Below are 144,179 nucleotides of genomic sequence, written 5' to 3' on the forward strand. Positions count from 1 at the left end.
CATTAGTGCGTACCTGCCTTAGTTTTTAAAGACGATAGTCTTTCTTGGGGAACTTAAACGCATAAATTTTGGTCTGTCTTTCTGTTTGTCGGCACGTCCCTCGATTCAACCACTCGGCCAAAGTTGAACCACTTGCCCAAGGGCCAGCCATCGTGAACGGCTGATTAGGTTCATACTTGTGTACATTGTTGATCAAAAAGCAAACATTACGCATATCTGAGGCGCAACATCACTAGGTAAGCATTAGGCGGTGTGTTCCTTTAACAGAAAATACATAGATACGCAATTTTAAAGACCTTGATGGTATGCGTTTAACGTTGAGACAGTAACGCGTTTATTAAAAGATTGCCACAGCTGAAGCGATCAGCGCTCCAAGCCGAGCAAGCGCGAGCGCCAACAGCCACCATCTTCGTCTTCTTCTTTCGCAGGCGTTCTTGTCTGCGCCGTACCATGTTACAAATCACTCCCCCGCGGAAAAGGAGCCATCCTGGCGACCTAAGGAACAGGTACAACTGGTGGGTCATAATGCGGCTTCAGTCGCTCGACGTGAACAGTCTCGCGGCCAGCGACGACGGCGGCCCGTAGATGATTGAACAGGCTCAATCATATAGTTAACTGGGGATGCTTGACGTAGGACGCGGTAGGGGCCTTCGTACTTAGGCAGTAGCTTTGTGGAAGAAGGCCAGGAGTGGAGGAGGGAACGCGAAGCCACACCAACGTTCCAGGCGAATACGACTGAGGAGGCAGGTTTCGTCGTGACGGTCCTTCTGGCCCTAACTCGCCCTACAATGTTACAACCCTAGTTCTTAAGCTGCGCTGGAAAATGCGACTGCGCTGAAACTTGTCTTCCTCGTGCCCTCTGCACAAGCTCATGTTGTGTTTCGGTTTCGGTTCAGTATCGCATTGTACGAATGACAGGGGCGCCGCTCTGGCATTCCTGTTTTACCCAGGTGACGTGTAAGTAAGAGAGTTTATGAAGAGTATTCGTTGAGTGCGGACGTTTCTTCTCCTTTGGCGCATCGCGCCAAACAGCGTGTTCGGGCTGGCCGGCGTCGCCACCGGTCGCGTTGGTCACGGCCGGTCTTCGCCTGCCGCTGCGCCGGGACTACCAGCCCGCAACACAGCACTCGTGTTTCCTGACGTATTGCCAGATGGCGTCCATATCTCACGCAGCGCCTCTTCTATCGTCTTTAGACGACATTTGCAGCGAAGCACGCAGATACGCGGCCAATTTTTTTCGTAGGCACACGATTGTTGCTTGGTCAAAGGTGGGCTGATCACGAGGCAGTTCAAAATCAGGTGACGTGCGGAAAGTTTTCGGAAAAAGGCAAGGGAGGCTCAGTAATTTGGCTGAGAAGCGAAAGTAAGAAGACTTTTCACTTGCATTCGTCTTAGGAAAATGCATAAGGGACCCTGTCAGTCTTTTCTTGTGTCTGTGCTGCGCTTCTCAGAACATTAAAGTTATCAGTCAAGTTCTTGTGTTTAGTGTGCCTTTGCTTTCTATGAAATTCCGGAGACGTTCTCTAATCAATAGCCCTCCTTACTTCGTTTCTGACCCCTCTCCCTTTCTTTCTGTCTTGTTTCCCATTGCACGCGTTATTCACACCACAAGTACAGGTAGATGATATGTACATTAGTCACGCTTATTATTTAAATGTTATCAGCATGCTTCAAAAAGCGTTTTTTTAACATTCTTTTTTTTCTACATTTCTGCAATACTAGCCCATTGAAGACAACGTAGGAGAACGAAATCTGTCTTTATCTTAACCGGTAATAAGTATCAGCATTTTTCAACCCCCCCCCCTTTCAGCCTCCCACACGTATCAGAAACCGGAACTGAAAGCTTCGACCCATAATATATCATGACTCTTTGCTGCAGAATACTATAAAATATAAGGCAAACATTTTTAATCCCTGATATTTTTGAATTCAGTATAAGATTCCACAAGATAGCTATGGGTGGCCCAGTAGGCTGTTAATACTAAAAGTTGTATATTTAGGCCTATTAATTTGTTTATTGGAGTTTAAGAACACGGTGAACTAAATTAAATGATGCAAACAGAAACATGTCTCATACTTGAAGTGGGCTGGCGTCTAAACTAGCCACCACACAACAAGCGTGTGCATATAAAACCGTTACAGGAAGGCTGTACTTCAGCAGAATTGGGACACTAAATTATCGAGAAAAAAAAAACTGTGGTTCCGCTCACATAAGGAGTACATACTGCTTGCAGTGAGAGCCCTACCGAATGCTTTCTTTTTTTTTACAAAAACATTCGCTTAAATCCTTTAAGCACATTTTTCTCGAAACCTGATATTTCGTTCTACTGGTATGCCAAGAGTGATGACTTCTCTTGTGATAAACATCTATATTGAAATAGTTCGGGCTACTATTTCTTTATGCACTAACCTATAGAACGAATTAGAAGAAATTAAAACGGACGGTAATTTTTACACTGTGGACAATTATTTGAAAACTAAACTGGCTGATGTAATGACTTTCAGTGCACAACTTACAGTGAACGCAATGAGCACAACTTATTGTGCTCATTACATTCATACTGAGTCACTTTTGAATTGTGCCATCCGGTGTTAGTTCTGAATATTGGCGTAACACCTCCTTTTCATAAAATTTTGATTAGTGTGAAATATTTTTATAGTAACAATAATTATTTTTTTCATTTTAAACATTTCAAATAACTAGTAGTTACTAGATAAAAATGTAGCTGTAAATATCTAAATCTCTGAAGCACCTTCTTGAGGATGGCGACATACCTATAAAAGACCCTGCGACAGCTTTGACGATTTTGTACTAGCGCTTTGACCCGAAAAACAAGTCCTCATGGTCATTTGCAGACCGATTAAACTATCTGTGTAAGGTGTTTAATTTTAAACGCGTGATTAACAGCGGCTCATCCGAACAACTTTTCAACTTCCCGCTTCCATTGTACGAAGCTTTGTTTCATGATACGTAGTACAGGCGACCGATATGATTGCATATGTGCAGTCTACGTCATTGAACCTCAGGTGGACTGTGAGCGTCGTCTGCCTGCATTACCATGTGCTCCGTGCTGACATGAGCTGTGCGACGGTGTTTATCTCGCAGTTCCATTCCTGGGGCACCATGAATGACCCTAGGTTCGTTTTGCGCTGTAATTATAGTGATTAGTGACTTGTGATGCTCCGACGTCGTGTATGGCATGTAAAACAGCTGCTGAATATAGTCTTTAGCTCGTCGGTGCAGTGAGCGTCGAGCTCTCGTTATGCGATCATCGCGAGGATTCGCGCGTCTGAGGCTGTAGCATCAACGCCGAAGACACAACCGCAATTCCCGAGCTTGCGCTTAGTGGTAAACGTTCTTTAAACACTTTTGTTTCTCCGCATACTTCGCCTTTGCAGATTGTCAGCGTACAGGAGAATAAAACAGGAATAGCTGATAACACAGGCGTTCGCAAGGTTCCTCGTTATGAGTGTGGAAACTTCACAGCCATCCCCGCCCGTTGACCGAGTCGTAAAGAAAACAAATAGTTCTTCCAATGCAACGTCAGGGGTCATCGACCGCCATTATCACCAAAAAGCTGCAAGGCCATAACCCTACACTTTAAACAATGAAGGGATAGGTCTTAAAAAGTAAATATATGGGGAGATTTGGGGCCCCCTCACACAATTAAAAGGGGGCGGTGCCTCCCCCCCTGCCTCCTCTGTGCACAAGATTATGCCTCGTAATGCTGTGTTACGCAAAGGAACAGATCTCAACCACACCGCGATACGCTTCCTCTTCGCCCGCTGCCAAAATTCATTGCAGGGGCCCCGGAGAGGGTAGTGCAGCTCAACCCGTCTAGTGCGCTGCCATCGCCAACGACGGCTGCGTGTTGGAAAAGTTAAAGAGGTAAAGGCAGTGCTGAGCATTAGGGTAACATATAATTGCCTGTAGCTGCCTTGATACAGGGTGCGTCGTATGATTTATGGCATGAATGATTTGATGATGCTCTAGCCTAAAAACGCTGAAAACAATTTTTAAAAAGCATTTCAGGGTTTCGTTATGGCAGCAGAGAAAGAAATGGTTGCATCATTAGCCGGACTGGTGGAATGTGCTTCTCATGCTTTCGAAGCTTGTCTTCTGTGGCACAATGCGGCGCCATCATATATGCAATGGGCTGTTCCTACCACTGTGTGATGGAGCCGAGATGTAAGCGCTGTTTTTCGTGCTGGCTGCCTATACCTCGTGCATTGACGGCATACGAGAACCAAGTACGACTTTCACAAGGACGAATTCACAAAGAGCCGCATACTGCGAAGGCGACACGACGCCTGGCGTCTTGGACATCTGCAGTCCTCTGTGTTTTCACTGATTGCATTACTTGTTTGCTTCGGGATGTTGCCTCTATGGAAAAAGCCCGTTTGATCCACATGTCCAGGAATTCGGGACATCGACAACTAGCGCCATCTGTTGCGTTGGCTGCTGAGTGGCAGCGTCACTGAATGGGAAACGACCTTTAAACATTTATATTAGTGCAACGCCTCAATATACGCTTAAATCACTTCGTCCACATAATCAGGGAGTCATCATCTCACAGTGCGAGAAGTTTTGCTTTATTCCCATAAACTTCCTGAGTTCGAGAACCACTTTTATGTGCTATGTGAAACTCCATAGGAGAGAATTTAAAAAAATTATATAAAAACAATGCGCCCTCACCTGCCTAAATCACTAAAGTGATCCAATCTCGATGATTCAATCTTAGTACCTGCGAAGTTTGGCTGATGTTGGCGAAGTTCCTGAGGTTCGACGGGAACTTTTGTAAAAAGCTGCATTGCAGCGAAACCACCTTATAGGGGTGGAAGCGCTTCATAGTGTGTTCGGTGGCCCCAAAACACGTCAAAATGTCATTGTTTTTATACACCTTTGTTTTTCTTGAAGCTGCTCAAGATATGGAGGGTATGAATACTGTTGAGTTCTTCAGTTGATAATTAGTAATGACAAATTGTAGCTTAATTAGGGCAGATGATCAAAAACGAGAATAGTTCCTCGTAATTCAAAGCAAGTAAGAATTAACAAGAGACAGTGATACGCATGCGAATCTTCCTCAATTGAGTATATCTAATCAAAGGTACTAATGAATTTAACAATTTATATAAAACGTATTGGCGAAAGCGGTCAGTACAGAAGGACATGTATCACATATATATTTATAGGTAGTATTGCAACGTACACCATTGATACTAGATGGCTGTCGCATGTAACTAGCATTAGCTACTGTTATAGCTAATTACTAATAAAAGGTATAAAAGATATGATAATCGTACTCTGGAATTAGTAATACTTACACTTAGTGTTAAATAGGAAAGGGGCAAGTAAGAATAAACTAATCCGAGGATCGCGTTGCAATGTATCACATGGAGTAGAAACGAAGAGGATGAAAGATATAAGAATGTTAAGTTGCTAGTTAGTGACTAGCGGTATTTTAGCTTAATTAGATGTGAGAATCTCAAGTTGCTAATTCGTGATTAGGGGTCTTTTGCTTAATCATTATGGATTAATAACAAAATTGAAAATGATCGATGTACCCGCAAATATTCACAATGACTGAGGTTTACTCAGCAACATTATGCACATTTGCACGCTGACGATATAAGTCATCACTTGTAACGATGAAATCACCAGTTTTAAGCTCATAATAAAAGGCTTTCAGTATAGAAGCATACGTAAATGAAATGTATGCGGTGTTCAATGTATGAAATTACGAGCAGAGATAGATAATGACACACAATTATCTTTAGTGGCAGTGATCAATGGTTAGTAGTCAGGGATGATTTTGAAAGAAAATCTATGGAACCGAGTGATTAAAGGTGACAAATGAAATTTTATGCAAGAGAAACGTATTTTATAGTTTATTAGTGATCGTTGTAGGCAATTATCAAGTGTGGGCAGATGGTCAATAAATTATTAGGACGATATCACTGTAATGCTTCAAATGAAAGCATAGAGGGAGAGGCTGAATACATTTAGAATGTTTTGCTAATTGGCAATTAAGGGCTCTGCAGCACAACTAAAATATTTATTTTTACAGCAGAGCTGTTATGCCCACCCTTTGTCCGACTCGCGATGTAGACAAACAATCATCATCATGCCAGGGTGTTCAGCATAACTGTGCCTAGTTAAGCCAAGTGAATAATAGCCAATCCTAATTAAGCCTAGTTGAGCAGGGTAAAGCCTAATTAGCCTGGCATAATTAAGTCAAATGCCAATTAGCCATAGTTAAGCCGAGCTTAGATTCTTGTTGCATAGTCATTCCGCGCTCGGCAAGATGTGCCGAGTAAATGTTAATTAAGACTAAATAATATTGAGTTAATTAGAGTTAATTATGCTAATTAGTTCATTATGCTTAGATTGATTTCAAATGTAAGCTAGTCCAGACCGAGCCTCGAATGTGCGAGTTAGGCTAATTAAGCTAATTAAGTTATAATTAAGGCTAGTCTGACTTGAGGTGCAAGCTAATCGAAACCAACTCTCCACTGTGCCACTAAGACTTAATAAGCTATTGCATGTCGGTGGGCTCGTTGGTTTGGTAGCATCGTAACGAAAGAACAGCACATGAATACAGGGTCGGAAGGGGTACACACGAGCGTTGTGTGTGTGCCCCTTCCGTCCCTGTCTTCTCGCGTTGTTTTTCCGTTACAATGCTATTAAGCTCATTAATAGATGCGAAGTATCTTAAGGCAGAGCTCAATCCGGTGGTGGTGGTGTGCGGCGTGACCACCCTTACTGCGCATGCGCATACCCTCTCCACACACCTCCTCTCCACTCACCCTCTCCCCCTTTCCACTCTTCCTCTGAAACGCGGGCTAGACATGCCGAAATTCTTTCCTGCGCAACGCCGCGATGAGCTCGAGCGCATGCGCGTCCCCTCCGCTTCTCTCTCCTCTCCCACGCTGCCCCCTCTCACCTGCCTGTCGACCGCGTTCCCCGCTCGCCCTGTGAGAATTAAAGGACAGGATAGATGGAAGATACGACGCGCGTAGCGTCCCTCTTCGCGTTCCACGACGCGAGGTCGGTAGCATGCCCAACGAACGCCAACGGAACGCGACCGTGCCAGTGCTCCGGCTTCGCATCGCCTCATGGTCCCCTTTAGCGGGAGATGGTGTAATTTTTTGTAATTAATCTGCTTAAGCAGGTTCATTTGGTGTTGTTATTTACTTGTGATAATTTTGGTGTTGATTTATTTGTGTTGTGACCTACTTGGTGTCGTGGTTTCCAAGCGATACCCAATCGAACCCTATCAACACCTAGTCGGATTTACAATGTGATCTCGTGAACACTTCGTGCATCGGCGTGTGAATTGCACGTGTCGACACTTGGCTGAAGCCAGGACCAGCCAAGTGTCGACGAGCTCCCCTCTAGCCCAACATTGCGCGACTCAGTGCAAGCTGCGCTAATCTTTAAAGTTATGTTAGCCCAGAATTCACATTAAGAATGACTTACTATAATGTTGATCTACATTCGCACATTGCCATGAAGTGGATTACTAATGAATGGCGACGATGAGTTCAACATTTTAAATGTAGGGGTGAAAGCTGTCAGTGTAGGACATAAATAAGATAGATAGCTAGTATATCAATCTATGCAGTTACGGTACGATGGCGGGAAATAATAGAATGTCGTTAATTATTTAAAGCGATAAATATAATTAATTTGTAATCAATTAAAATTATTCGTTTAAAATAGATGCCATTCATCACTGACATGTGCCACAAGAACCATATACGAGAGATCACGATTTAAAGGAGTACTGCGTTGAAAAGAGCGCGAAAACTGGACGAAGGCTAAGGAGAAAAATTCGGAAGATCTCACGCGTTGTGGGAATCGGTTTCATGCGAAGCAGTCATCGAGTACTTTTATGCTGTATTTTATGGCTTTGAGCCAAGCGTTACGAGGTGGATCGACGTGTTTTTGTAAGTGTAGTAGCTATGTGCACATCTTGGGCTTACCGGGCACGTCGACAATACTGGCGATTAAAGGGCAAATTATGGTGCGACGTAAGGACAGTCCTCACGTTAGAGCACATACGTCAGTATTATCGAAACGAAGTGCACTTTATGCTGCAGTCATGTGGATATCATATGTAACCTTCGTTAATGTGTTCCTCCGGGGTCGAGAAATGCTTCAATATAGCTTGCTGAATCATAGGAATACAAATTCGAGGTTTATTAGACTGCTGTAAAAGCGGAGCCAACACTGGAACCACATACAGTAATCTGACATGACGCCTGTATCGTAGGGATACATATGTAGTGTTTATTGATTTCTTGTAAATTTGGATAGCCAGCACCAGAACCACAATAACTGTTGCACCGACATTACGCCTGCATAGTCCGTTTTTCCAAACCAGTTTGTAGCCCTGGCGTGGCTCTGTGGTAGAATGCCTGACCGCCACGCAGAATTGTGCTTGGGTTCGATTCTTGCTGAGATCCTAATCTTTATTATTTCCATTTGGGGGGGTCAGGTCAACGCTGCCGATGTCGGTTTCTCTTGACGCTCCCGCATTTAAATTACCAATGTCTGTTCTCGCCGTTCCTGGGTAGATATAAACTATCACCTGTGGCGCATACCCGTACACCGCGGCCCATGGTACACGGGTATGTGCCACACGTGTCTGGCGGAAAGTGTTTGTCGACATACGCGACAGTATTTTCACGTTATTTACGTCAAGGACCCGACAGTCACATTCGTCAAATCCTCTTACCCTCCCCTGCCAATATTGGTCTACCCAAGTTGAGGCGATCAAGAGAGCACCCAGACGTAGGCGGCTAGATAGATAGATAGATAGATAGATAGATAGATAGATAGATAGATAGATAGATAGATAGATAGATAGATAGATAGATAGATAGATAGATAGATAGATAGATAGATAGATAGATAGATAGATAGATAGATAGATAGAAATGTTCAAAGTGTCAAGTGTCAAATGTTCGCTAAGAAATGCTTCGCATTTTGCGTTGAAAACAGTGCGAAAACGGCCCCAATGCTGAGAAAACATAAAAACAGCGCGTGTGTTGTTTGTTACCCTTCGTCCCGTTTTCGCGCTGTTTTCAACGCAGCAACAGGTATACCAACTGGCCCTTCAAGAGACCCTTCTGCAATTTAAAGGAGTAATTACTTGAATTGATGTAACAGGCAAATAATAATTAAGTGCAGATATATAGTAAAAATTATTTGAGGGATATGATTGCAAAACATCAGATGATAGCCTAAAGAGAGGGTGAATGCATTGGGAAATTCTTGCTCATAAACCTTTTTCAAGCAATCCCAGAACGCCCCGCGGAGCGTGAAGCACTATGGGAAAAGTGTGTACATCGAGTGAGCCAGCCGTTCGGTCGCCCGCTGCTCGTTGGCGCCATGGGAGCACGAAACGAAAAGGACACGTTGAATATTGTTACACTGTAAAACAATTCACATATCCGAACGCATCTGCATGCATCTCTACGCATGAAATGTGAAAGGAATAACGCAGTCAGTGTAGGTATTGCCGAGCGTATGTATGTATATCGGACGTAGCACTTAAACAGCATGTGTGTTACCGTGTGCCGATGCCGTCAAGACGTCCTGTTGTCATCAATATCAGCCGAACACCGAATTATTCTTTAGTGTAGGAATACTTGTAAAGCACTAATGTAAATGTGGTGTACTGAATCGCCATAGACACATTTCGGTTAGAGCATTTGGTGTCGTGAACACCTTTGCGCTTGGTCGCTGCATTTAGCCGCTATGGCCTATTTAAAAGGTAATTTCAGAGTTGCAGGTTATCTTGCTCACGACCATACATATCTGCGGCATACATTCACCTACACGCGAAATCACAACCAGCGTTTCTAAAAGGCAACAACTGCAGCTAGTATCAACGAAGAGTGGTAAAAGCTTATCGTTTGGTGCATATATGGTGCGAGCGACGCGCACGCGGTCTGTCTATACTTTATTTCAGTGTAATTTATACTTCAATGTTTGCTTTATTTTAGTAAATGCCGACTATACTCTCTCGAATACTGTGTGAATATCACAACCAGAAGCGTAGCCAGAAATTTTTTTCGGGGGGGGGGGGGGTTCAACCATCCTTTTTTTATGTTCGTGCGTGCGCTTGTATATGTGCGTGTATATATACACACGCAAAATCGAAAAATTTCTGGGGGGAGGGGTTCAACCCCCGCCCCTCCCCTGGCTACGCCCCTGATTACAACCTCACCTTGAGCTGGTCGACAGTGTCGATGGACGTTGATTCCAAATGGATCCGCGAATAGCATAGACAGCTCCTGAACTTCATCTAGGAAGACGAATTGTAGTGTTTCATTTAATTTATGGTGTAAGGGCAGGGGACACGGCCCGGCTCGCACGTGACTAACTTCGTCCCATGTTTCTATTAGTCATATCTATAACGGACAAAGTCTCAAAGCGGTGAAGAGAAAACTGGGTACAGGCCAAAACAGATGTATGCACTAAGGGATAAGGAAGACAAAGGCACTAACACTATGGGTAGGATAGCTTAAATAGCTGAGGAGTTTTACGGAGATCTGTACAGTAGCCGGGGCAACCAGAAAGATAATGTAAGAATTAGTAGTAGCCAAGAGGAATCGGACATCCCACCAGTAACAACAGGGTAAATAAAGAAAGCCTTGGAGGGAAAAGAGGCAAAGCCGCTGGTGAGGATCATGTAACATCAGATCTGTTGAAAGAATGGACAGACTGTGTTATAAAAACTGGCCACCCTGTATACGGAATGTCTCTTACCGGTCAGGGTACCAGAATCTTGGAAGAATACTAAGATCATCTTAATCCATGGATAAGAAAGGGGACGTCAAGGACATGAAAAATCGCAGACCGATCAGCTTACTGTCCGTTGTCTACAAGCTATTTACAAAGATAGTAGCTAATACAATTACAACAACGTTAGAATTCAGCCAACCAAAGGACCAAGCAGAATTCCGTACAGGCTACTCGACAATAGACACATTGACACTGCCAATCAGGCGATAAAGAAATGCGCGGAATATAACCAACCCCTATATATAGCCTTCATAGATTAAGAGAAGGCATTTGAATCGGTCGAGTATCAGAAGTTACGCAGGCACTGCGGAATCAGGGCGTCGACGAACCATATTTAAAAATACTGAAATAAATCTTAGGTTTAGGTGCACGTTAAACCCCAATAAGATTTATTATTAAATGCGAAGCATTTCTTAGCGAACTTCTGCGAGTTTGAGCGTATCTATCTATCTATCTATCTATCTATCTATCTATCTATCTATCTATCTATCTATCTATCTATCTATCTAGCCGCCTACGACTTTTTATTAATATTATTATTATTATTATTATTATTATTATTATTATTATTATTATTATTATTATTATTATTATTATTATTATGACAACATCGAATATATCTGTAGCTCAACGGCCACAACGGCCACAACGGCCAAAGGCCATTTTTGTTACGAAGCTGAGCCCGGACACCACTGTTGCTGACATCAAAAAACATATTGCTTCATTCGATCTGTCTCCCATCTCCTGCCGGCGACTTCAAACCAAATTTCAGTCCTATTCTTCGTTCTACATCGAAGTCGACAAGGAAACACTACAACGCCTGAATGACCCTTCGATTTGGCCCCTCGGATGCCTCTTCAAGCCATTTCGTGTGGAGCTGCGCGATGACATGCTTCATCCCTCTGAGCAAGTGACTGGAACCGAAAGTGCCGTGTAACGTAGACATATTCTCCCAAAGTGCTCGTGGTCTACGCACCAAGACACGAGAGTTTTTCTCTAATGTTCTTTCGTCTTCTTTTCCTATTATTGCTATTTCTGAAACCTGGCTAGGCGCTGAAATTCCCTCATCTGATTTTTTTCCCCCGACCTACACCACCTTCCGCAGTGACCGAGATTTCAGTGAAACCAAGCAGAAAGGCGGTGGCGTGCTGATTGCCATTGACAATTCACTGAAATCCGTTAGACGGAAAGACCTAGAAACTATCGAAGAATCCATTTGGCTAGAAACCAACCTTGAGCGCAGTGAAAAATTGTTGATTGGATGTTTCTATTTACAGCCCAGCATGTCCCCTGCCTCGTTTCATGATGTCATGTCTTCCATTGAACTTGTGGTATCTTCTCATAGTGGGCACAGAATTATTGTTCTTGGGGATTTCAAATCACCTGGAATTGACTGGAGCACGCTTACTTTTTCTCATTACAATCATTTCATAGAGAAAAAGTGCAGCCTGCTCTTGGACTTTCTGGCGTTTATTTCCCTACTGCAACATAACTCAGTCGTCAATTCCAGTGGCAACGTCTTAGACCTGTGTGTGTCAAACGATCAGCCCCTTGAAGTTTCCCGCTCCGACATCTCTCTTGTACGTCCGGACAAATTCCACCCACCACTTAACGTAAGATTATCCGCATCAGCCGAAACAACGAGCTTCAGCAGTTACGTAAACAAATCTCCGAGATTTGCCTTCAAGCGAGGTGATTACACGGGCCTCTATCATCATTTGTCTACCGTTGAGTGGTCACAGGTTACTGACAAACCAAATGTTGATGAGCAGGTTGATCGGTTTACGGAGCTTGTACTGAGCAGCATGCGTAATTTTATTCCCCAATATACACCTAAACAACGTAAATATCCCCACTGGTTCTCATCTGAACTTATCAGTGCACTGAAGCATAAAGATCACGCACACAGGAAATCTAAATGTTCTCCATCCAGCGAGTGGAAGGAAGAGTTCAGCTTCCTTCGAACTCTCTCTAAACGCCTATATAAACGGGATCATAGTTCGTATATTGAATTCTTAGAAAAAAGCGCCTCTGACAGGCCGGTTGAGTTTTGGAAGTATGTACGCAAACGGTCCAGCAAAAGCGGAGAGTCCTTCAGACTACTGGACTCAAATGGGGTAGAAGTGCATGCCGTCGCTGACTGTTTTGCCACCCATTTCTCATCCGTTTATAAGGCCTCAGACTCTAGCACTGATATCAGACAACAGCCCAAGGCGGTTAGCTCATCCAGTGCTTTGTCGCTGGATGAAAATCTTATCTGCGAATGCATTAAGCGCTTAAAACCATCCTTATCATGTGGGCCAGATGGCATCCCCTCCGCCATACTAAAAGCTTATGGTAGTATATTTGTCCCAGTACTAACTACGATATTTAATAACTGCCTGGACACTTCCACATTTCCAAGCATGTGGAAAACTGCTCGTGTTTTTCCAGTATTTAAGTCGGGCTCTAAAACAGATGCTTCTAATTATCGCCCGATTTCTCTACTATGTGCCACATCAAAGATCTTCGAGCTGGCTCTTCACGACATATTGTCTTTTAGTGTGAAAAACTCATTGATTCCTAATCAACATGGTTTTCTCGCTGGCCGCTCAACTACCACAAATCTTGCTAGTTTCATGACGCAGATCTCCACACCTATTTCTCAGAGAGGACAGGTTGACGTAATTTACTGTGACCTGAGCAAGGCTTTTGACGTAGTCAGCCACACGCTGATTATGGTTAAACTTGCCCACTTTGATGTTGACTTGTCAGTTGTGAATCTCCTGCAGAGCTATCTGCTCAATGGATATTGTTATGTTGCCGTAAATGGCCAAACGTCTTCTTGTATAAAGTGACTAGTGGGGTCCCTCAAGGGTCGGTATTAGGCCCACTCCTATTTTTAATTTACGTTAATGATGTTTCTTTTGCCATTCGTAATTCATCTTTCCTCTTGTATGCCGATGACATCAAGATTTTTAAGGAAATTCATTCAGTTAACGACTGTCGCTTGCTGCAGTCAGACTTGCGCTCTTTTTCCGAATGGTGCGACGGTAATAACCTTTCTCTGAATACCTCGAAGGCAAAATTCATGTCTATCACTCGCAAAACATCTAGCGTGTCATTTCAATACTCTGTCAATTCTGTGCCGTTATGCAAGGTTTATGAAATCAGTGATCTTGGTGTTGTTGTTGACAGCGCGTTAAACTTTTCTTCTCACGTTAAGCGTGCTGCTATGCGGGGCCTTCGTTCTATCGGATGTGTTTGTAGAATATCTCGAGAATTCAGGTCTCCCATGGCCCTACACAAATTGTACACGGCAATATGTCTTCCGCAACTTGAGTATGCGTCCGTGATATGGAATGGCATAGCTCAATCCAGCGGTAACACCATTGAACGAGTCCAGAAAAAATTCCTCAGCATATATAACCATCGCTTTGCTAAAAATGACTCTGGATCTCGCTCAAGTACTGCTGAATTATTATCACTGCCATCACTTCACTGCCGACGAAATCGCTCTGATCTCTTATTTCTTTACAAGCTAGTCCACGGTATCATATCCCGCCCTGTACTTCTCAATTGTGTAAATTTTCGAATTCCGCGTAAGTTAACCAGAGAGAACAGACCGTTTCATGTACCCGCCTGCTTCTTCCAACACTCTACCGTTCACAGAATACAAAGTCTCTATAATGTTAATTTTCTTGATCTTGACGTTTTTCATAGCCCACAATCATTGTTTTTATCCGAGCTTTGCACTGTTTTGACATAGTGTGGCACAATGTACAAAGTCTTCCCTTCTCAGTCTTTCCACATAGTTGTATATATGCAATCTAATTTTTTATGCCCGTCAATATTTCTCGTGTTGTCTTATTTTACTCCTCCCCTTTTGTGTTCATTTCTCTTTGTCTATGTGTTTTTGCTCTTTTTATTTCTGAAAACTGTCTGTATTGTATTGTTTATTGTTATTGTTTTTTTGCGTGCGCCAGCACAAAGATCTTACGGTTGTTCCTTGGTACGTTAAATAAATCATTGATTGATTGATTGATTGATTGATTGATTGATTGATTGATTGATTGATTGATTCATTGATTGATTGATTATTATTAACACTTGATACTGGTAGAGTCGTGGTTTATGTAACTTGAATTACCAAAAATGAAAGCTCCAAGCCTTTATATTCAACCTGGTTGAATGTTTTCTCCGCAGTGCATTGGTTTAAACCGCACTCCTCTTAAGCGTCTAGTCATGTTTTGGATTTCTCATCTTGCAATACGACTGAAAAAAAAATACAGAGACCAGGAGAAACCATTCCTTGACTTGTACCCCGCGAATGCACACACTGCGGTGTAGCTTTTCGCATACGACAGCAGCGCGACAAGACGGCCTAGCGAGCAAAGCTAGCAAAACCGGAGGAATATCATAACCTTCTCCCGTTATATATGGTGTTTTTTTTTATCTTGCGACAAGAGCATCTGTAATTCCGAAGTGTCCACGTGCGCATTCACGTGGCTACTTGCGAATTATGAAAATAAGCAGGTGATAGAACATGCACAACATTAATTTAGGCAGAACTCGGTATGTGACACTATCGCGTTAATGATGAAGCGTGTGTACAGGATTTTTTTTTCACGCTATATTTCTGTTGTCCCCGAGCGGCCGTATGCAAATAAATAATTTAAGGGATTTTACGTGCCATAACCACATTTCCATTATGAGGCAAGCCACAGTGGGGAATTCTGTAGTAGGTTTAAACACCTGGGGTTCTTGAACGTGCACCTACATCAAAGTAAGCGGGTGTTCTTGCATTTCGTCCCCACTGAAATACGGACGCCATGGCAGGCAATCGAACCCGCGACCTCGTGCTTAGCAGCGCCACACTTTATCTGCCAATCGCTCCCACGGCGGATACACATTAAAAAGTGGCGCTGTAATAAAAATTAACCCCTTTAGCTGACGCTAACGAGACCACAGTAGCCTATGCTCTGGAGAAAAATTCATTAATTAAACTACTTTAACGTCCTTAGTCAATTGCATTGGTCGTCCCACCCTCACCCTGAGGCATTTTACACCTCACCCGTTGTTGCATAGCCTCCGGGTATCGGCCCACTCGAGTTTTGGTACCAATGGTGCTCGCGCCGCCGAAAGCCGGATTTTTAAAATCACGAGCCATACAATGCTCTCGCCTTAATGAATGATAGTTGCTTAGCAACCTCTGACGGTGAGAAGAGTTTATTGGCATTACTGTATGATTGAGACGATGGTAATGAGGGATGCGAGGAAACCGAACAATTTCATCATCTAAGATTCCTGACCAATCAGGTCAGTAGATTAGTAGGTGAACATCGTGTCTACCAAGTATGAAAATAATAAAAGGTAGTCCGTGCATCTCAGAGGGGGCCACATTTCCTGCGAGATGTGAGTAGCGCACTACAGCACACTGCATTTAGCGTCATTGATTACAGCACGTGACTTCAGTTAACATCCCATTGCGAGACGCTCAATGCGGCCACTCTAAAGGCGCCGCGAAGAAAACCCGAAAGAAGGTGGGGCTCGTCATGTAAGCAAAACAGGGCACATTGCCTACGATACGTAAGACGATGCAGGGAAAGAACTCCGCTTGTAGAGTTCTTTCCCTACATCGCTTTGGCAAAGGTAAGGCCAACGTTAATAATAATATCTGGCGCTTTACGTCCCAAAACCCCTATATGATTATGAGAGAGGCCGTAGTGGAGGGCTCCGGAAATTTCGACCATCTGGTGTTCTTTAACGTGCACTGATCTCGCACAATACACGGGCCTCTAGCATTTCGCCTATAATGTTGTGGCAGAAAAAGAAAAATGCCTGTGGAAGCGAATATAACACGGCCAGGCGTCTTCACATAATAGCACTAAATATTGATTTTATTAATTGAGGCCAACAAAAAATAGGGATGTCAAGACTCTGCACATTCGGAAACCCGCGATCGTCATCACCGCCTCCTAAGCTTGCAATATTTTCTGGAAATTAGATTTTCACATTACAAAAAACAGCAGCGCTAAAGGACGCGTTCTTGCTTTCTTTTAAGAAACCAGTCGGAGCCAACAATATCATTGGACGAAATTTTTTTGAAGAGGCAGGGGATGAGAAGAAGGGCAGCACGCTCTTTCGAGAGTTCGTAGTTATCAAGCACAGCCAAGCGACTTATAGTACCTATGTGTGCACCCTTTCAGTGCAACAGAACTGCTGACTCAAAGTCGAGCAGCCGAACCGTCCGCTCGTCGCATGCGTTGCGGTTATCTGTCGGCGACTGAGGTTCGCGCTCGCTGGTTGTACCGGATATCGTCGTCGTGGTTTTTTTATGTATTGTGGTTTTCTCAATCCGAGCGATTACGGCAAGCGTCATCGCGCGAATTTCGAATGGTGAAGGTCCGTACACCACGTGGTGTGAAAAACGGTGAACAAGAAGCGATGTCCCGAATTCCTGGGTACGTTCCCTTTTTTCGCTCATTTATTGTAACGAAGGCACTCGTTCAGAGGAACATTGCAGAAGTAAACAAGGAATAAAAAATGACACCATCTCCCGCTAAAGGGAACCATGTGTGGATGCAAAACATCGGGAAGATGGTTCGCTTGAGCGGGAGATGGTGCAATGTCTTTTTTCTTGCGTTCTCAAGCCTGTGCCTTCCTCTGGCGTCCAGCTCCCGCTGCGTGGAACTGCCGACGTCCGAGGTATTCGACTGCCGCAAAGTCGCAAGATCATGTGCGTCTCTGCAGTCCATGCCATTGGTGTCGTCGTGGGATTCTTCAGCGAGTGATGGAGAGCACGAGCGCCCCGCGTCTAGAGCCACAGAAGCAGAGGCGGCCATCGCCCTTCGTGCCACATCAAGTCGCCGGAGGCGTCGCTGCTGCCTACTCATCGCTAAGGTCCCTAGATAAAACAAGTTTTCAAGGTAGCGACACCCTTCCTTTTCCTCCTCGCTTATTTGCCTGGAGCGCCCCCAAGAAGGGTCAAAGCGTGCATAAAAAAGGGAATGTTTGTGTTCAGTATTACGGCGGATAGAAGTATTTATAGCAAATGAAAAGTAAATGAGGACGTAGGATAAAAGGTTACTTAGTTGAATATAAGCGCTACAACATAAGAAGAAGCGTGATGTGTGTTACCCAACTGGCAACGTTGTTATAGTTTTATATTTCACACCATTATCCATGGCGTCTCGCATCGTACGTCGTAGTTCGTCCCGGTTCGTCCAGTTCTCCGAATGTGTTTTGCTCGTGAATATGATGTGGCACAGTTAACGTGCTTCTTGCTGGATCCTGTGATCCTGACTGACCACAGGGCAGCACCTTGTTGTGACGAGTGATCATAGCCGCTTGTGCGCACACAGGCAAAAGCCGTGGCCAGACTAGAACGAACGCTTGACTAGCAAGCATTGCGATGACAGTTTTTTCTGGAAAAATACATCCATTTTCGCAATCATGATGCCAGGTAATCGTGGTGCATGTTTTATATCTCGGTGACTACGGAAGAGACCGCGGCACCGCAATGCGGGTGCACGCAACTTAACGACAAGGGGGGTTCTACCAGTTTGGTGTCCCGAAGTGATGAACATTGCGACGATGTCGTCGCCCTACCATCAGCGGCAAGTACCAGAAACAGACTTAAAAAGCGTTGGCACAGCGTCGCGTTTGAGCCTGTTTACGCCGCGTTCAAGAGCAAGTGACTCGAACTGGTCTGGCATGAAATATCCCTGAAAGTGCAGCCACTTCAGCTGTATTTAACTGTACGTGCACACGCACAAATATTTGTAACGAATTTCACGTACTAGACGCGCGTTAGACGCGCGTTCTGTAGCGTTTTCAACAAAAGGCGACAAATCAACTCGCCTCGCAAAGGGCGCGTCTACGGCGTTGCACGGAAGTCCTCGCGTCAAATGTTTGTAGCCACACTTCACGACGTGCCCTATTCCGGATACCACGAGGTATGTTGTAGAGGGAAAAACCGCCTTCTGTTTTGTTGCTGCAGCCGACAGCACAGTATTTGACATATTCAGAATTCACGGCGAAGCATGTTCGGCCGACTTGGCGTCAACTGGAACGCTCCTCTTCTACAGCTTGTCTTGGATACGATTTCGTCTTTCGTCGCGGCAAGAATCCGACTGGAACCATATGCACATGCGCACTTGTTTTGAACCTTTTGCTTTATAATAAATATCACCACCATCCACTAACAGCATCACGTGCAACGATTTCACCAATCACAGACGCAAATGATGGAGAAAGGAGGGGTAGGCGCGAGAGTGAGGAGGAAGGCGCAAAGAGCAATGAGTGTCGCTACCTTGAAAACTTTTTTATCTAGGGACCTTACTCATCGCTAGGGTACCTCGATGTGCACGCGCCTCCGCTTCTAGTGCGGAGACACCTTTGAAAGACTCCGCGCTGCCTGGCAGCCATATTAGTTCAAAAGTGTCGGGTGGCGCGCAGGGGCTAGTGCGGGAACGGTGCTGTAAACACATTGTTCTTGACGTATTGAGATTACGTTCTTTGGCAGCTATGTCAGGCTGGTGTGTGCCACTGTGTACTAATTTGCACACGAAAGGCAGCGGATGTTTCGCTTCCCTCGTAACAGCGAGTGAAGGAAAATTGGCAGCACGACCGCTGCCATCCGACCGACAGCACCAAAATATGCGAGGTTAGTTGTTGACTTGTTCAGCATGTAGCCGTGCATTTTTTGTCGCTGGCAGTGAGCACGCTGTAAAGAAATCCTTGTTTGTCTCGGTATAGCTTCATCGCATAATCATCGCGTGACGCTGCTTTTACAAAGAGGATGTTAAGCTTCGCGTTAAGCCGTGCGGAGTGAATAGATGCTTAGGCTACCTTGCCGATGAGCTTAGATAAGCTTGGTCAAGACAAGTTAATCATAGCTCATGCTAATTAAGCACAGTCGAAACAATCAGTAGTATTCGATACAATACTGATTGATACTCGCTCATAGTAATTAAGCCGTCCGATTAAACCAGGGGTAAGCTTCGAAAAAGCCTCGTTAAGCCAGTATATCGCAGCCTAATTGAGTTTGGAGAAGTCAATTATTCGCTGGTCGATAACAAGCTATACTAATAGATACCTATCAAGTGGGATTAGGCAAGATTAGTGAAGATTATGTGGGATCACACTAATCCGGTCCAAGATGAGATGGCATAGCCATGAGGTAGATTAGATCCAAACTTGGCTGTGTTCTTTCGGATTAAGCATGACTAGTAAATCCGGGTTAAGCTAATCCTGAATAACTCAGTGTTGAGTGAATTGAGAATGACTAGCCGTTTGGGTGACTGCCTATGGCCACATTAAATTCGTTTAACCTGGATTAAGCTAGTCTGAATCTTGAACCATTCAATTTGAGTAAGTTTAGATTGCCTAGCCAGTTGGATGACAGAGTATGGCCAGAAAAAGGCCATGTGGATTAAGCCAGATTAAGCTAATCCACATTAAGCTCATCACGAGCAAGCGAATTTCGAGTGAGTTGAGATTGTCTAGCATGTTGAATGCCGGAGCATGGCCACGTTAAGCCCATCCGGATTAAGCCAGATTAAGCTGATCCGAATTAAGCTAACCCAAATTAAGCTAAATTATTAAAGTGGCTGTTAGAGCTCCATGGCCGGGTAATGTGTGTCCAGCCCTACATGACATACATCACTAAGTTTTCGTGTTATGATCAGCTTTTTATTATTATCATAATCTCCTATCATGCAATTAATTTTGTACTCAACAGGTTATAACCGCCATTAGAGCTCCATGCCGGGTCATATATGTCGCGGCTACATGATATCATGACATATTTCTGGCGTTATGACCAGTCCTCTTTTTTCATCTTACGCTGTAGTCATGCGCTGTCAATTTTGTACTCATAAAGTTAATGGGCAGTTACACATTATGACTGTGTCATGTGTGTCACGGCGCACATGACATCCATGACATGATTTTCGTGTTATGACCAGTCATTCATGTTAGCCATACGCTCCTATCATGCCGTGTCAGTTTTCGTACACACGAGCTCCATGACCAGGTCTGTATGTCATGGCCTACATGACGTGCATGACAGGGTTTTCGTGTTATGACCAGTCATGTATATTTCCCTCATGCTGTTATCATACCATGTCAATTTTAGTATATTAGTTGACCAAACGGCCGTTGTAGCTCTTGACCATGTCACGTATGTCACGGCGTACATTAAGGCATGTCATGATATTCATGCAATGAGCAGTCATTTATGTTCTTCACATGCTCTTTCATGCCATGTCAGTTTTGGTAGTCGTCAACTTAATCAATCGGCCGCGAGAGCACGAGGACCTACGCAGCCAATGAGATAGCTGGACCGATAGATACGCTCCAAATGCCTTAATTTCGCCATCAAATGCTTCGTGCGTAATAATTAGTGCCTGATCTATTTGTTGCCAACATTATATGTGCAAGGCTTACCGCCAGAAGGGATAACTGAGCCAAATTACCGCGAATTTCGCTGAAAGCGTTCCATCTTTGCATGCCAGGCATTGCCACCGAACGCGAACGTTTGAACCAATATGCGTCCACAAAAGGAGTGTATCCACCCTGTTCCGGAGGAGCACATCGAGGCACCCTACTCGTCGCAGGGAGAATGAGGCGCTCGAGAGGGATGGGGGCGTAGGAGGAGAGAGAGGGGAGGGGACGCGCATGCGCAGTGAAGCGCGGACGCCACCGGATCAAGCTCGCGCATAAGATGCTTCGCATCTAAAAAATTACGCAAGGGAAAGGTGGCGCCGACTAATGTACAGGGTCTGTCTGAAAAGTAGTGTCAATGAGTTGATTGATCAGATCAGTATTGATCAGATCAGTACAACACAAATAAAGGTTTCAAAATAGGCTCCTCCTGCGACGATACATTGCTTCCAGTAAGATTTCCAGGAATCGAAGGCGTCACGGTAGGCCTCCTCCGGAATGTTTAAAGCCTTGGCGCTAGCCTCTTTGACTTTGTCAACTGTCTCGAAATGATGTCCTGGCATAAAGGTTTTCAAGCGCAGAAACAAAAAGAAGTCCTGAGGACCCACGTCAGGACTGTAGGCAGCTGGGGAACCCTAGCACCCACAAGGAAGCGGGTCACGACGAAGGTGGTGTGGACTGGCGCGTTGTCATCGGTGATGGTCGTTGACGGCCGTCCAGGGCGGGCTTCATCGCTGACCTCTTTACGACCTTTTAAAAAGGTCCTATACCACAGGTACACTTTACTTTATGACTACCAACTATCACCAAAGGCATTTATCAAAGGAAAAATGCAAGGAAAGCGCGCGAAGATTACGATGAATGTAGTATAATACTCCAAGAAAAAAATACAGCATTTAGGGAGAATTTGTACCAGACAACGACAGTCGTGGTCTATCAAGTGTGGTTTCCCTGCATTATCAGCGTAGTCCCGGCGCTTTCCTGTCACGAACGGCGTGAGCTCTCTGCGTGGCATGGCATTCGTGTGACCAAAGTGGTTACAGACGATCTTTTAAGAAAGCATTTGGGGGCACGCCAGATGAGGGTGTTTGATAATTGCCGTAACTCTCCCCAAATACAGTATTTCGTTGTTCGGGTGTAGGAGCCTGTTGCCTCTCCGTCCACCCCCCATTTTACATCGATTTTCGTTGACGACTTACAAGACGTTTTTTATATGGATACATGCTCTCAATCCCATAGTGATTTAATAAGTGGACAAAGTGAGACGATATTTAGTACTAGTCAAACAGAAAAAAGAAGAAACATACAGGCACATTTTTGCTACACACATATTGACACTAGGTTAAAATAAGAATAAAAACAAGAGACGTAACAGCATATTAAAATTGTGAGGTTATCAATTCGCTTTGAATTAGTTTAGATATAGTTGCTAAGAATGGGCTACCGGTAATCGAGGGGACAAGTTATTCCACTCAAGTTATTCCAAGTGCAAACGAGAATTTTAAGGCATTTGTTTGAAACCTGTAAGAGTCAAGGGTATGATAGTGTTTCTGGCGGGTATTTCTAGCTACGGATTGCTTTAGCAAATGTTATTGTGAGCCAGTATCCTTCCTCACCATCATATTTAAAGGGACTTTAATTGTCCGAATTCACGTGGTCGGATTCGCTTCCTCTACCTAAACCATTCTCGTGTCAGAATACTAAGATTTGTGCGAATCTTTTAATTTTACGCAGATGGAACTAACCGTGCCAGAATCGCATCAGGCTCATGTGAACCATTAGTCCTTATTTTGTCTGCGTAGCCACTTCTCATGTCAACCAAGTATTAGCCACAATTATCTGCTGCAATTCAACCTTAATAGAACGTTTTTCAGACATCCGAAGGGAAATAAATTTATCCTCGACTACAGTAAAGCCATATTTTTTATATTGCTGCGGACAGCCATCAAAAGACGAATAGGCAGAAGACGACGACGACGATTTGGAGACTGTTGTGTGCTGCTGCCTTGCCCGAGTACTCTCCTGAAAATACACTTGTTTACAGTCCCTAGTTTTCGTCTCTTCACGTAACATTTTTTGGTGGAGGTGCTGGGTACCTCCCTTCGTCACGAAGCTTCGCAGTGGACGCCACCTTGAGCCTTCCAACATGGCTCTGGAAAATGCTTCGACCACTCCGGCCCCAACACCTGCCGCCAACGCGACGTACATCAATGTCACCGCACCTCGCGACCCTGGTGTGTTTTCTGGCGCCAATGGGCAAGACGTCGACAAGTGGCTCAGCCTTTACGAACGCGTCAGCACAGGTAACCGGTGGGACCCTACTCTCATGCTTGCCAATGTGCTATTCTACCTAGACGGCACCCCGCGAGTCTGGTATGAGACGCATGATACTGAGCTGACAAGTTGGGATATATTCAAAGAGAAAATACGCGAGTTGTTCGGCAACCCTGACGGTCACCAGCTCGCTGCGAAAAAGGCGTTGTCGACCCGCGCGCAGACGTCAACAGAGCCGTACGTGATGTACATCCAAGACGTCTTGGCTCTCTGCCGTGCAGTTCGACTCGCACATGACGGAACAAGACAAGGTTGCTCACATTCTCAAGGGTATCGCTGATGATGCCTTCAACCTGCTCGTCTTCAATAACGTGTGCACTGTTGATGCGGTCATCAAAGAATGCCGGCGCCTGGAACTCGCTAAAAGCAAGCGCATTATTCAGCAGTTTGCTCGCTTGCCTAACACCGCGCCGACGTCGTCCTGTGCCGATGTTCCCCCTTCTACAAGCAACAATGCAAACGTTACCCGAATTGTGCTGACGTGAAATTGAAGCCGCTTATCCAGCTACCTGCGAGCCCAGCACCTGCTCTTCCCCTGCAGTTCCGGTTTCGATGATTCAGGCAGTTGTCCGTCAGGAGATTGCCAACATGGGACTCCACTCTGTCTGCTCGGTAAACCACGTGGACTCTCGGCCGCATCCTCCGACTGCACCCCCTTCACCACCTCAGTTCCAACCACGTTTCCGCAACGCTGAATGGCGCACTGCTGACGACAGGCCCATCTGTTTCATCTGCCACCGGATTGGACACATCTCTCGGCATTGTCGCAGTCGCTGGAACTCTGCTGCACAGTACACGTACACTGGCTATCACCGCTCCAATGGCTCCTACCGTCCCTCTACAGCACGTACAGATCACGCTGCCCCTGAATCTATTGCTCCTAGCCGCCCGTACTCACGCTCACCTTCGCCCCTACGCCGCCAGTCCCGCTCACCCCAGCCCCGTCGCTCCAATTCGCCAAGCTTCAACGCACGCTCCCAACCGGAAAACTAGATGGTGCAGCGCCCGGAGGTGCCGCTGCATCAGTGCTCCCAACGCTTCCAAATCCTCTACTGACCCTTTCGACCAATATGAACCTCATTGATGTACACATCGACGGTGTTCCTGTTCGTGCTCTAATCGACACGGGAGCCCATTTATCTGTGATGAGCGCTAATCTTCGGACTCGACTGAAGAAAGTTCTAACACCAGCCGCGAAGCCAGTTGTTCGTGTCGCCGACGGCGGAACAGCTTGTGCAATTGGCATGTGTACAGCTCGAGTCGACATCGCCGATCGCTCTACCATCGTTCTTTTCACCGTACTCGCTCACTGCCCCCACGACGTCATTCTAGGCTTGGACTTCCTTTCTGCTCATTCGGCCCTCATAGACTGCTCTACCGGTACTCTCCGCCTTGACCTTCCTCTTCTAGATCCCCCTGCGCCGCCTCCCACTAGCCTAAGTGCCGTAGACTTCGTTCGCTTACCACCCGCAGCTCTGACCTACGTTGATTTGATACCATCCTCACCAGTGCCCGACGGCGCGTACATTGCGACCCCTGTCAAGGATGTTCTTCTCCACCAATGTATTACAGTGCCTCGCTCTGTTTTATCTATTACATCCAATTGCACATGTTTACCAGTGGTCAACTTTGGCTTGACAACGCAAGTGCTGCCACGAGGGATATCCTTGGCACATATCAGCGCCTTCGACGATCCCTCGATAGCATTAGTTTCGTTGGAGGAGGGTACCGAGCACACCGACCCCTCGCAGTCCGCCGCATCTGTTCTCGACGACCTGAAGAGAATGATTGCGCCAGATCTGCCGCCAAGTAATGCTGCCGAGCTCTACCGCGTTCTCTTTTCGTATCGCGATATTTTTGATCTTCACGACCGTCCTTTGGCACAAACTACGACCGTGAAACATCGCATAAATACTGGCGATGCCGCTCCTATTCACAGACGTCCGTATCGAGTGTCACCCGCAGAGCGTCAAGTGATTCAAGCAGAAGTCAAGAAGATGCTCACCAGGAACATCATCGAACCATCATGGAGCCCATGGGCGTCACCCGTTGTCTTAGTGAAAAAGAAAGACGGCTCGTGGCGATTCTGCGTGGATTACCGACACCTCAACAAAGTAACAAAAAAGGATGTTTACCCCTTACCTCGTATTGACGACGCTCTTGACTGCTTACATGGTGCTCGCTACTTTTCGTCTATTGACCTGCGCTCTGGCTATTGGCAGATCGCTGTGGACGATCTGGACCGCGAGAAAACTGCCTTTATCACACCTGATGGTCTTTATCAATTCAAGGTAATGCCATTCGGACTATGTAACGCGCCAGCCACATTTGAACGTATGATGGACTCACTCCTTCAAGGATTCAAGTGGTCCACATGTCTGTGCTACTTGGACGACGTTATAGTGTTCTCCCCCACGTTCGCGAGTCATCTAGAACGCCTGTCTGCAATCCTGCAAGTTTTTCGCCGAGCCGGTTTGCAACTTAACGCATCGAAGTGCCACTTTGGTCGTCGCCAGATTACAGTGCTTGGTCACCTCGTTGATGCCACTGGAGTACAGCCAGACCCAGGCAAAATCCGCGCTGTTACGAATTTCCCGGTTCCTAAGTGTGTCAAAGATGTACGCAGCTTTATTGGTTTATGCTCGTACTTCCGCCGCTTTGTGAAAAATTTCGCGGACATAGCACGACCACTTACTGACCTTTTGAAAAAAGAGGCGCCATTTATATGGGGCGACGCCGAAGCTTCTGCTTTCGCTCATTTGATCCGGCTGCTTACAACGCCACCCGTTCTGGCCCACTTTGATCCTTCTGCGCCGACTGAAGTTCGTACCGACGCCAGTGGGCACGGCATAGGCGCAGTACTAGCACAACGACAGCACAGTACTGATCGCGTCATCGCCTACGCCAGCAGGCTCCTCACAACTTCGGAGCGCAACTACTCTATCACGGAGCGTGAGTGTCTGGCCCTAGTTTGGGCGGTTGCGAAATTCCGCCCATACTTATACGGCCGACCCTTTTCAGTCGTCACGGACCACCACGCGCTCTGCTGGTTGTCCTCACTGAAGGACCCTACCGGCCGACTTGGTCGCTGGGCGTTACGCCTTCAAGAATATTCTTATTCTGTCATCTATAAGTCTGGCCGCCTGCACATGGACGCCGATTGCTTATCCCGTTATCCGGTAGACGAGGCCGATGACACCGACCACGACGCACCACATGGCATCTTTTCTCTGTCTCCTTTCGACAACATCGCAGACGAGCAGCAACGCGACCTTTCGCTGCGAGCGCTCATCCACCGTCTGCAGACATCGCCCAATGACGCTTCAGTCCGCCACTTCGTCCTCCAGGATGATGTCCTATACCGTCGTAACTTCCATCCAGACGGGCCGGAACTTCTTCTAGTCATACCGAGACAATTACGTCGAACTGTACTTTTCGAACTTCATGACGCTCCCACTGCAGGACACCTAGGTGTATCGCGCACGTACGACCGCATCCGCCGTCGCTTCTATTGGCCCGGTCTCCTCCGTTCAGTTCGACGCTACGTTTCTGCCTGTGATTCATGTCAACGTCGCAAAACACCCCAGATGTTGCCTGCTGGTCATCTCCAACCAATCGACGTTCCAGTAGAGCCGTTCTTCCGTGTTGGACTTGATCTTCTCGGCCCCTTTCCTACGTCATCCGCCGGGAACAAATGGGTAGCCGTGGCGACTGATTACGCCACCCGATATGCCATAACACGGGCTCTCCCCACCAGCTGCGCTACCGACGTCGCGGACTTTCTCTTACATGACATCATCTTGCTCCATGGTGCTCCACGACAGCTACTCACTGACCGTGGTCCGTAACTTTCTTTCTAGAGTTATCGCCGACATTCTGCGTTCATCCGCCACGCAGCACAAACTGACCACCTCATACCATCCGCAAACGAACGGTCTCACGGAGCGGTTCAACAGAACCCTCACGGATATGCTGTCCATGTACGTGTCGAATGGCCACCATGACTGGGACATTGCTCTCCCTTACGTCACGTTCGCATACAATTCTTCTCGACACGCCACTGCCGGATTTTCGCCGTTTTATCTACTGTACGGTCGTGAACCCACCCTGCCACTTGATACTGTTCTTCCTTTGGCTGCCACCCCAACTACCGAGTATGCACGTGATGCCATAGCACTTGCCGACCATGCACGCCAAATTGCCCGTACTCGGCTGACTGCTTCGCAAGACACCCAGCGACATTACTACGATGCCCGCCACCGCGACGCACAGTTCTCGCCTGGCGCGCTCGTGCTGCTCTGGTCTCCTTCTCGTCATGTGGGACTTTCGGAGAAGCTCCTGTCTAGATACACAGGGCCCTACCGCGTCATCCGCCAAGTAACACCCGTAACTTACGAGATTACTCTGGTCACTCCGCCTTCACCCTCTGCCGCGGCATCAAGTGACATCGTGCACGTCAGAAGACTCAAGGCCTACTCCACTGTGTCTGACCCCTAATTTTAAAAGCTCCGGGACGGTGCTTTTACCGCCGGGGGTAATGCTGCGGACAGCCATCAAAAGACGAATAGGCAGAAGACGACGACGACGATTTGGAGACTGTTGTGTGCTGCTGCCTTGCCCGAGTACTCTCCTGAAAATACACTTGTTTACAGTCCCTAGTCTTCGTCTCTTCACGTAACAATATTCTAAATGCGAAACCCTGAAAGGCCATATCAAACGCGAAAATTGATCGTCGGCCTCAACACGAGTCCATGAAAGAAATAATCACCACGTGACGACGGCACCGTATTGTCAAGTAGTCGTGACTTTGACAAACGCATCAGTCGGCGTGTTCAAGTGGAAACTCTTTATTCGGGTGAACTTTGCTCAAGAAATGGAAAGGGCAAGCATTACACGCTGTGCACTCATAGCTGCGAAGAGAGCGTCGACCACCGGCAATCTGATGAGCGGTAAGACGCGCCAGCATTTGTACATGGTCATCGAAGATTCCAGGCTTATCGTTGGTGACCGCTTTAGTTCGAGAATAAACTCTACTGTTCGCGTCCTGCGCGTAATCTGAACAGAATGATCTCAAACAATCGCGATGCTTCTCAAACTTGCGGCGCGGTCTACGCCGAGTGTCGCTAAGTCTTTGTGGGTGAAACCCGAAAACATCAAAATAAAGCAGTAGACAGGTGTGGCAATAAGATTTCATAATGATGTCACAGATCACAAAATATTTGACTTCATCATGACGTCACTGCGACATCACATAAGGTGACGTCACGTGATGACATCACATGACATTGTCGCTTGGTCGAAGGTGGGCCAATCACGGACGTAGTAAAAACCAGGTGAGGTGCAGAAGCCTTGCAATGCCTCCGGTCATAGAAGCAGTGCAAAGCCACGTGAAGTGCAGAAAGTTTTAGGAAGCCGGGGGGGGGGGAGGATCAATAAATCGTCTGTGATGAAGAAGGAGATGGCTTTGGCTTCCTAGTCTTCTCAGACGAATGCATGAGGGACTCGCTGAGTTTTAATCAGGAACTATGTACATATTTTGACGTATAGGGCATTCATTTAGACAAGAGAAACGTTGAAGAAAACTGCTTCTACTTCGAAATAAAGTCGCGGGGCTTATCGACTCATGCATTTCACTGAGAAGCGTGTCAGTGCTACAATACTTGACCTTCGTTTATTAAAGAGCTGAAGCGCCTCTCCAATACTGAAAGCTTTTGCTTGGTTCAACAAAGACACGAATAACAGAAAGTCACTGAGGAGCATATGCCACCGTTAAAGCCGATTAGCGCACGGCACTTGATTACGCCAGAAATGATTACCTGACGAACATTCCTTCAGTGCCTTTCATAAGTAATCAATCATATTTAAGACCTGTGAATGTGTCGGAAAACAACATTCTTTCTGTTAACAACCTTACGAATGAACCTGCATCACATGAAGTATTCACCTCCGTGTGTAACAGTGTTTCTTCAGACAATTTTTCTTCATGTCGTCTTGACTTTGCTACAGCGTGTCATATTATGGCGGCGTGTCATACTCTGGAATAGTCCACTTTAATCGACTCCCTAAAGGCTTTTCCTCACCAGGAACTGACAATATCAACCCTAAATTTCTAGAACAGACCGAAGGGCAGTGATCGTGTTTTTTAGCTATATTCTTCCAGCAGTCACTCGATGACAGGATCCTTCCCCTCGACTGGGAAGGTGGTTCCTGTTAATAAACAGGTAACAAACATTCTCCACTTAGTTATCGACCAATTTCGCCTAACAAGTATTACGTGAAAACTATTGGAGCACATATATGATGGAACCCAAATATAGACCACACAGCAAAGGCGAAAATTTATCGCTTGCAGAATTGTTTGCACGACTATCATGTTCGGCCTGCTAATGTTAGAAATTACGCCTAGTAAAGTTGCCATTCATAATACTCTGTCGTCGCAGAAGCGTGAAGGTTAGCGAAGTTCATGGCTACGTGCCACTGGCCACAACGAGGCGCCTACTACGCACACGAAAAAGTTCGGTCTTATTTTATGGAATTAAATAAAAAAAGCAGCTGGAAAACACGGGGAAGGAGCCTTTGTTCGACGATGGCACACGTGTTTCTTTAAATTAGGGAACGGACAGCCGGAGTTTCCAGTGGTTACGTACTAATTGACTTCCAGCTTTTCTGTGTATATGTATACATGACAATAGTTCCTATTGATTGTTTCTTTAGTGTTCGTCGTCATCTTCGAAACGAATGACCTCTTTCCACTTGTTCCTTTTGTTTGTTTGTCCGTTATGCACGTGTTACGTGTAGAATGAAACTTCCCCTTTTCGTCTGCTATCGTAATCATACTCGTATTTGAAATTTTAAAGAACAACTTACTGCGCTCCCAAAATAAAGTACCTGGTACTCTATATCGTTTACCTTTTTTCTGAGCACAACGAAGAGGATACGTCGACGATGGTGTCAAGATCGCTCAGTTACGGCCCCTGCGGGCGCGGGCCGGCAGGAAAAGCGTATTCCTCAAACACCAGGTGAAGGATACCAGTAACACATCTTTTCTTTGACTGCGAATGCAATGCTTCGATGTAAAATTTTCTCCCAAAGGCACTACTTCGTAACTTTTACATTTGGAACTGATTTATGTAATACATACTACCTGCAAAATATAGGACACCTGGAACGCTCAAGCTTTCCAGAAAAACGTTTCTCGTGACTACAAACGAGTGCTCTATGTGCGGTTTTACACATGCAATCAGTATTCTTCCACCAGCCTGCACCGTTTTTATTTTCTGTACCTCGTTTTTGTGTTTTTTAGTGATGTGCAGGTAGGATGGAAAGAAACACGAAGAGCGCGCCGCGCTGTTTTCATCACACTCTGAGCTTGGTGGCAATAAAAACATGCTAGATGGTGTTTGATTGTATCATGGATGACTCTAGTATCTTTTCATCAGAATCTAGGCTACAGCCGCATGAAAATAAATGCGAAACAGCCCAAAATGTTGGTGTGGCATGTTCGCGTTTGATTCCATCCCCACTGTACGTCCTACGCACCGTCGTTGCTGTCATTATAAGGGGACAGTCACCTAGGCAAGCCACTCACTGCAGTAGCGTTTTGTGAAGGCTCTTTTCCTTCATTATTCAGCGAAAGCATCACATTGAAATTGATTTTAGATAATGCAAAAGCACGAATAGTAAGTTTTGATCTGTAAGTACAAAGAATGTTGACACACAAAATGCACTGAGGGTATGTGAGAAACCTGGGTCGGGTTGTTGAAGTTGCGCATTGAGATTGGCAAACACTGCAGACTCTATTCTTGTTATCCTTTATCTGCGCAAACAATGTCAGTTGTGACCATCTCGAATACTTCGAAAAAGCTTCCATCTTGAACAAAGTTTCACTGATAAATCTCAGCGATATAAACGACGCATTCTTATCATACGAAAGTATTTTTGTAGTCTCAGGGCAGTACAAGTTGTGATGCAGCTACATTGAATCTGAACATGTCTGCCTAAATAAAGATGCTCCGTCGACGCTGCGCCAATCGCCCATTCAGGTACGGTTGTCGTGAAGATGGTTGCGCACATGGTTGTTTACGCCGTCTTGGCAGCAGGAGCTTCGGCCCCGGTGGCACCGCCAACTACTTCTACCTGACCTCGCATTACTACAGCACTATATCCCGACCTCGTACAATTCGCCACCCGCCCAGATTCTGATATCCGGATAAAGTGCATGATGCCAGAAAAATCGAGGAACTTGTTTGAGTTTATTTTCTATGGAAGTTCTCTTTCGTAGCGATGGCTATAGCGGAGGTTGTATTTTTTATGTTTTAATCGCTTATATTAGACCCTAGTGCGGCCGCTCACGCCGCTATGTCTTGGGATAGGGCGACTTGTATTCAACACTTTCCACTGCAGCAAGTGCAGCCTCCTTCCACGTTCACTCGCTCAATGCTTCCAAGGTGCAATTAGCGGGACTTGGCACCGTTTGACCGCAATCAATAGATGTGCATCGTCTGGCGTTGCTGTTAAACGAACAACGCGAGCGGAGGCTGAGCTCCACAAATACCCGAATACTACTGCGCTGTAGTTTGCATTAGGGAGTATCGTAACAGTGGCTGAAATATTTGCTTTAAATGACACTACTTGATCGTTTTGTGGTGAAATATCTACAGTCAAATGCACACATCGCCGAACGGATGTACAAATACTGATTCTACATTTCGTGTGTTTAAACTGCAGTATTATAAGAATGAGGTATAAACTGTGAAATATAAGAATAAAGAGCAACCGACAAAACTGGCAGGTTGTTTGTTCTAAAAGGCAACGCACGTCAAGAAGAAATAATCATGTTTGTTCACATATATTGATTTGTGCTCTAAATGAGGAGTTAGTCTCCATATCATGCTCGTATGCACCTTTCGGCAGAAAATAGTAAAGGACGATTCATTTCTCGCGGCTGAGCCTGTGTAGTCGAATTTTAACAGCTTCCTTAGGCACGGCCAAGTGAGAGTACGTGTCCAGCTCGAGGTCTTTCTGCAAGAGAAAAAATAAACATTAGAAAAAGATTTGTTAAAACAGTCGATGTACTTACAAGCATGGGTTTTGTAAGTGCTATTCTTGATTTATACTTCTCTTAGGTATATACCGGTATCGGTATGCGCAACTGCGTTACGCCGTCCTTAGAGAGGCACCTGTCTACGTGTCCTTGCGTACATTTTGTTGAAATAGCTCGTATCGCTAGGTAAAATGGCCACACTGAAAGTACCTAATGATCCTTCGATTAAGGAGTCGATTCCGCAGTCATGGCGAGTAGCTCGTGTGAAGCCCCACTCCAGGTCTCGTAAGACTCGACTTTGTCTCGACTCCTTCCGGACTTTAAGCCTCGTTACGTATCTGTGTATGATAATTTACGAAATAGTGTACTATTGACTAGAGTGTATGTATGGTGTAAAAACCACACATATGCGGTCATGTGCAGCTTAAAAGGCAGGGATGGCAAAGTGCAGTTAAAATTGGGGCCCCTATGCACTAGTGGTGCGGAGCCTGAGGAAACAGCAGAGCTGATGGCGTTCACTTCCTCCGTCCCATCCTCCTCCCCCTCAATCCACTTTCCCACCCATTGCTATATGATACTATACCAGGCTACGCTATACTTTCTGTTCCCTCTCTTTCTGTTTATTTTTGTCTCTTTCTTTGTATATCTTTCTATTTCTTTCACTTTCTTTCATTCGCTTTCTCTCTCTGTGCATGTGTTTTCTCTCTGTCGCTGTTATTTTCTTTCTTTCTCTTTCTTTCTCTCTTTTTCGCGTTCTCTCGCCCATGTCAACGCAATCATATGGTTCCCATAAATGCTTGTTGTGCTAGCTTGGGTATTCGTCGCATCTATTTGTGCAACAGCTAGTTATTCGATTTCTTTCCTCTAGGGACAAGCGAGATCCCTTTCGGCGAACAGTGTGCCGGCTGCGCCTTTGTCGTGTGTTTCCTAACTTTGCTGTTAACACGGCAAGCATGCCTGTGGCTACGCGAGGTTTTTTTAAGAAGTTGTGGACAGTGTCCATTTTCTGTCCGTAAGGCTTTGAAATTACTATATCTTAAGTAAATCGAAAGAAACTATATCAAGGCTATGTGATATGATTTTTCCAGTACATAAGTATAGATCAATAAACAGCTGAGGCGAAGGAAAAGTGCACTTAAACGGGTTCCAGAAATGAAAATTCGGCCATTTGCAAGAACTTTATTAATTTACATCCGGGTACTTTAGCAGCACCAACATACTTGGGAGAACGGGGTTTTTATATGTCGTGGGGTTCTCATTGTTTTATATGCGAAGCATCTTATGGCGGAGTTCAAACCGGTGGTGTGCGCCGTGACCACCCTTACATCGCATGCGCAAACCCTCTCCACACACTTCCTCTCCGCTCCCCCTCTCCCTCTCCCCATTCCCCTCTGCACTACCCCTCTGAAACGCGGGCTCCACATGCCGAAACGCTGCTTCGCATCGCCTCATGGCTCCCTTCAGCGGGAGATGGTGTGATTTCTTTATCTGTAGAAAAGCTGAGACAATAAATCACGTATTTTTGCACTGTTGGCAAAAGGTCAACTTCTGGGACGCTTTACAGGGAACGCTAAAGAAAGTACTCTGTCTGCATTCAACAAGAATCATGATTTTACCGATAGGAAGGGAGTACTGGATGCTTTTTGACCAGATTATGCTTTTCGGTCTCCACTGTTTATGGCAGGCAAGAATGACCGGATTCCTCTGCGACCCTGACAGACGACCTGCACGTGTGATTTTTCGTGACAGAATTGTTCAGTAAACTGATGTACTCAAACAGCAAGACTTCGTACCTGACTGGCTGTCTAGCGTTGAACTTCTGCCATTCCTAAATGAATCTTGAGAAAAGCCAGTCCAGTTTTTTTCCTCCTTTTTCTTTCATATTTTGTTCATTTAGATATGCGGACATGATTGTAGCGTTGTATATTATTGTTGTTGACGTACATACCACGATCCGGTAATTACAAAAGCCTAGATAGCCGAGTGGTCACGACGCTCGCCTTCATACTGCAGGTAGACGGGTTCGAATCCTACCTAACCACACAATTTTACTTTGTTTTATTTATTTCTGCTCCACCTCCTCTTCACTCGTCTTCCTCTCTCCTCTCACTCCCCTTCATACGATGTGCTCCTTTGCAGTGCGAGATGCCACATAAGGTACAGGCCGTCCAAGATGCCAACTGTTTTCTGTTTACGCCACACGTGGCTTTAGCGAGCCTTAAACAGTTCCGCTCTTAAAATGTGGATGCTCTTCTGGGCTTTTTCACAAGTATGCACCATTAATGTAACTGTTGAAATATGAAAAATTGCAAAGTTCTCGCAAAGTCTAAGAATATGGGAATTGATGCATTTTTAACACCTTAAGCATGACGTGACACTGAAAGTCACATACACGTGATTGTAATGGTGTTATAGCTTTGTCTATGCAGACAATATCTGTATAGGATGTAGTAGCGACTACCTGGTAGGCAGATTATTTTTGTTAAAACTAATTAAAGACAATGTAACTTCATCCGCCAGGACGTGGGGCAGGTTTTTGCGCTTTGGTCATCTGTCTTTTATCGCGTTAAGGCAGTTTTAGCACAAAAACTTCCAGCGGGCTGAAGTGTTCACAGTAGCAGCACCACACATACTGGTTTCCGATTCACGTCTGCAGCAGCTATAACGGAGATTGATTGTGTTCCTTGATGTTATTGAAATGCTTTTTACTAGGTGCCAGCTGCACTTGCTTTTAATTAGTCTTTGAAACTTCACAAATCAGTCACTTCACATTTCTCGTTGGGCAAGCTGGTTGGGTACATTAAATTCAATATTTGTGGCACTAAAAAGCTACATTTTGAAGAAGCAAGAAATGAATAAAAACAAAAAGAGGAAGCTCCGAACGACGCACAGATTTGAGAATCAGACAAAAATGGTCGAGGTGCTAAATAGAATATTTATCAAAGGGGCCCTCTGTACTGAAAATGTGTTTCAACAAATTTCTTTTGCTGAACTATACTTGTGTGTGAAATTGTACGTGCTGGAGAGCAAGTTCCGTTTATATCAACACAATATGAAATGACTGATTGGAGTTCTTCAAGAAGTAACCAATGGCCACGCATAGGGTGGTGTAAACATACTGTCAGCATGTTCTGTTATCTCAAACACTAGAATGCGAAAGCCTGCTGCACATTCGTCAAGCATTGAGTTATACGGGGAACAATGGGGAATATCACATCCTCAAAGCATAATGAGCACCAGTGTTTATAGGCACGCATTCGATTAACGTACGCTTTCCATTGTGTTGTATTGTACCCCCCTTGCTGTTTTCTGCACCTCTCTCACCTGGTGTAGCACGACCTCCGGGATGGTACCACCTTTTCAGGGCATAAATAAGTAACTTCCCATTACTCAGAATTAATATACATCAAGTAAAACTACTAATTACTCTCGACATCGTTAATTACGTCTTTGGTACTCTCATACACGCTCATTTCAGAGTTGGAAGCCGTGCAAAACCGTGCCTGTTGTTTCATACTCTCTAACTATCACCGAACAAGTAGCGTAACCGTCATGAAATTAAGTTTGTCCCTCCCTCCTCTGTATCTTTCTGGTCCGTATCTTTATTATGTCTTTTTCATAAAATTTACTACAACTATCTGAGAAAAAATTACTCACAAGGCCCTCGTACATCTGAGCTCGCATTAATGACCGCAATAACGTTGGGATTCCGTCTTGTCACAATAAATGTTTTCATGACTCATTCGTACCCAGAACTTGTGTCAATTGGAATGCCCTCTCCCATGACATCGCTGACACAACAGATATTAATATGTTTCGCAAAACAATTGCTATCTTGTGAATATATTGATGCTTGTTACTCTTCGTATAATTTGTTCTCTTATTATCAAAATTGTTGTGCATACGAGCTGCCAACGACCAATGATGACTTTTTGCTTCACTCGTGTTTACGCCGGGTTTTTTTCGCGAAGGTCGTTGCGAACTTTTTCAAGGGCACTTCTGCATGAGACATATAAGGGAGTAAATGGCGTAAATAACGGTAGTAAACTCTTCCAATTTCACTCTACTCCGCTTCCACTTGTTTAGTTCATTTCAATGCTTGTTGAGGGCTGCCAAATTCAGCCGGTTTTGTATTACGATATACGAAATCATGGCGAAAAGAACGAAAGCAGAGTTGGCGTTTGCGAATATTGTTAATATTTATGTGAGTGTGCCCTAAGGTCGTAATATGGCGGTCGTTACTGGTTCTTTACCTTCTTTTTTTTTCCAAGCGCTCGCGTGCAGCGCCAATGACAACAATGTGGATGGCAACAGTGCTGCAAGGGCGCATCTAAACGTAATGTAGTGTGACAGATGTCTATTTATGTGTTTCTTTGGGCTGACCAACTAGTACAAATACTATTGTGTTTTTTTTTTGTGAATTCAAAAACCAGCACAGCGACCCATAGTTTCCACGGCGCCATCGTGCATCTAGTTTAGAATGTCGGAAGACGTAAACTGACGTTTTATTTGTGCACAATTTGGCAACATCCACTTTTTTTCTAGGCCGACTTTCATGTCCGGGGAGGAATGAACGAGTTTTATTTTGCCCTGCTGAAAAAGCATGAGCGTGCGATACGCACACACTCAATTGCTTGCACAAAGAAAAAAAACAAAACAATTCAGCATCTGTATTCATTGACAAAATATTTTCTGAAAGCGGAAAGCTCCTAGGAGCACCAAGATGGAGCTGTGATATTTATCTGCTCAGATTAAATAATGCACAGGAAATAAAAAGCTTAAGTGTATGCAAAATTATATTCAAGAGTTTCTGCATGTATAAGTCGAACATAAGCATCCAAATGGTTATGTTCGACCTTGTTTATGTGACATAATTACTGCGAAGCGCTTGAGAGGACAAGGACAGCAGCAAGAACACAACACGGGCGCTAACTTTCAGCACTTGTGTTCTTCCTGTTGTCATCGTCCTTTCAAGCGTTTTGCAGTGTCTATCTGGAATCAATTCGCATGTGTTATAGGTTAGATCCTGTCACTGTGTTAACATTTTCCCTTTTATGATTTTCGAGGAAATACTGGCAACAAATCTCCTCCTGGACAGAAGAGCATGCGCGAGTTTGATGCTGAGGGGGTGTATCCGAACGAGGCGCTCTGGAGAGAAATTTAGCGAGCTTGAATTGGAACGGCCTTGGCTGAGTAAAACCATGGTGAGAATGAGCTCGAGTAAGCCCGCAGAAGCAGAAACTTGGTGAGTACGAGTACTAGTCAGCTTGTCAGAGTGGACCCTCGGTTTGCTTAAGACTGACTGAGCCCAGTAAGGCGAAGGTTTCATGAGTTCGAGTATTTCCCAGTTGAGTATGAATTTGTTGAGCATAATCGTCAGTGAAACCATTTGATTAGAGTTTTTGTGCGTATGAAACAATTCCGTCACGCTGAGCAGAAATTCCGTGGTGAGTCCGAGTGTGCCTTAAGTAGAAAAATGAATTTCTCAATGAGCGGGAGTTACGTTCGTTTCACCGATTTTATTTCAATGAAGCTGCTTGAATTTTTAAAATTTATTACACAACGTGATATTCTGTTACGAAAGTATTTACACTCGTGCATTTTTACAGCAAGTTCAAATATGAAAATGCATGCCGCCCTAACCATTTATTCCAAGCGGATATACTTCGAAAACTCGACGTCTGCGATTCGATAGTTTAAGAATAATATCTGGAGTCTTACATGCCAAAACCACGACATTATTATGAGGCACGCCGTAGTGGAGGGCTTCCGAAAGTTTGACCATCTGTTGTTCTTTAACGTGCACAGACATCGCACAGTACACGGGACTCTAGTATTTCGCCTTCATCGAAATGCGACTGCCGCGGCCGGGATCGAACCCGCGACCTTGAGGTCAGCATCCGAGCACCATAACCGCTATACCACCTCGGCTAGTTGAAATGTATCCTAATGTAACTATTGCTAAACGAACTTGTGAACCTTAGAGAAATAAGTGCCAGACGGGGCGATCGCACGATTTATGTGCGATCGCTGCACCCGGCTAATTTCTGAAGGTGAAATTTTCTTTTTTTGTTTTAACATAATTCGTATTTTTATGAATATTCGTCAGACTTTAAATACACGCCGTATATTTGTGTATGTAGCTATTTATATGAACGTATGTGTAGTGTAGTTATGCATGTCATTCTATACAGTTGTTTTAGCGGTGTGTCGCACAAAACGCTCGCTCGTTGCAAGGGTAACGATATAATAAGCGATCAAAGAAAGCAAAAAAAAAAGCAATACCTTCTGAGAGGTGCCCAGCATGATGCGGTAATGACGAAGGACTTCTGTAGTAGCTGAAGCAAGTTCTACTTGCGCCAGACGCTGGCCGATGCATATGCGGGGTCCCAGACCGAAGGGCTGATAAACTGTCGGGTTGATGCGACCTTTGTTCTCGGGACTGAACCTACAAATAACGAGGAGAAAAATACCCGTACTTAAGCCTCCTTCCGGCAAGCGCTCCCTCCGGAAAGACGCTCAATGAACATCTTTCCTATGAGGACCTGTGTTCCTTCCGTCTGTGTTTAGTTATAAAGGAGAAAGCCTTAGATGCCTCATCGAACGAGAACAGAGACTGTCGGAGTCAACAAGAAAGTGATGTAAAAAGTCATCGTCGTGTGATGACGTCACCTGTGGCGTCGTTGTGAAGTTACAGGTCGCAAGAATTTCTGACGTCTCTACGACGTCACGTACCGTGATATCACGTGATTGCTTCGTCACATGAGCTGCGCGCTAACTTCTCTGCGACAGCGTGAACTCGAGGCAATAAAGAAAGCGATCTCCTAGCGCAGAAGACCTCATGGAAAGCAGCCGCAGTGCTGCGTCGGCTGCTTGGAGAGTATAAAAAAGCGGCGTTCGCGTGACCCAGCCTATGGGCGGCTATGGTGTAACGCGAAAAGTGCGCGCTATGGAGGACACTGAGGCATGGCCTAGTGGATTCTTTGTTAGGCCTGAGGAGTATGCAACTCCAGAGGAGGCTCGACGAATACGCAAGCAGGCTTGACGAGTCAAATGGCTCATCCCATCTTGATGTGCCGTTTACATCATTCATACTTCGTCACTAAAGGGTGGAATACATGCGGCATTTTATCGGTGTCCGAGTGACGAACTTCTTCAGACCGCGAACGGCTAACGCACGGTGGCTGACGGCGCCCCTGTCGCAACATAGCCAAGATGCCGCGTCGCGCAGCTGAGCCTTTACTTTACGCGCGAAATTCGTCGAGATAATTTGTTCCATGTACTCCGGCCTTAAGGTATTCGCTTTCGAGCCGTATTGCGATCGTGTAAGAAACGCTCGGGTTATTTTGCTCATTCAACGCGGCTGGACGAAAACCGGCGGCCGGGCCCATGATGGTCGAACAGGCCATTCATTATTACACGCGTAATATACTGTGACACATTCATTCGATTTCTTAGTAGATGAGTAAACGCACTGCTAACTCGATAAATGTACGACGTAGTGATTACCCTCAAAATGGCTGATTTGCACCACCTCATATCAACGGGTCAAAGTTAGGTGATCTTACTGTCGCCAACCATTAGCACACATGAATATGAAAGAGTCACAATTTCGTCCTTAAAAGCCAACTCCGACGATTTTTCGAGGTCAATGGATCTCAATACGTGTGTTTGCACATTCCCGTTATTTATGCCAAATTACAAGCTGGAGAGATATGCAGATTCATTACAAATGACTTTAATGATTGCCCCGACTCTCCCCACCTCGCTGCCCAGAATTCTTGGCAACACTGTGTGCGTGACGTCATTTTTGGCATAGCGGAGGTGACGGAACCGAGGGGCCACTAGAGCGTCTGCTGTGCGTAAGGCAACAATCGTGCGTGTTTGGCCAGCGCTTCGTTGACTGGGCGTGTGAATTTCAGTTTCGTGCGATGGATGGTATGTGGTGTTGCGTTGTGGGCTGCACACGATTACCAGTTGGCAGTCGCGAAACGCTCGCACCAAACGATTACACTGCGTCTTTATATTAGAGTGTTTTAGCTAGCAAAACCGGTTTCCCGCACGGAAAGTGCGGTAATACCGTACCGGCTAAAGAATGCACATGCGTGAATATTACCGTACGGAAACACTTTCCGTAACATATACAGGGTGCACCGTGACGAAGCCTATCGGTATGCGGTGAGCTGCGCGTCTTGCGAAACAACGTAGCCTAATCGAATAACGTTGGTGGGTAAGGTGACTCGTACTTGGCTTATATTAAATTTCTTTAACCCTACCAACGGGATGGTAAACGTCGTATTGCCAAACGTATGCACTCTTCTTACAGCAATAATAAGAAGCTTTAGTTAGTCCTCAAACTTCTAAGCGATAGCATTTTACCCGATCGCGGCCCCAAAAACTTGAGCAGCCTGGATAGGTGGCCCCATCTGGCGGTGGAATGCGCAACCAGACAAGCAATGAACTAAACAGGTGCATTCCACTTCATCGAAGAGGAATGGAATGGCGAGTTTAGTTGGCCTCCAAATGCGTCGGAATCCAGCTGTCATTTTCCGAGTGCTCTGAGGAGCTTCTGCACGTGGCACGGTCAGTCACACACAATATATATTTCCGACGGAGTCACCTTTCCCCTGAGCGTCTGCTCTTCGCCGCTTTCGCAGCTTTCATACTACGTGCTGGTGGGACCGGCATGCCTTGCATTAATTCCGGTTTTTCCCGACTTACACGTCACGCGAAGACAGTATGCTCGGTTAGGTTTTGGTTTGGGTGTTGCGCTTTTTTGCTTATTTAAAATTATTCTTCAATTTGCCGAGTATTTCTGCTATCGGGCCCGTGACAGGAGCGTCTCAGGAACACAAAAGCAGGATCAGTAGTTCGACATGGCCAAAAAATCGCCGGAGTTGGCCTTTAAGGCTCAGGTAAATAGACCGATAGGAAAGTTGTGTCTTTCCCTCCTTTTCATCTCTCTCTCTTGAACTATCACTTTCGGTGAGTCGCTACATACGCGTGGTTTCCGCACTAGCAGAAACACATCGTCGCTTTTAGTTCGTTGATCACAAAATAGAATGAGGGAAGCAGAGTGCAACACCTCAACGCCACGATCCAAAGAGTTGTGTCCCATGCGTGACAGGCAGCTCCGCAGAGCGTTAGGCCTTACGAGTCGTTCGACAACAACCGGCATCCAACAAGCACCCAGTACAGGCGCAGAAGAGGCAGCCGCGAGGAGATATCAGCTCTGTGAGGTTGCCCAACTAGCTCACTGCACACGGCAGCTTATTGAACGATCGGCGGCCCCCGTCCCTTACCGTGTCACGACGCACTGGCGTCGAGATGCAATACAAGACAGCAACGTGTCCCATGACCCATGGCCACCCAGCTCCCTGAGCCGCGACTCCCAGAGTCAAAGAGATAGAAGAAGCTATTTACAGAAAACTCGGACGACCTAGGAGGCTTCCGTACTCAATCGCTTCGGGCTTGCCTACAATTCACGTGCTCTAGGCCTCGCTCCCACCAGTATGCAGACCATGGTTCTCGTACCAACTCATCGATGCTCTTAAAACAGCAACTTGTGAACAGAAAAGACAACTCTTATCCTGCCGGCAAGTTCAATTACGTCACAGCAACCGACCTCCTCGCCCTCAAGGAGGCAGGCCGCCGATGCTAGGGAGGAAAATCCTCCCTAGGCCTACTCCAATCCAGCTCAAAGCAAGGTTGCCCCGAACCGCGAAAACTGTCACCCGATGCTCCATGAACCCAACCATGGGCGCCGTTGTGGTTTCTCGAGATGAACCGCGCTCTCGGAAGACGTGGACACAGAAAACGCTGTCGAGCAACCAACAAGTGTACATTTATTAACCTGCTTTTATTAACCTGCATTTATTAAGCGGCTGGCGAGCTCACCAGCCGAATCTAGTAACACGCTTACATAATGGCAATACATACAACAATACACAGAAAACATACCACATACAATGTGCGCATGCGGCGTCGGTGATGTGCGACCCACCACGAGGGGCGCGCGGGAAACGAGCTTCGGCATCGTCCCCATGGACCCACCGCGACAGCCGTTCGTCCACGCACACTGCCCAATCCCAAAGACAGACTAGCTGATGTTCTCTGTGCGCAGGTCTAACGGTCTAACCACTTTCCCGCTTGGCGGCGCCACCGCACTAACCCTACCCCGCGCGAGCAGAGCGCCACCTCTCGCTTGGTGGCTGTGAAACCTAGCTGCGACTAATACGCGAGGCGCGCGTGCGCCATGAGGCGCAAATTACTTTATTGGGGGTGAGAGCAGCCCCAAGCTATCAAAGGCCGACGCGCTTTACTGCTGATTAGATAATCGACGGTCGACGTTCTGTTCGCCGCTACCAGTGTACATTAGTAAAACTTGTTGTTAGGCTAGTTGGTGCATGTTAGAAGAAAATTCGACGTCGCGAACCACCGAGAAGAAAAGGCGAAAAGAAACGACGCTCTTTCGTCAAATTTTCTTGCACCAGTTTACAGCGTGCATTGCTTGTAGTTTAGCTTTTTATTTCCTGGCAACAAATTCGCCCGAATAAAGAGTTTCGTCTTAAACGTGCTGACTACTGCTTTCTTCAACAGCACGAGAACGTGACGACATCTTGAATTGATTACACTTAGTGAGAGCCGAGAAGTAATGCAAAACAATTGGAGCAGCTAGGCACTGGGAGTGCGGAGACTGTGGAAAGAGCGCAGCTGGTGGCCTTGCCCTCCTCGTTTCTCTCACCCTCACCCTCACTTCCGTTGCCACCTCCGTGCTCTAATGTAGCATACATGGCTATGCTATATTTAACCCTCTCCCCTCCTCCGTTCCCTCGTCATCATCATCACTTTCCTTTCCCACACCCTTTCTGTACTATACTATACATGGCTACGGTGTGTTTTCTCTCTAGCTTTTTTATTTTTATCTTTTTTCCTCTCTTCCTCCATTTCTTTCTCTCTTTTGTCTGTTCTCTCTTTCCCTCTCTCGCTTTTTTTCTGTATTTCATTCCTTCTATATTTCTTTTCTTTTTCTCTTTACCTTTTTTCTCGTTCTTTCGCTCACAGCAACGCATTCATAAGATTCCCATAAATGCGTGTTCGGCTACCGAGCCTGGATTCCCGCCGGGTAACGACGCTCGCCTTCGGACCGTTGGTATCCGGGTTCGAATCCCGCCTCGACAGAAAATTTTATTTCAGTTTATTTATTTCTTGTTTTCTTCCTTTTCACTTACCGCCTTCTCTCCTCCTATTTTCCTTCCTCCTGCCCACTTCGCCGAGCAGAGTTTCCTCTTAACGCTCGCCTCCCTCCTCCTTCCCGGCTCCTTGCCTCAGCGTTCCTCGTTTTACTAGACTTTACTCTTTCCCATTCCAGGCTCCAACCTCCTTCCCCACTGTTCTCTATCACTCTCCTTCGCTCCGCCATCTCCCTGTAATGTCTTCGCTTTCCCTCGAACCTGCTGTACCCGGCAGAGGGGCTTGCCGAATTCCTGTGGCATATAGCCGCCCTAGTTTATGAGCACGTTTTGCGTAGGAACGGCTACTCAAACAGCGATACTGTTAAAAAAAAGTCACAGTTTCGCCGCAAGGGCGAAGCAATGAATGCGATAGCGAGAAATCGAAATGTCACACGAAGAACCAGAAGCAGCTCGAAACTTGCAGCGTGCCGCTGAAGCACATAGAAGGACGCCCTAAATGACTACAGTGGCTGTTTGGGCTTGTTTGGCCCTAAATGAACGCACAGGCATGCACAGGGCAAGCGTGACTAACAACTGTCACAGTTGTTACGCCTATGTGCTTGAGCAACACGCTGCAAGTGTCGACAATGAAGAATCAGACGCTTGCTTGCTTGCTTGCTTGCTTGCTTGCTTGCTTGCTTGATTGCTTGCTTGCTTGACCCTTAATTGTTGGCTTTTACCGACTACGGGGGATTGGCTATGAAACCGGCGGCTAATATAAGTGGGGCAATTTAAAATTGAGCCGCTCTCAGATATTAAATGCGAAGCATTTCTTAGCGAACCTCTGGCACTTTGAGCGTTTCTATCTACGTATCTATCTATCTATCTATCTATCTATCTAGCCGCCTACGTCTGGGTGCTCTCATGATCGCCTCCTTAACTTGGTGAAAGACCAAAATTTGCATGGGAGGGTAAGAGGATTTGACGATTATGATTGCCGGGTCATGACATGAATAACTTTAAAATTCTGTCGCGTACGTCGTCAAACCCTTTCCACTAGACACGTGTGGCACATACCCGTTTACCACAGGCCGCGGTGTACGGGTATGCGCCACAGGTGATTGACAGTTCATATGTACCCAGGAACGGCGAGAACGGACATTGGTAACTTAAATGCTAGAGCGTTAAGGAAAACCAACAATGGCAGCGTTGACTCAACGAATGGAATGAATGAAAATTAGGATCCCTGCAGGAATCGAACCCAAGCATTCTGCGTGGCAATCAGGTATTCTACCACTGAGCCATGCCAGGTCTATAAAGTGGTTTGGAAAAACAGCCTACGCAGGCGTAATGTCGGTGCAACGTAAATTGTGGTCGTGGTGCTTGCTACCTGATTTTACAAGAAAGCAATAAACACTACACGATACTCCTACGATACAGGCATCATATCAGATTAACGTCTGTAGTTCCAGTCTTGGCTCCGCTTTTATAGCAGTCTAATAAACATTACGTTTGTATTCATATGATTCGGCAAGCTATATTGAAGCATTGCTCGACCCCGGAGGAATAGATTAACGAAAGGTACATATGATATACACATCACCGCACCGTAAATTGCACTTAGTCCGCAAGAACGACGCAGTGTCCACTTCATTTCTTACGAGGCTGGGCGATGGCCTCATGCTGACCGAGGATGATGCCAGATTGATTGACAGGCGCTTTGTAGACTAGGCTACGTAGGCCACATACGCCCAGGTAGTCTACGAATACGACAAGCACCATCCACTAATGTTGCTCCACGTAGCAATATCCAGGCCTGCCAGCCTCGATGGCCTATACCTCACCAACGTGAAGGGTGGCTTCAGGTTCCTACTTGTCGCCGGCTCTGTCGACAGCCGGTGTGTCGACGAAATGACCGAGGCATGAGGATGTAGATGCGGTCACTGACCAAGTCAAGGTGAAAAACACAGAGACGTTTCGGGACCCATGCGGGTTCCTTGTTCACACTAAGCAGGCAAGAGCCGTGTGTCGTTTTTTATGCTAAAATGTGACGTAATGAACGGGTGTAGGTGTAGGAACCGAGGCATCCAAGAATTCCAACGGCTCTGCTATACCACATACTTCACTACACATCGACCCCTCGTTACCACGATCACGACCGGATCCTATAACAAGTCATGACCAGCTGCTGGTGCTCACTGATCACGGTGATGATGCCCTTGTCCAAGAACTGTCAAGAACTTCTTCCACACATGGACACAAATTCGTGAAACGTGCGTGCGTTCTCGGGACATATATGCGGCTCTTCAACATATATATGTGTGCGTATAAAATTTAAACATATCTTTACAGCCATTTTGTAGCTTGTCGCTCATTAAAAAAAGTTACGCCACAGTCACCTACCCGCCGCATGCTTCGCATAACATCGACTCCCACGGTACGTGGGATCTGCCGAATTTTTTTCTTCTTGTTTTAAACCGTGGCGCGTGGAGTGACCCTCTGCGTCTCCTACAATTGGGGGCGCCTGATGCAAGGTGTGCGCGGTGTTCTTTGTCTTTTAGGGGCGAGGCTCCTTATAGCGGCACCCGTTCGTCCCTCGTAGCGTAGTATGTAACCAGTCTCACGCTTTGACCTGCAAGGTGGTGCCGGTGGGAGATTTTTCCTGTGCGTTGTTGAACAATAAAAAATTCGCAGCGTTAGCTAAAAGCCGACTTCTTCTGTCTCTCATTCCCATTAGCAGCCATTCTTTACCTCCAAGGTAGTGCCTGGTGAGGTTTCTCCTGTGCGTGATTAAACAATAAAAATTTTGTTCAAAACGCCGTTGATTGATGAAATAAACCAACAAAAGACGCCAGATGTTTTGTAAAAGCAAAACGAAAGAACGCCAGATGTTTCTAAAGCAAAACGAAAAAGACGCCAGCTGCTTAAACGAAAGACGCCAGATGTTTTCTAAGCAATGGTTTTCTAAACAATGAAAATTCACAGCGTACATGTAAAATTAAAGTGCGCTGCAAATCGTCATAACTCATCGAACCTTTAGTATAAACGCGCCCGATCTCACGTCGGTGATGATGTACTGGGCAGAATTCACGGAAGATTCACGGTTTACCGATGAACCTCCGCAGCTTCGCCCACTCATCATCATTCACTCCGTGGATATGCTGTGATTTTTTAGGGGCGAAGCTCCTTAAGGCGGCACCCGTTCGTCCCTCGTAGTCGTAGTCGTAGTAGTCGTAGTGCGTAACCAGTCTTACGCTTTGACCTCCAAGGTGGTGCCGGTGGGAGATTTTTCCTGTGCATTGTTGAACAATAAAAAATTCGCAGCGTGCGCGTTAACTAAAAGCCGAATTCTTCTGTCTCTCATTCCCCATTAGCAGCCATTGGCATGTTCCAGTAGGAAACGTTAGTAGAAGTAGAAGTGTAAGTGTTAGCTAAAAGCCGACTTCTGTCTCTCATTCCCATTAGCAGCCATTGTTTACCTCCAAGGTAGTGCCTGGTGAGATTTCTCCTGTGCGTGATTAAACAATAAAAATTTTGTTCAAAACGCCGTTGATTGATGAAATAAACCAACGAAAGACGCCAGATGTTTTGTAAAAGCACAACGAAAGAACGCCAGATGTTTCTAAAGCAAAACGAAAAGACGCCAGCTGCTTAACGAAAGACGCCAGATGTTTTCTAAAGCAATGGTTTTCTAAACAATGAAAATTCACAGCGTACATGTAAAATTAAAGTGAGCTGCAAGTCGTCACAACTCATCGAACCTTTAGTATAAAACGCGCCCGATCTCACGTCGGTGATGATGTACTGGGCAGAATTTACGGAAGATTCACGGTTTACCGATGAACCTCCGCAGCTTCGCCCACTCATCATCATTCACTCCGTGGATATGCTGTGATTTTTTTTTGCCTTCCACATCCCGAGTGGTACAGAAAATGGCCACTTTGTCGTGCGCGTCTCAAGGGCAGTATTCGAAATGAAAAAAAAAAACTAGGAGCGCTGCGTCTGCAAGTGTCAACATTGGAGAAACAGACGCTCTTAGATATTTCTTTTTTTTAAACTGTGGCGCGTGGAGTTAACTCCTGCGCCTCCAGCCACACGGGGGCGTCTGATGCAAGGTGTTCCCGGTGTTCTTTCTTTTTTTTTCCTTCAACATCACAAGTGGGTACAAAAAAGGGCCAATTTGTCGTGCGCGATTCAAGGGCAGTTTTCAAAGGGGAATAAAATTGGGAGCGTTGCGTGATAGCAAACACGGTCACACTCCTCCGAGATTTGCTTACCACAGGCGGTACATGGTGTATATAAATAGCTCGCCGTTCGCTGGCGCATACATGGCGTGTGTTACATTCTGCAACAAAGACAAAAAGAATGCATCGCGTGTGGATGATGTGTCTAACGCCGCGCGCTGGGGAGCGTGGGGTTGCTGGTTCGAATCCGCGGTCGGGTGCTTCAGAATTTTTTTTCTTCTTCTTTATTTTTCTTTGTGCCTTTTTTATATATACATACATATACATGTCTGGGACATGACGGCGTCGACAGACGGCGACGGCAAGAATCAGGCGAGAGTGTCCGTATAATTGTTATCGCAATAAAACTAAACGATACGAAACATGTGACGCGAACTGTACAATTGGCATAGGTCTCGGCATAGGTCATGGATCTCATAGATCTTGCTCCTGATTTAAAAAGGTTAAAACATGGCCGAGTTGGTGAATGATAATCATACCATACAGGTGAAGTGGCACACTTTCACGAGGACAAGTGAGTGTCGTCTCAGCCATGATTAATGTCACCTAAACTCATTGATACTTAGACCCCGCCGTAGCATGGATGAGCACGGCTAAGCTCGTGATCCAAAGTTTGGCTGAGTACTGATGGGTGGTAAATGTGTAACTATTAGGCAGGAGCCAGCTTTACTTGGTAAAATTTGAGCGAGTGGACATAAGATTTGGCTTTCAAGAAAACAAAATACACAAATGAGTGTCAAGGCCTCCATAGTTTTTCCCAACTCATACAAGTTGCAGCGCCTGGCTTATATGAAATTTACAAGCACAGGGTGCTAATGGTTAGTCTCTTGATATTTGTCTCCGACATGACTCCACAAGGGCCTACTAATTTCGTATTATGCTACCTTATCCCGAGGATACGTTGCTGGTCACAGTGGTACGAAGTTGACTATTGAAACATCGTCACATAAAAAGTCTTGCAGCGAATAAGATTACCAGTGATATAATTCACTCGGGCAGCCGGAAATTGACAATAATCTTGAGGCTTACCTTTCGGGTACAAACTTCTCAGGATGGTCCCAATATTTGGGATCGTGATGCAATTGGTATGTGGGCACCATGACAGATGTTCCCTTCTTAATCAGGTATTTCCCGTAGCAATAATCTTTGTCAGGGCACCGTGACGTAAACCTGTGGATGTAAAACTGCTAGGGGTGTGCGAATATTCGAAAGTTTCGAATATTCGTCGAATATTACATTCGAAATATTCGTATTCGATTCGGAAATCGTGTATCCGAAAAGTTTCGAATATTCGATACCTTCGAATATTCGAAAAATTCGAATATGCGATTTGATTATCATGCATAAAATAACTCGTCTTCCACATTTCTGCTACGTTCGTATAGCTAAAAACGTTCCCGAGAGGAGCGATAAAGATCGTAAGTACACGGAGGCACGATATCTGCCTGCGGCGAGCGCCCCAATACGTATGATTTATTGCTGGTACATCTCCGACGTGCAGCGCTGTTGGCGATCATGTAACCATACATTTTCAATATTATGCGGCCGTAACGTGCCGCACTACCACTCGTTCACTATGCGGGACCGCTTCTGAAGAAAGACAGTGACCCATGTGACTGATGGCGGACTGTGGGCACCTTGAGATACCCCAGTCAGGCAAAGCTTTGCCCCATGTATCTCCCTATACCAGCCATTTCTGTTCCAAGCGAGCGTGCCTTTTCAGTGGCAGGGGGGAAGGGGGGGGGGGCTGTCTCTGTTAGAAGGGAGCGCCTGCTGCCTGATCATGTGGAGCAACTCATATTTCTTCATGATAACATCTAGTCATTACTTTCATTGTGCCGTGATATTTGCTTGTGTTGTGATGTGCATTGTGCTAGCCTGGACATTGTGTTCTGGAGATAGCAGTGTATATATGTTGTGTTGCCAGCCAGGCTGTTAATGTTTTTTTTTTCTTCAAATAGCTACATGTTAAATAAAATATTGTTACTGTGGAGGCACTTTTCCTTTGATATTAGATATTCGATTCGATATTCGAAGGTGAATATTCGTATTCGATTCGTATTCGAAAAATTTGATATTCGCACACCCCTAAAAACTGCACGATGTAAACTCGTGTGGCAAGACGTGAACAGCTGTCTGGTTTTCAGAACCAAATCAGGATCAAATGTAACTTCAGAAACGATTGCATCGTTGAAGCGAAAACGAAAACACGAAAAAAAAAGTTTTCGGTAAAAAAGATGCGTAGGTCACCACGGGCCCTCCACAACCGTCTTGTTACTACGTTGCACGAAGAAGATATCATAACCTGCGCTAGCAAAACTGCACTTTTCTGGTTTCTTTACCCAGTGCGATTGTGGGCAAATAAACGTAGTGACAAGTATGTCGACCAAAATAGCGCCATTATCAGTTGGTGAGACTGGCATTCCAAATTCGGAAACTTCGTACGAAGTGTAGCATCTAGTGCAGCTAGAATCCACGCTCGCACAGTTATAATTGTCAGTCTTATGTTAGATATTGCATAATCTGTATTGATGAAAAATTTGTCAACACGGGGTGTCGCTGGAATCGACGTTTCGACAAGGGGACTTGTCTTCTTCAAGGCTGCAATTGTTTTCCTTAGCACGCGTGTGTATATGCTTCCTACCCCTTCCTCCTACCCAAACAAAGGAGGAGGAGAGGGCAATTGCGAAAACGGGGGTTCGAGAGAGAAGGAAGGGCCGGCGTGTGAGTCCAAAGGAATAGTCTGTCACAAGGAACGAAGACGGGTGGAGGGGGGGGGTGTTCGCGTTGAAAGGTAGAAGCGAGGTAGACGTTTCACTGTAACACTGAAACATGGTTATAAGAAAGAAGTACCACCTCATAATGATGATTCAATCCGTAGTTACACAGCCTCATGTAGTTTAACAAATTCTAGAAGCTTGGTGAGATGTAGCTTTGGATGAATTGGCCCTCCTTTATTAGCACCTGGTCTCGACTAAATTTGTCTTGTCACGTATGTCGGGCTCGTCGCAAAGGATCTACATGTTATTGACGACGCCAGCGTTAAAAAGAAGCTATTCATTAAAAAATGCGAAGTCTATATATTTAGACGTATTCATAGAGCTCAGATGTGGGCGGGTTGTCTGAAAACACTGCACTGCATTCAACGTAAATGGTTAACGTTTGTTGTACTGTAACTTGCGGTTTAACTGAACTGTCATGTGTGCTGCATATTAAAAATCTCAGCTATGAAACTAGGAACAAATGACATTACGCCCTCCACGTGCTCCAGAGTACCCGATTTGACCAAGTATTTCCTCGGCATATACGCATAACAAGCTGATTTTAGCGTTTTCAGAGACGCTTCACCACTGAAATACAAGCGGCCGTTTGTTAGATTGCTGGTAATATAATCATATTTTCCTCATTGGGAAGTATAAATTTATCGGAGGGAGCCAGCAGGAAAAGGAGCACGCTAATCTTGCGAAAGGCGGCAGTATAATGTTGCGACAATACACAATGTTGACGTGAAGGTAAACATTAGACAGAAGTCTGTCTGGTTGGGTAAGTAAACTGAGATAACTGATATTTATTCTCCAACCAAAGTTACGAAGACACGTAAAAACCCGACGTTTCGGAACCAGCTCGGTTCCTTCCTCAGGGGGGACTGCGGCGGCTTGGCAGCGGCCTCTTTAAGGCACTCTCGCGGCGGTTAACGACCCCACGCATTACCGAGGAGCGTAGCCCATGCGCATACACCGGGGGGAGAGTTCCGAGTGAACGGTTGATATTTTGAGTGGTCCTCTGTATATGCCACGACTCCAGTAGTAACCTCCTCCTCCACTTGGTTTCACTTTCGAGGATGGCGGTTCCGTTGAAGTCTATTCTGTGGTCAAACGTCTCTGCGTGCTCGGCGACGGCGCTGCGTTCTTTGTTGAGTTTACGGACGTCGTTGACGTGTTGCCTAATCCGTTCGGGGAAGTTTTTGGTCTCGCCGATGTATATCAACCGTTCACTCGGAACTCTCCCCCCGGTGTATGCGCATGGGCTACGCTCCTCGGTAATGCGTGGGGTCGTTAACCGCCGCGAGAGTGCCTTAAAGAGGCCGCTGCCAAGCCGCCGCAGTCCCCCCTGAGGAAGGAACCGAGCTGGTTCCGAAACGTCGGGTTTTTACGTGTCTTCGTAACTTTGGTTGGAGAATAAATATCAGTTATCTCACAATGTTGACGTCCTGCTACACAAGGCAGTCTCAGCTCCACTAAAACTAAGGCGGCGACGATACATCGGCTCTGTTTCTAACGTAGACTATATTATCGATTATTGCATGAGTCGTGCAAAATTTTCTTTTTGTTGTACTGTATTGACAATTTCACCATGGGGTTCTCATTTACGGTATTTATCACAAAGCTTCTGACGTGTTATCCTTATCAACATGTCACAATATATTCGTGCCACAGATAAGAGAATTGATGGTTTTCGCCGTTGTACCTGCTTTCGTGTTGCCCTTCGAAGTGTTTTTGTGTGTGCGTGTGTGTCCAGTGGCGTGCACTATAACTGAGAGCAGAACAAATAAAGAGTGCGGAGTGTGCTCTAAAGAGCGCTCTCCTTGCATTTACTGCGAGCACATAGGCGTTACATAAAGTAACGATATTTAAAAAATAGCAATAAAGCTTGCAGCTCAGTCCGGGGTCACTTAACGGCATTTAATGGCCCAGGTGCACCATGTTTCATGAATTCCGCAGCACGAGTTCTTTTTGTTTCATACGGCGAAAACCTTACATGTCTCATCAAACGCAAAAGGTGACTTCGGTGGCGTAACGCTCAAGATCCAACGAGGCACCTGATCGAAAATGACGTCACCGTCTACGTCACCGTGACGTCACGTGTTACTAGTATTTATGGCGTCATCGTGGCGTCTCTATGACATCACATAACATGAAGTCAATTGACGCCATCACAAGACATTGTCGCTTGATTGACGGTACGTCGATCCCGGAAGTGCAGTGCCACGTGAGCCGCACAAGCTTAAGGAGGGGGGCTCAATACAATCGACTAAAAAAGTAATAAGAATGCAATAGGAAGACCACGGCTTGTGCATTTGAGTCGTCTTAGACGAATGCGTAAGGGACACTGTGACTTTTGCATACTACAAAGCGTTAGGAAAGATTTCACACCATAAGCTGGACAGGACACGACGCACAAGAAACTTTAGGCATGATAACACGAGTAATGTTAACCTTACGCGGCTGTTTTATTAATGCAACAATTTCGCTGCCAACCTTGAGCATCGTGCTGCACCGTTCATGGCTATAAAATTAGACTGATGAAAGATAGGAGAAAAAAAAAGTGCGGTACTCACGAGATTATTGGTGGATATATCCTCAGTGTCTCAGAAATGACTTGGTTTGTGTATGGGAGTGTCAAGAGTGTTTGGTAAGATAAAACATCTCCCTGAAAAGAGAGGGAAAAAAATGCAACACGTGAGTAGGTTTGTCTTGGGCAAACTTAAGGTGGGAACGAAAGAATTTCTGACGTTTCCAAGGCGGTCCATATAGAGCCTTAGAGTCTTCAATGTGTTTTGGGAGATAACACTGACTGTAACACAATCCAATATATGTATATAAGGAGATTGGGCAATACAATCTAGAAACTATGCGAAAGAGGAATATTACTAATTCTAAGGCCTTTACGTGTCAAAATCACGAAATATTAACAGGCACGCCGTGGTGGATGGCTACACATTAATTACGATCATCTGGTTTTTCGTAACTGGCACCTAAATGTAAGTGAACGTGTGTTATTGCATTTCGCCTTCACCGAAATGCGGCCGCCGCGTGGCCGAGAATAGGTGACCCGTAAAATAAGCAATTGCCGGGTGAACCATGGAGGAAGGAATACTAAGGAGAGGCCCTGACGTCACATTCGTGAAGCTTCCACATCGCAAACACCCGCATCGCCTCCTAGCGAAGGAGCAGCGAAACATTTGGCAATTTCCGTTGCGTCGCTTGCAAGCCATTTGCAAGCTCATGTGCGCATCGAGCGACTCGCGAAACTTTTGCAGCGGCTTTCTTTTTCGCCGCGCAAGCGGCGCAGTCGATTCACGCATGCTGCTCCTTGCAATACCCAGCTGTTGCGTATAACCTGTGCAAATCGCGTGCACTGCGAACATTACCGGGTGTCACTTTTCATGTGTACGTATACGTTCGCTTCATTACTGATCACTAAGGCATGGTATTTGCACGCGGAGCACTCGGATGTGCGCTCTGTTGCTTCTTACTCGTTGTGTCATCTCGGAACACACGGGAAATTTTGTTTTTGGCGTCTGACGTGCCGTACACCATGCGCTGAAGGCATCGTACGTTTTAGAGGCTGTGTCGTTCAAACGAAATGGCAATAAAGTTTTGTTGTTGTTATCGGATTGCGTGATGTACGTATTGTGCGGTGTGCGCTCGCTGCGTGCTTGTGTTGTGTGCGCACTGGAATTACAAACTTTACGTGCACGATCGCGTATACAATACAGCGGTGTCTTCTTTTCGACGTGAAGTTACGTCAACTATAGGTTGGCATTGCGCCGAATAGCTACTGCGCTCACTCCATATACACGAGCAAAGATCCGCTAATCGGGCAATAGATCTGGAAATCGGTCTACAAGAAAGGAATAGAAAGGCCTAACGCCCAGCAGAACGCGTAAGTCACTGCTAGGTGAGTTCCAATACGATGAGGCAGGGGCTGGATGTTTTTGATTACGGCACGTACCGGTACTTTCTGTACTGTTGCACGAAAACGCTCCACGAAGAACTTCAGCACGCAGCGCTCGGGCCTGCTACGTACGAACAGCCTGGTAAACGTCTGCTTGCAACATTTTACTGCGTGCGAACCGCACAATACGCGCTAAGTTTACGCCGGGACTACAAATCCGAGCAGACGCGAACCACCGCGGAGAGCACGCCGCGGGGCGTCTGCTGTTTTGTTTGCCCCATATCGGTTTGTTTGCCCCATAAATCTGACGTCACTTCCGCCACAGTTTTCGCAATGCATTGGGATACCATAGGGCCTCTCCTTAGTTTTTCCTTCCTCCACGGGGTGAACAGCGGCACGTCTGCGGCACGTGGCCCCTCTCCGTCTGCCGCGGTGGAGCAATGGTTATAGTGCTCCTTGCTGACCCGAAGGTTGCGGGTTTGATCCCGCGGCGGCGGTGGCACTGCGATGGAGGCGAATTGCTAGAGGCCCGTGTACTGTGCAATGTCAGTGCACGTTAAAGAACACCAGATGATCGACATTTCCGGCGCGCTCCGCTACGGCGTCTCTGAAATCATGTGGTTTTGGGACGCAAAGCCCCAGATATTTTTTTTCTGCTACGTAAAAAAAGCCTACCTCTCATTCCACGTTTCAGTGATGTCAGCGCTTTAGACGATGATCTCGTGTTTTGCTTAAACGTAGTTGAGATGATGATAAGCCGCGCAAGCCATTAAAGGTAAGGATATTTTTGCTGCACACAAACGATATGCAACGTTTTTTCTGCTACTCGCAGGTACTCTAACTGTCCTGCTAGATGAGCAGTCGATACAGAGAGCAGTTTTTATTGCATAACATGTTGCTGTACGTAAGAAGCATCATTTTAAAGATATTAACAACGTTGCTGGCTGGGTGAGTTGGAACATGTAATTCAGAATGGCATTGGACACAAACACTACACGAAAGACGAGCGAGAGGACAAGGACGCAGCGCATTCTTCGAACAAACATTTATTGGTAAAGCGCACTTATATATATATATATATATATATATATATATATATATACATGCAGAGGAAAAAACGAAGTCATAAAAGAAAATAAAGAAAACCCGGATGTGAACAACACAACAACGCAAAAAATGTCACGCTAGGAAAAAAAAGATGTCTAGGTACGTCTTTGCTATGTGCGCCTGCGCGAGAATCCAGTTCTCGATATAATGTTCGCAGAAAATACATGCGTAAGCTTGCTATTTACGTTTGCCTTTAACGCTCGAGTTGGAGCAGCCGACGGCTGAACAACCGACCACGGTTTTGCAAGGCGACAATGCCACGTGCGAGAATGGCGAACAATCAGAGGCCTACGGAGGAGCGGTTCGCCGCCTGCTTGCCTCGAACCGGAAACCGGCAGCAGACAACGCATCCCACAATCCCTCGCTCATTTTGCCGGTCACCTATTGAACCTGCGCCCTCGAGCCATGACCTCCGAGATGGCTCGCCGGCAGGTCTGCCGACGGGCAATCTCGGAGGCCATGGTTGAGCTCAGCCGGAGGAGAAAATTGAGAAAGGAATAGAAACGATGAGCAGAAGTAAGTATGGAAATGAGCTTTAAACATATGTGACATTTGCTTGAACAAAATTAACAGAATTATTTCTTGTGGTAACTTGTTGAGCACAAGACACGCCCACGACAAGCAACAACTACGCATGTGAGCATGAAGCTTGCGCCATTTCTCGCTGTCATCTGCTATTTTTATTTATCCTCTGCAGCGTTTCCCGGCATGAGAATGCTCACGGTGCAACGGTAAAATACCGGTACTTAAGGAAATAAAGGTGTGCGAATTCTATCGACACGTATGCACAAGCATATTAACAGGCATTTTTTTTCTTTTCAAATAAATTTTAATATGTCGTATGCAATATGCTGAGCACAAGTTGGTGACTCATCGAAACGCGTCAAGCGCCCGCTGGCTGGCGGCGAGGAAGCTGAAGCACTTCAATCAACAGCACGCCATGACCAAAAACGGACCTGGTTCACTTTACCTTGAGTGCGTCTCGTAAGTGCTGTTCATTTGTACAACTGAGGCAGTAAAGGTTCGGCAAGGCCAACCACAAAATATGTTTTTTTTTTTTCCACTGGGTGGTACAAAGCGAACGATTATTTACTCTTGAGCACCATTTTTCTTGTGTGCCATTCTGCTTAGCTAACGCTGGTTACTTGGTCAAGCTGGTTATGCTTACGCAAGACAAAACAGCACGAAATGTCCTAACACTGTGCGTTACTTCTTGTGTCCCGTCCTTTTTGCGCTATTTTGCCGTTAAAATTTGTTGGGATAAACAGTAGGTTTTCCATACATGTGTATTTGTGTATTTTATTCCAACTCCTGAAGTAATCCCTTCTCGCTATTCAGAGTATTCTGATCAATTATTAAATTAATAAAAAGTGTGATGACTTCACAGTAGAGCCAACTACATCTCGTTTCAGATTTGGCCTGCATTCAGTAAAGGAAAGAGCGCAATTTTCTCAACGTCAGATAGTTTTGGATCCACCATCGCAGCACATGCCTTGAATAATGGAGCTCAATCACTGTAACGCAGGTATGTAAAGTAAACTTGGTCTGCGGTATCCTCAGTCGTGTGTAAGTCCTAACAGATGATGCCTTAGCTTATGGTAAGGCAGCAGGATTCTCACCTCCTTTTCGAAAGCACGAATCACCTCTTCTCGCATTTTCTCTTGCACATCTTGATGCTTTCCCATAAGATAAAACCAGTACGTGAATGCCAGTCTTGTGGTGTCGTACCTGCAGATGAAAGACAAAATAAAGACAGCTTTTTTCTTTGAAGTTTATATTGTGATACTATAACAGAGCGTACCCTCCGAGAAAGACTGTCATGCAATTTGCAGACATTTGGTTGAGCGTCTCCGAAGGCAGTGGGGCTGTGGAAAAATAAAAAAACACAGAAAAGATTCAAATCAAACAATACACCATTGCACACAATGGCGCAATGATCATTCGCAATATCGCCATATTTCATGGCTATTTGAGGTCAACCCGCTAAAACACGCAGCTTGTAGTTCCGACAACAAGCGAAAAATATAATTAGCTTGCTCCGACTTATAGGACTAATGCTTGTGTTGTAGGACAGAAATCAATACCAAATACGCACCAGCTTGTGTTTTCGCATCATAACGCGCTAGGTTCTGCGGAACTGTGACATGTTCATTTAATGACCTGATGGCGGTTGTCCTCACCCTGAAGGACTTCCACGAAGACTCACAGAAGGGCACTTTCCTATGCCTAACAACCTCCAACTGTCTTCCTATCCCAAGGGGTTGAACGACGTCTCTCGAATGACGAAGTGTCAGTTGAGTGGTCTCTGAACATGTATTTTAATTCAGCAAGCGTCATCGCTACAGAATGCGTGGCAATCCTTTTAATAAAACGCAACATATAACACACCCGTGATGAACTATCGAGGACATGGGAGCCTGGATTGACCACCGTACTTTAATAAAAAGACGTAAAATCCCAGATTGATACAAAATAAGGCGGTTAGCATCATGTTAGCTCCTATCGCCACGATCATTCATCTACTCAGCTGATGTCTAAGCCCGATATTTTTACTTTAAATAACAGGAAAGCCATGCCAAGAGTTCAATTTTAAATTTTGTTACGTTATAATCAATTTGCGAGCAGTCCTAAAATATACTTGATCCTCCATTTACCGCGACTGTGTACACAATAACACATTATTTTGCACGCACTGCACTTTTCCAGCGCCCATTTTTCCCTCGCACTGTTTAACATTTCAATGTCTTTCTGCATCAAAATCTGGAAATTGGTGATGGTAAAGTATTCACAGAGATGTTATTAAAATGATATAATAATTATATAATATATATAATCATATGGCAATATATAATGTCTCATCGTATAATAACGATATATTGATGTACGTTTTGTGTATGACGTTGCCATGATTTTTTCGGAAACATTCTGTGTCAAGGTGTGTGATCACTTTTTTTTTCTTTCTTGTTCTTTTTTGATTCTCTTTTGCAGTTTTTGACATCTTTTTGCGATTTGATCTCTCATTATGTTTTGTTATATCCCTCCTGCTCGGTCTTCGAACTGTTGTATGTGTACCATTTAAAACACTCGAACAAAAATTATACTGATGATTACACAGATGACAGCATCTCGTGTAATGGTAATGTTTTTTGAGTGTTTTTACTGAGAATTATTTGGACATGTACTGCATGCGCTCCGGCGAATTCTCCTTATTGATCTTAGTGCTAATCGGAAATATGATAAATCATTATTACTTAAAGAAAACGCATCTACAAGTGGTAACCGAAATATTTGACGACAATTCCAGTCCATAAGTAAATCGTAAGGACTTCTTTTAGTCCATTTTTTATAAAATTTCAGGCTTGCGCATCAGAGTGGTTTTCGTGTCGTTACTGGCGCTATCAGTGTTCTTGAACAGAAAATATGCGAGGGTTTGCAACCCCGCAAAAGCTATTTCATACGCAAACGATTGAGTGCCATACTAACACTTCCATGCCGTCGTGTAATTTTTGGCTGTGTTTTTATAGAGATCTGTGCTCTGTCGTGCTTACGCACACGAGAAGGGCTTGCTAAGTTTTGAAAACAGAGATAAACGCGATGGCGGATATAATAATAATAATATCTGGGGTTTAACGTCCCAAAACCAAGATATGATTATGAGAGACGCCGTAGTGGAGGGCTCCGGACATTTCGACCACCTGGGGTTCTTTAACGTGCACCCAAATCTAAGTACACGGGCCTCAAACATTTTCGCCTTCATCGAAAATGCAGCCGCCGCGGCCGGGATTCGATCCCGCCACCTTCGGTCAGCAGTCGAGCGCCATAACCACTAGACCACCGTGGCGGGGCGATCGCAGATATTAGTAGGCAGAATGATTCGTGTAGGCTCGATGTTTCATGGTGTAAACCTGACAATTTTAAACGTAACAAAAATCCTCTATCTGAAGCAGCTTCAAAAATCAAAGTTACCCAAATTCGTACACGAACCTGCTTCAATTTATTCAGGTAGCACCAAGCATTATCAGGTGGCATGAGCGCAGCCATTACAGCTGCGGCTGTTACCTGGCTACGGCGCCAGGAAGAAAGCTATCTACGATGTTTGTCGATGTAATGTGGAACACATATATATCCCACAGAGGCAGGCCCGTAGTCAGGGGGGGGGAAATGCCCTAGCCCCTCCCCCCCCCGAAATTTTCGGGCAGTCGGGTGTTTTGACCTCAATTAGGTATTAAAAGGCGTTTTTCTCGAATGGTGAGGGCCTTCAGCAAGTGCCTCCCCCCCCGCCCCCAGAAAAACAGTTCTGGCTACCGGCCTGTGCAAAAGTACCACAAATATCTATGTACATTCAGGTCTGCTGCGACCGCTGCCGAACGGTGAGATATACTGTTCAGGAGAGTTTAACTGAAATATGAACATAAATTGTGTAACCCACCAAACCACCTGAGCCAGATATAATCAGCGGCACATACCTCGTGGCAACGCCACAGTAGCACAACTTCTACTTTACTAGTCCATGCATCCCGCATATCCGCAAATCGGTGCTAAAGAATCATCCAAGGGAACCATGAGTTTAGCAGGAAGTCGCGTGGAGGCATAGATGTATGACTGTTATGCTTGGTCGCTTATCTTGTTCTTGCAGCGCTTAAAGCGCTTAAAGATCAATACGGGACTATGCATACTTTTCTGTTAAAGCAAAAGCCTTAATGTCTCATGCGAACGTGAGCCTAAGGGAAAACCGGTGTCGACACAAAATAGTACAGAAAATTCACCGGCGATCGCGATACTGCCCAATGCGATTTCCGAGCGCAGCTTTTTACGTGTTTTCATTTTGCGATAAGTGGAGAGCCACTCCTTCGCTAGCCGGGAGACCGCGAAAGGCAGCGCGTGGGCGCGTTCTACGACAGCCGCCGCAGACAGGCCTCCGTTCATGCAGCGCTTTATTTTCATATATGGTATCGGTGGACGCAATCACCGCATACCTTCGTGATGACGTCATCGGCGACCTCACAACGGCGAATAATACTGTGGCACCGTGGGTGCCCGCCGCGGAAGCTGTCATCTCGCCAATGTCGTTCCCTCATCCTAGCGCTCTCCTCGCTTATCGCCGTGTTTCATCCTCCGCTGCACTCAGCGTTCGCTCTGCCGGTGACGACGGCGACGGCGACGCCGCTCAATGCAGGAACGGGCGCCGAAAAGGTCACATGATCACCCGTGCACCTCGTGGATCAATAGGTGGATAGCAAAACGGCGCGTCGTCTGCTACAGCACTTCCGTTTCACGGAACCTTCAAGGCTCAGCACTTTGCTGATTCAAGTTGTGTGCGGTTCAGCGTAATCGGGGGAGGAGGCAAGATAACTGGTAGCAACCGCGTTGCAGAAAGTACGTTTTTTTCTGCCCGATTACACTGAACGGCCCACACCTTGATACAGCGAAAAGCTAGGCATCAAACCGGACGACGTCATGTTGCTATCCACCTATTCGTCAGTGCGGCGTTCACGTGATACGAAGTTCACCGTAAAATAGCCGCAGTGGATGGCTTTTGCATTAGAGTAGTGTGGACGAATGAGTAACGGACACTGAGTTTTTCAACTTCCACGTTGTCAGAATTGGAGTCAACCAACATCGAATTCCAATGGCAGGAACGCCGCCTTACATAAACTCGAGTAACTTTATTGCGAAAGGATTTTCTTGCAATCTATGGAATGCTTTGAAGCTTACCTGTGTTGTCTACCTGGTCCTTATTATTTTTCTCGGTGGAGCTTTCTGGATTGGCTAGGCCGTCGATAAGTATCTGAGCCATGTCCGGCAGATGTACCTAGAGCGATAATATGTGTACCTGGAACGTTATTTGAGTGCGCGAGAATCGCAGGAATAACCATAACAAAGAACATCGGCCAACTGAAAAAATATTCACTGCTCTATATGCAGCGCTGATTTGCGGCTAGACGAAAGTACTTGAGGAGCTTACAATTAGTTTTTGCTGATTATTTCCTACATACAGCTGTGACCGTGAATAATGCTTTTCATTGATAGCTCCGGCCTTGTATTCCATTTGAGGTATCTTACATAACGTTCATTTTACTAATTATCTGTTTTTGGTTCACAGCCATTGAGCAGTGTGGGCTTAAAGTAAAATTTTTAGTGCTTTTAATAAGGTGAAAGCCTTAAATAACTCATCGTGGTGTGTGCTTGAAGAAGCCCGCAGTGAGCACATTGGAGCAGGAACCTCCTTGCATGAGTGAGTGTGTGTTGATGCGCACGAGCGGCGCGTTCACTTCCTTTTTGCGACGTTACCCTAATTAAAGAAACATAACAGCGGCGAGGGCTTGACTTGGACGACTGACGGCTATCAAGTTACGCGGATGGAAAATGCTGAGCCAGGCCCTAGTGGATGGTGCGGTAGGCCAAACGGTATAAAACACGACAGGGGACTCGACAAGCACGAAATGAGAGGCGCTGAACAAAAGAGCTCGTCGAATTCTGACATGATCTTTTAGCCTTCAATGCGCTGCCACTTACGGCTTTCGTCTTCGAGTCTTCTTAGAGATTCTCTGATGAGGGAAACAACGAAAATTCCGAGGTTTTCACACACCCTCAGAATTTTCGCTTGCCCGAAAGTTTGTTCATCTTGAGCAACTTAAAACCACTTTTAAAAGCTAGTTCAGTGTCCGAAATTGGATTTATATTGTGCACGTCTCTTTTTCCCTAGTCGCTTGACGACGACTTCTGCCACCATCGACGAAATAAAACGGCTTTTGTCTCTTCAGACCATATTTTCACAAAAGTGGAACGTCACCTTTGCCGCGGCCTGGAGAAAAATAAAGTCTCCGGATGATTACGCTAGGACGTCAGCAGGTACTAGTGAGGCAATGTGTCTCTGGGAGCCGAGTTCGCTCTGGGAACAGAGTTTGATTATGCAGCAGGTCTGCATAATCGCTGTGAGCATTTCTGCCTCACATAAGACACTGGTCCATACACGTATTTCGGAGACCAGTACAAAGAACACTCAATAGACGCGATTCTCGTCTCATGGAATATCTTCCGCACAAGTTTGTGGCCCGTTCTAGCGGGATTTGGCGTTGACACGATGTGATGCATCTTCAGCGGCCGAAAAAAATGCGCGCTTTAGAATGATTGCAAAAAGCCTGAATATACAAACATCACTCGTGCAAACGTAGCATGCGTTCGTGAAAGTGACGATAACGGGCAATAATGATGCCTCATGCGCCAATTTAAGGATTTGCCAATGATCGCAGATTTAGCACGGAACATCGACTCGGACAGAGATGAATTTGCAGGATAGCATGGTTGGGTTCATATTTAAGCTGAAGGCAAGTGAAGTCGTTACACAATATGTAGAAGCTTCGAGTCTAATGATCTAAAATGACTGTAAAGCTGAGAGGGTTCTAAATTTTCCTTGGACCAGAGTTCCGAGAAGCCTTTGCGTGAATAAAATGAGGACTTCTCTTGCGCTTTTTCGGAAGTCCTAACGACCTACAAGAAGCACTAATAACGTAGCAATGCAAACTTGTTGGGTAGGCAACATCACAAGTCGACCATTACGCATTGTCCATAAAACCAATGGACCATTACTACAACTCAGTCGTTCAGTATCAAGCATTCACGACCGCCATATTAGCAATTACCCTGGACACAATTCTTCAACACCCCTTAAGCTGGAATTGCTCGCAAGTAACTTAACAATTTTTTTTTATTGGGCCCCTGCTTGCTTATTACACAAAATGTAAATAAAAATACGTTATGTTGTCGTAATGTGCAATAAGACGGCAGTACCAACCTGTGGATTCTTTCGCCGGAATTGAATGACGTCTGAGGCTCTCTTAGTAAGGTCGGAAACAGGGTTCGTGTACAAAACCGCAATTAACTTCGCCGGTATTTTCAAAAGCCAAGGCCAATGGTAAAGATTCTCTGGAATGAAACACGCACAGTGTTTTGTGCAAAATTAACATTCCCTGGCAAAAATTTTCTCGATTTTTAATATTGTACGAACCGAACGTTTCGAAAGGTCAACTTTATCTAAAGCCAACAGTTAGATGGAAGGTAAACACTGCAAGCGCAATCCACAGCCACCTTGTGCATTCAGACGCGTTGCTAGCCATTGTGTGATAGTGCGACATGCATTTACCTCCAAGTTAGTTCCTTTACTGAAGGCGTTCTGCGGGACTTCGACGTCAACATCTAATTCACTCCCCTATTTTTTTCTTCTTTTTATCACTATTTCTGCCTCTAACTACTTTTGTTGGCGTCCATACCCTTTTCTGCTATTTCGTGAAAGCGTGTCTATATATGACATCGAAAAAAAGAAATTAGTGGGCGTGAAAGTGACTGCTTTCAAAGTTCGTTCTTCTCTTATATTGCGTTCTGCTTGTGTTCCACTTGCATTGTTACTTTGGTGAAATAAAGGAGGTTTCTGAAACAAAGTATAGGAAAGCATAAATCTGAGTTTACCGAAACACTATGGTCATCGCTGTGATCTAAATGCATACTAAACAGCCAATCTATAAAGGAGTTTGCCATGCTAAGCATTTGAGAACCGTACATTAGATGTTTATGAACTGCTGAAGCACTATAGGACCATTAATTCTTTGTTGATATATAGGACACAAAATGGTTATCCGCTAAGCCGTATGAAAGGTGTTCCGAAATACAGCAGAGTGCATAAATACGCCTGTTTGGTATTTCGTGAAGAGGAAAGAGATACACTTACTACGTACGACCATGTTGAAGCTTTATGCTAATAAATAGAATAACTCGTTCAGTGTTCACAGGTCATCGAGTGCCGCACCCCCGCCTAATATGGCCACGTTCTTCGAACAAACCGCAGGCGTACTTTCTACTCCACAGTACCGCTGACGATAGAAGCATTTACAGCAATTTTTTCGCTGTCTTGTAAACTTTTAACTCAGGCGAAACATCGCATATTTTGTGAGCTCATACTTTCACTGAATACATTACGGCCAAAGAGTAGGAAATATTGTATAAATTATGTTATACTAAACAGTATTAATTACTGAAAGGAGTGTTACTTACGACCTAAATTGTAGACTAATCCAGAATTTAGATTTGGTAGGACATCCAGGGCTGCTCTAAACATTGGCATCTCGGGATTCCGTTGTACGTTTGTGTCGATGCCGAACGCCGACTTGCCAATCACATCGAAGGTGAAGCGTTCGCACAGGCTGTTGATGTCCGCCTCAATTCCACTGTCGGCGTGCTCGCCGAGAACATCGATGAACTGCTGCTGTGCGTGCAGCAGAGAGGGCATCACCTGTCATGGAAGTGAATAGCTTTAAGCATTATGACAGGATCGCGAGCAGGCCAACCCTACAATGAGATTATTTTTTTTATCATGTTGCCAATGGCATACTTTTTTTTTAAACTCCCCAGCCCTTCTTCGTCAACGGTGTGAGGTTGGTTTGGGATGACAAATTCCATTTACCCACTTGGCTGCCAGCGCAATCTGCCATATTTTACGGAGGTCTTTCTGATGTGCTCCCGTAAGTCTATTTTAATCTCTGTAGGATATTTCGTCTCTTAACTAATCTCTTCTGTCATAACCGACCTTTCTCAATCAAGCTATCCTGCACTCTAAGATCTTGCTCGACTCCTGCGAGTTCTTCGACCGAAAAGCCACTACACTTCACGAGAACAATACTGGCGTGTCGCTACATGCTTGAGCGGTGGCTACATGGTTGAGTGCCCGCTTCCAATGCGGGAGGTGCCGGGTTCGATTCCCAGTGCCGACCGGGAACCCACCGGTTTTTCCAAAGGGCTAGAGGAGTACACCTACCTGGCGCTCGGTTGTTAATGGGTACTCATCTCGAAAGGTGGCCCCGTTAGGTTCTGCAAATGCCCCTGGGCGCACCTTAACCCACCGCAGCCTTGGTGAAATAGCTGAGCATCCACCGCTGCTGTGGGAAACAGAGAATCGCCGCCGCCGGGTACCTACCGGTAAAATAGGGACAAGCGCACTTCCGGCCTGGTGCTCGGCAGAACGAAGTTCATAGTCGAAGGTCATCCTCTCTTTTTTTAGGTCTGGCGGTCCGATGCCGCCAATTTCCTACAGGGTGGGTGCCCTCCCAAGCGATCTATGAACTTCGTTCTGCCGAGCACCAGGCCGGAAGTGCGCTTGCCCTATTTTACCGGTAGGTACCCGGCGGCAGCAATTCTCTGCCTCCCACAGCAGAGGCGGATGCTCAACTTCTGGAAAACATTGACGCTTCCGTACACTTCATTGTGTGGCATTGAATTACTCTGGAAAGAATGTTGAGGTACTCTACAGGTAATACTTGCATAGTTGTCGGTGAGACCCACATGGCTGCCAGGTGAGCGCGAAATTTACGTGTTAGATTTCTTTGTAATACTGTCTACTGGTGCTCGAGTGAACATGCGTGCTATACTGCTACTCAATTAGCATTTGAGCGGCAACTTTTCTACTCTAAATAGGTCCTCCGATACGGAGCTGTCGTTAAGCATTTCTCCTAAAGCTAGCTCCTCTGCCACACGCGACGCATCGGTCAACTAACCGATATGACGCACACGTGACGAGTCCGCTCATCTGCGCTCTGCCCTTGAAACGTGCCAGCTCTCGCCGGTCCTCTGAGTTGAAAGTGGGAACGAACGAACGAATAGCACTGAAGTGGTGATTAAGATAGACCAGCTTCCATGCACATATAGAGATAATACATACCCTAACGCTGTGTATCGAAAACGTACGGAAAGGGTGTGTACCACGATTGTCGACGCAAAGGCATCATAGACATAACGTAGAGAAAAAACTAACATTGCTTACATGCATATCCCCGCTCGCAAGTGTGCATACTATCTTTTTTTGGTACTTGTCTTTAAACGCCACTTTCTCCATTATTGCGATTAATCAACCACTTACGCGCATTTTATCTTCTTTGCGTGCCGTGATCTAGTGATCAAGGCGGGCTCGTTACCTTTATGCCGCTCGGTGAAGTTAACCAAAAAGTAAATTTCAGTATTTCGCGCGACAAAACCACAATATTAATAACATTCATGCCGTAGTGAAAAGACTTTCGAATAATATGAACCAGCTGGTGTTTTTTTACCTTATCCCAAATCAGAGCAAGCGGGAGTTCTTGCCTTTTCAACGCCCATGAAATGTGGCCGCTATGGCCAGGAAACGAGCATGCGACCTTGACGGGAGCCGCGTGACATCTCAGATCGCTCCTAGATTGGTCTTATTAAAGTACAGTTCAGTATCATTATCTACTGGATCAGTCCCGCTATAATTGGGGTCACTACGTCGCAACCAGCGTCAAAGAAAAAATAACACTTGAGGTTTTACTTTCCAAAACCACGATATGATTATGAGGCATGCTATAGCGGATGGCTCCGGACAGTTCGACCATCTGGGGTTCTGTACAGTGCACTGACATCGCACAGTAGACGGGCATCTAGCACTTCGCCACCACCGAAATGCATCCGCCGCGGATGGGATCGAACCCGCTACATTCCTGTAGCCGAGCACCGGGACCACTTCACCACCGCGGCTGCCCAGCGCCATTGCAAAGTTAGTGTCTTAGTAATGTAAACGAATATGTTCATAGACGCACACGCTGTCGGCCTATGTTATACTACCGATGTTCTAGTGCAGTAGAAAATTTTAACGTCATGCTCAACATTAATTTAGCCCTAGTGAATAGCCGTTCCTGAACGGCTATTCAGGAAGCATTCAAATGCTTCCTGAATCACGGTCAGTGGTTTCAGTATAATTTACTTTTTTTGCACAGGAGTGCAGGTTGCAAACTTTTGCCATGGTTCCAACTCTGAAATTTCACCAGGCTCATTACATTGAACACTTCAATTATGTTGGACAAGAACAGTGAGAAAATGTTATCACTGCATCCACGTACCGCTTTGAGCTTCGACGCCGTGAAGAAGTGTGACATGCAAGTTCTTGATTCTCTCCACACAGCACCTTTTGACAGGATGATGTACTTCTTGAACAAGGGGTCCATTTCGTAGATATGCATTGTGCGCTGTGGAAAATAAGAATATTCTTAACAGGCCACACTCTGCACAACTGCTTAACATGCTCGGTAAAATAGCGGTCAAAAAGAAACTGATCTCCCTGAATCATCACATCGAGCTTGAATGGGCGATATCATGATCAGTAGTTGCCATGTATAGCACACACACGGCGTTTCTTATGGCGAATATTATATCAGGTCAGCAATACTAAAGCTGTGAATACATCTACGAAAGTATTAATAGAGTATTGTATTAATATTGCTTTAATAGCTGAGCTGTTCTGGTGCTGGGCCGGACGACAGACGAGTGTCCGCGTCGCATGTCACGCTCTGGTAAGTAAGTCAAATGCACCTATAGATGGCGTTAATGCCTCGGTCGCGGTAGAGTTACTGTATATGCTACCTTTAGGTAGCAGAGTTGCGCATCTGTTTTCCAACGCCGCTAGCAACCATGCATTGCGGAGAAGCTGACGCTCGGGCCAATTTTTGTATTTCTCGACGCCGCCGCTGCAGCTCACTCAATTAACGCTAGTCATCGAGAGCCAATGTTTATCGCCAGCCTTCGACACGCCAGACATGTTTATCGGCGACGCGGTGGGCATGTCACCTGCACAAACGGAGTGCGACTTCACCGCATAGCGGTGGTTGCTAGCCGGACCTATGCGCAACTCTGCTACCTAAAGGTAGCATATACAGTGACTCTAGGTCGCGGAGGAAGCAGTAACTGGATGGGGGAGGGCCCGCTGCAGCATAAAGAGGGCTTAAAGTCACTGCAGCAGGGGCGAAAGTGGCAGGGGCTGCCCCAAATGCTTTCAGTGCATATCTACGTTACTAATAACGTAATCAAAGATGTACGTAGACGTTGTGAAGAGGTTAGAGAAGGACTGAGGGAAGACAATGAAGATGAGGGTGTTCTAAACAAAGAACATGGCTGACACCATAGCCTAGCGCAACGTGTATTACAAAAGATACCAATATAAAAGCACAAACAAATCACAGAAAATCAAAATATGAACATATGAGAACCGCAGCGTCGTTGTTGCTGCGGGTTTTACGCTGGATGCATGAGGGGCAATATTAAGAGCGGAGCCATTTAAGCTTGAGTTACGTCCTGGCAGCGCTTGCAGAAACGGCGCGTTTCATGGCCAAGCGATGACGTCATCCTTGCGTCGCCTTGCAACGTGTTATAGGAATGATAGGAGGAGGAGAGGCGAATAGAAGTGCAGATGAGGAGGAGAAGAAATAAATAAAACGAAACTTCTTGGCGAAGCGGGATTCGCACCCTGGTACTCACGGCCCGAAGGCGAGCGTCTTAACCCCTCGGCTACAGGCACGCTATATCAGAACAAGCGTTTATGGAAACCATACGATTGCGTTGCTATAGGCGAGAGAACGAGAAAACGAAAGAGGGAAAGACAGAAAAAAAAGAGACACGGAGAGAGAGAGAGACAGAGGAAGAAAAAAATAGAGAGGGATCGGCACAGAGAGAAAGAAAATGAAAGAGCAATGCATAGCCATTTGCAGTATAGTGTAAGCCTAACGTGGGAAAGAGAAGCGAAGGTGAGGAGGAGAGTTGTGAGGGTCAGGGGGAAGGAAAGAAGCAGAGGAAGCCCACCACCTTCGCTGTTCGCACAGTCTTTGCACCACTAGCGCGTAGCTGGCCCACTTTCGTTGTTTGTTTAGTACTCTAGAAAAAATGAACGAACTGAGGACCGCTACATTCGACGCCACACATCATCGCTTAATTAAGCTGTTTCTATTGCATCGCATTTTTTCTTGTGCCCCTGCTACGTTGTATGAAACTGCTATATAACATTGCTGGCAAAATAATCAAACAAAGTTAGTCTTTTTCGCAATCATAAAGCTAAGAACGTTTTGGGAATGCATGCGAAAACGGTAGAACAAGGGCACTTGTAATTCTGGTTGTGAGATATTGGATATTGTTCTTGTTATATATCTTTTTTTATTTACTCGATTATGTCCTACAACATAAACAAACGAAGAAGGTGTACGAAAGTTTCAGAAAGCGACGCATTTTATATCGAAGCTATTCTAAAGTGGAACTTTTCATTTCACAGCTTTATTGACTGAAAAACATTGTAATATTTCGGCGACACAGCGTTCACTACAAAGCGATATATTCATGTTTGCACAAAACGAACCTGGTTAACAAATTCCCATTGGTAGGTGAACCAGTGCCGTGCAGTGTGGCAGTCCGCGAGACACCAAATGATGTGCAAATGGTGATTTTAACGTGTGCATGTCAATAAGTACAGACTGACGCGTGGCCTCCTTGAGACATTTGTCCCCTTTGAAAGCACGGTACCCCGTGTGTTTTTGTGTAAGTGGTGTTTTGTGGCTACTGCGAGAGTTCCACTTCGCATGGTTTTAAGGGAAAATCGTTGGGTGCCTCATCAAACGCGAAAATTGACCGTAGGCATCGGCGTTAACGCGAGTGATGCAAAAAGATTATGTGATGACGTCACCATATGACGTAATCACCACGGCACAGATTGCCGAAGTTTCTGGCGTCTTCACACGACATAGATGTTTGGTCAAAGGTGGCAGACCTCGCAGGCACTGCAAAGCCCTGCGAGGTACAGAAAGCTTGCAATGCTTGCGACCCCGGAGGTAGTGCGGAACCCATTAAGGTGAAGAAGGCTTCCGGGTTGATCAATCACGCAACGGTGAGGAAAACGAAGATGGTGACGTTCGACTTGGAGTCGTCTTCGGAGAATGCATAAGGGACCATATAAATTTTTATTGCTGTTTATGCGATTTCTGCGTAACGTTTCTTTCTTGAAAACTAATAAGCGAAAAGTACACCTAAAAAAGAACCACTAAATTTCAGCCGGTAGCAGAAATGCCATAGTTCTGTCTTTGTGATATTTATGCGCCAAAAGACCGCAGCACTAGGACGCTAAATCAACCGACTTCGGCAGCTGCCGTCATAAAGCACGTTCTGGCATTGCATTGGCGCCATTTAGCCACAACTGACACTTGCGACACTAAGGGCCATTAATCACCCACGTTCTCGCATGCTACCGAAGTTGGAAAACTGGGCAGACTGTGAGTCAAGAAAACTTTACCGAGATATAGTGCGCCATGAAAATAGGCGACGCTGAAGTTGCAATGACAGCGGCTCTATAGAGAATTCCTCGGAAGTCGACACAGTCATCCGTTCAAGTAACCTTTGTAAACTTTCCATCCGTGGCCAATCGTACTTCAGAGCGTTTTGTCTGGTCCATAATACAGTCGAGTGCAAAATTCTGGAGATAAATGCGCTGCGTGCCAGATTGCAGCCCTGAGCCTTCTGACGGCTTCACGGCTGCCTTTGAGTGTGTGCACCGCGAATGCGCGTCCCTTGTTTTCAGCTTTAAGCGCACGCGTATCGAAACGCGGGAGAGAGACCAGCGTCCCACTTTTACGGTCGATGTGCAAGGGCCGAGCAACGATATCGTCATGAAAAACACTTCAGTTGTACAAACGAGGTACTTTACTCGCGGTATCATTCCTGGAAGGCTTGCACGGCGACTGCAAAAAAGATGATTTGTCCTTCTTGCCATGTTCCGGTCGCACGTGTTGGAAGCGAGCGAACAAGCAGACTGGAGTGTGGAAAAGCCATATACTGCGCACCCACGAAGTCTCCCGTCAGAAGGAGCAGCGACGTAGTTGGGCATGCGCTCTTACGGAGTGTAGAATTTTGCGCTGTTTTGTACCTTCATGGAGGCACATCACTATGCGCTGCGGGCGAATTTGACTAGACAAGGTGTTTTTCCCTGCAGAATCGGTGTCACTACTCCAATAAACTGCTATACGTGAAGATTCTTAGGCTGAGAGAAAAATTGTAAAGGTGATTAGCCCTGCGAAAAAAAAATGAGTCACAGTTTCGCCTCAAGGGCGAAGCAATGAATGCGATAGCAAGAAATTGGAAGGTCATAGGAAGAGCGGCAAGCAGCTAGAAACTTGCTGCGCGCTTCTCAGGCACAAAGGACGCAGGAAAAGAAAACACACAAGGCGAGTGCAAACTAACGGTCACAACTCCATACTTGCAGCGCGCTGCTCAAACACAAAGAAGGAGGCACGAAAGGAACGCACAGGTATACATAGGACGAGTGGCAACTGTCCCACTTGTTACTTTCAACTAACCCCCACTTTCGCTCTTTCAGCTATCAGATCACTCCTTTCGCAAACGCGGCCGCTGCAGCTAGCAGTGTGACCTTCGTGTGATCTATACACCAATTTGACAAGGAGGCTGCCATCTTTAAAGCTCTCCACCGCCGCAGCGCCGCCTAGCGTCTGCGATGTTTCGCCGCCCTTCCGGTGTGTGGGGTTCCGCGGCGGTGTATGCAGCGTATACGCTCAGTTCACAAGGTATCGCTGTTCTTCGCAGTACACAGGCAAAACAGAACAACGCTACGCGAGTGTAAAGGCGCTAGTGAGTAATCTGTAAGCTGTCAGCTTCAAAATGGCTGAAACAGCAAGCAGCGGCGGCCCACGAGACGTTCCCGCAGCAGCGCCGAGGATGAGTAGAATGCCAATGCAGTTCGTAATTAGCATCTGTAAATTGGTAATTGCTTTGTATATTTTGTTATATCCGGTGTTGTGCGGTGCTGGTGTTATATCTGGTGTTGTGCAGACGAGCGAACACGTAGGCCATTGTCCGGCTGCGCGCTATGTGCGCGCATTAGTGTTCAAGATGACTCCCGGGTTTCCGTGCCGTGATTATTCAAGCTAAACGTAACTCTAATCCTTAACAGACCATTTCATTCCGCTTGACACGTTGCAATACAATGTTCGTGGAACGACAGGAGCGCGAAGACCGATGCCTGTGTTCATTCGTGTCGCCGTCGTAGTTAAAAGCTTGCGGCCTCTGATCGTTGCACAGGATAAGAAACAGATGTACGACGGGTGAGCTCAAAAGTCGGCGTAGAAACAAGACGATGATAAAATGAAAATAAGCCTCTTGCACATCTGGAAGCACGTCATGGCGTAAGTTCGCTTCGGCGCGAGCCGCCGCCAGTATAGCGATACGCCGAAAGGGCGCCCATTTTTGGTAACATTATTGTCAGTTTGTTTTCTGGCGAGTATTTGAGAAGCATTGCGATGAGCACACGTGTCCAGGTAACGACCTGGCTTTAACGAACGTGGGCCGATTGTTCACGGCACCCAGGTTACCACGCGAAAAAAAAGGTGCGGTTGTCATAACGCTACCCCAGTTATCGTCAGAAAATTGACAAGTCGAGAGAGAACGTGCTCTAGATGAAACGTTAGAGACGCGTACCTGCGCCAAAGCACACATGTCATGCGGCCCTTTCTGTCATGTAAATTGGAAAGTGCTAATTCGATAATCTCGAAATTACACGCACTAAGATGGAACATTTTCTAGCCGCAGACATTGTAAATCATGTGCTGTAGCATAGAAATCAAAGAGGTTGGTCTTATGAGAGAACAGCTCTTGGCCAAACATGTTGTGTAATAATCGTAAGCCTTGACATCGGTTCTCTTTGGTGCAGATGATAAAGTGTACCAGCACCCAAGCACAATCACAAGCTGGTGTGATGACTTGAAATAGTGGCCATAAGTGAAGACACCACATATAATATATGATTTGCGGGAGAAGAAGGCGTGCGACCTAAGAGAAGCGAACTCATTTAATAAAAGCATTGTGCACTTCGCATGCCTCGGCTGCTAGACTTTTACGGTTTTTTTTTCGCCGCTGCCAAACACAGCGCAGTGTTAGCTGCTGGACCTGTTCTCGTCCGAGATTTCAATTTGGGGCAGCACAATTGCTTCAGCGTGTCGAAAAATGGAAACACGCTGACCTCTCACGCACCACGCAATGCAAAACTCGGGAATCCGCACACACCAGCGGCAGCGGTCGGCCGAGGTGGAGAGAGAGAAAGCGGTGAAAATACACCGGTTTGAGGCTACGCTCCTCCTTTCTCCGTGAAAACGGTCTATAGCTTTAGCGCAAACTGTGCGGTGAAATTACAAGACATACAGAACTCCCCTCCCTCCCCCCAAGAGAAAATCGCGCGAGCATGGTCGACCACGCCCTGTATGTCAAAGTACAAGTTGAAGGCGTACATCGCAACTACGGAGAAACACGAGACAGTTGTAGAGTTGGAAACCCAATAAATGTGCGAGCCACCAGGACGCATGCGCAGAACGCAATCCACACTCTGGCTCTTGTGCTCGCGTTGTCCCAAGACCTTGCAGCGCCTTCCTTTCGGCGGCAAACAAAACCGCAGAGCGCACGACTTCAAGAAAAGAAAATAAACACGACTCTTTACAGTGCCATGTGAAGGCACGGCTCGCGTTTCCTGCGGGCGTCGGTTCTGGTCACTAAGAATATTCATTTGGCTCTAGTTTGTACATATTCCTGAGGCTAAAATTACAGTTCAAAGGCACTTCTTTGTCCTTCTTACTTCTTCACTTCATCGTCCCTGCAGTAGACATGTGCGCCGGACCCAAAATCACCGGTGGCGGCGCGCCGGTGTTTCTACCTCCGGCGGCGGCGCGTGAACGGCGCGGGGTTCATCGGACCGGCGGCGGCGCGGCGCGGGGGAGTGGGGGTGGGAGGGGGAGGAGAGGAGGTAGGGCGAAGCAGTGAATGCGATAAGTACACGCCGCAATGTTGCATGAACGAGGGCTAGCAGCTAACTCTTTTAGATGCGAAGCAGCTTTTGCGCTGGGCTTTGTCCGCAGTTCCATTGGCGACCGTCCGGTTTCTAAAACCTACCATAGCCACCTGTAGCATATTGAGCGCGCGCTCGCGCCAAGGAGAAGTCTTCTTCCTCTTGTTCTTCGACCGCCTTGATGGTGATACGTGGAGGGCGCGCGCACGCGCGAAGGAGAAGTCTTCTTCGTCTTGTTCTTCGACCACCTTGATGATGATATGGGCAGAGTACTTTGAGGGCCCGGGCTGCCGTATGCAGTCCTAGCTTGGCGTAACGCAGACAAAAGCACGTGTGCTTGCACGCGCTAGCGCGTTCGGGCCTCTGTAAGGGGCTGGGTAAAACGCTGTGGCTTCTCCCCCTTACACTCTCTCAGCAATCCAGTGATGGCGTCGGCGAACGAGATTCTGCAGACGCGTTATGAACCAACGCGTTGTATCCTAGTCAGAACGCGCCGGCAAGCGCTAGCGCGTTCGCGCCTGTGTAAGGCGCTTTGTAAGACGCTGTGGCCTCTCCCCCTTACACTCTGTCAGCAGTCACGTGATGGCTGCGGGGAACTTGATTCTGCAGATGCGCGAAGAACCCGCGTGGCGTGCTCCAACAAGAGTTCGGGATGAGTAACAGCAACAGCAACTACAGTGAATTCATGGCGTGCTCCACAGCAAGGACGGGTTAACATCGGGCAAGGTGCCCGTGATGAACGGAACTTTAAGTCCACCCATGCGCTCCTTCGTATGCCCACATGGTTCCCTTTTAGTGGGAGATGGTGAAGTTTTTTGCTCCGATCTAACTTAAAGGGGCCCTGCAACACCTTTCTTAGTTATAATGGAATAGTCTCATTATTGACGTATGACTCTTCACGAGTCATATGCCGCAAAAATTTTTCGAATCCGTCAAGTCTAAGTGGTGTTACCAAATTATAGAGATCACGTTCCGCAGCTTTCTCCCTCAACTCAACGCTGCGAGCGCGCGGAGAGCTAGGCAGCGAGTCGAGGGAGGGAGCGCAGACGAGCGAGGCTCCGCCCAAGAGCGCCGGCGGAGTTTTTTTCTTCATTTTTTTTTCTCTCTGACGTCTGGGCGCAACCACGTGATCTGTGCCGCCACTTCCGGTCGGCTTGCGTCGTTCTCGTCGAGCGGAGCCGATATCGCGCGTGCTTGAAAACTGCGCGTCGGTTTGGTAATGTTGGGTGTGCACCTCGAACGCCGTAGTGTTTTCATCGCTCTGCCAACCATGGAAGCAAACCTGCGCGCTCGTTTGGAACGAATGGCAGCTGAGATCGGTTTCGGCCCATACTCCGATACACCGCCTCGTAAGACGCGTCACTGGCAGACGACCCCGGAGCGCCGCCATTACCGGACGCCAGCATTGTTATCGGAGACACGCTGCGCCCGTGCCTCGGTCGGTCGTGAGAACGTGCCGACGATGCAGTTCTCAGCTGCAGCACTCGAACGGCTGCCACTCTCAACGGCAACCGGCGATGGTCAAAAGCACAGAAATAATCACGTTTTCGGCACTGCGCATGGCGAAGAAAACGGAACCACGCAACTACGAGCAGGCGAGCTGTCGGTGCGACCGGAAGTGCTAAAATGAATGTTTGTTTGGTGTTTTTAACGCGATAACAGAATATAAACATACATATTATCTACTTATTGAACTCAAAATTCACAACGAAAGTAATAATGAGGGTGTTATCGTGATTATAAGATCAGCCAATGGTGGAACTGCCGACAATCGCGTCATATTTTGCGGACTAATACATCATTTGTCGATAGAAGAGGGAGCGATTTTCAGCTGACTTTGAGAATTTATTGTAAATTCCAGGCCGTGCGCATCGCTGTAATATTTGGCTCGCGTGTTCTCAGGAGCTTCGACTACCGATCGGCAGCGCTTTTTGAGCATGCTCGAAAAGTGTTGCAGGGCCCCTTTAACACTGCAAAACGCTGGTGTATGGCAATACGGCCGCTCCCGGGAGAAAAGCGGTTTTCGGTCACTTTATCGTATCAGTGGTCCGAGCGCGAAGCAGTGAGATCACAGCGCTCACAACGCTCATAGCGCGTAGAAGGTATACGACCCGTTCGCTGGGAGATGTCTGCCGAAATAGCGCGCGTGCCAGCGCTCTCGACCGCGCCCTTATCGCCAAAGTTCACAGTTGCTGCTTGAGTTACGCAGTCTCTCTCCCCAGCAATCCCTTCCTGCTCCTTCGCCCAGTAAATGACAGGCGGGGCGTTTCCTTCTGCTTGAGGAGGAATCGACGGCAGGCCTCGCACGCGGGTTGATGCTATGCTCGCACGCGGTTGATGCTGAAAGTTGGCATACGTTTTGAGTTAGTGTTTCTCAGGGCCGCAGCGATGTCATGAACAGCTCTGTATGGTTGCTAGTAAAGTTATTAGACGTGAACGAGCTTCCTTGTACTAGTAAATGCACGGTGCATGCGCGCGTTTGTATTGGGTGAACCAGATGTGTTGTGCCCCGTGACAGCCAGTAGCCCCTTCCTAATCTTACTACGCTTTTCTGCATGACACAGAGTACTGCGGCGGAAGTGACTTAAGAAGCGCTTTGCACAGGATAGAGGCCAAGCTCCTTCGCCAAGACCGTCCACTTCGCCTCTTGGGGTCTTCGTCCACCTTAAATGGGACTTAATGACGGACCCGCAGGCCAAGTTTCAGTCTTGTTTCATAGAACGTCTGATTGCGGGGACATGGCTTGCATCGACATGGCAGGCACGTGTTAACACAGTACAAAGACGCTGCTGCCTCGAGCACAGCAGCACGCGTCAACGCATCGGAAAAAAAAAGCCCGACGTCAATGTCATCTGTAATCTAAACGCGAAGCCGCCTAAAGGCCTCCAAGATTCGCAGGCAACGACGCACCGTTGATGGTCGCGCAGCGCGCTTGCCCGCGCGTGACTGTCGCGTCTTCCGCGAGCGCTCGGGCAGCACCTGTTCGTACCTGTGCGCTAGCGTACCTTCGTATCAAACGTCGCGGGGTGCAAATCGGTTCGCAACAAGCGTACTCCAATACATTGCAGGCTAATGGGCCTTGGCCGGGACCACAGAAAAATTCGTATCACCCCGAAATTCGTGCGAGCCGTGATCGTATCACCGAGGTTTTACTGTAGCTAACTACACTTGGACCCCTCGTCACCACCATCACGACCGGATCCTATAGCAAGTCATGACCAGCTGCTGGTGCTCACTGATCACGTTGATGATGCCCTTGTTCAAGAACCGTCAAGAACTTCTTCCACACATGCTCACGGGTTCGTGAAACGTGCGTGCGTTCTCGGACACGTATATGCACTACATATCAGCTTACCGCTTCTGGTGTTGGTAATAACCACGTTGCCATTGGCAGCGTTACGCAACCGTAAACAACTGGTTATATAACACATATGCCGCTCTGCAATATATATATATATATATATATATATATATATATATATATATATATATATATATATATATATATATATATATATATATATATATATATATATATATATATATATATATATATATATATATATATATATATATATATATATATATATATATATATATATATATATATATATGACAAAGGAGACAAAAGGACACGACACTTGCTGCCCAGCTCTCAGCCTTATTTTGCACAGTTGCACTACAGTCGTGGCCTGAGTAATACAAGTTAAAATGCAGATGTGTTATCGCGCTGTCATGTACAACGCCTCCTGGATACACTAAAGCTTTTCACGGCAGCATTTAGCACTGGAGGACATTTTAATGTGTGCTAAAAAAAAGATACAGTTGAAGGTAAAGTTGTAATCTTTTGTCAAACAATCAGGAAAGAGCTCAACGAGACAAGGAAATATTTTACCCATCGTTTGATCCCTAAGCAAGTGATGGATACGAAACCTGGGAGACAAAGTGTAGGGACTAATAATAATGTAGCGTGTACTTACACCGCGACTTTGAAAGTTGCTTGAGTTCTTGATGAATATATCATGTATCATGTCGACATCTTTCACCACGACCATTGGCGTGTCTCCAATGAAGAACCTATAGGAGACGTACCGCATGATTTACATCCGTCAGGAGCGAATGCAGTGAGTGCTGTACGCATTAGTCTTGAATAATATATGAAAGGCACACGGGAGGCGATGAGGAGTGCATGAACAAAAGTAAGACAAATGACAAATAGAAAAGTGAAGAATCGTGTTCGCCCTGTTTATTTTGTCGAAGAAACGGCACGTGTTATCAAGGAAAATACAACACTTGTGAGCCTGTCAAATAACGCACATTGTTGTCGGGGTGACAGGGTCCCAGTAAAGTGTATTCTGAACACTATAGAGAAATATATATGCTTTACCACTGCGCAATTTCGCTCCTAGCCTAACGAGAAGATAGCATTACGGAGAGCACCATGATTCAATCTCATGGTTCAGTATGCCCTCGGGGTATAAATACATTGCAGATGGGATGGGGTATACATAGCAAAACAGCATGTCTAATAATAACGGCAAAATGTAAGCATTGTACGTAATAAATAAAAACATAAACTAAATTACAGAGTAGCAACCAACGTGCAATGCGTCATTTGTTAATTTTTCCCTGTCATCGCATTTCCCCACATGCGAAAAGTTGCCATGGAATCACTTAAGAAGCGCCTGTATTTATTGGAAGCTTCTCGAATGTTTTTAGTTTTTGTTTTTTTTTCTATGATCTGATTGCACGCATGAATCCTACAAGGCGTCGACTGCTGTGTGTTCTGCAGCTTCCATGGTCCCCACGGTTCATGCTGGAATATACGTTAAGCATGTATAAAAAGCCGACGTATTTCACCTGAGGACCGAATTTTCAGTGACCAACGACAAACCTCGCGACACTAGTAACAGTCCGAATATATCTTTTCTTGGCTGCACATGAACGCGAGCACTAGAGAGCTTATTCTTTACCGGTTTGACTGCTGTACTCCCTGCCGTCAAAATCAGGTGGCAATACGCCAGATATTTCGCATAAATCGTAGCAACGTTAAAAAAAAAATTCCACGAACTCGTTACGAGAATTCGACTGAATTAATCCTTACTTTGCTCTTTAATCAAGAGTACTTTTTAAATATTTGTTTCATTTTTCTCATTAATGTATCGAACATAAATATAGTTAAAGCTTACAATATACATTCAATGTGTATGTTTCCGCAAGCCCCCAGGTACTGAAAGTGTAACATTGCTTTCTCACACTATGGTTCGTCAAACAATTTAGCTTTTCGCACAGCCGTAACATTATTGCTACAACACAAGAGTCACAGCCGCGTGGTTGTAAAGAAGGTGCCACCACAATCTAAGACATTTATTGAGCATGAAATGGCAGCAGAATGCAGCGATCGAATTGCTCATGAAGTGAAAAGCGTAACATATGATAGCGCTAAGGAACACAGAGAGCAAATATACTTCCAGCACACAGAAAGTGAACACGCGACAGCGCTGTGCCGTGTCTTTCTGTGCCCTTGTCGTATACTTGCGTTGTGTGTTTCATAACGTTTTAGCAACAAGACCAAGCTCACTGTATAGTATGATAGCGCGAATGCCATGCAGGAACACTAGAACACAGCAGAAAACCATTAGCTCTTCCTGTTTGCTCTTCTTTATTTTGTTCGTCTTTGCCTTTCTGTTTGCCCCGTCAAAAAATTGTGCAACTACCAACGCAGATATGTAAAAAGTAGCGCGATGAAAATTTCCCCTTCCTGGCAATTTGTTCTTTAAAATTTTTAAACAATCATCAGAAGTTCTTCTGACTTCATTAATTTCTGCAATTTCTTAAGATTACGTCTTTGCTAAATATTCTTCATTATGTATCAATCTACAGGCAAAAGAAATACATTGATCTTACCCAAAAACGTCTCCGTATTCTTCAAGCCATCTGTCCAGGCGTTCGAGGACTGTCTGCAACAGAAAGTTGGCGTTACATCTGGCTACACAATATGCAAATAAGTGCTTGACGATTGCAAACGCACCAACGCGGCAATCTTAGCGCCTTACAGAACCCTCACCTTCGCTGACGCCTTAGATTTCATAGAATGTGAAGTCCATTGCGCTTACGGTGTAAAATAAGCTTAGAGGTTTATGCCACCTGGGTGGATGCCATGCACTTGTAAACTGCATGCACAAACTTATGTTCCTTCGCGAGCGCTTCAGAATTTGCGACTGTAAAAATGCATGTAAAATTCGCGCAAAAATGCATGTAAAACTTATGAAAAAAAAGTTTTAAATATTGCAGAAGACTCATGCCACGCTGATAGAGATGTAGATATAAGTGCTCAATAATCACACTAGCTCTCCATATTACTAAAGTGAGGTAACGTAGCCTTTAAAGTACTTCGTGTACATGCGAAAAACAAACCAAAAAAACAAAAGCCCACGAGAATACATTCTACCTAACAGAAGGATTGTGTATATGCAAAGCTGTGTGGTAACTGATGTTATGAATGCGAACCGTTCTGCAGGCATGCGGCCATCCACAATCATTCGTTCTTCTCGAAACCGCTACGAGATGGAAGAAGTCGTTCGTTTTCGGTGACTGATTGCCTGTGGATTGCAAGCGAGGGCGTAAGGAAAACACTAAGACGTAAATAAAAGTGCACTACATCTGAGGTTGTCACCTAGAAGGCGCAAAGATTTTCTAGAGAAACAGCAAATCAACAACCTGTTCGCACATTTTCAATATTTCTATTCTTCCAATTAAATACGACGGAGGAATAACGTTTTCAGCGTTAATATCACAGATTTAGTGCAGTGAGAAAAGAGCGAGCAAACGTTTTAATTTGGGGAAAGTGAGTCCCAGGTGGCGGGCTGAAGCCGCGTCCTTCAATAGACCTTATTAGAGTTACTGTATATGCTACCTTTAGGTAGCAGAGTTACGCATCCGTCTTCCAAACGCCGCTAGCAACCATGCGTTGTGGAGAAGCTGATGCTCGGGCCAATTCTGGTATTTCTTGATGGCGCCGTCGCCTGCAAAAACGGAGCGCGTCTTCGCCGCATAGCTGTGGTTGCTAGACACACCTATGCGCAACTCTGCTACCTAATGGCAGCATATACAGCAACTCTAGACCTTATGCAAAATTGCTGCCATCTGTCGGAGGTTTGACGAACGTACCGAATCCGGGCCATGTTGGAGGCTTGTGTTCGAATCATATTGCTGTCACTGCTATTCTTGCTTCTATCTGCCTTGATAGTGGAAATCAGGGCATAAAAACGTCAGAAGAGCCTGTACACGTTACCGGCATTTTTTTCAGTTTTTACGATCACAGTTACTACATGTGAAGAACTGCCTCGCAACGAGAAGAAAGCAGAAGTTTGTCACCGAGTCACATGTAAGCCTGTCGTCGTTGAGATTGAAGCTTTGCGCTTGGTTATAAATTTTGTCTGCTTTCAGTGCAGCGAATGAAGCGTTGTTAGCTATTGGGATATCATGCATGTAGTGTACGATGGTTGGGAGGAGGAATTAGCGCGTGACCCGGCTAGGCACAGCGATTACGGTAAGAGGGTGCTGTTGGCCCACTTCAAAGCGTATTTCATAAGAGATAGCCTACGTTGACCTAATGTATTGTGCGTCTTGCTTTAAATAAAACGTTTTCCTGTTTGTTATTTTTGAAACAAGAAATATTTCTCTGCTGTAGTCACCGACGTATCTGTTGCATAGAATTACCCCACAGTTAAAATGTAAGACAGGTCAGTTTCTCACGCACGTGATAAGAGAAGACGAAATGCGTTAGTTGCTCCAAGAAATAGGCGCCGATTAGCTGGTATTTTATCAATAATCTTCCGACATATACTCGTGAATGACACGATCTGCTAAGAATATTCGCGTTCACATTGTCGCATTCGGGGCCTGCTGGCGCCTTACAATTTCAACGCGTTGCAGCAAGGCATATTTGCCTCGCCAACTGGACGCCTGCGACACCACCTCAGCGCGTGACTAACGGTAGCGCACGCACAGTCGAATGTAACACATCTGCGGGAACAGCATTTTTTTTCTGTTTCATACAAAAAGTGCCACACACACAAGCATCTGTTAACATTTTTTAGCACACAGGGGTTGATTCAGAATTTTTCCGAAGGGGAATCAGCGTCAGCTGGGAGAACCTGATAAGTGCTCTTCTGGGGGCATAAATTAAAAAGACAGCGGGGAGGGGCGGTCAGGTGATCCGGGCCGCCCCTCTGAATTAGGCAGCAGTAGCACATGACATGCTTAAAAATGGTATTTGTAAGCAGAACGCGCGCAAAAGCATCTCACCAAATGCGACCTTTTTAAACGTCACAATCGAAAACAAACTCCGAACAACACGCTCCAGAATAATCGGTCCGTACGATGAGAATCGATGACGCGCACGAGCTACCTGGCATTTGACTGTTATCTCAGGGAAATAAACAAAGTGATGGTGTCACCAACGCGAGTAGCCTAGTGGCATGCGCGAGTAGCCGCGATGCAGCTTTGGAGCGCGCACACGACGCCGGTTTGTACAGAGCGCGGAAACTATCCCGTTTTGGCATGCCACGAAAGAGTGTTCTTTGATGAGTTATAGATTAGGAACGGCGAACGTAAACACGGCGTCAGTCGTAAGCAGTAGCCGGAGCAAGGAAACGATGTGCCGCTTCTCGTCGGACGCAAGGAAATCTAATAACATATGGAGGCTCGTTTCCTGCAAACCTTTTTTCGGCATCCCAATTTCCTCAATCTCAGCAACACGGCAGACGAAAGTATGTCGGCATTGCCGTTCCCATCAGCCGCCACACGTCGATCCCTACGTTCCGTCTGTGCACATGCGGAGCGCACGTTCAACATGGCAGAAATGCGCACAGCGGCTGCTAGATGGCAGCAGATTTTGCATAAGGTCTATAGGAACGCGGATCGAGCCCTGAACCAGCAAAGTTTGGGCCCATGCAACAAACCTTAGCTGATTTTTGAGCGCGTACATTGAAGGGCTTTTCCTGAAGCTGGTTCCTGAGGCCAGTCTTATGAGGCCTTTGTAGTGATTGTTTGTGGCCTTCCACCTTATGTTTAAGAGATCCGGGTTTTCTTTTTTGCAGAAGCGGCATTTTGGAAAAAGTCGTGTGAGCGTTTGTAAAATACCCTAAAAAAAAGTTTGTCACAATTTGACTACATATAGCATTTGTAAATCGTGTGAAACGCAAAATGAGCTCGCCCTACCTTCTTGAGTTCAAGTTGCATTTCGGTACAGTTTCTGAAGGGGACAATAATTTGTTTAAAAACCTCGAGATACTATGCGGTTTCCTAGGCTTCCGATGTTTTCAATAACCTCACCATTACCAAGGACAGATCTATATTCGTGCTGATAAACCATTTTATGAAGACTTCTTTGACACTGTTCTCCTTTTCGCAAGCTTGGTGCATTTTTAAGTAACAAAAGCTCACGAAGGGCGGCAGGCGTGCACAAGTATGCCTGTACGTATCTCGCTTGCCATCAATTCCCTCCTGCGTCACTTACGGGCTTCCAGTACTCGTCAGAATTGCCATTGATGATGCTCCGCAGTGGCACAGTCGGTACTCCGGTGCCTTCAAATGCATCAAAGCATTTCCTGCGTTGTCTGTTGAATTTAATGTGAAATTTTAGTGACCACACGTTACATATGCTTTTGTATACATTACCTTTATCTGGTTCACTCACTGTAGGAGTAAGACCATCATAATAATGCTCACTTTTGCCAAAGCGTGTTAATATATGCTATCTGTACGAACACAAGCATTACAAAAAGGGTTTTGTTTAGTCGTGGTTCATAGGATCGCCTTTTTCATATGCGGGACGACTAAGCAGGCAGACGGCGAAAAACTGGCGACCTCTTTTTTTTTCCAATATCCATCCAGCAAAGACTATTGAGTTTTCAGCAAACTCCAGTGGGACCTGCCTGCCCTTCCGACAGTGGTTGTTATGATAAACACATCTCCGCATCAAAGATTCAAACTAAACTTTGCTTTTGCTGTCAAGGACATTGGCCTCCGGAACATTCCTAATCATTTAACTACGCAGGCTACACAATGAGCCGTGAAAATGTCAAAAGCTCTGGCTATTTGACTTCTTCCGATAAACATATGAATTTCTCCCTCTTTAAAAATCATATGGTCCAAAAAGATTATGTATAAATATTTTCGGCTTTCATTTGAGAAAATACAAACAAATCGGAAATGCGTAACTGCAGTCGCTACCCATAGAGTAGCGACTGCAGTTCAATCAGTGGCTTACCATCCGTGGCAGTTTTACCACACTGAAATTCTAAAATTGATGTGAAGCAACACTCAGTTCTATTAAATCACAAAACGCACGCAATTTCGAGGACATGAATGTTTCGAAACTAACCCTGGCAAGCGTAAAAAACGATTCCGTATTGTAGTGCGGTCTTTTTTTCAATTCAGTGGCAGCTTTCACGGGCATAACGGCCGGCGTTCATGGCAGCGAAAATTCCAGTAAGTAAGCAAAAAGAGGCGTGTCGTTAGATCTTTTCTAAAAAGTGCTTTTACGATTTAAAGCGGGATAGAAAAAAGCTTACCTTATCAACCAGCGAACAGCACTGAAGGAAGCGCAGATGATGAATGCGATAAGCAGGGCACTGTCAACGCTGAACATTGTTACTTCTAGTTCGATACAGCAATGCGTCTCGCTGCCTCGAGAATGTCTTGGCTTACACTGGCCCTGGCACTAGGAGTGATTTCAGGACAACCATTTTTAGAAAGCAACCACGAGAGGTATTCTCTGAGAACGCGGCTTCGTGGATGGACACATCAGCGTTATTTATGTAAGAGCTCGCACTTCTCTTTATCGCATGCAGGTATCGCCCGATACGTGCCTGGGTCAGAAAACTGCGACGAAGTAGAACGGCGAAGATAACGTTAAAGGGTCCGCTTGTTGTGATAGGCAACAATGGTGCGTCTGTACAAGAGGCTTTGAGATAAAGGCATGTAGCTAAGTGCAGTATACCGACGAAAGAAATACAGGCTGTCCTTGCCCGACGGCGGGTCACATTAGTACACGGTACGGCTTGCTATTGACAGCCTCGTCGATTTGGCACGCGTACGCAAAGCCCAATGATGTAGCCCTCATTCGGATAACGTAGTCAAACAACGCGGTCTTGTCTTCTTGTGTCCCGTCCATTTGCGCTCAATCTGTTACACAACGCGCATTTATTCTGGGAATGGTTTCTAAGACCGCTATCCATGTGAAGAAACGACGCCTGATGTCGGAAATTTCAAATCGAGAAAGCGAAGAACTGCCACCGCGGCTAAGTGTTTCCAGTAGTTAGGCCAATGTTGTGTTGTTGTGCCTTCTGTGATAAGAAAAAGCATGCACTCCTAATAGCCCGCACTTCCCAAAAAGCTTCATTAAATGGTGACTGAAAGAGCATGCAAAATACAAGATTGCTACAGACAGGTTGCAGCGGTCGCCTACTCTCTCTGGAGAGTCAGATGTCCTTGCAATATAAAAGCACTAAACAATAGCAAGTAAGCATATTGATTTATAGATGCCCAGTGAATACTTCACTACTTCTAAATGGTGCTTGCAGTAGGCGCCCTAGGAGAGCTTCCAACGGCCAATGTCTCAATCGCACTCATTTCCCTCCGCCCCCTCCTCCACCCCCCCCCCCCCGGCATAGCTTACGTGTCCACTGTGAAGCGAAGCATGGCCTGCGAATGAAAAAGCAATGTGAACAAGGCCCAAAAACGCCATCGCGTTCCACTCTTAGGCCCCGTTCTCACTAGAGCTCGAAGGGAGCGAAAGTCCACTCGCTTCGCCTTCACTGCAGCCAGAAAACGAGGTGGCGAGCCCGATGGGTCTCGGGCCATATCTTTTGCCACAGAGGTAGCGGAACGCCTTTCCGCTTGAGCAGAAGCCATACCTCGCATACTATCGCTGCACTAGCATACCGATGAAGTGGTGTGAATATTCCGCCCCCCACATCCAAATGCCATCCAATAGTGTGGGATGTTCCCATCGACACAATCCCAAGGAGCGCGTGCTGCATGACAACACCCACAGCCACTCGAGCGATGCAATCCTCAAGGGCCTAGTTTGGATGAAGGTTTCCAAGGCGATGAAGTAATAGGGGGAGGCGCAGTAGCACAGCGTTGTCGTGCCCTAATATAACTCGTCTTTGCACAATCAGGCGAATCCACCACTACCGCTACAAGGGGTGTCCGCTTATGTAGCGTCTGCTGGTGCATCTCCATAAACCATCATTTTGAGCAGTTCAAAACTGTCCTCCGTTTTCACATTGCATATCTCAAATTCGGCAAGAAGAAAAAAAAAGACGAGAAACAGGGAGAAGTCGCAGGCACTCACTTCAGTTTCTAACGAAGTGTAGGAAGAAGTGGCGAAGACGGCGCCACAACATATTGAACACGCGCGAAATATACACAGTGATGCTACCGAGGATTTCTGATTTGGAGCAATTTTTGGAGCAGCAAAATTTCCGTTTTGGAGCACTTTGGAGCAGCAAAATTTTCATCTAGGAGCACTTTGGAGCAGATAATTTTGCATCTGGGAGCACTCTGGAGCAGCGAATTTTACATCCTGGAGTGCACTACAGAAGCATATTTGAATAACATTCAAGCACCGGAATATTACTATGGGGCTCTTATGAAGGCTAGAAATATTTCGATTCATTGGAAATCTCATGGAAAAATCATCTCAGGAGAACTCCATATTTCACTCGCAAAAAAAAAAAAGAACTAAGGGCTCATGCAGTTGAGTGTTCTGGATTAACCTCTTCGGCGATTATTTTCGACACTAGCAAATAAACAGAATACCGGATCAATAAAATTGCACTTCATGAAATAACACTCTAAGTACATCTATGTGGTTATCAGCAGACATTGTAGACAAACGCCGTGATGTACAGCAGTGCCTCAATGCCAAGGAGCCAAACTATCCATAATGCATTCCCCTAAGAAAACTCCAAGGCGAAAGCCAGGTTCTTTTTCTTCTCGATCGACGGGTTGATCCCCCCCTCCTTCTCTGCAAGCTATCTGCACCTCACCTGGTTTTGCGCTAGCTCCATGATCGGCGGACGGATTACGGAAGCAGTGTAAAGCGACGATGTCATGCGATGGCGTCATCACGTGACATCACGATATATGACGCCATGTGACGTCACAATTTTTGACGATCTATGATGTGATCATGACGACATCACATGATGATTATTTTTTGCATCAATCGACTGACGCCGCCGACGGTCAATTTTCGTGTTTGATAAAGCATCTGAGGCTTTCGCATTAATATTGCGTATTGAACGTTCACAACCTGGCCTTACATACCAAACTGTCTTCCACCATGTCACCTCTTTGCCACGCGCGAAACAGCTTCGCTTATCATCCACTTCACACAGTGAAATGGCTCCTCAACTTTTTTAAGATGTTTATTGTGATAACAATTATATGGACACTCTCCGCGGATTTTTGCCGTCGCCATTGCTGTAATTTTCTGTATAAAGACCAAATTAATAACATCACCATGCGCATTCTAGCCGCGGGTAAAAGCTCGCGAGCGCTGGCGACGAACGCGGCTGAAGCGGAGATTAAACTAGCCGGCCGTCTGTCTCCGTCGCACGGACAGCGCATGAGATAACATCTTCCCGCGTGCGGGCCTGCCGTCGATTGCTCATCAAACAGAGAGGAAACGCCCCGCCCGTCTTTTGTAAGGAGCATGAAAGGACGCCAGGGGAGCGGAAGGGGGGGGGGCCGCATCGTTCGAAGGGCGCAGTCGCTTGCGCGCGCGCTATCTCGAGGCATCAGGAGACGGCTCGTAAACTTGCTGCGCTCTCAACGCTTACTTCGTGTTTAGAGAACTCAGAGCAAGAAAACGCTTCGGTTCCTGGAGCGGCCATAGTCCCTTAAACCAGTGTTTTGTTGAGTTACGCGAGATCGGATCCAAAAGAGTTAGCTGCTAGCCTTACTTCGTTTAACAATACAATTTGTTGGTATCGCATTCAATGCTTCGCCCTTAAGCGAAACTGAGTTCTTTTAACCGTCAGCTATTGACCCCCGAAAGCGAGGGACGGACGTGTAACATGGGGTAGCCGCTTCACTGTGGGCCGTCAGCGACGGGCCCGCTACTGACAGCTGCGCACTTGCGGCTGCTCCGAGCAGGAGATATGCTATTATTAATGAGATGTCATTTTTAAAAAGCAAGCAAAAAATTCGAATTGGAACTCTAGCACGTGAGCTCGAAAGGGCAGGGCCTTTTAGGGGGTATTTACCGCAGAGTGATTACAAACTCGGGCGTGCTGGTATAAGCAATTACGAAAAAGCTCTTCCCAATGAAGATCCATAGATAAAGTATATCTGAGGAAAAGTGTGAACGCGTTTCCACCGTTCGCGTTGATAACCGTCCCTGCCGGTCAAACCCGAATACATCAAAACAAGACAAGAAGTGGGCGTGGCAATATCTACTGCTAGCGATCCCAGATTTCATTCCGCGATGTCCGGAAACAGAAGATGACACATTTTAGCAGCACACATGTAGTTATTACTGAAAATTGCTTTCCTTACGTGCCGTGCGACGCTTGAAACGAGCTATCAGCAGCGTTTCCAGAACAGACGACGTCCGCCGATGAATAGCCGTCGCACTTCCTCGCTACCGATAGGCCTAGACGTCACGAGCCTCTGCGGAGAGCGCGTTTTGCTGTCGAGCCGGCTTGCAGAACAGAAGCTGCGTCGGCACCGTGCATGGCATCGTGGCTTATTCAGGACGCACGCGCGAGCGCTATTTATTCAGCGGAATAATTCTTGGTCCATGGTTGCGACTTTGGCAGCCCCAAGATCAAGCTGCACATGTTCTGACGCGCCGGCCGTGCGATTGCCGGTGATAGACGCCCCCAAAACCGAGACTTTGGCGCAGTTTGGCGCAATTTTCGTCGATATTATCAGGATGCCGCACTAAATAAAATTTGGCGCACTTTGGCGAAGTTGGCGCAGGAATGGAATCCCTGTATACATTTTCTGCCCGCTTTGCCGCCATTGCTCTCCTACTCTCCTCGTGTGAACCGCGGTCTTAACGGCAAAGCTTTCTGCGCTAGTTCTTTCCCCTTGCCCATTTCAGAATGTGACGATAATGACTACCGGCCTGTATACGTGACACTTACTAACGCGCGTAAATCAAAAATCATATCGCACATGGTAAACGCAGTGCTATAGGAATCACGCTGAGATCGAGAAAACTTTAAAACCGGGAAAAAAGAAATAATGCATTCTTTTGCATTCTTCTGTTACTCTCCTCAAGCCTTTCTTCTTCTTTCAGGCGTTAGTGGATATATCTGAATTATGTTAATAAGCCGTTGTATGCAAGTCAAGCACTTCTCAAAACGATGGTGCGTACCTTTGGCACGATCAGGGATTGCAGTGAATCGTTTTTGCCCAGAGAACTTAGTAACTAACTAAATAACTTATCACTGGTCGCAGGCGATACCGACGAAGTAGCTAGGCGTGCCGCACTGTGCAGTAGAAGTAGACAAGGAAGAAGTTTGTGTCCCGCATAGCCGCAACATGGCAGCAGCCGCCGGGCGGGGGGAAACGGCCGCGGAGACGTACTCGTACGACCGCAACGCCGGCGACGGCCATGGGCCACTACGCGGAGCGGCGCTTCCCGTGTCCAGTTGTCCCGTATCGACAGTGGCGTTGGCGCGCATTCGCCGAGAGCTCGAGGAGATCCGGTACAGTCCGCTGACCAACTGCTCAGCGGGGCCCATCAGCTCGTGCGACCTGTTCAAGTGGACCGCCACCATCGTGGGACCTGAGGAAACGCCGTACGAAGGCGGCGTCTTCCTGCTCGACGTCACTTTTCCCGAAGACTACCCGTTCAACCCGCCCATGGTGAGTATTGCTACCGTCATCCGTAGGCCAGTCGTAGTGGGGAAAAAATATTTGATGTTGGGATTTCTAGATTAAAGGCAACTGAATGGGTGAAAATTCTATTTATTGAAAGAATTATTTAAAGAGAGTCATTCAAATACCTATATGCCACACATATGACTTGTTAAAGAGAGCAACAAATGTGGCAAGTAAGGACTCACAAAAAATAATCAAATGATTATTTTTTCTACAGCGTAGCTACAAAAGAGCGCTATAGAAGTATGTGCCTTTGAGGTTACTGGAAGAGGAAGAACTGCGATGTGGGCGAATTGGTCTACGTACATTTTTTGTTCAATCTCCAACGCAAGCACGTACAGGTCGGCCCAACGTTAGGGGGAACACGCGAGCGCGTGGCCCACGCAAAGTCCCTTGATCTAGAAAGTAGCGACACTCTCCTCCGCGCGCGCGTTTTCCTCCTCAATTCTCCTCGGATTTCTCCCCTCCCCTGGCCGGCGCGCTGCGCACGGCACGCTGAACCCTCCACTGGCTCGCCGCAGCCGCATTAAAATCACTGCGCGCGCTTGTTTAATCGACCCCTTGAAGCGTCAAATGAGAACCTGCTTCTTAAGCTATAGTCATGACGAAAGTGGGCTTCCGATAGAACAAAGTGACAAATATATTTTTAAAGACGCTTCGGTATATACAAATAAGCGCTTCGAAAAAAAATGAGTATATCAACTGGCGGCTGAGCGGTTTACCTTCCCGTCGCCGCCTGGGCTGTCCTTAACACGGTGTATTAACGCATATAATGTAACCAGCGTAAAGTATAGGCGAGAATTTTTTTCATAATTGTGGTCTTGATGAGCTAAAAGAAGGCACCCAAGAAGGAATGTGGTTTACTTAAATTGGGCCAAATGAGTGAGCCCGAAGCCTTTTTGTGTCAATGCCGCTGTCAGACACGCACGCACGCACACGATGCATGCACGCAGGCACACACACACGCCTATACACACGTGATAAAGACATGCACATACGTACACACACGGACATGCATACACACGCGATACAGACACGCACACACATATATACACACGATCATACGCACGGGATACAGGCAGGCACGCTCATACACATGCAATATAGACACGCACATACATACACACGCGCGTACACACGTGGTATAGACACACGTGCGTGGACATGCGAACAGACACGCACGCACTTACATACACATGCGCATACACACGTGATATAGACACGCACGCACATACATACATATACACGCGCATATAGACGCGATACAGACACGCACATACATACATACACACGCGATACAGACACGCACGCTCATACATACATACGCGATACAGACACGCACGCTCATACATATATACACACGCGATATAGACGCGCACGCACATACATACACACGTGATACAGACACGCACGCACATACATACACACGCGATACAGACACGCACGCTCATACATACATACACACGCGATACAGACACGCACGCACATACATACACACGCGATACAGGCACGCACGCTCATACCTACATACACACGCGATACAGGCACGCACGCTCTTACCTACATACACACGCGATACAGACACGCACGCTCATACATACATACACACGCGATACAGACACGCACGCACATACATACATACACACGCGATGCAGACACGCACGCGCATAAATACACACGCGATACTGAGACGCAGGCACATACATACACACGCGATACAGACACACACGCACATACACAGCGATACAGAAACGCACGCGCATGCACAGTGATACAGAGTATACAGACACGCACGCGCAGGCGCACGCATACACATACGTGCGTACACGCACAAACACCGCGAATACACAAACGCACGCACATGCACTCACACGTTAACACGTGCGCACACGCACATACAAACGCAGGCGCACATATGCGCACATACAAACACGCATACACCTGCACACACCCGTACACACACGCCTGGAGGGTTGACGCCTGGAGGGTTCATGGCGGGCGTGAGCAGCTGAAAGCGCGCGAAGTTTGCTTGCGCTCGCTTCTCGTGACGTCAGGGTCACCTGACTGGGAGCTATCGCGCGTCGCAGCCATTCAGCGTTGCGGATGCGCCGGCTCCGCGAAAGAGAGGGTGAAAAAAGAGGAGGTTGACGGCGCGGCGAGGATGAGCCGGCGTGGATAAAGGAGCGTCGCTACTTTCCAACGTCAAGGGGTTTTAGGCCCACGCTCCGCGCAGCGCCGTGCGCGTGAAGCGGCGAAAAGCAACCGCATGCGCTGAAGTGCGAAGGGGCGGTGAATCGCGAGCGTCGTCTGCTTGTGAACCACCCCTTGGCTTTTCTTGCGCGCGCCTGCGTTGCTAAGCCAGTGCTGTGCAGTCGTACGTCAAGAGATGCGAAAGTTTTCAGTGACACATAATATCTTCCGCCCATCGTGCAAAACAAAAATTTGAACATTTATTCCAGCTTTAAGGAGCAAAAAAAGAAAAAAAGAAAAACGAAGAACACGAAAGATATTCGCGCTGTACGCCTAGCAGCGTGTAAAGTCTCCATTCGCGTCGAGCACATCCCTCATTCTTTGGGGCAGGGATTCATAGAGTGCTTCCGTGAGTATCCTGTCCATTCTCACACGATTCCATTCATCTTGAACCGCTTTTCATTGGCTGCACCCCATGGATTCCTCGGCGTGCCAGAGCTGTTTTGATTATGCCCCACACATTTTCAATGATGTTTATACCAGGCGGCTGCGGTGGCCACTCCAGGGCTGAAACACCATTGTTTTCCAGCAGCTTCTTTGCTTTCTTCGACGTATGAATCGGTGAGCTGTCCGGTTGAAAGATGAAATCATCTTCATTATAGATGCCGCTGGTGAGGTGTGGGTGCACCCCATTCTCCAACAGGTCACAGTACTTGTCTGTCGTGAACTTCCCTTGTATTCGGAGCAGTGACCCAAGGCCTTCGCTTGTGATGCATCCCCACACCACGACACTACTTCTTCCGCTTGAGGTCACTCTCTGCACGTATTCCGGTTTGTAGCTGGAAGGTAGAAGAAAAGAGTTGGGCTACTGTTCGCTCAGCTCGTTAAAACGACAGAAAAAATTTAGCCGCAGCGATTTGCGTTGAAGGGTAGGATTGTATTACTCTAGCAATTCAAACTGACTATGTCCCTTAGAAGTGCAGTAATCGATGTCTGGCCTCGACCTAAAATGTCAACCGTTTTTACACAGCAAGAAAGTCGGAAGAAATATTCGCCGATGAGCAAAGGTAAAGCAGAATAGCGCCAAAGACGAGGGAGGAGACAGGTACTACAGCCCGTCACTTATGGTAGCTTGTCATTACGCTCAACAGCCAGACAACTCTTACCGGGCATTTCGGAGTCTCCAAACTTTCAGCTGTTGATGGCAGTCTGTTGTATACGTCGACTCATCAGTGAAGACCACACGCTTCCATTGATCCAGGGTCCAATCACGGTGTTCCTGGGCGAACAACAACCGCTTGTTGTTGACTTTTCGCAGAAGTGGCTTTTTTTACGGTGGTATAACTGCTCAGACCGGCTTCAGTAAGTCGTCGCTTCGCAGTCGTCTTCGATACTTCGATCCCTACTTTATTACGGATTTCACGAACTAAAGCAGCTGGCTTATCGACCACAAAAGCAACTATTTCGCAATCTTGCTGTTCTGTCGTCACATGCGACCTAGGCTTACGAGAAGCGTCCTTGATTCGCCGCTCGTCTCTGTACGCCTGTAGGATCCTGTTGACCGTCTTCAGCGGTCGATTAGTCATGGCTGAAATGGCACGCTGGGTGTAGACTTGAAGAAAGAGTTCAGCGATTTGCTTTGTTTGGTGGTCGGGGACCCTAACCATCGTGTATCCTTCGAATTTACAGGAGCAAAAAGCCTGTTCACGAACACACGCTTCCCTACTGGCATTTCAGAAGAAAGGAGCGATACCTTCGAATGCTTCATTTATATACAGGTTGTGCCACATAACCTGAGCCAAGGCTTAAAAATGAAAGGCACTTCAGAGGCAAATTGAACCAAACGTATACAACTCGCACCAGCCTAAACTAATTAGGTAATTATTTTTAATTACTTAACTTTTTAACTATTGGCTGAAAACCCAAAATATGAGCACTGAGCTGTAGAGCACATTTAGAAACCACGGACTGAATTGTTTCCTGTACGATACGACTCGCGGTGTTATTTTGTCCGCGTTGTAAAGAAGGCCCGCGAAATTTGAAAAGAGGCCACGTGACGGACCGCGAGCGCGCTGCTACAGTGCTGCTTTCAAACGTGCAAACGGTGAACGAGGTCGCCCGCGGCTGCCACGGGGAAGCGACAGGGTGCTTTGAAAGTGGCCGATGTTTGGGCGCCCGTCTTTCGTTCAATGACGGTGCAAATGCACGCTGCTGGCTGAGCACTGCCGAGATAAGCGTCCGAGACGGATAAATAAAACAAGAAAATAGCTTTATTGTCTCTTTTGAAGTTGAGATGCGTAAAAGGAGGCGACAACGTGAAGCTAGTCACGGGTGGCGGTGGGTAGGCGAACGGCATGAGGAGAATTTTTTTTTTCAGTGATCGGTGCTCGTAAAATTAGGCCGCTATTATAAAATATGTTCAAAGAGGTCGCCATCCGCTGCAATACAACTTTGGCTTCTCTTTATCAGATATTCCGTGACGTTCTTGACTATGATTTCGGGAATGGAGATTCGAACTTGTATTTTTTTTTCTTTAGATTACCTGATGTTGTGGTTGGTGCCTTGTACACCCGATTCTTGACGTACCCCCAAAGAAAAAAAATCAAGGGTGTTTAAATCTGAAGACATAGCTGGCCAACTAATGGGCCCGTGCCGCCCTATCCACTGCTGCGGGAAAACTTCATCCAGCCAACTGCACGCTTTGCTGCTTCTGTGCGCAAAAGCTCCAACATGCTGAAACCAGATATTTTTAATCCTAGCCAGTGCAACTTCGCACAGAAAATTTTGAAGTAGTCCATCCAAGATATCGTTGAGATATGGTTCGGCAGTAAGTGTGCTATCGAAGAAGACATGTCCGATTACAGTGCCACCGTAAATGCCACACTACACACTGAAAGACCGCTGATATTGGTGACGCACCTGCCAAACCCAGTGAGGGTTCTTGTCACTCCAATAGTGAGCGTTGTCGATGTTCACTTGAGCATTGCGCGAGGAGTTAGCTTCGATCGTCTGTTCAAGTACCTTGTTAACGAAGCCTGGGTCTTCTTCTGTCTTGATTAGGATCTAGTTTGCAAAGTCTGTGCGATTCTGGAAGTCGCTAGGCTTTATGCTTGGTGCAGCTGCACGTGGTAGGGATGAAGTTGTCTCTTCTTTAGTATTCTCCACACCGAAGATTTCGAGACACCAGCTTCAGCACCCACACTACGGACACTTGCCTGGGGGTCTGCAGAAAACTTGGACAGGATATCTCTCTCCACTTCCTCGCCCAAAACTGAAGATTTGTGCCGTTTTGTGGTAAATGTTCCATTCTCTTTCAGCGTTTCATATGCACGCACAATGGTCGTTGAGCTTGGCCGAGTACCTGGATGCCAGCGTTGAAACAGCTTAACTGCCTGCCTTGTGTGTCCGCGTGATGCACCTAGGGCCAGAACCATATCCGCTCGTTGCCCATTCGAGTACGGCATGTCAGCTGCTTACCCAGATTAAAACGGTGTAACGTTGCTGTCCAGAACACGAAGGGTTACGCGTGTCTGAGGAGCACCTGAACAAAGAAAACTCGTCAGCAATGGTTCGCATGACGCAGACGCTTTGTGGGGTCTCTTTTTGTTCAAACTGAGAAATTGCAGCAGCCGTCGAGGCTTCTCATCGTTCTGTCGCGTTTCGCCCTTTCTGCATGAATCAGAATCAAACTGCTGTTTTTTTCCTCGCAGTCGTGACCGCTTTATCACCGCGGCAGCGCTCGGCCAGCAGCGTGCATTTGCACCGTCATTGAACGAAAGACGGGCGCCCAAACATCGGCCACTTTCAAAGCACCCTGTCGTTTCCTCGTGGCAGCCGCAGGCGACCTCGTTCACCGGTTGCACGCTTGAGAGCAGCACTATAGCAGTGTGCTCGCGGTCCGTCACGTGGCCTCTTTTAAATTTCGCGGGCTTTCTTTACAACGCGGAAACAGTAACACCGCGAGACGTATCATACAGGAAACAATTCAGTCCGTGGTTTCTAAGAGTGATCTACAGCTCAGCGTTCATATTTTGGGTTTTCAGCCAATAATTAAAAAGTTAGGTAATTAAAAATAATTAACTAATTCAGGGGAAAATAAAAAATAGCCTGAGTATCTATAGGCTAATGCGTGTTGTATACGTTTGGTTCAATTTGCCTCTGAAGTGCCTTTCATTTACAGTCTTGGCACAAGTTATGTGGGACAACCTGTATAGAGATTCGTGTTGCGTACGCACGCCGCGCTCAGGCAAAGCGAAGGGGTGGATCACAAGCAGAGGGCACTCACCATGCGCCACCCTTCGGATTTCTGCGCATGCGCTTTCTTTTCGCCGCTTCACGTGCATGGCACTGCACAGAGCATGGGCCACGCGCTCGCGTGTTCCCCTTAACAGTGGACCGACCTGTACATACAACCTTAACACTTAACGGAACGCGCGAGTGCGTACCAAACTGCCCGTCCGCAGCACCTAGAGGTGAGCCACCCACCGTCGACCGGAGCGCTGAGCCGTAAACGGGTCTTCTTGTTATTTCATGGTATATCAATTTTGTACGGCCGCGCAGCACATTGTTATTAGGTTGTTTTCCTGCAAAGGGCTTATCTGTGGTATGGGCGTCACACTGCTACTTTTATAGAAAAACCTAAACTTTGATGACGCGCATCGAACGGCGTGTCATAGGGTAGATATCACTTTGTTAGGAAGGTTGCAATTGATGACAGTTATGCTCATACTGCTCTCGAGATAGAAGCAAGTAGCAACGGCTGCCAAAGAGCGCGTCGCGTTAAAAAGTGAAAGGTGGAAAATATTCGCGTCGAGTGACAAAATAGGCATTCTGTCGATTAAGGGATGGATGCGTCTTGGGCGTAGCGCTGCTGTCGATCGCCGCTGACGCAGCAAAAATATCGCGAAGATGCTCTCGGGCACGCGCTCGCGTGGTCCCTAAACTTTTGTGTTTTACTGTACATGCTGAAAGAAAAGCGACACAGTACAAGAAGGAAGGCAAAGAGGGGCACACAAGAGAGCCCGTTTGCGCCCCTCTTTGCGTTCCTTTGTTCACTGCGTGACCTTTCTATCAGCACTTGCGTGCTTGCACTGTACACCGAGTAAAATGTTAGTAAGAGGTCTTTGACGCTATAACGACTACAGGGACGCTAGATAGAAAATGAAGGCTAACCACATTAGTTCAGCGCTATTGTAGCGCACCAAAAAGATACCCTTACCATGGTATCGCCTACTGTCGGGAACAAACAGCTAAACATTATATTGCCCACTGTGATGGCTTAGGGGCGTTGGTGTTGCATTGCCAAAATGGAGAATGTGGCGTCGATTCAGGAGCACGGCGGCCCCATTTGCGAAATGTCGAAGTAATGGTTTTCTTGGATTCATGTGCTATCGATGATGAAGTGAAAAGCGAACAGAAGGCGTGGCCCTCGGCACTCTCGGCAGGGCCTCGGTCGGCTAGTCCGAGGACACGTGTCCAAATCCGATATGCCTTAGTCTATCGCTAGGTCAATCTGTGCTTTCAGTCGGCGTCGACGCAGCGCTAGACTCTCGTTCCGACTGGCACCAGCGCACCGCGTTTCCTTATCATCTGCTAGTAATAGGACAGAAAGCAGAGATTCTCTCAGCGATGAACCTATAGGCATATCGGAGTTGGACTCGTATCCTCAGTCTAGCCAACAGAAACTAGGCTGCACTGACCATGCCGAAAGACGCGCTTTCCGCGGTTGGCGTTTCTTTTTATCCTCATAGTATATGTTTTTGAAACTGCATACCGACACATGCATCATAAACCGGTCACGCCTTTGGCACGTAATACGCCAGAGTGCAATATTTCATAAATATACTTCAACTCAGCTGCATATCAAACTACCCCGTTTCTGTATACAAAACGCCTCCAAAATTTCCCGTGCTACCTTGTTTTTGCTTTTTCCCAAGACTCGAATCTCCGTGAAGCGTGGAGTGCATCCACATGATGTCACATGCTCGCTTAAATGCGCGCCGTCCTTATTTCTTACAGTAAGAACGTGTTCCCTTGCTCGATCATATTCACAGCGCCCCGGGTAGTAAATGTGTAAGCGAAACTTCAATCAAACTGTACGAATCGGAATTGCGGTATCTAGAGTATGTCCTATAGTATGATTAGGTAGATGATGGAACGAGCACGTTGAGCATGCGTGGGCGAGAAGGGGATTCATATTAGCCTGTATTCCTCAAGAAATAAACAGTTGCAAAGTGAGCGCCCGTCCTGTCTATGTGTTTCTTCGTATCTCAGTGTGGTCTTGATTTTGGCGCCAAGTTGACTATTGAATTCAGACATTCACCAACTAGCCCAACAGCGAGTACTACTAACATAGACACGTTTGCCTCCTGTGGTGTTGCTGCGCATTGCCATGTCACATGAAGCGAGTGGGGCGCGGTTGCAGACTGATTAATCGTGCACTACCATATCCACAATTATGATGGAAAACATTCCTCCATAATGTAGGACTAGGGTAATGGATGATGAACAGCTTTTGAATAGGTACACGAGCACAGGCGTTACTACACACTGTCTACTGTGCGAAATATAGCCTATGGTGTGCCGAGCGAAGAGATGTTTACATTCAAATGTGCTATAGTTTGAAGATCACTATATGATAATAAACAGCAGCTCCACGCATACACTCACTCAGTAGTTTCTTGGTGATGCGAGTCATTTGTGTAATCCTTCGCAGGTCAAGTTCATCACCAAGATCTACCACATCAACATCGTGGCCGACCAAGTCATCTGCCTGGACATCCTCAAGACGCACTGGACCCCAGCCTTGACTGTTTCGGACGTGCTGCTCTCACTATGGTGCCTGCTGAAAGAGCCATACGCGGACGATCCAGCCGACCAAAAGGTCGCCGCCGTATACAAGGAGAACCGCGTTCTCTACGAGAGCACGGCACGCAAGTGGACTGCCGAGCATGCAAAGCTTTAGAGGCGCGTCAGCCTCCGCAGAACAGGCTGGCAACAGCTTGAGGCGGCTGGCGGAGGCAGCCCGAGTATGCGCGCCCAGTGGTGTTCCTTGCGGTGCGCTGGCGGTGAGCCCCGTTAAAATAAATGGCGGCTATTGGTGCGAAGTGATCGCTTGAAGATCTCGTTCATCAATAATCGGTGTATAGATGTCATCGGCAAGAAAAGCCAGTGTGAAACTTATATGCACGCTTAACATCACATGATACTGCAATACGATACGACATGCCTTAAGAGTGGCGTGAAAACGCACATATGTAGGCTTAATATCTCATCTTTCAGTATGTCCGTACTTTTCCCGTACTGAGGTACAATCTGCCGTGGCGACTCAGCGGTGTAATGTAGATGGTCAGAATGGCTCATGGGCCAGTTCGTGATTCATGTAGTCACATGCTCGTATTTCAAGTGTACTGTAGATCTACTAATTAAGAGGCCGCGGTTAGTGACGCCCATGGCTGTTATATGCGTGCAAATGCGATGATTTATCGGATTCAGATTTGTCGGGTTTGCACCGTTCAAGAGAAGCCAGGTGAGCGGGAAGATGCGTCTTGCTAGAAGCATTCGTTGCGTCACATTGTTTAACTTGTACGAGAGAAGCACGTAACGAGCTATTTTCTTACCGTTGCACAAGCGCAAATTTTATTTAACCTTGACATGTTCGGCTTCGACGTGCACTTTTATGAACCAGGAAAAGCAGCGATCATGACCGCTGAAGTTGGTCACAGACGATATCATCAGCGCCGACTCTGCTACATTTTGTCATCTGTTACTTCTTTTTGCCGGTTGATACTACACTGCACGTGAGTAAACCTTTAGTTAATTGTAAACCTTTACTGTGCAGCCGTTCCACGTTGTAGGCCGACCTTCGCTCAACGCTAACCAACATGAACCTCTCCGACATATACCATCATTGGCGTCGAATGCAAATAATCAATATTAGGATTCCTGGAGGAATCGGACATAAAAATTCTGCGGGACAGTCAGGTATTATACCACAGAGGCACACCAGCTCAAGAAGCTGCTTTGGAAAAACACGCTATGCAGGCGTAATTTCGGGGCAACGTCAGTTGTGGTTGTAGTGCTATGTAATTTTGTAACAAAGCAATAAACACTACATATATACTACTGCGACACAGGTGTCATGGCAGGTTAACGTCAACGGTGGTTTCAGTGATGACCCCGCTTTTATAGCCGTCTAGTAAACGTTACATTTGTATTCCTATGATTCAGCAAGCTATATTCAAGCGTTGCTCGACCCCGGAGGAATACGCCAACGAAAGTTACGTATGATATTTACATCATCGCACCGTGAAGTGACCTCGTTTCGATAATACTGACGTGTGCTCTAAAAGTGGGTGCTGACGTTACGTCAGGCTATAAGCTACCCTTTAAACGCCAGTGTTGTCGACGTGCCTGGGAAGCGCGCGATGTGCACATAACTACTAATCTTACAAAAACACGTCCAGCCACCACGTAACGCTTGGCTAAAAAGCAAAAAAAAATGCAGCATAGAACTACTCGCTGACTGCTTCGCATCAAACTGATTCCTACAAGGTGTGATAAGTGCCAATATTGTTTTTCGTTGGGGATATCAGCCATCGGTAAAGACCATGTTAATATTGACACGTGTATAAACATAAACGACGATGACGATGGCGAGGTTTCACAGACTCCGACTAGTGGGACAGTAGCTTTCGGTGTGAAAGACGAAGACGTTTTTCTGTTCAGCTGATTTGAACACGCTGCTTCTCTGTCGCAAGTTGTCCTTCTTGTTCTTTCGCGTTGCACCACGACACTGGTGGAGGTGCTAGACCGCAACCCTGCCTGATGCTCCACACTCCCTCTGGGAGTCGTTCATCCAGCCCGGACGCAGCTAGCGCAACTCCCGTGCATCGCTTCAGTCGTCGGCTGCGTGGCCTTGCTCCCGAGCTCACCCCCTCGCCGGAACCCTCCACACGGCGCCGCTTACCACTACCAATGGCCAACGCCAGCCCGCAACAGGTACTGTAAGCCAGCGGTCCTCCCAACCCATCTCATGTAACGCTTTTTCAACCACTGGTGCCTGATCGCTTTGGTGGTGGCGCACACGAAGACGTTGCCAAGATCAACCATTGGTCTGCTGAGCAAAAGCTCTCCCGCGCCTATTTCTACCTTGACGACAGCGCTCGTACTTGGTATGAAAACCTCGAAGGCAGTCTGTCAACATGGCGTGACTTTCAACAGCAGATGATTGACACCTTCGCCAATGTCGATCGACGGGACCGCGCCCAGCAACTGCTAGAGTTACGGGTTCAAAAACCCAATGAAACAGTCGCGATGTTCGCCGAGGGCATGGCCCGTCTCTTTCGTAGAGCTGACCCAGATATGACTGACGATAAGAAGTTATCGTCATGCGCGGCGTAAAAGAGCAGTTGTTCGCCGGACTTCTGCGCAACCCGCCAAGCACCGTGGCGGACTTTATCAAGGAGGCTACGGCTATCGAGCGGGCACTTCACCAACGATGCCGACAGTACGACCGCTTATCCAGCAGCGCCCAACTTCATGCCGCCACCATGACGTTTGAGAATCACAGCTCCTTGCGTGACTTGATCAGAGAGATTGTTCGCGAGGAGCTGCAGAAGTTGCGCACTCCGGTAACGGAAACGCCCATCGTCCGCGACGAAATCCGCCAAGCATTCTCCACGGCTGATACTCCTCAAGATCAGCGTCCCATGAGCTACGCCGCCGCCCTTCGACGCCCACCACCCGTTCTACCGTCGTAGCGCCAGCCATCTGCCGCCATTCCTTTGCCACCGCCGCAGGAGGACACATCGAGGCGACCTGCCGTCCTGCCGCCATACGACGAGCCATCCGCTGGCATTCCATGGCCTTCGCCACAAGAGGAGCCGTTGCGACGTCCACAGCTTCGCAAAACAGACGCCTGGTACACCGTAGATAGGCGTCCACTTTGTTTTAACTGCGGAGGAGTGGGCCATATTTCCCGTCATTGCTGGCACGATTCGTTTCGCCCTCTTAGGCCTTGGTCTGACAGTCGACGCGCCAACGACGACTACGTATCGCGCCGCGACGCCATTGGTTCCCAAGGACCTCCAGCGCCTCGACCCCAATTTGACGACCGCCGTACCAATGACGACGACAGCATGCCTGGTTACCAGCCGGGTTTGGGACATCGACCACGCTCTCCGTCTCCTGCCCACTCGCCTTCATCGCACCGCCGCACTTTTGCTGACGTCCGAGGAAGGAGGTCACCCAGCCCACGTCGGGGAAACTGAAGGCGGCAACCTCCGGGGGTAAGGTTGCAGGCCGTCAAGACGACTAAAAAAAGCCCCCATTACTCTCACCACAGGACGCGGTAAATCCGACACGATGTAACACCGACGAAACTGTGACCGCAGACCTTGCCGTTCTCGTGGACGGACAACAAGTGGCCGCCTTAGTTGATACCGGTGCCGACTTTTCTATATTAAGTGAAGACCTCGCCGTACGCCTCAAGAAAGTAAAGACGCCGTGGACGGGACCTCAACTAAGGACCTCAGGAGGCCAGTTACTGATGCCTATCGGAAGGTGTACGGCGAGAATCAACATCGGTGGTTCTTTTTTCGTGGCGACGTTCGTTGTTCTCGCCTCATGTTGCAAAGACCTAATTATTGGGATGGATTTCTTGAGAGAATATGGCGCCGTCATCAACATCCCGGACAGTTTAATAGCGTTCCGCAATAGCCCTGGTTTAGCCGATTGTTCTGGGGTGACACATAAACATCTGCGTCTAACTGATGATGATGTGGTCGTCCCGCCACGGCATGCACTCTTGTTTCGGTGGCAGGGGACGCACCGTTCGACGGCGAAGGCATTGCCGACCAAATCAGTTCGCTGCTCTTTAGCCATGGCACTTTAGTTGCACGAAGTATTGTCATTGTCACTGCTGGACGCACAAACTTGCTCCTCACCAACTTTAGTGCTGAGTGCCGGCACCTTCCAAAGGGCACAGCCATCGCTTACTTTGGCAATATTGTAGAAGTCCAAGGCTGTTTATCGATACTGGACGAAGCACCTAAACAAGAATCAGCACCCATTCTTGACGTTGGTACTACCCTGCCAAAGGACGAACGAAAGAGACTTCTTGAGTTGCTAGCCGAATTCCAGGACTGCTTTTCATCGACACCACCAGTTGGTCGTACGCCGCTAACCATGCATCGAATAATTACCGAAGACACGGCGAGACCTATTCACCAGAATCCCTATCGTGTGGCTCTCAAGGAACGCGAAGTGATACAGCAACAAGAAGCGAAAATGCTTGAAGATGACGTGATTCAGCCATCACAGAGCCCCTGGGCATCACCTGTAGTCCTAGTCAAGAAGAAGGACGGCACCCTGCGATTTTGCGTGGACTACAGGAAGCTGAATCAGGTGACCAAGAAAGATGTGTACCCGCTTCCACGTATCGATGACTCGCTTGACAGACTTCGACACGCTCGCTACTTTTCTTCAATGGACTTGAGGAGCGGATATTGGCAAATCGAGGTAGATCCAAGAGACCGGGAGGAAACCGCTTTTGTTACACCAGATGGTTTATACGAATTTAAAGTCTTGCCCTTCGGTTTGTGTTCAGCGCCCGCTACTTTTCAAAGGCTCATGGATACCGTCCTTTCGGGGTTGAAGTGGAAAACCTGCTTGGTTTATCTTGACGACGTCATAGTCTTTTCCGCAACTTTTGACGAGCACCTCAAAAAGCTGGAAGTTGTTTTACGAGCCATAAGGTCCGCGGGTCTCACATAGAAGCCAGAGAAATGTCACTTCTGTTTTGAAGAGCTACAATTTCTTGGTCATGTCGTCAGCCATGCAGGCGTTCGGCCCGATCCCGAAAAAATTGCCGCCTTTGCACAGTTCCCGGTACTATCCGATAAGAAGGCTATCAGACGCTTTCTGGGCCTTTGTGCATATTATCGACGGTTTATTGCTGACTTCGCACGCATTGCGTCACCTTTAACTCGGCTCACGAGGGACGACGTCGCCTTTCAGTGGAATGACGAACAGGAAGCTGCGTTTATTGATCTGCGCCAACGTCTTCAAACACCCCCAGTGCTTGCCCACTTCGACGAGGAAGCCCCCACGATGCTTCACACTGACGCTAGCAATGTGGGTCTGGGAGCTGTGCTAGTGCAGCGGCAAGAGGACATGGAAAGAGTCATCGCCTACGCAAGCGGAACGCTAACACGCGCAGAAGCTAATTATTCAACAACAGAGAAAGAATGCCTCGCCGTGGTATGGGCAGTCATGAAATTTCGCCCGTATTTGTATGGCCGCCCCTTCAAAGTTATTAGCGACCATCATTCACTTTGTTGGTTGACTAATCTTAAAGATCCCACCGGCCGATTAGCGCGTTGGAGTCTGAGGCTGCAAGAATTTGATATTGCCGCGAAGCGTCAGTTTTGTGCATGCCGATAGCCGCATGCATGTGGCCTTATCATCTCGGATCGTGATGCGGGACGCGTCGCGATTATCTGGCATGACCGTGGCCTCGCGTTATGTAACCGACCATTTTGTCTTCTGGCATGTTTTCGTCTGCTCGCCGAAAAAGGCGTTTCATTTCTTCGACGTACATGTTCACAGTCTCGTTAGGTTGTTGGGTCCTTGATTCTAGCAGCAGTTGGGCCCTTTCTTTTCGCATAATGCTGGTGAACGTCCTCAACACATCACGCCTTAATAATTCCCATGTGGTCAGTGTGGTCTCGTGGTTTTCGTACCACGTTTTAGCGGGGCCGTCCAGGGAAAAGAAAACATATCGCAACTTCATTTCTTCATCCCACCTGTTGATGGTAGCCACCCGCTCGAATTGGTCGAGCCATTCTTCCGGGTCTTCAGTAGGGTAACCATGGAATGTTGGAGGCACGCGGGGCTGTTGCAGAGCGACAGGAGTGGATGCCGTCGGGTTGCTCATGGTGGATGTGTAAGATTCTTTTCGGGGTCGCGTGGGGTCCGGTAGCAGTCACAGCTCAGGCGGCAAGTTTTGGAGACGGCGGCTGCTTCGAGTATCAGTGTCTTCGGTGTCCTTGTTCTCTGCGGTGGCTGTTGCAGGATGGGTCTTGCGCATACCCAGCACCTCCACCAGATGTCACGTAGCCGTGACGGCAGCCCGAAGACAGGAGACTGGGAGGCTCGTGATGAAGAGAATCCGTTTATTAGGCGGACTTGCGCCTATAAGAGCGAAATGCACACCTTGGCTTCAGCGGCGGCGAACAAAGACCTCGGCAGCCGTCCAGGGAACAGAATACCCGCTGTAATCACCCAGGCTCTATTTTAAGGCTGTATCGAACGCTCGGAATACGCCCCCAAAATCAGCTAGTACATTCGGCAGCAGTATAGGCCTATCCCATCGCCAACGCGCGAGGCCACGGTCATGCCAGATAATCGCGACGCGTCTCGCATCACGATCCGTGATGATAAGGGCGCATGCATGCGGCTATCGGCATGCACAAAACTGACGCTTCGCGTCACCGTAACCGCTGCCACTGCCGAAAACGTCCATGGCATCGTCGAAGGTAACATACAGCTTTTGCTGGACCGAGATGTCGCAATCGCAAGAGGAAGTGCTGATTTCCGCAATGGACACAGCTCAGTGCTGCTAACGAATTTCAGCCAAGAGCACCGTCGCCTATCCAAAGGCACGACCATTGCCTTCCTCGAAGAAATTGTCGAAGTGAGCGACGCGCTTGTCCTTTCAGACCCGGCATCCACGACCCCACAGATCCAAAACTCGGTGCCAACATTCGACATCAACCCTTCCCTGCCCCAGCACAAGCAGCAACTGCTCCAGAACCTTCTTCAAGGTTACGACGACTGCTTCGCTGGCTCTTCACAGGTCCGACCAACTTCTGTTGCAAAACATCGAATTATAACCCAAGAAGACACCCGCCATCTCCACCAAAGTCCTCATCGTGTGTCGGCACGTGAACGCCAAGCCATCCGAGTGCAAGTTGAGGAAATGTTACACGACGATGTTATTCAGCCATCTAAAAGCCCATGGGCAGCACCGGTCGTCCTTGTCAAAAAGAAAGACGGAAGCCTCCGGTTTTGCGCGGATTACCGACGATTAAACAGCGTCACAAAGAAGGACGTCTACCCCTTACCACGGATTGACGATGCTTTAGACCGTCTGAGCAATGCAAAGTACTTCTCGTCCATGGATCTGAAAACAGGGTATTGACAAATCCAAGTTGATGGAAGAGATCGAGAGAAGACCGCCTTCATCACGCCGGATGGGCTGTATGAGTTCAAAGTGATGCCATTTGGACTTTGTTCCGCTCCAGCAACCTTCCAGCGTCTAATGGACACAGTACTGGCAGGCCTCAAGTGGCAAATATGTCTGGTGTACCTGGATGATGTTGTCGTCTTCGCCGCTAACTTCAGCGATCACCTCAAAAGGCTTCAGACTGTATTGGAGGCAATCAAGTCATCAGGGTTGAGGCTGAAGCCAGAAAAAATGTCATTTCGCCTACGAAGAGCTGCAGTTCCTTGGCCACATTATAAGCAGAAATGTGGTACGACCCGATCCGCAGAGAACAACCGCTATGGCACAGTTTCCCCAGCCGGACGACAAGAGAGCGGTGCGCAGATTCTTAGGGCTGTGCGCGTATTACCGGCAGTTCGTTAAGAACTTCTCGCACATTGCGGAACCTTTGACACAGCTCACAAAATCAGATGTGCCCTTCAAATGGGAAGCTGCGCAACGCGACGCATTCAAGGAACTTCAGCAGCGTTTGCAGTCACCGCCGGTGCTGGGTCACTTTGATGAAAATGCCGAAACTGAGATACATACGGACGCCAGCAGCATTGGCTTAGGCGCCATCCTCGTCCAGAAGCAGGAAGGTTGCGAGCGAGTTATAGCGTATGCAAGCCGGTCATTGTCAAAGTCGGAAGCGAACTATTCCACGTCTGAGAAGGAATGTCTTGCAATAGTATGGGCCACGTCAAAATTCCGCCCATACTTGTATGGAAGACCCTTCAAGGTTGTAACTGATCATCACGCGTTGTGCTGGTTGGCCAATCTAAAAGACCCTTCCGGCCGCCTCGCTCGATGGAGCCTACGGCTGCAGGAATTTGACGTCAAAGTGGTCTACACTTCTGGCCGTAAGCATTCCGACGCAGACTGCCTGTCAAGGGCCCCCGTCGGCGCACCCCCAAACGACGATGATGACGATGCCTTTCTTGGGCCCATCAGCAGCAGCACATTTGCGCAACAGCAGCGCTCAGACCCGACCCTGCAACAGCTGATCAAGTGCATCGAAGGCAAGGCGTCCATGCCCCCTGCACCGTTCAAGCGTGGCTTATCTTCCTTCTTTATGAAAAACGGGATGGTCGTCAAAAAGAACTTCGCACCGAATAAGGTAGCTTACCTCCTTGTTGTTCCAAGCAGCCTACGAGAATAAAATCTGCAAGCGTTACATGATGAACCCACTGATGGTCACCTCGGTTTTACACGTACGCTCCGCAGAATCCAAGACAGGTATTACTGGCCCCGTCTCTCAGCAGATGTTGCGCAATACGTCAAGAGTTGCCGTGAATGTCAGCGCCGGAAAAGACCCCCAACAAGACCAGCTCGACTTCTACAGCCAATCCAACCACCATCGAGACCGTTCCAGCAGATTGGTATGGACCTGCTTGGACCCTTCCCCACGTCAACCTCCGGTAACAAGTGGATTATAGTGGCTACCGATTACCTCACCCGATACGCTGAATCACAGCCTCTACCGAACGGCACAGCAGTAGAAGTCGCCAAATTTTTCATCGAATCAATTCTCCTCCGGCACGGCGTACCTGAAGTACTAATAACAGACAGGGGAACGGCGTTTACGGCGGATCTCACGCAGGCCATCCTACATTACAGTCATACAGATCATCGAAGGACGACGGCGTACCATCCGCAGACAAACGGCCTCACAGAACGCCTGAACAAGACCATTGCAGACATGCTCGCGATGTACGTGGACACAGAGCACAAGACCTGGGACTTAATACTACCGTACGTGGTCTTCGCCTACAACACCGCGGTGCAGGAGACCACCAAAATGACACCTTTTAAGCTTGTCCATGGAAGAGACGCCACTACTACTCTGGACGCCATGCTGCCTAATGTCACCGACGAAAACAACCTAGATGTAGCCGCATACCTTCAGCGCGCAGAAGAAGCCCGGCACCTTGCACGGCTACGCATAAAAGATCAGCAGCGCACCGACGCCCGCCGCTACAACCTCCGAAGGCGCGAAGTAAAATACAAGCCAGGCGACAGAGTTTGGGTTTGGACTCCCATCGGACGCCGCGGGTTAAGTGAAAAACTCCTGCGCCGTTATTTCGGCCCGTACAAGGTCATCCGCCAACTTGGCGAACTCGACTATGACGTAGTCCCTGATGGGGCTAGCGCATCCCAGCGACGCCGCTCCCGACCAGAAGTGGTGCATGTCGCGCGCCTAAAGCCTCACCATGCGCGCTAAAGGACGCTTTCTGTTTGCATTTCTAGTTTCTTTTTTGTGTGTGGTCTGTGCTTATTTCCCTATTTGCCTTTGTACCTGCTGTTTCGTTGTTTTTTTAGCATCGGGTCGATGCTTCTTTGAAGGGGGAGTAATGCCGCGAAGCGTCAGTTTTGTGCATGCCGATAGCCGCATGCATGCGGCCTTATCATCTCGGATCGTGATGCGAGACGCGTCGCGATTATCTGGCATGACCGTGGCCTCGCGCGTTGGCGATGAGATAGGCCTATACTGCTGGCGAATGTACTAGCTGATTTTGGGGGCGTATCCCGAGCGTTCGATGCAGCCTTAAAATAGAGCCCGGGTGATTACAGCGGGTATTCTGTTCCCTGGACGGCTGCCGAGGTCTTTGTTCGCCGCCGCTGAAGCCAAGGTGTGCATTTCGCTCTTATAGGCGCAAGTCCGCCTAATAAACGGATTCTCTTCATCACGAGCCTCCCAGTCTCCTGTCTTCGGGCTGCCGTCACGGCTACGTGACAATATGACGGTCGTACACAAGTCGGGGAAGCGACATAAGGACGCCGACTGCCTGTTTCGATCACCAATACAGTCGGCTTCTCTACCCGATGGGGATGAAACTGCATTCCTTGGTGTCCTCAACACGTCGACGGTCGCCCAACACAACGTGACGACCCTGAGTTGCGTGGCTTAATTAATTACTTAGAGGGACAATCTCAGAGTGCACCCAGAGTTTTTGCACGAGTATTGCCGTCGTTTTGTTTAGGATCAGTGTCCTTTACAAAAGAAACTTCTCGTCAATTGGACTATTTGCTCGTCATTCCTGCAACCCTTCGTACTGAAGCGCTTCAAGCATGCAACAACGAGGTGACTTCTGGTCACTTAGGCTACACGCGCACATTGGCAAGAGTTCGGCAAGGATACTACTGGCCAAGGCTTACCACAGCCGTGAAGCACCACATTCGTACTTGCCTCGACTGCCAGCGACGCAAGTCGCCTCCGACGAAACCAGCCGGCCTGCTGCAACCTGTCCAAGTCCCACGAACACCATTTGCCCAGATCGGAATGGATATTTTGGGTCCACTTCCTACTTCTACTGCAGGGAACCGCTGGGTTATCGTCGCAACGGATTATCTGACCCGGTACGCCGAAACGAAGGCAATCCAAAGAAGCACAGCGGCAGAAGTCGCGATATTTTTCACAGAAAATGTTGTACTGCGACATGGTGCCCCTGCCGTCGTGATTACAGACCGCGGAACCGCATTTACGGCAGCTCTGTTAGACCATGTCTTGATGTTAAGTAGCACGACTCATCGTAAGACAACTGCCTACCACCCGCAAACGAACGGATTAACAGAGCGCTTAAACAAGACTATTGAAGACATGCTTTCGATGTACGTGGATGCCCAACATAAAAATTGGGACGAAACCTTACCCTATATCACGTTGGCGTACAATACAGCTAAACAAGAAGCGACTCGCATGACTCCATTCAGCCTCGTTCACGGACGGGAGGTACGGACGATGTTGGATGCGATGTTACTACACGAATGGGACGATATTGACACGGACGCCGACGTGTTTACTCAACGGGCACAAGAAGCTAGGCAGCTCGCACGATTACGGATCCGCCAGCAGCAAGACTACGATGCAGGCCGCTATAATGCCGACCGAAGAATAGTCACCTACGCAACCGGCGACCGAGTGTGGGTTTGGACGCCCATACGGAAACGTGGACTGTCTGAGAAACTGTTAAGGCGATACTTCGGGCCATATGGTGTATCGCGACAGCTGAGTGACGTAACCTACGAGGTCGTCCCCGACAGTACCTATTGCACAAGGCGTCGCCAGCACCGGCCTGAACTTGTGCATGTGGTACGCATGAAACCGTATGTCACCGACTGACTGTGCACTTCCATAAAACGGTGGTTCTGGTTTAGCATCGGGGCGATGTTCTGTTAAGGAGAGGCAAGTGACACGTGTATAAACATAAACGACGATGACGATGGCGAGGTTTCACAGACTCCGGCTAGTGGGACAGTAGCTTTCGGTGTGAAAGACGAGGAAGACGTTTTTCTGTTCAGCTGATTTGAACACGCTGCTTCTCTGTCGCAAGTTGTCCTTCTTGTTTGTTCGCGTTGCACCGCGACAATATTCAGCCTCTTCAGCATATTAACAGGTTACTCCTCCCAACATTCACTACGTAGGAAGTCAAAGAAACCGGACGATACAAGGAAAAACCAGTACCATCTTTTCTAGGTTCACAGTGGGCACCACAACGTTACACATCTCTGGAGTGTTTCCAAAGCTCCCGTGGGGTGAAAGATGGCTTGGTTTGCGAGCAAGGGAGTACTGATAAGTTGTTGGCGTACTTCAGAATAATGTCGCGAGCTGCTAAGCATTGTCTCCAGTGACAGAAAATGAAAGTGCATACATAAAGGAAGAGGAAAGAGGTGGCATCGGAAATCAATAAAAATGATGGCTGATCCCTCCATCATGAGAATCGGTATGACACGGAAGTAAAACGTGTCGTCACAGAAGTAGTTTATTGTTTATAATGCATTGGTATATGACAGCTTGTACAATGTCTACTGTTGTTTGGCAGATATAGCACCACTTGATGTGGACGCATCTCACTCACGTTGACACCTAGTGGCACATCTCCCTATGACGACTAACGCCCATGACCATGATTTAACCCTTGCGGTAGCTGAAGGTCTTAACGGATACGTGGATACCGCATATGGTGAATCCCACGCAAAGGTGGCATCAACAAGCACATAAAAAGACTGATACTCGAAATGCACTCCTCCAAAGCGTCGTGAAATGCAAAGAGAAACGCTACGCGCGTCGCGTCTTCCCTCTAGCCTGCCCGTTAATTCTCACAGGGCGAACGGGGAACGCGGTAGCCAGGCGAGAGTCAGAGAGCTATTTTTCGATATAGATGGATGCTGTGAGCGAGGCTTGAGCTAAAGCTGCCACCTCACGGTGTGTTAAAGCGTTGACAAATTAAACTTGTATTGGAAACGCGCCGAATGGGACAGTCGTAGCAGCGGCGCGGTTTTTTTTTTTTGTTTTTTTTTTTTCGAGCCGGGTTGCACAGATGTCATCGTCCCCGTTATAAAGGAGGCGCTCATAGCATCCATCCATCATTTCAAGAGCACTGTGAGAGGAAAGTGTGAAAGATAAAAGGTGCGTTCATGTAGCCTCCGGAATGTGTTTGACGGTAGCTCAGTGAGTTAAAAGCCCGCGAGCCGTCATCGCGTAGACCGGGAGGTCATGGGTTCGACTCCCGTCAACGGAACTTTTTCTTATACCCTTTTTTCTTTGCCATCTAATGGCGTTCATCTTGCTGACGTACTTCCGTGGCGGAAATACGTCATGAAAGTCTTGGTGGACCACGGAAAAAAGTACTTTCGTGTTAAAAAGAATAAAATGTTGGCTTAGACTTTAATTTCATGATTATAATTTCTAGTAAGGAATAATAGTCTGGTCTGAATATACAAATAATTATTGCGCTCTTTCTTTTATATGTTTGCATATCTTTGTCTTTAATCATTAGTTATAACTAATCGTATTTACAACATCACATCAACAATTCTTGGGCAATCCCCCAGAGTGGATAAGCCATGTGTAGAGGCACAACAACAACAGCAACAGCAACAACAGCTTTGATAAATTGCGAGATGAGCGGCGATCCGCAAAATGTTTCGCAAAGGTTTCAAGGGCTTTTACGAGTTTTAAAGCGAAGCCTTTCTTGTCTTCATTTGGCGAAGTCATTTTAGCAGCAAAGTAATAATTCCCCACACTCTCGTTGTAGAAGCAAACATATATAAGCTGACGTAGAATACAGACCGTTTTTCGCGTCATAAAGGTTTAGCGTTCCTAGGAACCACAGCGTTGATGCGCCTAAGTACAGTTTTCAGCACCGGATCGCCCCCTTGTCTCAGCAACATACGCCGTGCTCTCGGAACGGAGGTTCCGTGGCTTCTAGGCTGGAGCAGTGAAGCATCCCGGTAGTTTCAACAAACTTCTGGCAGCTTTGTTGCTAAGCAACATTTCAGCAAATAGATATCCCGTATACTTCTTCAGAAATCGATACAGGTCTCAGCCTGGGACAGAGCAGTACTTTCGTTGACCTAGAGTTACTGTACATGCTACCTTTAGGTAGCAGAGTTGCGCATCTCTCTTCCAGAGCCGCTAGCAACCATGCATTGCGGAGAAAATGACGCTCGGGCCAATTTTTGTATTTCTCGACGCCGCCGCTGCAGCTAACTCAGTTAACACTAGTCATCGACAGCCAACGTTTATCGCCGGCTTTCGACACGCCAGACATGTTTATCGGCGACGCGGTAGGCATGTCGCCTGCAAAAATGGAGTGCGACTTCACCGCATAGCTGTGGTTGCTAGCCGGACCTATGCGCTACTCTGCTACCTAAAGGTAGCATATACAGTGACTCTACGTTGACCTATTGAACATCCAGCAACACTCGTAAAACAGGCGGAACTCATCGCTGCACATTCGATTTGAGGCTGTAGTCCATGAAACCGTGGTATATACACTTAATGTACCACGTTTTAAGTGATGCTTCCGGAATTTGATGCTTTGAAGAATGATAACTTTTTCCATTGCAGGGTAATTTTCTCATCGTCTCTTTCCACATCGATTCCTCTTCCTCGTCCGTCTCTACATAATCTTAGTCATGTAGCGCAACAGAGGAATTGAAAACACAGCAGAGATGAAAAACAATTATTGCACACTTTCCTTGTTGCGTACGTGTTTCGTTATTTATTTAGATATTTTTATTGTTATCGACATTCAATACTAAAATGCGTTTTAAAAAATTTATAAGATGAATTCTTGGCCAATCCCCTGGAGTGGGAGTGAGCCATGTGGCAGAGGGTACAACAACAAGAGCCGGCCGAAAGAAACCTCAGAGCGCTGATTTCCAACAGTTCAAAATCAGCGCTATGCCATTTCATTCGGCCGGATCGGCTCCCTTTTCTTTTTTTTTTGTTGCTCTGAATCACCTTCAAAAAACAGCGCACAAGCGGGCAACGGACGAAGAGGGAACAAAGACAAGCGTTGCTCGGTGTCAGTTTAAGAATAACAGACCAACATGCCCAATCATCAGCACTGTATAGTTAACATCTATAATCTTGTCACCCCAAAACAAATCGGGAGTGTTGAAGTCTCAACAAAATATCAGAGGACCAGGGCTGCTTCTATATAGATCATTGATCAGAGATTTTATAGAAATCATATTCCAAGGACGATCGTAAGTTTGCACCACACGAAAGATTCTTATGCTCATTTGTGCGTTAACAGCGACTGCTTCCAGACTAGCGTAGCAGAGGTATTGAACAGGCGCAAGAATGCATAGTATTTCGCGTCGAATAAAGAACGTCGAACTTACATAGGCTAAAAAAGGAATCGTTTCGCTTATGTACGCAACGTAGCCCGTGGCGGCGCCAACGCTCGATGGACCGGCCTCCGACAAGGCTGCTGTATTTAGAGGGTTCTTGCATAGGCATAGAACAGGCTCGGACAGGCGGACATGTAAAGAAAAAGCAATTCTATTATATTACTGGGGGCACTTTTGTGCGTTAAAATAAACTTGGTAGCTTAGTCAGCCACGTTGCAGCGAGTCACAATGAGAGGCGGCAGTCACGATTACCGACGCAAGGACCACAACTGCTTCCAATGTTTAGCACTTAAAGTACCCCTAAACCACTCCTAGTTCCAAGACAATGGCTGGTTTCTTTCTGGCCTCCACTACCCTTCCTACAGGCGATGCCTCCTGCTCGCCAGTTATTTCTTCATAAAGGACGTGCACAATGTTAGCACAAAACGTGGAGCTTATCAAGATTTCGCGCTTTTCGGCCACACGCTCCTATCTGCTCTTGCGCATTCGAAAACAGACAACACGAAGTCAAATCAGTTGATCGCGCGCGATACTCATGCGTGACAAAGTAGGACGAACGTGCGACTGCGCGGAAAAACGGGGTTGGAGACAATTCACAATTGATATCCCTCGAATATGTAACCATCAAAAGCTTATTTCCTCATGACGTCACGTGTGCAGACTGCTGGCGTCAGGAGTTGCGCCGAAAAGACGGGAAACGGAAGTAGACTTTAACGCGCTCGTTCGTTGTGTTCTCACAAGTTGTTTAGGATCACTATAAGAGTACTGAAACACTTAACAAACCTGTTCTATATCCGTGAGAAGAGCATGACTATGTGGAAAGGTGTTAAAGCAGTCGGAGTTCGCACCTCTGCAGCATCAAGAAAGAAAACATACTACTGGATGAAAGGCCTGACGGCAGCAGTGCTCAATCACCATCTCTTAGGGGGATAAAGTAAAGAATATTTATTGGATTGCACTTTTCATGTGTCCGCTGCTCCCGACGGCGGGAGCATGTTAATAACATGCCTGCTCCAGAAAACTATAGTAGCATGTGCGATAATGTACGAATTGTGAACAACGAATAGGAATCGCTGAATCAGTATAACTTTTAATGAAGCCGGACAGCGCTCAGATATTTGGTTTGAGCAACAATGATATACATGAAAACACCCATAAACCGAAATGGGGATGTCGGCATATCGCAGTCTCTCGACCTAAGATATGTAACTGCAAACTTTACGCGCGAGTGCTAACAATTGTGGCTTAAGCGCCTCCACAGCGGGTTTAATGGCTTTCGCCATATTCTTGAAGCTCCACTGGCTGTCTTCCCTGCTGCTGAACCCGTTCTCGTCGGAGTCGTATTGAGAACTGGGGCGTCCCGAAGACATGATAAGCAGGGCTGAAAATAAAAGTGATATTATAGAATGAAACAAGCAGACGAAAATTATGCGTGACACGCATCTGTTTGCAGAACATTTCTCACAGCCCCCCCCCCCCCAGGAATTCAATAAGTGATGGGTAAGCGCTTCTCACTTAACGGCTGCCATTTCGTCCTACATGGTGACGTGTTGCATTAGATGGTGCCCTTTTTGTACTCCATTACAACCAATGTCACTGGCCTGTATGTCCTACGCTTGCTCTGCGTTGCAGCCACCTCTTAAATGTCGTTGTTGTGCGATAACGCCGCGGTGTCTTTCATCTTTTTTAGAGCGGAACTGTTGTGCGCTACTTTTCAGAGGATCGCTGCGTGCGTAGGCCAAAAACACGGCCGTGGTTAGCGTCTGGAACGGCTTCACCAAGTGCGAGTCCCGCCACCACCGATAATCATCGGGTATGTGGTTTCTTCAGCATTATATGTTCGCAAAGTCGGAATTTTCTTCATGTGCCGGAACCTTCTTGAATCTATTTCATCAAAGCCTTCTTGAAAAGTCCGGACCTTTCTTATTTGTTTCGCACTTCCGGTAGAACTCATCTATAACGCTCAGATAAACACCTTCTGTAAGCGCGTTTGTTTAGCCCAGTGCTGGTCGCCACTGCCAGAAAGTTTATCCTGCTTATGCGTTTGAGTACTTTACACCGATTTTGCTTACGCGAGGGGGGGACAGATGAATGGACACACACGTTTCTTGTTGATTCGGCACATAAATGCATACGGATTTGAAGATTTATCCTGTAATTTTCAGACTCTGTGTATTGCCGTGAGGGCCATCATACAAGTGAAGTGACAAGTGAAGTGAAGTTTATTTCTAGCAACGTCAAGTGGGAGGTCCTCAGGTGAAAATATGTCGGAGTCATATTGCGAGAGCCCAAAAACTTGTTGCCCAAAAAGCAGCACGCATTTCACAAAAATATGACGTAAATAACTGTATATGCACCTGCAAAAATAAACAAATTAATCAAAATAAATAAAACACACCGAATAAAGAAACAAGGTGCCTTTAGTCGCTTTTACGGCGTAAGCAGCGCTACATTTAAAGCATATTTTACTCTCCGAAAGCACAAGCGATTTCACGAAACTATGTGTATCTGCCTGCACGTGGTTTAAATTGTTTTCGCGACACTCTCAATGCGCCGCTCATATAGCAATGCGCAGTTTGGTGCCACTGTACCCCGTTTTTTATTCAAGTAGTTGCGTCGTCTCGGGAAGTCAGATCCAATAGTATAGTTTTATTAAATATTGCTGCATTATGACCGAGAGTGTTATAAATGGAGCTAGTCAATACCTTTTATTTTTTGCTGATGCGCTAGCAACTCGCTGAAGAATGCAGACAAGAAACAAATGTAAGAACGAGAGTGGCAGGAACGTACACCTGGTTTGGTCTTCTCAGGTAATATTACGTAATACGAATGAGTCGAATTTTGACGAACAAAGAATCAAACACAAAACTTATAGCTACGAAGCTGCTGGTGCAAGACAATCCTTGAAATTGGGAAAAGATTTTCTGACGCATTGACCATAAATGAAAGCAATTTCAGGTTGGGTCAGCTGGGAATATATGTCACACCTGTCTGTAGACTGCTTTTTGTCCATCTTGAGAGGCAGTGCCTTGGACTCTCTAACATAGTTATCCTCTCTATGAGCAATCAATTCAGCTTTACCGAATAGTAGTGAGCATTAACATCTCTCGTTATGCACCGCGATGTGCCCTCATCCTTGTAATTGTGCATTCCTTGTAATTGTTCGATTGTTCGCGTTGCGCCTTAGTATTACATCATTAGAATAGAATCTTGAGCGAGTTTCTAGGGATCCATACTTCTAAATGTGAACGCTTCACGATGTTTGACATGTGTGTGACGGTATTGAAAGTGTTGCGCCATGTGGACAATTTTTCGTTGTTGTTTTCAATTGACGACTACAGCCACGATCTCATTAACGTCCTCAATGTATTGCGCGACAACGGTTTGAGGTGGAAGCAGGCATACTGCAGTTCTTGGATCTTTAACTCAAGTTCCCGACCACACATGTGTGCGGGGCAGGTCCATAGCCGGGGGGGGGGGGGCTAGGGCATCTCCGTAATTTTGGTGAAGAATCGGTTTTTACCAAAAATAAATAATGGAAATAGGTGTTTTTCTTAAATAGTCGAGGTTTTCAGCAAGTGCCCCCCCTCCACCGAATAAAATTTCTGGCTACGGGCCTGGTGCGCTGGTTATCACCTTTGCACCGAGACAGAAGTGCTAGAATATGCTTCGAACCATTACCAGATAATTAAGCAAGTCATTTCTCTCTCCTGCGTGCGTGCTTACCCTAGATAAGTCATTCATAAGCGAAGTGCTTCGAAGTTTCCTGAAGCAAGCTTCTAGACTAAAACAGGCTGAGCTACCTAGCATGTGACAACTCATTCATGTGAGAAAGTGCACGTGACGATAAAGGGAAAATCTCTCCCACAGGAAACAGAAAGCGTAGGTAAATTGAAAAAAATGCGACGCCATGAAATACACTCCCTAGCTAGCACATGGTCTGAAAAACAAGGCCAAACGTAACGGGGTGGATGCGTGTTTTTTTTTTCTTTCACGAGAAATCGCGTCAGAGAACAAGAGCTGGGATGCGCGCCACATCCCAGCACATTTTTTTTTATTTTTCTGTTTTTCAATAATCTTGAGTTTCGAGTTTGCGCGTGCTCCGTGCACTATTCGTCTTTCATCAAAAACATCATGAAGCACACATATTTTCAAGTATATATTAACGCAGCGTCTGTTCTGACCGATGTATGCTCTATACTATCAATGAGATTCGATAAACCGCTGTCCCAGAACATTCCACAAACGCTCCTTTATGCTGCACCGTACTTTGTTTTATCATTTTCGTTATCGTTTGCGGCCATGTAAAACCGCAGAAGCTTCCCAGGTGCAGAATATAATGGCATGGTACCCTGGCTTGTTTCTGATCGTTTTCTTTCTGTTCGAGGCCTCATGCGAATGCGGTATCATGGCAGCTTTATTGCAATATTATTTTGTCTTTGTTTAGATGTCGTGTCACTTCTATTAGAACTCCCTCACTTATTCCAGTGAGCCTTGTATCTGTGTATCCACTGTTCTTTAACTATGGAAAATGAATAATTATTAACAACAATAGATGCTTTCATTCTAGGCACTCCAAGCTGATAACAGGGCTGGGGAGTAGCAATACTCTTGTATCGCGATAGTATCTCAAAGATACTTTTGAGTATGGGTATTTCTCTATCGAGATACAATCGAAAAATGTATTTGTATCTCAGTAGTGCAATACCTTTGTAGTGTGCAGGACAAGGGTATCTCGTACTTTTTTTATAAAGGAAATGAGGCCTGACGTGATTCCGAGGGGAAATGAAGACGTTTTTGAGCTAAGCCAAGCAAAGGCGCACAGCCGGTCATTAATAGAGGGATGGTTTGAAGCATTTCCAATACGCACAATATGCTCATATGGTAAAGCGCCCGACGCCCCTCACGTAAGGATCACGGAGACAGTACTGTCGGCCCCTGTCGACGAAATTTGCTGTGCCCCAAAGCTGGTGCAGCACCCCCAATTTTTTTTTTCGGGCAGCCCGCCATTTCGCGAGTACGTGAGTCCTGAGTTGAGGCCGAAGCGACGCTGTCGAAAACAGAGCCTATTTGAGGACCTGCTGTTGCTTGAGTACAACTGACGCAACAACCATCTCAGCAAGACATATCTTCTTTGTAAAATACATGTATACGTTTTCTGAATAAATGGCGTTGGTTAGTGATTTGAGCGATGCACTTGACTTGCAAGTTTCAATATGCTGCAGCATTATTCAGAATTTTATGGGGCACTTGTCAATGCCTTCGCAAAGCATCGGCATCCACGAAACATACAAGTATTTTGGTATCTGTATTTCTGCATCAGTATTCCGGGATACTCTTTCTAGTATTTTTGCAAATGTATATCCAGATTATCTCGCTACGTGAAAGGCAAACGGATTTAAGTATCTGAATTTTGGGATTTCAATACATATATTTTGAAATCTGTCTTTTCGAATATTTTCCTGAGTATCTGTGCACATCGCTGGATCGTAAACAAAGGCATAGCGGTGTCTTCTGTAAGGAAGCCTATCAGAAAATCGCGTCACTACTTCAGACAAAGACGTGGTAAAAAGAGAGCACAACTGTTTCTATTTTATAACGCGGCAAATTGAGAGTGGTACACGTAGTGTTAACCAGGTAGGCGTCACAGCAAATAAAGGCCAGAACACCCTGACAACTTAAAGTTAAGCACACACTAGGAATGTCTAGCAGTGGTTGTCCGTTGACGACAGAAAATTTAATAATCGTTGGGGTTTAACGTCCCAAAACCACTAAATGATTATGAGGGACGGCTAAATCCAAGTACACGGGCCTCAAGCATTTTCGCCTGCATCGAAAATGCGGCCGCCGTGGCGATCTTCGGACCTTCGGTTCTGCGGTCGAGCACTATAAGCACCAGACCACCGTGGCGTTTGTGTATGGCATATTCCGTGGCGGTTCTTTATGACAATAATCATGGCAGATTTCTATCTCAGTACATTCTTATGTAAGCTACAACTTGTCCTCTGCCTTCCCCTGGTGTCTTCTAAAACGTTTCAAAACTCATTATCGTTCTATAGCAAGGGTGCTTATAGGAACGAGTATGCGATGACTGAATGAATCGCTTAAGTTTTCACCTATATTTAAGCAGTTATTGATTTGTACCTACAACTCACAACTTTCTATGTTAAGACAGCAGTCAGAGCTTAAAACATTGTTTCGTTTATGGCGCCTTTATAGCGTCATCGAGCCATATTTTCATTCTTCGGTTCTTAATCACCGTACACCGCAAATATTTTATTCGGGCTCCACTATCGGCTTTTACTTTCACAGGTAATTCTGGTTTAGCTGAATGCACTAGAGGAAAGATTTGCAGATTTTGAATTTTTTCCTTTCGATGTACTTCACATAAAGCGACGGGCAATGTGCCATTGTGCAGGGAAGACGCTACATGAATAAAAAAAGAAGTTTTATAACCCAATTTACACTACCTTCAATGAGATCTTGCAAGTATGCCAGTAAATGAGTGTTTTGCTATAGGAAATGCCGGATAACGCCCTTTCTTCGCTTTGTTAAAAAATACCACGTCACCAGGACATGTATGTCTTACCTAGCACGACGACACCCACAGCCTGCGTTCGCATTCTTGGGCCGCAATGCAGCACTTCTAGTATTCTGCACAAAGAAGCATACGCATTTTTGTATCTAGCGCAACCTTCACCAGTAATTTTCTGAAGATTTCAATTTATTCACCAATTTACAGGAATCATCTAAAGCATGCGTGACTAACAATTAATAAAGTAGTTGTCTCCGCTACTTGGTATAAGTGACACGTATAATTTATCGCCAGTGCTCGAATATTTTTCATAATCACGTCTCACATTACAAAACGTCAATGGTAGATCTCACTTGATACAATTGAAAAGGCATCCCGAGATAACAAATTTGGCAGTAATAAAACTTTTGCCTAATAGCGGGACAGTTTGCAGACATCTTAGCCGTTTTCAGATTATCTGTCGCATCATGAGCCAAATTTAGTGTTGTTAACGCCTGAATCGTATGTCTTGCGTTATAGAAGTTACGATCAGTCAAGTCCGCACAAATACCCAAAGAAACGTGACCTAGCAGAGCAAATGCTTTTTGTGGCAGATAACATGAAAATGTATGTGTTAGTCTGTTCTTACCGGTCTACTGGAAAGGTCTTGAGGTGACGTGTTCACTAATACCTTCGTCTTGATTACAGCCGCTGGCGGATTTTATAAAGGACACGTATGCTATTGTCAACAGGAAGTGACGGATTTATCCGAGTTCAACACATTGAACGCATGTGGCATCTAACAGGTCGAAAGATGTGCTTTGATGCTGTGGTGAGTGCAGTTTTAAAATTTCCCTCTCAGTCGAAAAGATGGGGCCACTGTACTCTGAGTCTGCGAATCGTGCGCCTGGGACAAGGCCGCGAAGCAGTGCTGCGTCGAGATGGGTGACTCTTTATGCGAAATATTTCGCTTATTACCAACCATCCGGCCAGCCAGGGCTTTTGCTCAGGTGCCACGAAGTGGGCGCCTCGCCAGACATAAGTGTATGTGAGAATATATGAAAACATTACATGTGCACCTGATGCAACCACTACCAGACGGCTTACGTGGCACTGAATATTTAAACAACAGAGCGCCTCTCTGTCACTAAAACTACCATAACCGCAGGAAACGCACATGCCCCACGCAACGTTCTAATGACTTATAAAGCAGCTGTACCGGATCACACGCGAGTAACCTCGCCGACTGTATGCCTGTTTTGCTCTCTGTGTTATGACGAACGGAAACGATTTATGACGCTTGTCGGGGAAATAATGTACGACTTGTATGTAATTGCCTTTAAAGCTTTCCCTATGCACTTTGTCCCGTGGTGACGCATACCGGTTGTGTGAAATAGGACCACAGCAATTGGAACGTACACAGTCGAACAAAAACTGCCTTACCCGAATTTGATAAAAAAATATGGCAGCTGCGCTCTATTGGTGCCAAGCCTGAAGAATGCAGCTGAGTGGGCTTTCGTGTTTCTCTCTATCTGTTTTCTTTATTTCTTTTCTTTCTTTCTTTTTTTCTGTGTTTCTTGCACCACTTTTTGTATTTGTTTCTTTCTATTTCTTTCTTTTCATTCCTTTCTCTCTCTCTCTATCTACTTCCTTCCTTTTATCGCTCTTTCTATCTTTATTTCTCTATCTTCCCTTTATTTCTCTCTTACATCCACTTTCTGCCTTGCTCTCTGTTTATTTCTATCTCTTTTTCGTCTCTCTTTCTCTGTATATCCTTCTCTCTCTCTCTCTATGTCTTTCTTTGTTTCTATCTCTTTCTCCCTGCTTCTCTCTTTTTCTTTGTGTCTCTTTCTTTCTCTCTTTGTTGCCCTTATGTGTTGCTCTCCGTTTTTTCTATTTCTCCTGTCGGTGTCTTTCTTCCTCTTTCTCTGTCTTTCTATCTTTTCATATCTGTATTCATTTTATTTCTCTGTATTTTTTTCTTTCTCTTTCTTTATATCGTTAACTCTCTATGTTTCTATTTTTCTCTTTCTCTCTATTTTCTAATTTCTTTCCCACTCTATTTCACGTGTTCCAGGTGTCCCACTTCGCTGAGCTGAGTATTCGCTTAACGCTCGCACCTGCTGTACTCCGTGGTGGGGCTTGCCCAATTCCTGCGGCGGATACCCACCTGTGGAGTATTGCACGACATAGCACAAGTTACCGATAGCTTAAACAGCTTCGCTGTTAAAAAAAGAAGAGAATATGAAAACTTTAAACACGTTGCGCTCTTCTATGTACTGCATTACTGGACCTGTCGTAGCGCATTTCTTTATTTATTACGCTCAAGGCAAGGATCCTTATGGGCGCCACATGGGCGCCACAAAAGAAAACAAAACAAAACAACGGGAACAGAGAAAGACCTTTACTTTAAAAACGTCCGCACGAAATACGGTTGCTTGGTATTTGTAAGAAAACATAAAGCACCAAATGAAATAAAGCATGATAATTTGTCCTTCCATATTTCTCTCTCATCCTTCCCTTCTTTCCGGTACTACTAGATAAGGGCCAATGTTATCCGTGACAGCAATGAACGAAATGTATGAAATAGGTAGTTATGTCATTATAAATGCGTATATAATTAAATGAGGAGGGAATTAATTACTGAATGAACAAATGTGGCCCCTATACGAGTAATGCGACAGCAGCCTGTCGCTTCAGGAGGAATGAATGATGTCCTCTCTGTGTACGGAAACACCAAAAATGCAAGTCAGAAGACGTTGCATATATGTGTTTCAAGGCTCATTTGCAGATTACGGGGAACGGCTGCACAGCGTGAGTGCGCTAGCACTGCCATTAAACGACGACTATCTATCTTTCCATCAAACAAGCGAGGTCAAGATAGGGATGTTAGACACATGCGATGCAACATACAAGGAGACAGCCTAACCGGGCAAATAAGGTAAACATATCATTTTAAGTGTGAATAAATTGTAAACCTAGCACCAAGTACTGCACAGGAAGGTCACGCTGACAGCATAAAACTAATTGAATTCACTGAAGGTTTATTTCAGATGGTGCTGCGCCGTCTATCACTGAGGCGGCGCATATAAGCGATGGAAGGAGCGCAAGTTTTTTTAGGGGCGAAGCTCTTTATGCCGTGGGTCTGTCCATCCTCCGTTTGTTCGTTTGTTTGGAGTAGCCACCTCTAGTTCGTGAGAAGCGCGCGTTCTGGTATGCAGTAGAAGAAGAAGACGACGCTGACGAGCGAGACTCTCATGCGTGTTCGCCTGCTTGGCGTTCTTTCTTCTTCGCTACGTCTCGTGTTTTCAACGACGCCCGAAAACAACATTTCAGAAGTAACGCGCCATGAGGCTCCCTCTTGGCGCGCTTTTTCTTTCGCTGGAAGACAAGGCTACAGAGACCCACCCACGAGATAGCCGTTAACTTTGCAGTGGTCGAACGTCTTGGCAAAAGATTGCCGTTACATTATGTTTTCTTTACTTGTTGTTGCCTTCTGTAGTTTCCCGCCTACCATATAAGCCTAGCTGGTTTTATGTGAAGCTTGTAGACGATGTGGAACGGGACCCCATACTTACTGCGGTGGACGTTCTCTATCTTACGGAGACGTGGAACGCCAAAAGACCGTATATCAAACGATACGTTCCAGTCGTGTGCATCGATGATGCAGAGCGTCCTGCAGGTGGTGTGGCCGTATACGTCAAACAAACAGAAAAGGCACAAGATCTCAAACTACTACCAGCGACACAGAGCCACAACGGTGAATATGCTGCCATCGATTTTGATGGATGCATCATCATGACCATCTACCTTGCACCCACTTTGTCGAGTGAGAATATCAAGACATTCATTGACACGGCATCGTGTAATTATGACAAGTAGAAGAATGGACCATTTGTGTTAGTTGGTGACATGAGTGTCGATATTACCGAAAAGGACAATGAGTGGTTAATACAACATGTGGCAGCCAAATATGCTCTCACGTGCACGTCCTTTGATCATATTGTTGCGAATATATTTATAACTTATTTACAGTGTAGGATGGTCCAGCAGTCAAGATGGCGGTTGTTACTTCCAGCACACCGACCCGTCGTCTGCCTCTTCTTTGCACACCTCACCATAGTCATAGCTGCAACCCCGCTACATCGACCTCCGGCGGCGAAAGCGCCGACTCGGCGACTGTTAGCAGGTGGTGGGCGAAAGGTACGGCTTCAGGCGAGCGACGTGGACGACGTTTGAAGACGTAGAGGGCGCCGTAGGGTCCAGAGGGGCGATGTCATAGGTAACCTCAGTCACCTGGCGTAGCACACGGTAGCGGCCGGAGTATTTGGGCAGAAGTTTTTCGGCCAGGCCAACATGCCGAGACGGAGACCACAGGAGAACGAGGTCACCCGGATTGAAGCGAACGTTCCGGTGGCAACTGTCGTATCTATGTTTCTGGCTGAGTTGAGAGTCCGAAAGGCGTCGATGGGCGATCTGACGGGCCTTTTCGGCTGTGCTGATAGCGTGGCGAGCATATTCGGTGGAGATGTGGTCAGGGATGGGTACGAGCGTGTCGAACGGCAAGGTCGGTTCTCTTCCATACAAAAGGTAAAAGGGAGAATATCCAGCAGTGTCGTGGCGCGAGCTGTTGTAAGCGAAAGTGACAAAGGGTAGAGCAATGTCCCAGTCGCGATGATCAGTCGAGACATACATGGCGAGCATGTCAGTGAGCGTGCGATTCAAACGTTCTGTGAGTCCGTTCGTTTGGGGATGATAGGCCGTTGTAAGCTTGTGCTTGGTTGCACAAGAGCGAAGTAGGTCCTCGATTACCTTGGAAAAAAAGTAGCGGCCTCGGTCTGTGATGAGTTGACGAGGAGCGCCGTGATGTAAGATGACGTCTTGTATCAAAAAGTCGGCGACGTCTGTAGCGCAGCTGCTCGGGAGAGGTCTCGTAATGGCAAAACGGGTAGAATAATCCGTAGCGACGGCGACCCATCTGTTACCGTTGTGAGAAAGTGGGAAAGGTCCCAGAAGGTCGAGGCCGACACGAAAAAAAGGCTCAGCAGGTATGTCTATGGGTTGAAGGAGCCCGGCGGGGTGTACAGCTGGCCTTTTCCGGCGTTGGCATGACTCGCAAGAAGCGACATAACGATGTACGGAACGGTAGAGGCCGGGCCAGAAAAAGCGTCGGCGGACACGGTCGTACATTCTGGCAACACCAAGGTGGCCGGCCGTTGGTACATCATGTAGTTGCTGAAGTACGGTCGAGCGGAGATGCGTGGGTACTACAACTAGTAGTTCCTGTCCCACTGGGCGCATGTTCCGGCGGTATAAGATACCGTCTATGATGACGAACATGCGAAGCGAACTGTCCGTCGAGTCAGTATTCAGGCGGGTGATTAGATCTCGTAGGGACGCGTCACGCTGTTGCTCGTCACCGATGTTGCCGAAAGCAGAGAGCGAGGAGATACAGATGGACGTGTCATCCGTTACGTGGTCTGGATCGTCAACGGGGTACCGAGAAAGGCAGTCGGCGTCTTGATGTGTAGACGGCCGGACTTGTAGACCACTGTGTACGTGAATTCCTGGAGGCGCAGAGCCCAACGAGCTAGGCGCCCTGTTGGATCTTTGAGTGCTGAAAGCCAGCATAGAGCGTGGTGGTCTGTGGTAACGGTGAAAGGTCGACCATATAAATAGGGGCGGAATTTAGCAACTGCCCATACAAGCGCCAGGCACTCGCGCTCAGTAATAGAGTAATTGCGTTCGGCAGGGGAGAGGAGCCGGCTGGCATACGCAAGAACTCTATCATGACCGGAATGACGCTGGACTAACACAGCGCCAATGCCGTAACCACTAGCGTCTGTGCGGACCTCGGTTTGAGCAGACGGGTCGAAGTGGGCGAGGATCGGCGGTGTGGTGAGCAGCGTAATGAGGCGGGAAAAAGCACTGGCTTGGTCAGGACCCCACCAAAATGGCACATCTTTCTTGAGAAGATCAGTGAGGGGGCGGGCAATATCTGCGAAGTTTCTGACGAATCGTCGGAAATATGAGCATAGGCCCACAAAACTTCGAACGTCTTTGGCACAAGTTGGTACGGGAAAATCGAGGACAGCGCGAACTTTGTCGGGATCGGGTCGGATGCCAGATGAGTCAACGAGATGCCCGAGAATAGCAACTTGGCGATGGCCAAAGTGGCATTTCGATGAATTAAGTTGTAGCCCAGCCGCACGAAACACTGAAAGAATGGACGAAAGTCGGTCGAGGTGAGACTCAAAGGTGGGGGCAAATACAATGACGTCGTCCAGGTAACACAGGCAGATAGACCATTTAAAGCTGCGCAAAAGCGTGTCCATCATCCGCTCGAACGTGGCCGGCGCATTGCACAAGCCGAACGGCATGACTCTGAATTGGTAGAGACCGTCAGGCGTTACAAAGGCAGTCTTCTCACGGTCGAGGTCGTCTACGGCGATTTGCCAGTAACCAGAGCGTAGGTCTATCGAAGAAAAATAGGTAGCACCATGAAGGCAGTCCAGGGCATCATCGATACGAGGAAGCGGGTAGACATCCTTTGTGGTGATCTTATTTAAATGCCGATAATCCACGCAGAAACGCCAGGTGTTGTCTTTCTTTTTAACTAAGACTACAGGGGAAGCCCACGGACTCGAAGAAGGCTCAATAATGCCTTTTGTGAGCATCTTGTCGACCTCCTGTTGAATAACTTGGCGCTCTGATGGTGAAACTCGGTAAGGACGCCTGTGAATTGGAGCTGAATCACCGGTATCTATGCGGTGCTTGACTTGCGAGGTTTGACCTAAGGGCCTACCGTCGAAGTCAAATATGTCAGAGTAGATCATAAGGAGATCACTGAGGTCTTTAACTTGAGAGGGCAAAAGTTCTGAGGCAATCATCTTGGTGATGTTGTTGTGCAGTGTAGAAGAGGTGACTGCGTCGACTCTATGCGGGTTCGGAGAGACGACAACGGGCAGTTCAGGTGACACCGATGAGATCTGGCACTCGTGCGACGGTGACAGAGTAGCAAGAGCAATGCCTTGTGGTAGGACTTGAGGGCTGAATCCGAAGTTCAGAAGATCCGTTGGTTCAGAACCAACGACCATCCGAGGGACGCGTAAGACCTGGTATATTCAAATTTCCAATTGCAACCCGTACAGGAACCGCTATCCCTTCATTTCACGGACCATAAAGCCGTGATAATGAAGGGACAACGCAAGCCAAGCATCATCTAATCAGGAAAAATAAAAGTTTGATATTTGTAATATAACACAGTGTTTCTCACTCTTTATATGACGATTGATGGGGCGTTACACAGAAGATTCACGGTTTACCGATGATATCCTCCGGAGCTTCGCCCCACTCGTCATCATTCACGACGTGGATATGCTGTGATTTTTTTGCGAAAGCCTGACTTTAGGCATAGTAATTCGTGGTGCCAAAAATACACATGCAAATTTTCCGCATGTATGAAGTGTAACAGTGAGCCGTGAAACGGTCCGTGAATCTAGAGGTCAAGGTCAGGTGGTCGGTAAGGCCTGAGGCCGGTTGCACGAATGTGGCGAAGACCGTTAACTGTTGGCCACAGCAAGTGTGTCATGGTCTCATCGCGGATTGGGACGTTACAAAATAGAGATGGGCCGTGGCAATGTCGTGCCCAGAAAGCGGTCACAGATGGAGTAAGCGTAAAGTGCCCTGGCAAATAGACAGCTTAAATTCGAGCTTTGATTAGAGAAGACGTGCTGACCCATGCGCCGTCTCTGCTTTTGAAGGCCTCCTTCGTCCCCAACAACGCGTCTTGCTCTATATTTCGAAATCATTGACATCTTGAGCCTTACTGCCAACCTTACTTACCCACCTGCCTTACACCTGCCCGCCTGTATTCGTACACATACACATCTATCTGGCCACGTATGCCCTTGTTGATCAATCTATTATTGCGTTAACGAAGGCAACAGAAGGATATCAAGCCTCAAATGCCGCTAAGGCAAGTCCCTCCAACCAACTGGGCCACATTCTGTCGGCGAGTTAAAAAGATCACAGGTTGAAATGCCGGAAGTCAACTACTTCTTTTCTTTATTCCTGATTATTTTCTTTACCTTTCTCTGTCCACATTTATTTATTTCCGAGATGCCTAATGGTGAAACAACGAAAGAAATGAATTGCATAACATTAGGGATGCCAGCATAACACAGGACGTAGCTGCGGTAGCTGGTAATATAAAAGGTAGTCTTACAAAATTGGTGAGGACGAAGATCACACTTAACGTGAATGGAGCAAGAAAAAGCTTATCACTAAAAACAGATGTAGTCAGTGCAAAAACAGAGATTTAGATACTAATGGCTTTAGAACATGAAGGGTTTTAGAACATGAAGGAAATGAAGACGCAGATGATACGGATCAAAGCATTACCAAAATAATTTATCAAGTGTATTAAAATTGACCAACCAACCAACCAAGCAGGATAGGCGTAACTATAAGAGACAGGAAGACGACTGAGTGGACCGTTAACGTGAATGTTTGGGCTAGTTGGACCAGTCAAAAAAAAAGTTGCTGATATCCCAGTAGACATTAAGAGAAAAACATTCACCTGGGCAGGTCACGTCATCAGGACAGAAAGCCGACGGTCAATTCAAGCGTCGAAAAGGACACTAAGAGATAGGATGCGCCGCAAGAGATGCAAAAACCTTTTATAGAGCGATGAAATTTGGAAATCGGCAAGCGAGAAATGCAATCAGTTCGCGCAGGAAAGGGTGGGTTGGCGATGTTTGGGAAATTCCTTCGTCCTGGAGTGGACATACTATAGCCTGATGTTGGTGGTATTATTATTGCGGCGTCAGCTTGATAGATAGAAAAATTGGCATGATATCGCATAGGTGTACGACAGTCATGTATCACATGCCTTCCTTCGTATAAGAGTACAGGTAATTTACGTCACGACATAAATGACAAGACGTCGTGATGCACCCACCATTGTAGCTTAGCAGGTAGTTGTCGCGCGACTAAAGCCTGGGGCGCGGACTCGGTTCCTTGACACTTTGGCTGCAATTCGTTGAGGGCCAAATGCAAGAACACCCGTGTTTACAGATTAAGGTGCACGTTATAGAACCCCAGCTGGTCACTTTATCAGGACTATGCCACTACACCATGTCTGATAACCATATCGTGATTTTAGAATACAAAACCACTGAATGTAATAATTTATCATCACAAAGCCATGAAGGTAGTTTCGTTATCTTTGTTTCAAAAAGCGTGCATCACAGAATGTGCGCGTATAACGACAGGAATGACAGATAGGAGCACCATTACGTCACATGCATTTCATGAATATTATCGCTTTATTAGCACAAAGAACCGCTGGACGTTGCGAACCATTATACGTGTTCCTTCATCTCAATTGAAATCGACAGCATAGAATGAGAGGGCGTTGAAAACGAAAGTGTACGGAAGTGGTACGTAGGAAATGTTCGACACCCTGCTTTAGACACTACTCTATATTAGTATGTGTCTGTGTCGAAAGAGAGAGTAGGGGAGACAAAGGGCTTTCTTTTGCTGCCATAGCTGTAAACGAGCTTGTTATTTTACAGTATAAAGAAAAGCCACCCACAATTGCCATATTCCCTAATGCGAAACGTGAGCGAAGCTTTATGCCTGTTCTCATTGGCCGACATATTGAGGCCACGAATTTGAGAGTGACATGTTCGTACGCACAGTGGCACGCTACCGACTCAATGGATATTTATTTATTTATTTCGGAATTATTAGCGACGGAGCTATTGTTGGGCTGGGCCGGACGACAGATGAGTATCCGCCGTTCCCCGGCTCCAGTACCCTGAGGCACCCATAGATCGCGTAGGTGCCTTGGTCACGAAGGAATTGGTAGCCACACAGTGAAACCGTAAAGCGCGGCTGGAGCGTGTAGAGGGTTAAAGTCACTGTAGTAGGGGCGGGTGTGGCAGGAGCTTCCGCACGTCCTTTCCTGCGCATGTCTGCTCAACAAATAGCTTAATGAAGGACACACACACACAAAATCACAAAACACCAAAGAAAAATCACAGAAAACCAGAAGGGAAACGCCGAAGTGTGCATGTGCATTTAGTGCGCTTCTGCGGTGTGTACTGTCGCGAGGTGCACGCACTGGCAGCGGCACCGTTTCAGCAGTTCGACGACCATCTGTTTCCGCCATTAGCATTTATGCGCGCTATGGCACGACATACAGCGGTTCTTAATTACTCGTATTTAGTATGTAATTGTTCTTATATATGGTGAATTGTTGCCGCGCGCTTTCGGCGTCACGTTTCTTTATCTTTTTACGGTAGTGATGTTACACGCTAGTTGCCAACGGATCGCTACGTGCGTAGACCAAAAGCAACAGTGGTGTCCGTCTTGACAGTGACCGCATGTCTGTCCGTGGTTATAAGGTGGCCTACCGGTGGTCGAATAAAAACTCTCTGCGAGACAACACGCAAATCACATATGGAGGTTTGCACACTTCAAGAAAATGCCGGCTTTGAAAAAACTTGATCCCAAACGTGAGCTTCGCATGCGCTCAAGGTAGTCGCTCAAGATGTTGACAAACGCTAAAATGAGGAGGTAAAGCCGACGCCACCAAAGAATAGAGTTCTATGGAAGGGCGCAATTCGGACAAAAACTCTACGCTTACACATCCCTCAGACGAATTCAAAAGAAAATATTGCGCCCGTCCACTCCACTGGTCATCCACTTTCACCGAGTACAAGGGTCGCAAGATATTTGTCTTTTTCTTTTTACATTTGTAAGTATTTGTGCGCCGACTCAACGAGAAAAGTGTTCGTCCGTCTGTCTGACACATAATAGGACCGCCGCTAGAAAGAAATCAGATAAATTCAAGAAAATGTATTTCCTTTTTCTGCAGGGGTTCTCACCCGGGCGCCCGTGCTCCGAAAGCGAGTGTCTCAAGCACTGCGCAACACTCCGATTTTTTTCAGTATTTCGGCCGCACGTCACCCACACGGGGACAAGAGCATTATTTTACAAGACAGCACACGAATTGCTAGCACACAAATGCCGGTAATCACTGCGGGAATAACGTTGCCATTTGAAATGCCTTCATTGTATCTAACCAGAGAATCTGCCCTAGCCAATCATGAAGGAACACATTATTTTCCTGCGTTCCACTTCGATAAAACAGGTCATATTTTGCTGAACGTACACCGTTGCTTCACAGAAGAACCCAGCCATTCGCGTCTGTCATATACTGTGCAAGCCAGTCATCAAGATTCGTTCAAGTGGTAATCCGTCGTAACTCTCAATTGCTAGGTACTTGACGCCATGAAGGTCTAACGGAAATTGTTTCTGGATTGCCCTCTGCAACACATCCCAAAAATGTGCCTTCCCTCAACACTGCAGAAAAACGTCAACAATGGTTTCCATTTGGCTACATGTTTAGGAGTCGATGCTCCATGGCATAAAGAAGCCTCGCTCCTGAAAAGTGATCCTTATTAGAAGTGTTCCTGTGTGTAACACTAGAAAGAAAGATTTTGCTGTTGGGGCTGTTTGTATTTTTTCTTTAGTTTCAGTACATTTTGACCATGGTCTGCGCTCTACATTGGGATGGGGAGCACAACACATCCTTAAAAAGCTTCTTCTTTCGAACAGAAAAGAGTTTGTCAGTGATAAAGCAGGCACTCGAAATCGCACACTTGCGACGAATACTTTCATATAACCTTGTACTAAACCGGTCGTATTTTAAGTGCTGACAACATTCTCAGCCTACAGTCAAACTACTCTTTTTCGCCACACCGATAGCAGGAAGGGGTCACTTGCTTCACGTAAACGAAAAAATATATTTACTAAGTGTTTCATGAACAGATGAGCAAGGCCAAGCACTTCACACTTCATCCGTCCAAGCAAATTGGCACGCCTGCACCTTTTAGTTGAACTCCCACACGAAGAGAGCCAACACTCTATGCAGTTTCCGCACATTCACCCTTTAACAGTACATCACTTGCATCACGTACCATAGTTTAAAAACAAAAAAAAAATAAGAGCAATAAACAGTAGCTCTCCCAAACATGGACACGTAATTTGCCCTCCGCATCTGCGCTTTCTCGCTTGGTCCCTTTGTTGCCTGCTCCAAATAGTCGTCAGTATGGTTTTAATGTCCACCAGTTCGCCCAGCAACAAGTCTTACTTAGTCATCAGTACTTTTGTATGGGTCCAGCGGAACTGCAAGGTACTTTACTGGAGTTTGTCGTCGAATAACGTCGGTTGAAAAAAATGGGGCTTCAAAGCGGCGAGCCATGCAAAACACCAGGCCCTTTCACCAGTGTATGTGGCTTCCTGCAACTATACTAGCTTGAAATATGACGACACACTACAAAGCAGCCCGCATCCTATGAATAGTCGTTACTGTGGTACGACCTTTAATTGCAGAAGCGTGGTGTGAACCATTAACAGCAGTTTCTGTAGTGAAGGACAATCCCATGTCTTGCTCTCTAAAAAACCTTTAACTTGTCAATCATTGTCGATGTTGCCATGCCCGATTCAGTAAAAATAATGTAATCATCGACGTACCTAAAAATGGTCCATGCAAGGCAGCAAAGATTACGATGCACGTTTCTGTAAATCTTTGCCAAAAAATGTTAGATAAAACCGGAGCCACTCTTGATCCGATGCATATCCCTGATGTTTGTACAAAAACGCCTCCTGCAAACCCGACAAAGGTGGCTTTAAGGTAAAAACTCAAAAGCTTAAGGAAGCTATCTACAAGAATGCCACATCTGTTGCGAAAAGACAGCTCGGTACTGCTCAGCACTTCCAATCAGCTGGGCTTGGGGTATACCTTAGAAAAGTTCTTCAACATCAATGCTGAAGGCAGAACATCCTTCCAGCTCATGCACTTTCAGATAGTTCACGATTTCCGTGGAACTTGACACCACAAAAGGATCGTCGAACTACAAAGATTCCAGATCAACTTGAAGATAACCTGAGAGGACATGCAGCCATGTTCCACGCTCGGAAACTATGGCCCTGAAAGGTATATCAGGCTTGTGTGTCTTTGCCGTGTAGAAGACCTCCAGGAGCAAACCCTTGCACTTCTTGACTTTTTCCGCGACAGATTCAAGGTTGAACCCTTTGAGAAGTTCAGTGGCTTCCCGTTTTACCCTAGCCGGTTTCGCTTGAACTTGCACAAAGTTTTCGACATGGTGGCACTTGCTTTCGCATTGAATACGTCCTGTGGAAGAGTAACCGAGAAGCCTTCCTTGTCCGACTCGACACAGTACAGACCATTTGATGCGAGGTATTTAATCACTGGTTTTAGGTTCAACTCTCTGCAGGCGCCTTTCCCTTCCTTTCCCAACACTTCAGCACATTCAGAAAGACAGACTGACCTGGATTCCTCGGGGAGTGCTTGAGAAACTCTATGGCATAGTGCAACTTTTTTCCATTTCGTTCAATACCGGGGGAACGCAAAACTTCGGGCCCAATTGCTGAATACTTCTGTGCCCGGGAGGAAGGGGCTCAACTCCCAAATGTAGACACCTTCCTTCCTCTCTTTCAGTCTTCTTAACCGGAAGAGAGCGACGGCCATGGTTCCACAAGAACTCGGTGGTCTCGTCGCAAACCCTCAGCTATTCCTCGAACTTACGAATTTGGGCAATAGGGGTATCAAACCTGCCACAAACCAGACGCAGACAGTCCTTAAGGAAGGTGAAGGTGGTGCTTTCCGCGGAACACAAGGTACGCGGCGTATGCCCCGCGGTGCGCAGACGCATAGAGTCGAGTTCTAGGAACAGTCAAGCCTGCAGCATTAACCAATTCTACAGCCACGTACCTCGGGAGTCGTATATAGCATCCCGACGGGCAGATGTCTGAATCTGTGCCTCCATGAACATAAGAACGCAGTTAAAGGTCCTACATTTGCGACACACCTTGGCATGCATTGCAGGGACTGCGGGTGCTCCGCGGATTTGACAGGCACCACAGTTTTATTCCGTCACAAGGACAAGACTCCAAGGGAGATCTGTGAGGCCTTCCAAATCAAAAAAGAAGGACATAGATGTGTAAGCCAGACGTTATTGGCACTAACAGATAAAGAATTGTCTTTTCTTGGCCACAATGATTAGCGCCTTGCAACGGTCCACAGATTGGTTATCAACTGCCATGTTGTTAGGCTTTGATATTATGTGTGGCTTATAATTTAGTTATGTTTTCTGCGCAGTGAAGCATGCGCGGTATTTTGTGTCATTTTCTTCTCTTCCGTTTTTCCTTGAATAAACTTTAGTTGAAAGTTAGCGCTTGTGTTGTCGTGTTCTTCTCCCTTTGTCCCCATTGTAAGTGGACGCTATCCTGTGACGATGAAGTTTCAGATCTATTAGAAACTGCTCACTTATTTCTGTAAGGCTTCTTTCAGGGTACCTACTGTCCTTTAAATATTATGAATGAATATTGACTAACGGCGTAATCAGCCATATTTCCTGGCACTCGAATCACGTAAGGAATGGTGTAATGGTGTCTTCTGCAAGGCAGCCTATCGGAAAATGATGGCACTACTACAAACAGAACGCTTAGAAAAGATAGTACGAGGTTTTCTATTTTACATTGCGGTGTAAAGGACGGTGGCGCCACTACAATAACAAGGAGGTGTACGGCGCAGATCGAGGTCACTGCATCCTGACAAAATAGACTACGACCCTACGAATGTGCGCCGCGTTTGTCCGTTCGTGAGCCTTACAGCACGTCCCGTACATTGTTTTAGCTAACTTACGCCAAGTGTATTTTTACATTCGCGCGTTCTTTGAAAAAAGGATGGAAAAAAAGTCAGCAGGGCACTTATTTTAGCATATAGTAAATATTCCACTGTTCATGAACACTTTTGTATAGAAGATTTTTTACAAGAGGTTCTATTTAAAGCTTAGATTGCAATCTATTTTAATTGCCCAGCAAGGCGTATTGGCAATGCAGCATAGATGAAATAATCCAACCTTTCGTCACAAGTGCTACAACTCCTGTATTACACATTTTTTACTACAGTTAGTCTTTTAAAAGTGAATTGCGAAATTTATATTAACCCCAGCTTGGCTGATTCGAGGAAAGACATATGGTGACGTGTTGCATATGACTCAAAACAATACTGGGCCAACTCGTCACGCACAGAGGACAGACATACAGACAGACAAACAGACAACGAACTTTATTGGATCCTGAGGAATTAGTGACAGGATCCCCTAATGAGAGGCCGTTGTAAGCACTGGACACGCCCACGTGGAGGACACAACGCCGTGACAATCCGCCCTTTCCTGGGCCTTCTGGATAGCCTGAAGGAGGCCATCAGAAGCACGACACGCACAGAGGATATGTTTTTTTTTCAGTACTCGGCGGAACTTCTATATTCATGGCAGGTTTGTATCTCGATACAATGTTAAGTCAGCTGAAGATTTTCTTCTACCATCCCCTGGTTGTCTTTCTTTACCTTTTCCAAACTTACGATCGTCCTATATGAGGGCAGTCTATGGAACACAAAATGTGACGACTGAATCGAACGATCCCATTTCTATCCATATTAAAAATGTAAAATATGTGTGCCTACGAATCGCAACTCTGTATATTGAGACGGCAGTGAGAACTCAAAAGAGTACATCATTTATGACGCCATTTCGTGGTGTCTAGCCACATTCTTCTGATTAGCTTCATCACTGTTGGTAGAATATTTTATTCAGACGAGACTACCGGCTTTCAATGTCACAGCTAATTCTGGATAGATGAATGCATTAGAGCAAGGCTTTGAAGATTCTGAAATTTTCATTTTCTCTCACTTGACAGGCTTCAACGGATAATGTGCCATTGTGCAAGAGGAAGCTATATTTATAAGAAAAAAAGCTCTCCAATCTAAATGACACTATCTGCAAATCTATGACGCAGATATTTCAGTTAATGAGTGCTGCACCCGAGGAAATGTCAGAGAACGTATTTTTTCTCTTTCAATAACAAACACCATGTCACCAGGATATAGATGCCTTACCCAGCAAGACGACAGCTCCGGCAGCATTCGCATTCTCGGACGGCAATGTGGCGATTATTAGTCTGCCCAAAGAACCATGTCTATTTGCAATCAAGCGCAACCTTCACCTGTAATCTTCTCAAGACTTCAGTGACTGAACTTAATTACACGAATCCTCTAAACCATGAGAGGCTAACACTTTTTGAAGCGGTTGTCTCCGTTATTTCATATAATTGATACACATAACTGGCCGCCAGGGCTGGAATGTTTTTCATTTTCAGGTCTAAGGCTTCAAAACGCCAATGACAGTTTTGACCTGATACGATTTAAAGCAGTAGAATGGAAAGTTGGGCTAGTTGGAATGCATCATCATGATGCAGTTGATGTAGCGTCTTTAGCGCTGCATCAATCATGAACGATTTAAAGGCGACCTGGATTAGAAAAAAAATGGAAGTAATAACAGTGATGTTCAATAGTGGGACACTTTGCAGACATATGTTCAGATTATCTGTCATACTAGATCCAAATTTAGTGCCGTTAACGCCTTAATCGCTTGCCTTGGCTAGTAAAGTGACTATCAGTCTAATCCTCACAAAAAATTGCGATCCCGCAAACCAAATGCCGTGGAAGATAACGAGATGAGGTATGCGTTACTCAACGCTTTCCCGTCTAATAAAATGCTATTGAGGTGACGTGTTCACTATTGACTCCTCGATCACAGTCACTGGCGGGTTTTATAAAGGACATATACGTTGTTGCTAACAGGAAGTGACGTATTCATTCTGAGTTCAATATATTGAACACATGTGGCATCTGACGTGTCGAAATTTCTGCATAGTTGCTGTGGTGTGTGCGGCTTTGAAATTATCCCCTTAGTGAAATAGATATGGCCTCCGCACTGTGAGTCAGATAAGCGGGTACCTCACGGGTCAAGGCCGTGAAGCAGTGCTGCGGTGGGGCGGTTGAATTTTCAAATCAAATCTTTCTCTTCTAACCAACCATCCGGCCCACCAGGGCTTTAGGATATGTGCTACGGAGCCGGCGATTAGTCCGGCATACGTATATATGAGAATGTATGAAAATATCTACGAAGAGACGGCATACGTGGCACTCAATCTTTCGACAACACAGCGCCTCTGCGCCCCGCAAATGAGTAAAGCCTCAGGAAACCGCCCAGACCTCGCGCAATGTTTTGGCTACTAAGAAAGCAGCTGTACCGCAAGACACGCGTGCAATCTTTGCGGCTGTATTACGGTTAGCTGTTTGTGTAACGAAGAACTTAAATGATGCATAGCGCTCGTCGGGAGAAATAAGGTGACATATAGGCCATTCCCTTCAGGTCTTTCCTTTGCGTCTTATCGCATGGAGACTCACCAATAGCAGGAAATAGAACCACACCGATTGGAACATGCCTAGTTGGACAAGAACAGTGTTGCCCGAGCATAAAAAAAACATGGTTGATCCCCCCGCCATAGTAATCGGTATAACACGAAAGTCAAATGTGTATTTACATAAGTAGTTGTATGTTTACTGTACATTGATATAAGAGAGCTTGCACAATATCTATTGTCGTTTGGCAGCTATATCACCGTTTAATCGGGATGCACCCACGTTCACGCTTAATCCATGACCAATGATTAAACGAACCTTTGTGCAGTAGTTAACGGTGAGAGCGTAATGAGGGAAAGCGGTGTGAGAGCCAGAATAGCCTCGCTGATTGGACGCTGGCCTCGCTGATTGGACGCTGAACTAGGGCTAATGTCTCCATCCCGCGGCATGTTAATGAGTTATAACACCACGGCCAGACTAAAGGGAAACGTAACGCGCGTCATGTCTGGGCTATAGCCTGGCCGCAATTTTTCTAGGGTGATAAGCGGGCATTGAGGTTAGAATGTAATAGAATATTTTAACGTGGTGTTACAGCCAGCCGAGGAAGGCCCGCGTCACAGAGCGATTTTTATTATGGATGGATGCTATGAGTGAGGCCGAGGCTTCGGCTAAGGTCTCCATGCTCGGAGACTCCATGCTCTATGTGACGCTTGGAAGGCGTCATAGGCATGCAGTTGCGGACAAGACAACGGGTGCCTGTAAAAGGGACCCTAAACCACCCATAGCTTGAAATTTAGTTGTGGCGTTGCAGCTGTGCACGAGTCTACAGCGAACGCTGGCGGAGTTGCACGCGCTTTCTCATTTCGCTCTCTGCTTCGCTAGGCTGCGTTCGTCGGCTCCTCTATCCACCTCTCCAAGTGCCTTCCTCACTGTCCAAGGTGGAAACGCAAGAAGCGCGCACATCTGCTAGCAGAAAACAGGCTCTTGTTCACCCACTGACAGCGTCTCTTCCTCGCGAGAACACCCAATCATATAGGTGACGTCATGACGACTGCTGTCGATAGAGAAAAGGCACGGAGAGGAGCAGGCGAGCGTCTGTTGGTGTTTTAGGAGCCCTTAACGGTGAGTGTACTGCTCTCGTAAGTACCACTTATAGAGCTTTAGCTGGGCGTCAACAGCAACTCTGCAGAGATAGGCTGCCAGCCATTTCCAACAGCAGCCTGCGTCTGCAGGGCTGTTGCGGATGCTCAAGTAAAACTGTCAACTTGCGAGTTGAGACCGTTGTGCGCGTTCTTCTTCGAGCTCCCGCAAAATGAGCGATGCAATCATTTATCAAGGGCTATTGTTTGCTGATCGCACATTGGGTGTGCACTGCTGAAGGTTTAATTTGCTTGGCTGTAGTGTGAAGGCTATGAATGTTTTTGCAGTTGGCAGCACTAGACTATTGAACTTGATGCGAATATTTCGAAATGCTCTAGGACTTAAATTGAAGGAAGGAAAGAAATAAATACATAGGGAAACAGGCAGGTTAGCCAATTGTTAAATCTCGCTGGCCATGCTGTGCAAAAAAAGCGGTTACGAGGAATCAAAGATAATTTAAAGAAAAAGCTATACAGAAAAAGAAGAAAACAGGAACGGAGAGCACGACACCTCTTACAGTCTCTCTCTAAGGTCACTTTTGCATAAGAAGCACACCAAACGTCGACGGAGTCAATTTTCCTTTCGTGGACTGTGCCAAAGGCCCGCCACCTCCAAGAAACATGTTCAGCCGTTCCGATATACAGGTATGTAGGACCGGTGGGGCGCGGATAAAAGCGCGGGCGTGTTAGGTAGCTGTTATGATATGGGTTCGGGGAGCAGGTTTAATGCGTGGTGTCAGAGACGCTCGTGAGGGCCGCAAGGAAGAGGACGCATCTGGCACGGCACAAAAACGTATATTCTGACATAAACATACACACACACGAAATAAATACAAAAGCACAGCAAGACAATCAACACGCGAAGCGTCTTTAGAAAAGAGTTCAATGAAACGCCGCGCTCACGCTAAGGGCCTTGTCTTGGCGATCGTGGCTGCGTTGCGGGTCTTGGATGAGAAGGGCCAGGCGGGATGTCGCAGGTTCCTCTGCGTCCGCTGGGCGCCGGGGCCGAAGACGTGTCGTTACGAGGTCCCTCGGGCGTTGACGCTCGACCGGGTCCCTCCGACAGATGTTGGCCTCCCGAACGCTGACGTCCGACCAGGCCAACGCGTCTTCTCTGCTCCAGCTCCGAGCTCCGTCTGTTCGGTCGACGTGGCCTGTTCTTTTTCTTCATTAGCTCGCGCCCCACGGGCACGTGCAGGGAGGTACCTTCAAGATGGCCGAGCTACTCCTATTCTAGTGCGCGTGCTTGCGCATTTTCGGCGCCGCTTCGTCGTCTTCTGAGCGGCGTCAAGTCACCTCATCACAGTAGCCTTCCATTGTGGCAGGGTGTGTCCCTTGGGGTAGGGTAGTGTTGAGGTAGGGGGTGTGCGTAGCTTTCTTGTTGACACGAGCTGGACTGTCTGGGCGCGACGAAGAACGACCGCCTTTCTCATTCAGAAGGTATTGGGTCCACTCAATATGTTCAAGAGATTAGAACAGCTTGCCCCAGAAACGGGTTTTGTCTCTGCGCCTAGTTCATCACAATGGCGCAGTGAACGAAACCTGAACCGTCATGCTGAAGCCTCCTGTCTTCGTGGGTCATCGGCCGTGTGGGTCTCTCTAAGTAACGCCGTCCACGTTTCCTCGCTCATGCACACCAGGGCCCAACTGCTGCCGGTCGGACCTGTGCCACTATTCGAGGACGGTGCCCGGGTTTCCTCGGTGGAAACCCGGGCACCGTCCTCGGGAACGCTGTTGCGAAACCGGGAACGCTGTTCACGCTTCCCGTTGCGGCAACCTCTCGCTCAGGACTTAATCGGCACCTGAGCTGTTGAGGGGCGCTGAACAAGCTCCCCCTGGCAAGGATCCCGCCGCCATGAGCACGGTGACCAGCTACTCGTCGGATGTTGCCGTTGGCTCCACATGCGGATCACCTAAAAGCGCCGCCGAGCTTTCCCGTACTATGGTGCAACTCCGCGTTACGGTCAACGCCTTGCCAGGTGGAGCTCTGCACTGTTTCCTGCAATCGTGCTGGAATTATGCGCCATCAACACCGTGTTGGATGGATCCGCATCACAGGGCCTTGAGGCCAGCTCACTCAAGCAGCGCAGAGACCTCCGGTGTACGTTCACGCAGCTCTTGAACCAACTGGGCTGCTTGGCGTCCACACTCCAGTATTTCGCCTGCCGTTCCACCACCGCCGGCTGCCTTCGAACTACAGGAGTTTAACGGCTTTCAGGACGACACGGACAACTGGGTAGCGATCGTATAAGCTCTCGAAGGCGTGGACGGAACAGCAGAAGTGGTGTGTAGCCATAAACCGCCGTCGGAATGGTGCCGCGGCGTGGCATAGGTACGAAGGCGTGCAACAGCAGTCCTGGGCGGAGTGGATCTTCAAGCTCAATGCTGCTTTTGGCAGGACTCCCTACTACTTCGCTGCCACCGCCCTGTCCAACTTCACCGCTACCGAGGATGGAGCTCTGAAGGGGCACCACCTCGAGGCTGCAACTGCGCATTCCAGCTCACCTGCAGACAGTGTCTCATCTTGCTCTGGGACAAACACACAACTGAGACCCGGCTCGCCACCTCAGGTCACGGACTCGGCGTCTGTAACTTATACAATAGCGTCTCTGATAGGTGCCGAGACCACATCTCGTTCACAGTCATTGGAGAAGCGATCCCGAAGCTCACCATCGTATGAACACGTCACTGCGACCTCTTTGCATCAGCGACAGTCGGAGCAGCGGCCCTCACTTCATGCGCAACCTCACTTGCATGCGAATTCTGCGAAAGATGTGCTTCTTGTCGCGTCAAACCACGGACGTGTGCTTTCAACGCAGTCATTGACCGAATGCATAGACACTCACCTACTGCTCAGCGGCATCTCGCTTCACGAAGTGAAATCGATAGATGATGCCACATTTGCCAAAGGTCAGTCCGTTTCATCAAGCGGGTACCCAAGCATGGCTGAACCGACACCCCAGGAAGACGAAGCCGTCCGCCAGCCCTGCCCCCTGGCGTGTGAGGCCGTTTACAAGAACAACTTCATTCAGACTGCCACTGTGTTGCCTGAAGGTCACGTGGAACATGACGGAGTGCGTCGACAAGTTTGAAGGGAGAGGCAGCGAGATCGAGATGGCTTTGGACACGCGTGACAATCTTGGCGCAGGGAGTACACATGTCCGACCTCACATGTATCCTTTGTCCAGCCATTATGTACCGGCTCAAGACATAAGCCCGCAAGGGTACAAAGAAGATCATACCTGCCACCGCAAATGGCAACGGCCAGTGTAAACGTGCGGCCACAACAATACAGTCATCGCCGTCAACCAGAGTCATCGTCATCGGCAGTATTGCAAGCCACGCTGCACTGCGCTCGAGACCTGCGACCGCTACAACATAGCCAGTGTCGGCCGCTGGAATCATATTTGGAAAACTTCCAGTTGAAGTTCCAGCATCGCCGAGCCAGGCCACTCCGAAATAGACGACGCCGTCCACCAAATAGACGACGACGCCGTCCACCAGACATACTTATGGCAGATCCACGAGCCAAGTTGCAGCGTGGCCGGGACGGACCACCGCGATGCCGCCAGCACTGCCCACCAGAAACATTGTCGACAGCTCAGCAGATAATGCTTGCAGTCATGGCCGAGTGTGATGACGAAGGAAGACACCGGGGCTCTCGCGCGAGGCCGGATGCGCGAAGAGTTAGACAATGAAGGGCAGTTTAGAACAGCTTGCTCGAGAAATGGCTGTTGTCTCTGTCGCTCGTCATCACATTCGGCCACAATGCGGACCTGACAAGCAAAGAAAAGAAATGACAGTTCATTTCACCTGCAGCTGTCTGACGTTTTTCTTCAAGTGCGACACGTGCACGGCAAAGTTTTTCTTTTTCGCTTATTGAAAGTGAAGTTAGCATCTCAGGTGCTCACACGCCATGTATTTTCTCCTACGGGCTCAGTGATTGTGCATAGCCCGTCGATATTAGGGAGTAGCATTTTGACCGGCCTGCTGCCGCCCTTTTGCACCCACACCTCGTCACCGATGTTGAAAGCAGGAGCAGGTCTACGGCGGCTGTTATAGTAGCGCTATTGGTTTTCTTGTGTTTGGTAGCTTTCTTGATCGTCGCAGCTCTGACCATCTGACAGGCCGATTTTAGGATCGTCGGAGCGTGTGATTATAATGGGAGCATCTAGACTAAGGACCGCTTTCAGCTTTGGCAGTTTTCTATAGAAAATTTCATACGGCGTTTCCCTGGTATTCTTGTGCAGTGCCGTGTTAACCACAAAAGCGGCTGACGAAAGGTGGCCGTCCCAATCGGCCTCTCGCTTTTTCTATAATTTCGTATATGGAGCAAGTCGTGCCTGGATGCTCTGGTTGGTTCGCTCCGTAAGGCCGTTTGCCTGGGGATGAAACGCGGATGCGTAGTGGTGCTGTGCACCTGCCGTGCAAAGATACGTTTTCGTTCCCGGATGCGAAACGTTGTAGCACGATTAGATATTAAGCTATTAAAGTCGATAGCCTTTCTTGGGATACTTGAACGCAAAAAGTTTGGTCTGCCTGTCTGGCACACGATTCAGCCACCCGGCCAATGTCTAAGCACTTGCAGAACGCTCAGCCATCTTGAACTGGTAGCTGCGTTCCTACTAGTGAACATTTTCGATCAAACACGTGTCTCAACAGGTGTCTGGAGGAAGGGGTTTGACGACGTACGCGACAGGATTTTCACGTTATTCATGTCATGACCCGACCGT

At 46.8% G+C, this 144,179-nt stretch overlaps 2 protein-coding genes across 3 annotated transcripts; one reads left to right on the plus strand and one right to left on the minus strand.

Annotated features, from left to right (window-relative positions):
* Positions 1-32,506: 32,506 nt before the first annotated feature.
* Positions 32,507-85,343, minus strand: LOC119399478 (cytochrome P450 3A6). 2 transcript variants are annotated; one of them, XM_037666279.2, is made up of 14 exons: positions 85,063-85,343; positions 84,006-84,105; positions 80,390-80,442; positions 78,463-78,559; positions 67,725-67,850; positions 64,873-65,110; positions 63,620-63,750; positions 61,540-61,636; positions 57,626-57,689; positions 57,444-57,552; positions 53,378-53,469; positions 49,069-49,209; positions 38,907-39,069; positions 32,507-32,599 (listed from the first exon to the last, which is right to left on the minus strand). In XM_037666279.2, the coding sequence occupies exons 1-14, from the start codon at positions 85,137-85,139 to the stop codon at positions 32,510-32,512; spliced, it is 1,578 nt and encodes a 525-aa protein (XP_037522207.1). In that variant the 5' UTR covers positions 85,140-85,343; the 3' UTR covers positions 32,507-32,509. The 2 variants fall into 2 exon arrangements, with proteins under 2 accessions (XP_037522207.1, XP_037522208.1); XM_037666280.2 differs by lacking the exon at positions 67,725-67,850.
* Positions 85,344-90,052: 4,709 nt separating this feature from the next.
* Positions 90,053-99,548, plus strand: LOC119400704 (uncharacterized). Its single transcript, XM_037667701.2, has 2 exons — positions 90,053-90,379; positions 99,300-99,548. Exons 1-2 carry the CDS (start codon positions 90,053-90,055, stop codon positions 99,546-99,548), a joined length of 576 nt encoding a protein of 191 aa, XP_037523629.1.
* The last annotated feature ends 44,631 nt before the right edge of the window (positions 99,549-144,179 follow it).

This window comes from Rhipicephalus sanguineus, chromosome 7 (genome assembly GCF_013339695.2).
Source record: "Rhipicephalus sanguineus isolate Rsan-2018 chromosome 7, BIME_Rsan_1.4, whole genome shotgun sequence".
In the NCBI taxonomy this organism is placed as follows: domain Eukaryota; kingdom Metazoa; phylum Arthropoda; class Arachnida; order Ixodida; family Ixodidae; genus Rhipicephalus; species Rhipicephalus sanguineus.

What these genes read in the sequence shown, in the direction of transcription:
- LOC119399478 (XM_037666279.2), bottom strand. Translation starts at nt 85,139, where the DNA reads ATGTTCAGCGTTGACAGTGCCCTGCTTATCGCATTCATCATCTGCGCT. An exon ending in GCAACTTTCAAAGTCGCGGT is followed by an intron (nt 67,851 to 78,462) that starts GTAAGTACACGC and finishes TATTTTCCACAG; the next exon opens with CGCACAATGCATATCTACGA. An exon ending in TTCGTGCTTTCGAAAAGGAG is followed by an intron (nt 53,470 to 57,443) that starts GTGAGAATCCTG and finishes CTCTCTTTTCAG; the next exon opens with GGAGATGTTTTATCTTACCA.
- LOC119400704 (XM_037667701.2), top strand. Translation starts at nt 90,053, where the DNA reads ATGGCAGCAGCCGCCGGGCGGGGGGAAACGGCCGCGGAGACGTACTCG. An exon ending in ACCCGTTCAACCCGCCCATG is followed by an intron (nt 90,380 to 99,299) that starts GTGAGTATTGCT and finishes AATCCTTCGCAG; the next exon opens with GTCAAGTTCATCACCAAGAT.